At 41.7% G+C, this 133,303-nt stretch overlaps 1 protein-coding gene across 3 annotated transcripts; it reads right to left on the reverse strand.

Annotated features, from left to right (window-relative positions):
• Positions 1-1,190: 1,190 nt before the first annotated feature.
• KAT2B (lysine acetyltransferase 2B) lies at positions 1,191-107,198 on the reverse strand. Of its 3 annotated transcripts, none has more exons than XM_036898227.2 (18): positions 106,805-107,197; positions 77,976-78,102; positions 57,537-57,682; positions 53,603-53,695; positions 52,169-52,350; positions 45,442-45,633; positions 32,122-32,228; positions 28,213-28,338; positions 25,713-25,849; positions 23,191-23,399; positions 22,048-22,174; positions 15,994-16,104; positions 13,503-13,646; positions 8,499-8,613; positions 6,949-6,985; positions 6,648-6,711; positions 6,465-6,549; positions 1,191-3,258 (listed from the first exon to the last, which is right to left on the reverse strand). In XM_036898227.2, exons 1-18 carry the CDS (start codon positions 107,090-107,092, stop codon positions 3,065-3,067), a joined length of 2,484 nt encoding a protein of 827 aa, XP_036754122.1. In that variant the 5' UTR covers positions 107,093-107,197; the 3' UTR covers positions 1,191-3,064. The 3 variants fall into 3 exon arrangements, with proteins under 3 accessions (XP_036754122.1, XP_036754124.1, XP_036754123.1); XM_036898229.2 differs by lacking the exon at positions 106,805-107,197 and adding an exon at positions 78,181-78,199; XM_036898228.2 differs by lacking the exon at positions 6,465-6,549 and having other exon boundaries at positions 3,085-3,258; positions 106,805-107,198.
• Between the last annotated feature and the right edge of the window lie 26,105 nt (positions 107,199-133,303).

Genomic DNA, 133,303 nt, shown 5'->3' on the forward strand with positions numbered 1-133,303 from the left:
CCTTTTAAATGAACACTAAGGGTTGGTCTGAAGACTATCAGTATATAGGGGTGACACATTATTTATCAGCCTGGCTACAGTACTTCAGTGTGATCTTGTTTCTACTTCTTAGGTTTCAGAATTATAAATTTTACTTTCAGGTAATATGAAAACCTCGAACACTTTTCACTACTTTCTTCTAATGAATACAACCAGCTCTTAATACATGTTCCCTACACACACACACACACACACACACACACACACACACACACACACATATATATAAACATATATGTATAGAGATTTCTGACTCTGGATATCATGGGTGAAATGGGAAGGAGACTTGCTATCCATTTTCCCCGTTCACCTTCCTGAGGACAGACATCCATCGTGCCCTGGCTGCTTCAGGGAGGGACGTCCCTAACTGGTGACTCAGGGTGCACAACTGGATGCAGAACTCTGCCCTCACCTGTGCCTCTTCAGAACTGGCCTACCTGCAGGAGCATGATGCTGTTGGCCATGCACTGGGCTCAATTTAAAAGGCTCTGCCCTTGGAGGGGGCAGTTGGCAGGGGTGCTGAGCTGCTGGTGAATGTGAGTCTAGCACATTCTGGGGTTCACCACCAGGAAGCCCATGTTCCACAGATATAAGCCACATTCCCTGGTATCCTTTTTGTTATTAATAAAGATATTTTGGCCACTATATACCTTACTCTTTGCCTTCTGAGTTGCTTCAGAATTCAGCAAGGAAGAGGAAAGCTCTCTGTCCCTCTCATAAACTGACAGAATACTTCGAGTGGCTTTAAAAGCTCATATGGGCAATGCTTAAAAATCAGCTCTATTTTTATCTGTCTCCTCATTCATCTACTTCATGGATGCTAAGTTGAAAAACTGGGGGAAAAAAAACCTTTGAATTTCTAAACCAATAACACTCCTTCCTCTTTAGCTGTTTTCTTTTTTCTTTGTTTAATGAGTGATAGTGGGCAAGATGCAGTGGACCACCGAGGAGACGTAGTAGGTGTCTCTCTGGAAACTCTCTCACCAATGGGCTGTGAATTAACTTGCCACAAATGAAGCAATTCTAAACACCTGCAACAGAATGCTTATGAGCTAAACATTAAGGATATAGGTGATGGTTATCAACCAAGTCATACACTTGCCCTGTTAAACTCAATCTGCTAGATGAAGAAAACACACCACCAGATTGAGAGCTTTTTAAAATATAATTTAAAACTATTTGTACCAGAACAATATATTAATTTTACAAATGTAAAATTTTATCAGCTGTTAAAGCATTTGCAAAAACCACACATCCTACTTCAGCTTTATTGCACAGTATCTATAAGAAAATATTAATTTTTAAATTAGAAAACATAAAAATGCTTTCAATATAGAAGAGACAATCTGATTTTAAAGACAATACTCTATAAGAATGTCTACCCAGAAAATAACAAACATTCACAGGATACCAAGCTGGACAGATGCTTCGGCAGATCCAGTACAAAGCACTGTTTAAAAGCCAGTCCAAGATACTTAATCCGAGCTGTATTATTGCTCTTCACAGAAGCCTAGATGCCACTCAAGATGGTTTCTTATACTTAAAAAAGCTGAGACATTTTTCAGTGTGAGCATTCTGAATATCCTCTCGTGTATTAAGATCAATATTTCCAACATAATAGCCACTTGTAGGTTTTTTTCCTTCATGCAGATGACCTCTGGCAACTGTTTTTAATGACTATTAAGTGATCATTGTAATTTATTTATGCTGATAGAAAACATCAAGTTAAATACACTTTTAAAACCTAGTCCTTTACAAAAATCAGTTTATAAATTTGTTATCATAAAAATTAGTGTCAAGACCATTAAGATGGTCTTCATTTGTTTTATATTAGTTGGTTCTCCCAGAGTCAGGATGGCAGATGTCCCACTTTTCTATGTAGTGTTAATAAGGAAATAAATCCAAGCACTAAGCTGGAATCCCAAGACAGGTTAAGAAGGCTGTGATGTGATGGATTTTAGTGGGCTATTACTGTGGGTCTACATACCAATGTAGGTGTTAAAATACTGACAGCAAATCTTGGTGGACATTTAATTCACCAGACACTGACAATAATCTGAAGATGCAAAAAGAAAAATGTTATATATACATTACCCATGGGGTTGTGGGTATCACAGAAAAGGAAAAAAATTTTATTATTTAGAACAAGGATTCACCAAATTTGCTACATATACAGATTATACATCTTTCCCTATTAAAGCAGGTTGATTCAATCTTAAGTGTTTTGAAAAGAATGCCTTTGTGGCCCAGGAAATTGCCTTTTGGAACTTATGACCTGCATAAGCAAAGTCAAATATAATATCACACATCTGTGTAGAGAAAATAATTATTAAAATAGTGGTTATGCACTTACAAGTTTGTTGCAGGTAGACAGAATTATCAAAAACCCAAGCGCTTATAAAAAAGTTTGCATTATTTAGAATTTCTTCTTTAGGAATCAAAGCAGTTGCTCTTCTGGAACTGCCATTTTTCAGAACTGCTCAAAGCACCTCATACTTGATGAGTGTTTTTAAAAATATATATTAAAAGTCTACAATGAGATATCAAACATCACATATTTCACCTTTTGTGGGCTTTTTTATGATGATCCTTTCCTTAAAGTCCTTCAGAATAAAATAAAAATAAACTCTCACATTTTATTAGAAAAAAAGGGACACATTCACTGTCTGAAAATTTTCTGCATTCCCCCGAATCTTGGTACTATGTGCAATTTCCTCATATACAAGTTTGGAGGAAACCCCTGATCATCTATTACTGAATACTCAGCTAATGCACATGCCATAGAAAATGGACATTAATAGTAGTAAATAGATTAAAATCTATTCCATAAAATAAAAATGTTCTATGACTTCAATTTAAATACATATCTGAAAAGCTAAGAGGAGGTTTGTTTGTTTTTCAAAAGTGCTAATTATTACATTTACAAGTAGTTTCAATACATTATGTCCAATTCTTTGTAAAACTAAACCACCTTGCTTTAGGCACACTGCTTGGTGAGTTTCTAAGACGCAGAGGGGGAAAAATATCACTTGTCAATTAATCCAGCTTCCTTAATTTTACTGAAGAAGAATTTCTCCAGGATATTGGCACATTTGTAGTATTCACTCTCAGGGGGGTTGTATTCTTTGCAATTGGTAAAGACTCGCTGTAAGTCTGCCATGAATAATTTCTTAGACACGTAGTACCTATTCTTGAGGCGTTCACTCATGGTTTTCAGATCTGCACAGGAAAAAAAATATTAGCAATCTTTGACTCCTTTGAAACACTAGCTGGCAAAAATGAGACTGGGAAAGAAATCTATGTCATCAGTTTAATTCCATTTTACCATCCCAGTGCCTTTGAGAGAAATGCATACGATCAAGAAAAACAGTTCTTAAATCGGATGTTCTTTCTTGTGTGAGGGTTTTCTTGTGTAGAGTCACAATATTTTAACATTGAAGGACCATTATAAATCATCTGGCCCGATATCCCATTCAGCACAAGGAAGCTAAATAGATTAGCAGCAATATATATATATATATATGTGTGTGTGTGTATATATATATATATATATATATATATATATATAAATGAACTAAGCACTGTTACTATTCATTACCAATCACACCGAAGAGGGGCTATCTACAAGGAGTAGAGCGGGTGAAACAGTTGTATTAAATCATTCCATTAGTTAAAACCATCAGACTGAACTTTGTTTCACTCAATTCACAGTTGTTTTGGTATTGCAGAGACAGAACTACAATAGAGAAATGGGTCATAAATACATCTGCAAATGCACCAGGGACCTTGCACATAAAGTGGTTCAAATGAATTTAGCTTAATGTCCGTCACTGAAATAAGAATGACAAACTTTACTTAATGACCTATACTCCAAAGCAAGGAAGCCTTGTAAGACTATAGTAAAAAGAATTTTCTCAATATATTCACTTGCTTTAAACTGTATTATTTTACAAAAGAAAACTCCTTCATCTAAACTTGTAAGAATACAAGGAGGCTTCTTCAGTCTTCACTCGTGGGACTGATAGAATGAAGTCCATTGCAGATTAGAATATGCTCATGTTTGTTTACTTATAGGTGCCTAGTGGTCCCTTAATCTGTTTCTTTCATAAAAAATCACTGAAGAAATACTTCTGACTAGCAATAACCTGAGTTCCTACTCTATTATCACATTTTCCAGAGGGAAAGAATCTAACAGCCAAATCCACTGCGATTATCATTTAGGAAAACAAATAGATTTATGTGGAACATCCCAAAATATGGAGAAATTTACTTGCATCAAAATCCTAAGTCTTCCATAAAAGACCAAATTAAAAATGGGAAATATCTGCTTTTCCCTATTTCCTTTGACTGCAGCCTATCTCGGTTAGAGGTATGTCATCAATTTTCTTTCTTTAATGGGAACACTTTGCAGGGGGAGAAAAATGGAAAAGTGTAAAGATACATACAAGGCTCGGCAAAGACCCCACTAAATGTTTCACCTGCATGTGACAAAGAGATGAAGATATCCTCTCATTTAGTGAAGAAAAGCTATGTAACTGTGCCTCTGGACGCAAAATTAAATGTTTACCTTCCTTCCACCTAAATGCCTACCTCTACGACATGCTGCCTGACATATACTTATAATGCTTTAGAAAAGGTGATCATACATCAGTGACAGCAAATATGGGGACCCCATTAAATTACTCTGTTTTCATTCCCACCACCAACTTGGGAATCCTGGGTAAAGAGGAAAACCCTGCTTCACAATCCCTGTGTGTTAAGAAGCCATTCTGGGCCCAGACTCCTCAGACATGTTCTGAATGCCATTCCCGAGATAAAACAGGTTAGATCCACTCATCTCATCTAGAGGAAAGAGTCTTTGAGGGCACAGGATAAAGAGAAGAAATGTCCTTAGAAAATCAAGAAGGTGGTAATGGGGATAAGGAGAATTAGTGATCTCTCAGTCTTGTCCTCAAAAACATGACCATCTTAGGAGCAAGACTATACATTTCCCTTTCTTACTTTTTTCTAAAGGTATCCCAAAGAAAACCCCACTCCACTACAGAGCACCATTTACTGTTTTAATTAACTTTGTCTAGAGCACACCCTAGCCCACCGCTGGTCTTGCTCAGTGGGGTCAGTCTTCCCCGCATGAGCGTTCAGCTGTGCATGTGAAGAGGAGAGGCTCACACCCTCTGAGGCAGCTCCAAGCCAGACACTCCCAGAAGGCAGGCTGTGAGTGGGCGGGTGGATGGGACCTGCTAGACCTACCTCTGAGGTCTCCAGAAAGCATGGGGACAGGGCCTGAAAGAGAATTATTCCTTGTCCTGGGGTCTCACAAAAGGAGTTGAGGTGGCCCGAGATGAGAACGTAAAGGTCAGTTAAGTTTGGAAATGGACAGAAAGGATTGTCACATATTTTCTTCAACATGGAAAACAGTGACACCCAAAGTACACTTCCACTCCCAGCTTAGACTCAGTCAGTCCACCCTCTGGGTTCCATGCATTGGAATCCACAGGAGCAAGGCAGAGAGAAAAGGGGAAGAATCATGGATGTACGTCCACTTCAAGGAGTGGAGACGATGGAAATCGTTATGGACTAAATACAGCATTCACGTGAGAATTACTGCTCTAGAAAACCTCAGCAAACTGCTCTGTTATCAGGGAACTAATGGTTCCCTGTCTTCCTTCCTCTCACATGCTGACACTTCGTAGCACCAGGAAGAGATCACAGGGAGAAAAGGGACAGAAGACACAGCCTCTCTCCCAACTGGCCACACAGCTGACTGAAAAAATGACCTTTCAGCATCTGCACAATGCCCAATTAGTTTAACCTGGGGAATCTCGACAGTCAATTAATCGTTCATTTTAGCATGGTGCAGACAGCAGCAAATTCCACAATTCTACTTTTCTAAAGGCATTTTTTGTTTGATTGAGGATTTGGGACAGCACTTTGGAGTATAAACAGTGACACTAGGAGTATCCATCAAAGTGCATGGAAAATCAAGAACTGCATTAAGTAGAATTTCTCCCCCAAAAGGACAACAGTCAATCTAACGTCTTCTGTATTGCCTTCAAAAATTCTCTGACAGACTCAAAATGTATGAAGAGGACAAACTGATGTTTTTCTCTTTGCAACCAGACAGGTAGACTATAAGCAAGGTCACGTGCAAACAGCTGGCTTCCTGTCTGGCGCTGTCTGCAGCCCCTCTCGGGCTCGGGCATCTGGCGTGGTAGGTGTGCATGCTGAGAGCCACAGAAGGCCTAACAAATGCGCCGCCGGCTGCGCCTTTCCCGTTCTGCTCTGACCACTGGTGCTCCAGGCCTCGCGCTGTCCCCCGCCCTCACACACCACCTACCCTACTGCAGGAGAGTACCAGTCAACCTCAGCACCATTTGCCCCCACACTGACATCCATCTATACTTAGAAAATGTTAATGGCATTACCCATGGGGAACCTTATAACTTCATAATATCCCGGAGCTTCTGTTCTCTTCACAGGTTCCATGAAGGGCCAAGCGCTTTGATGGCTCTTGGGTAAAGAAAAAAGTAAGGTATCTAATATGGAAATTCCATGTGGAAAATCATTTCAAAATATTTGCATGAGGCCAATGAAAAGCAAACACCCACCTTCACCTGCTGGAGGATGCTCTTGAGTGTGCTGTAAAGCTGGTCAGGGTCTTTGGGCTCTTTACTTGAAAGGAAAAGAATAAACATTGAGGAACAATGATTAGGTTCTTACCCTCTTGCCAGGTGATCCCGACTCCCTTTTTACAAAAACCTACAATTGGAAACATTCCAGAATTTTTTTATGAAAACTGAACCCCAACAAGTGTTGTGTGGGGAGTTACAATCAGTTTGCCTGGCTCCTCTAGGATGCTGGCAGGGGGAGCAGTGATGGCTACCAGTCCCTCTTGCCCAGCACACTTACCTTCTCTCTTTTCCACTCGGTTTCCAGCCTGTCTCTCCTATACGTCAACAAAATTAAACACTGAATGAGAATTGCTCTTGGTCAAGAGAGTAACATAATTAATATAATACTCATCAGAAATGCAATGAATTACAGCTGTGCCTTAGTAAAGTCTATTCCTGGGAAGAAACTGAAATGAATTGCAGTTAGCTACTTCCTACTCTAGCCAATGATATGAACATTCCCAGCACTGACAACATTTAGTGTTTTTAAAGGGGGAATACCAGCTTTTCAGAGGAAAGCATGACACATAAAGGTGTGCAGTACTGTGGGCATGGATGTACTTTAAATTCCGAATCACATTTTTGGCTAATCATCATGTGAAAGACTTCAGCTGAGCTGTTATTTTAGGTTAGAACAAGCTCTGTTCTGGTCTCTATTTTGTTTGGCAAAAGCCCTGCTTGTAATACAAATGGTTTAGGGCAGCAGAAAGAAAACACAACCTGGAGTCCAGTAGACCTGGAGTTGATGCCTCGCTCTCTCCCTGAAAACTATCGCATCCACGGTAAGTTATTTAGCCTCTTTGCCTCTACAGTTTATTCATCTATAGAACAGAACTCTAAATATTAGGTGATATTACCCCTTTTGAGATTAACTGATGTATATAGAAAACAAAACAAAAAACATAAGATTGCCTGGTACAAGGAGGCATTCAGTGATATGGCAGCTAATATGACCTTAACAGGGACAATACATGGAACTAAACTTTCTGGGTCTTTCAGGGAAAGTAAGAGATCCTGTAATAAAGAAATATCTCTTGCTCAAATAATGTACTTTTTTTTCTGTAGTATTTCATTTGTTTGGTTTTATTTTTTTTTTGGTTATTAAATCCTCAGTACCCTAGAAGATCTCTTAGATTTGAACTAATGACTTTTGATCTATAGAAACAGCTATTTTGTATAAATTAATTCAAAACAACTCACCTCTAACATACTCACAAATAAGAACCCTTGGAAAAACTACTTTAAAATAGGGAACTTGAAGCAAATTATATGCTTTCTAATCATCTTCTTAGACGTCTCGGGAAACTAATTTAGCCAAGCACAGATCTATGCAGGTTACAATCGTGACAGCCATGAGATGTGGTGCACACAGCAAGATGTTTGGAAAAGACTGGAAGCAGGCTGCTCCTAATTCTGACAGTTTCTGGCCATGTGCCACTGAAGGTTAAAGGACTTACCCATTCTGAGACTCAATTTCCCCATTTGCAAAAGTGGAATTCCCCTGCCTACAGATGGTACTAACCCAGCACTTCACTACAAATAGCAGGCTCTCAGTAAATGCTGGATTACTGACAGCTCTAACAAGAGGTCATCTAAGTTCCCTTTGATTTGTTTGCATTGGGAAGTATAACAGAAAAGCATTTGCTGCTTCTTAAAAGACTAAAAATAACACAAATGCAGACAGGCAGGGCAAAAAGCTTTCCGAATCACTGCACTCTGGTAACTGTTTCAAACATATCTCATGGCATTACCAAAAGATTTTGTTTTTAAAAGGAGAACTATACATACTAATTCCAGGAATGCTTTCTATTGGAATCTGTCGAACTCCATCTTTAAAACACGAAAGTCCAGGGTATACTTTTCGAATCTGGGCTTGTTTTCTTTCTATCAGCTTTTTAATGATCTGCAAAGCATAGAAAGAAAATGTGTTTAGTGACAGACATCCGTGGCTGCAGTCAAAGTCAGCCAACCTAAGGAGTTGTTTTCCTAAATAAAGTCTGTAGGTAACCAGAGGGGAGAAAAGGGAGAATGCTATTTAACAGCTAAGACATGAAAAACATCCTATGACACCATGCCTAAAGAGTGTCATGCACACACTGTCTTTGAATACTTTGCCCCTGGCCATCCAAAAACGCCAACATTGAGAGAACACTCTGCCCCAAGGGCCCATTGTCCTCTTTAGCATAAGAGCCAATTGTTTTGTCCTCCGTACAGTAGAGCAGCCGTGACCCAGCCACGCATCAGAACTTCACTTCCCAGGACCAGGACATACTGGAGAGCAGACAGGGCAGGACTCAAAAAGTCCCAGAAGCCTGGGAGGATGGCCTTGCTATTATTCAAATTTTTCAAGGCTGGAGACCCTGTGTGCACTGTTGGCATCAAAAAAAGCTGCTCCACGGAGGTAAGGCAAACACAAACTCCTGAGGTGGGCCAAGACCGACTGGGAATTCTGAGGTGTTCCTGTTGTAAAGCAACTCCTCCTGTGCTGAGGTGACTATTTCCTACAAGAGTGCCATTTTCCCTTCAAAAAAGAAGGAAAAAAGTCCCTCAAAAATCACCATCCTGAAATTGGCCATCTCAGGTGAATTTTGGAAAAGAAAAAAAAAAAACAGTAGCAGCCACGAGTAGAATTCATAAAGGGAAACAAGGTCTCATTCCTGACTGCTTCATATCAAACATCTCGCTGGAAAATGCTACGACAACAATACATAATCTTAACAATTAAACAAAGAAATTCATAAAATGAATGGAACTCGTTGCAAGTTGCAGTGCTCCAAAATCGTGCAACTATAGACTATCTACTGTTAAAAGAACATGGGGTGTGAACAGTTCCCAGGAATGTGTTGTTTTAATTTGTCTGATTTTTCCCAAACTATTCAAATTCAGTTAGACAATATCCATCATATTATTGATAAGTTTTCACAAATGCCTAGGGTACCTAACTGGTTTTCTTGGTTTCACTGGATATGGTTGGTAATTGTAGGTCTGCTTTTGTTATGTATCTGTATTCCTATTCTGTTAATGTGTGTGCGCAATTTAATTAGTAGTTTGTTAAAACCTATACATGCTTGTTACTCTACAAGAAGTTATGTCAAAGAAATAATCAATCTTCCCATGTTTTCTTCCGTCTGCTACTTCTATAGCTTTTCTTCTTTCTTCCTAATTACAACCCTTTAGTAGAATTCGTGCCTCATATTGAAAATTACCGAGTTATCATAATTCTTCCAAGTGGTAAAGATACCTCAAGACAAATGCTGGGCATAGAAGCCACAGGGCATAAATCTGCAAAGAAGTAAAAAGCTAACCTTTTCAAACAATATTGCTTCTCTCTCACTTAACAACTTTACATTTCCCTGTATGGCCCCGGAAGATGACTGGTTAGCCAGAGACGGGTAAGATTCCTCAAGGGAGGAACAACCTAAGACAGGCACAGTCACAGGGGGCCATCTGGTGAGAAATTGGGGATCAACAGAGTTGAGGCTTAGAACCTCACCCCCCCTGTTTTGAGAGAAATCTTCTGCATCCGTGGATGTTTTGTTGCCCTTGTCTAGCTTGGATTAATACTTTGTCTATAGGCACAGACCTGATCATCTACATTTGCCCTCTTACAACACTAAACTATGTTTTCTACCTTTATCTTGCATCTACCTACCACTTCAGCATTTTATTAAAAAAAAATAAGGGAGAAATGTGGGATTCACATATAAATCAAGTATAAAAATCAAATGAATAATCATATCTGACTTGATTGTTTATAGTTCATGATGCGTGATCAAAACCGAAAGTTTCTGTGATGACTGCCCTTGCACTGTTCACCATGTAAGAACTTATTCACTATGTAAGAACTTGTTCGTTATGCTTCAGAAGATTGGAGACTGTTGAGAATTAGGCTTGGGGTTGATTAATGATTGTGCATTGAGTCCCCTATACAGAATTTTATTGTTGTTAACAACCATTTGATCAATAAATATGAGAGATGTCCTCTTAAAAAAAAAATGAATGGGACTCGTAAAAGTATATTCCTGGCAAATCTAGTTCAGTGCTGTCCAGTAGAAATACAATGCAAGAAGACACTCATATGATTTAAAATTACCAGCAGCTGTATTTTTCTTTTGAGGGTAAAAAGGAACCGGTGAAATAGATTTTAATGATATATTGTTCCTGAATCCATAATGTCCAAAATACTATCTCTGCAGCATACAATCAATAGGAAAAATTGTAAGATAATTTACATTCTTTTACTCATACTATGTCTTCAAGATCAGAGTGTATTTTGCAGTCACAGCACATCTCAACTTCAAGGAGCCACAGACCAAGTGCTCAGCAGCCACGCGTGGGTAGTGGCTGCGACTTGGGAAGGGCAGCTCTAGAGGGATGCCATTCCTTCTCTGGAGAATGGACACGTTTTAATTTCTGCTCCAGTCCGATTTTCACCTCCCTAGAAAACATCTTCACTTCCCCACCATGTCATCATTTCTCTCTCCTCAAAGCCACCTCTCATTCCGTTGCTGTCAGTGCAGTCCTCCCAAACAGAAAATCTGGGACACTACTCATCGTTAATAATGTCCCTAAGTCTTAGTGTGTCTTCTGATGAAAACTCACATTGCTTTGCTTCACCCTTACTTTGCCTCTTACAAATTCAGTGCCTTCTATTCTCACACGTGGATTAAGATTTAGGACTTATCCCTACATCCCAGCCCGCAGGCACCTGCATGTACATACACACTCCTGCCTGCTCATTGCCCAGCGTGCTTTCCCCAATAGTGGCTTTCGTCACCCACACACCTGCAGTCCTAATTGTTCATGTGCCCATGAATCTACTTATATTGGACTCTCAAACTTGGCTTATGCTGATGGAACTTATGAGGTTGTCCAGTGCAAAACGCATCTCTTAAGAGGCCATCTCAGATGACGGTAAGCCCCTACGGATGCCCCTTTCCTTGGGGTCAACACCCACACAACAGTTCTGGGCTCCACCTGGGTTTCTTTCTCTACCTCCACTAACTGCAGCTACAACTTACTTGATTTTCATATGCTTTTAGGGGCTCAGAAAGTCCTCTGTACATTTACTGTTTGTGCCCATCAGTCCCTACCTTCCTCAAGAGGGTTTACAAAGGGGATAAATGATAGTTCTGAAAACCATCTGAATTCTGTGGAAGATACTCCGTGAATGCAAGTGTTTTATTACAGTGACTTCAGATCCCTTTTTAAAAAATTCAGGTTAACAGCTCCAAGCAGGCAGCATCCACTCACTGGCATGTGCTAGAGAAGGCTGGGCAAAGACAGGAGGAGGGAGGGGAGGCGGAGTGTGGAGGGAGCACGCTCTTCTAAAGAGTGGATGGCCTCGGTCAGCTCCGAGCTATGGCTCTGCCCTTTGTGCAGCAAGAGCCAACAGATCTGTGGTCCAGGAGCTTGTGGACCCTGCCCCGGACCCCTGCTCTCAGCCTGCAGGGTGGGGTGCACTGGAGGCCGCGGGGAGAGGGGGCTGAGCACCAGGAAGGCTCCAGTTGGCCGGTGGCCCCTGACGCTCAGCAACGAGCTGCTGAATCCGGACCTGCTCCTTCCGCCCGAAGAGAACAATGAAGAAGGCTAGCCCTTCAGAGAGAGACAGAGAGCAGCCTGCTGCGCTTTTATTAACTCCCCAAGTACCCTATTTGGAATCCTCTCTTGGGCTGACATCTCCCACCAAGAAACAACAAAGGTTTTTATTTTCTAATTTTAAAAAAGTCCTTTTGCTCACGTTCACGGGAAGCGAAAGAACTGGTCTAAGGAAAAGGACAATGCTTTCCGAGCACATGCTGCGAGGTGGCGCTGCCTTCGGAGCTCGAAGTCGGCGGTGTCCCTGACGCCTGACAAATAACTAAGCGCTGGAGTAAGTAGAAACCAGAAAGCAAAGCTAGTTTAAGACAGATGTCTTTTTTAGTTACTTGCTAGAAATAAAGGTACCAGAATGCACAACAGAGGCATGACATGGAATTGATCAGGATGACACAATGGCAAACTCCTCCCCGTTCTGAACTCCAGGGAGCAGGGGGGCAGGGGGAGATCCTGGGCGGGCCCCACACACAGCGTTCTTTGGAAATGGCCTCTGGGCACTCCCAGTGACGCTCTTTTTATGGTATTCTTTTCTGTTGGAGAGACGAATTAAAATTGCTGTGCAGTCAAATCTATCAAACTTTCCTGCTTCTCTATCAGTTCATGTGCATAAATAAAAGACTCCACCCCAAACCAGGTAGCAAGTCACTTAATACCGAAAGGGTAAGGCCTTTCTGAACTTGTAATGTAAAATGAGAGCTTAATACACACTAAGGTAAATGTCCATATTAGATGATGAACAATGGAAATTCAAGCTGGGGTGAGACAAGCTCAAAGGAGGAGCCGGAACACAGTTGACCTGGTTCAGTCTGTGTGTGTTGGGAGAGGGAGGTGGGTGATGGATGAAGACACCGCGCGAGAAGGTTAAAGTGTCTGCACTGGCCTTTGGAGAAGAGTTTAATGAAAGAAAGAGGTAAATTTGGGAAGGATGCTCGAGGCCAGAATGTAAAAGGCCTTGAAGGTGCAGTTTGTATTTGTCATCACATTTTACAAGTTTCATTTTTTACACCCATGTAACACGTGTTGGCCCTCATAGGAATCAAGGATACCTTCAAAGAAGCAGTAAGTAGCGAACCAATCACAGCAAACGGAGATGATGACACCCAGCAGCCCGCACACGCAGAGCCCAGGAAGACACGACTCACCCCAACGAAGATGGACCTGTGCAGAAGGAACACGAGCCAGCCGCACACTCACCTCCTTCTGCTTCTTAATGATGACAGAAAACTCTGTGTATGGGATCCGTGGATTCAGCTCACATCCCATTAAAGTGGCTCCTTCATAATCCTTGATGTAGCCAACGTATTTGGTCTTAGGTATTTTAATTTCTTTGGAGAAACCCTGCAAAAAGTAGGTAACTGCATTCACATGGGCACTGTGCATCAAATACCTATTGAGTGCGAACTATGTGCTAGGCACCAAGATTTGCTTCTTCTAAGTTCTCATATTATTCTGGGAAGCATTAGTGTGAAACCCTGTCATTAAGTTCAAAAACATCAAAAATCAAACTGTGTAAATAGGAACCAAGCACAACACAAAAAAATAATCCTAGTAAAGCACAAATAACACTAAAGAGTTTTTAACAGAAACAGTTTTTAAGTAAAAATAGATTTAACTTTGCATTAAATTGTGCAATTATTCCTAAAGTGGAGTGGGGGGTCCCAGGATTCTCAACAAAAAGATAGCTAACATTGATCTAAATTCTGAAAGAGAAGCTCTTCAAAAAATAGAGCAATCAGAACTTTGATGTTGAGGAAATGAAACCCATGCTTTATAGGCAAAAATCCTGCAGACTGTCACAGTGTGTGGGTGTTTCAGTGACATTAATGCTTTGCAACATATTCAATTACATACTTTAATCTATAGTAACACAAGGCTACAGGGTATATGTTCATATATTTATAATATAAACACAATTTTTCTTACAGTGTCTATTTTACTTCTTTGCAGAAAATTACTTGGACTTCAGAATTATTCCTAGCAGTTTCCTGCTTCCACTTTCAGTCAAAAAAAAAAAATTGCTTATTTTCCAAGCAATTATTACCATGATCTTCAGCAAGGACAACAGACAGCACTTTAAGAACCCATGGCTGAGATTTCTTGTTTTGCAACGTAGTTACAGCCTAGGAAAGCTGACACTCAAACCTTCAGTAAAACCACCCCACTGAGTTCTCCCAAGTGAGTTTTGTTATAAAAGTCACAAATACATCTCAAGAATGAGAAGGAAATAAACAGGAGATTAATTATCTGACATCAGAGTAAGGAAAGCATTCTAGTCATATAAGACATAGAAAAAGAATTTAATAGATTTTATGTAATAAAATCTTTAAAATTCTGTACATTAAAAACAAAACCCAAAGCAATGTTCAAACAAATGACAAATGGGGGAATAAATCATAAAATAAAAGGTTAATATCCTTACATACAGAGAGTTCTCATAAATCAAAGTAAAAATAAATATTTTAATAGAAGGCAAAAATACAATGAATTGGCAATTCAAAAAAAAATACAAAAATTCCTTGTCAATGAACAAGGAAAAGTAAGGCAAGCCTCATAATGATCAAATAAATGCAAACATACACAATTTGTTACCTAGGAAAGAAGTGAAAGTACATTTTTCAATGATCAAATCCTTTCCTGAGCCCCCTTACATACTGCTGACAAGTTACAGCATTTGGCAGTGCATAATCTTAAGTGTGTCTGGAAGCAATTTTACTTCTAGATACTTATTCTAAGCAAATTACCATAGATGAGGGCAACACTCACACTCACACACATACACTCACACACAAAAACCCCTAATGTTCCCCAAATGTGGTGTATTATATGACAGAATTTCAGAGAGCCACCAAAAAAATAGTAAGAATACAGTTAAGTGAAAAAGTCAAGTAATTAAATTACATGCAGTATGAGCCAATTTTTATTTATACACACACACACACACACACACACACACACACACACACGAATACAAGGAAAAAAATATTAGAAGGGTATATACCAAACATTAACAGTAAAGTTCTCCAAGTGATAGAATTATAAGTAATTTTTCTTCTCTTCTTTCTGCTTTACTACATTTTCTGAAATTTGACAATAACTATACATGACTTTTGTAGGCAGAAAAGAAAACAAAAATTTAAGAATTAAAAAGGACTATTAAAAACATACACAACTAAAGAATAATCCTCAAAACACAGGGCTGAAACTGCTAGGAGAGGACCAAGATGGCAGCCATGCTTTGCACCTGTCTATGCTGTAGACTAGGACTCTTTGGAACCCCTTATAAGCTTCAGAATTTCCTCTGTGTTGTGTTATATAAATGGAAACCTTCCAAGGACTGCATCTATTTCACTCAATCCTGGAGAACTCTACTCACCCAGCACTGGGAATTTCACCTTAGCCTGGAGATAACATATTTTTAAATAGTCAGAATGCAACATTGTATTTCACTTATAGATGATATTCATTCATTCATTCAACAAGTGTTAATTTAGTTCTTATTTTGTGCTGGTCATATCTACTCTAGTCTCAAGCTGACTCCTAGCTTAAGGTTTACAAAATAAATGTACATCCTCCTTATAAGCAGAAAATTCTGGGTAGGTGGAGCAGGGGGGTACTTATATGGATGAAGTTACCTGAGTGTATAGTAAGAAAATGACAGAACAGTGTTGTACTGTGAACAACCTACCTGTTTCTTGAAATACCCAATTGCATATTCATCTGCATATGTGAGAAAGTTCAGGATGTCGTGTTTTATGTGATATTCTTTCAGATGATTCATCAGGTGTGTTCCATAGCCCTGTGTGAAGTTAGTATACAGATGTATGTTAGCTTCTAGAAGAAAGACATTCCTACAGATTATCTGGGACATGTTGGCAAAGTTAGGAATTGGCACTTTGATATTTTTTATCAGCGTAATATTAACATCCTTTCTTGCATTTCTGGACTTTGAAAATGGGCTACAAAATTCTATAATTCAAAATCCTTGAATCAAGATACAATCATCATGTGAAAATACAAGTTTCTGGTTCTTTGAAAATAACATACCAAGGTTACACGCTGCTACTTCAACCCTAAGGATTCCCCTCTGAATATTAATAAAGAAGTTTGAGAAGCAAATAGTATGATTTCTGCTTATTTTTAAAGTTTCTATGAGCCTGTTATGAAAAGAGCAATGTAAATAGAAAATCCTAGACTCTACTAGAATATTAACTAATCCAAGTGTTTCCTGTGTATTAGACATCAGCATCCTTCTAAAGAAATATATCATCACATATGTAGAATTTCCAACTTGATCATATCAGACCTTCCCAAGCAAGCTCTTGGAAGCCCAGCATCTCTGCGCAAGCCAGAAGACGGCTGAACCAGAAATAGTGAACAATGTTGAATACACTACAAATGAAAAAGCAATGTAGAAAGCTTAGAGGAAATCTATAAATTTAAAGTGACTGTTTTAGACCCTCATAAAAAGAGGTGAAAGTAAATCCAAGCACCCTGACACAAACCTCTTCACATGAATATTTTAGCATTTGGTGGCCCACCTTCCCAAGAACTCTAATATGCTTACAGGTATGATCTCATGGAACTGTACCTCAAGGGCAGAAGGCTCTTTAGAAGTCATTTGGTCTGACTCTACCCCATGTGAGGCTAGAAGTCTCTTGCCATTTATCCTGAAAAGGTGGGCTGCTGGAAACCTCCAGTGTAAGGCGATCACCGGTCCATAGCCAATTCATTTGCAGGCACTCTTGTGGTTGGCTAAGTTCTTCCTAATGTTCACCTGCGATCTGACTCCTTGCTCTTTCTACTTATTGGCCTTAGTTCTTCTCCAAGAGGGGAACAAAGACTTGTTCCTGCTTTCAGCAACTCTTCAAGCCCTTGAACATTACACTCTCATTCACGTCCGTCCCCACCTCCCAAGTCACAGGGCCTTCAGTCGCGTCTCACGGGGCATGATGCTCATCAGTTAAATCACTATTTTCAAGGCTCTCCCCTTAACCCAAAGCTCTTCTAAAGCATGGACCCCAGGACCAAGCATAATAATCATCAGGGGATGGTCTGTCCAGTAAACAGGAAAACAGTATTAACAGCTCCCTCTTCTGAAAATTATCCTTCCATTCATGCTGCCCAAGGACATTTTAGCTTTTCCCAAACATACCACAATACTGACATATTGTGAGTCTCAACAAAACGTGGATAAAAAAAAATGAAATCTCTCTCTTCATGATAGTAAAATGGGGAAGATAAACATATAAACACATGACAGTACGGAGCTGTGCTGTTCTATACGGTAGCTACTAGTCACATGAGGCTTTTTAGCAACTAGAATGTGGCTAGTCCAAATGGTAACATACTACAGTGTAAAATACACACCAGGAAAAAAATATGTCATTAATAACACTTTATACTTATTACACAATAAAGTGACAATATTTTAGACATGTTAGGTTAAATAAAAAGTATCAGATTTCTTCTTTTTTTAACTTTTCTTAATATGTAAAAAGTAAGAGATTTTTGTATTTTTTTAAATCTGATGGAGATTTAAAAATTACAGATGTGACTTGCATTGGAGGCACACAACATGTTTCTACTGTGCAGCACTGACACAGAGCGATGTATTTGTACCTATAACAGAAAAATTTGGCTGTAAGATATTTAAGGGATAGAAGAATGTAAGAAGGAAAAGATGTTTAAGTTAGGCCTCAAAAGAGTTTGTCAAATGGAAAACAAGGTTAAGAAGATGGACTGGAAATTTAAGTGGAAGGAAAAATAAACCTACACATAAGTATTATAAAAACATGTAAGAAAGTGGGTTGATACCCTAGGAGTACAAAAAGTCTTCTTAAAGAAAATGTGAAATGCAAATGCATTAAGGAAAAAAGATTATTAAGTAGACTACTTTGAATTTTAAAGCTTCTTAAAGATATCATAAGCAATTTAAGATACATACATCCAAGTAAAGACAAATTGGGAGGGTATAGTTGTAACATGTATTATAAATATTTAATTTCAAAAATACATAAATACCTTCTATGGGATCAATACCAAAAATGAGATAGCCTAAAAGGACAATTGTCAAGGGACAAGAACAAGCAATAAATATGAGCAACCAATATAAAAAAGGCATTTGGCCTCAGTGGTAGTCAGAGCATTCCATCAGTAGAGGCACTATTTCATTCAACAGTATGCAAGCATCTTTAAGGTTGATGGTACCCAGTGCCAGTAAGGATACAGGAAGTGGTACTCTCCCAGGCCACTGGTAAAAATGTGACTTGGTTACAACCCCACTGAAAAGGGCAATCTGGAAATAATTTTTAAAACTTATAATGGCCATATTCAGTGACACAGCAATTCTAATTTGCAGTGTCTAGAAAAATGTATCTGGACAGAGTACTATTTCAAATACATATAAATGTCTTCAACAGGAAATGATTAGAGGACAAAATGCTAAACAAAAAAAATAAAATAGGTCTGTGTCGGCCCTAACAGAGACTTTGGCAAGGATGGAAATGTTCTTTATCTATGTTACCCAATAAGGCTGCCATGAGTTACATGTGGTTATTGAGTACTTGAGTGACGGAGAAAGTGAATTTTAAATGATTGAAATATAAATTTAACCACATATAAACTGGGAGATCCTTAAGATATAACAGGAAGTTTTTTTTAATTACGTACAGTATGAATTCTATTTATGTAAACAGCAAAACACATGGTCACCCTCTTATACACAGGTACATTTCCAAGTATATAATCAGTAGAAAAGCCCCTAGAGGGAAGCTTTCCAAACTGACAACAGAAGGATGGCAGGGGAAGAGGAAGTAGGACTTTTGCTTTATCTGAAAATCTATCTGTATACGACTTATGTAATTTAAAATTATTTTTAGAGAAAAATGAAAAAAACACTGAAGAAAAGGGTTGTCTTGTTGGAGGGAACTGCATGTGCATAAGAATAATGTCCAGGGATTGGTAAGAAATGCTTCTAATGAAATTCACTTTGACATAGATGTTGTTAATGGAAGACAACGAGGCTTTTGTTGTATATGCCACCTTGTAAGAAGTTAACAGGACTGCAAATTTTTTCCCCTTCACCTACAAGCCAGTGACTTTACTCATGAAGAACAACATTGGTTCTTTTGTAAATAGCTTCTCAAAACCTGCATAAGATATTTTTCATCAATGGCCACTAATTTATAACCTCTCTGAAGAAATTTTCCAGATTCCAAATGCTTTCATGTAGGGGCTGTGTCTTTTAACCTGAATCTTCTCTCTGACTGGCAGGAGTAGCTTAAATATTTCCTTGGTTAAAGAGGCATTAATAAAATTAAGCTATTATATGAAATGTTTAGATTTTCACCCTGAACTATCTCCCTTATTTGTAGTCTTTATTTTTAGCTGTTACCAAAAGGATCCTTTTCCAAATCCATCTGGTAACTTCCATGTTTATTTAAATATTTCCTATGGTAAATAATTTTTAGCTAAGTAAGCTTAAAGTTGCATGCAATATCCAATCCAAATAGTTCTTAAACGACAAGATATTCTGAAACCAAGTGAGGAGCTTCTAGTAAATTCACATGTTATCTTGTGTGTGCTTTGAGTAAGATAAATTCACATACAAATCTTATTTAAAGCACTCACAGGAATTTAAATGTGAGCTCGATTCTCTGAAATGAGTGGCTACAAATGTTAAAGTATCATTTAGCCAAGATTTTCAATATATAAAGTAAAAATTTTAAACCTTATAAACTTGCTGTTTTGACAGAAAGCGCTCCCAGCACTAGCAGACTCACCCATTCTATTCTGTTTTGAAAGACTAACCTTCATTTTTTAAAACTATAGTTTCAAGTCACTTACAAGAAGTGGCTTCTTTTTGAGTTCTTCCTCAGTAGTTTTCAATCTTTGGCCACCTTCCTTCAATTCTTTAGAAAATTACATGGTTTGGAAAAAAAATTAACTGTCCTTCTGGGAAGTAATAAGACAAAGCATCCAATTCATATTAAATACCTTTAGTTTCCCTCTGGTATCCCTAAAAGTATCCAAGGCAACCTTAATCAACCTTTCCAAACAAGGGGCTTGGTGTAGCTTTCTTTGAAAACAAAAATTATGCAATCTTTTTCTGAAATTATAAACCGAGGGCCTGTTTTCCAGCTCCTCTCCCTATGACAAGCCAAACAAAATTTTGCTTTTAAGTAAGTCCCTAAACTCTGGACACTTGGAATAGACTCTCACTTTGCCAGGGATAAATAAAATAAGAGACAAGAACAGCACCATCTAAGGACATCCTGTTGGAATTCTTGGGCAAATAGCAAATATTTGGACCCTCACCATCCCCAGTCACGATGGCCAATGTAGTGAACTGTGTTTGCCCTTTGATACACTCTACTAGGAGTCAAAGACAAAAGGCTCCATCTGTGCTTTGTGAGAATAAGTCACAGCAGCTATAACTGGCACTGTGACTTGAGTAAAGCTGTTAATGAAAGTAACAGACCCACAGGGCTGGCTGTAGCCTTCAAGCAGAGAATGATTCCTTCCAGTGACTTATTTTCAGTTTTTTTTTAATGTCATTGCTTCTTTGTAGCTGAGGAAAGCAACAACGTCCTTAGATATGCACTGCCAGTAGAGCGGCCATTGGCCACACGTGCACAGTGGGCACTGAAATGTGGCTAGTGCAAGTGGACATTTGCTGTAAGGGGAAAATACACACTTGGCTTCAGAGACTGACTGCAAAACCATGTAAAATATCTCAGTAATTCTTTGTGACATTGAGTACCTGTTGCAAAAACAACACTTTGGATATACTGGGTAAAATAAAATGTACTTAAAAAATTAATTTTTTCTTATTTCCACTTGTTATTGTTATTTTAATGTAGCTACTAGAAAACTTAATATCACCTATGTGGCTCCCATTTTCACACCCCATCATATTGCACTGGACAATGTAGCTTAGACATTCCAGTAATTTTCTTAGTAGTCATCTAATCCTGAGCTACTTCTCTTTCCACTATTTGCTGTATTTTTGCATGATATTCTTTAGGGTCCCAAATATACCAAATGAATCATTTAAGGACATGTCCTTGTTCCATTCTCCTAACAGTAGCAGAATAAAACACAGAGGTCTTTCTGCCAACTGAGAGGCTAGTTAATTCTAGTCAGACCGCGATACCAACTGCATTATCAAAAAACAGCCTAGTTCCCAGGGAGGAAGGGACCAGTGCTGAGGACATACCCCTCAGAAACCCCACATTCCAAACCCTGCATGAATACTTCTGAAACTGAGCCATTAAATTTATTCAAAATGTTTATGACTTCTCTTTCGCAAGGGGCAAGGTCATCTTTCCTAAGAGTAAGTCACCTAAATCATTTTCCTGATCCATATCCCACCACGTCCTTTCAGGTGTTCAGTGGCACCAGCTGTGTGTGTGTGTAAAGTCACAACGGACACTGAGATTCACTGTCAAATATCTGCTCACTAGCCTTAGGCTATACTTGAGTTGCATCTGGGGCTGCGTGGTGTCCTTGCACTCCGAGGTCCAGTGAAACCCTGGCAGAACCTGACCTGTTGGTATGTGGGGCCACTGACTCTCCTCGCACGCAACATACACTCGCAGTGAGAGGACTTTTCTCAGAGTGTCCTGAACTCCAATTCAAACCTGCTCTGCACAGGGCACAGACAGCCCGTCCCAAACTCTGAAGCTTTGGGCAGAAGCACCACATTCTGCTTTTCTTCTAGACCTTGGGTCACCCTTACCTTGACTTGTTCATTTGAGGTTACAGCACAGAAAACAATCTCTGTAAATCCTTGGGATGGGAACATACGGAAACAGATGCCACCAATAACACGGCCGTCTTTAATTAAAGCAAGGGTTTTGTGTTTCCTGAAAGAATAAAATTGTGTCAAAGTTTTACCTATTTGGCTTTATAAATACACTTTTTGGGGAGCTCCTTATTAACCAAGAAGGAAAGTGGGTGGGGTGGGGGGCGCTTCTTAAGTTTCTAGGGAAACTGCCTTTATTTAGCCGCTACCTCGCTGGGCAGTTCTTTACTGTGGACTGTTAGAGCAAGCTTGCTTGCCCAAGACTTCATCGGAGTTTTCACCAGAACAAAATGCCAGCCACCGAGTAGGTGGTTTACAATAGAGTGCGTGTGGAGGGGCTCAGTGGCCCTGAAGAGAGGGTACCCCCAAAGCCAAGGATCCCAGGGTGGGGGCTCTGGGGAGAGCACAGAGTCAATGGACAAACATGGCATATGTTTCTGAAGACTTTAGTCTCACTCAAAAGCATTACAGAAACATGGAAAAGACAACAAAATCCACATGGACAATTGGCCAAAACCTGTACTACAGAGTCGTGTCAGAACTTCTTTTTGTCTTAAATGTCACTCTGAATTGTCTCTTGCATAAGTGACAGTCCACAAAGTCTGTTGGGCTGTAGATGTTAAAATACTTTCAATTAGAGATGTTTAGTTTGGGTTATTTTTTTAAAAAGCAATGGATTTTCAAAGTTAACTTGTTTGCTATCCCAATAATTCTCCCAGCGCTACAAACCCAGGCACAATGGTACTTAGTTACAATACCAAAATCAAGAGTATTTTGACAGGAAAACATGGGACATCTTAGCATTTCTATTCTTTCATTGCTGTGATGAATGAAGCACAGGATAGTCACCAGAAACTTAAAATCTAAAGTTTCATTATGATTAACAAAAACATTTATGAATTGTTGAGAAGTGAATCTCACTGCTTTCAGCCACGACCATCACTGTGAGGTACCCTGAATCCTCGGTGTGACAAGGGGGAGCAGGCCTCAGGGGTGACGGTGGCCGACTCTCACTCTCTGAGGCGTTTCTCTTTTATTTAGAAGGAAATAAGGGAGAGGGAGGAACACAGGACTCACGGGTCAAAGACGAGCCGCGTGATGTACTCCTTCGGCATCCGGGGCAGCTGGTGAGAGAACACGTTCTGCAGACCGACCAGCCACATCAGAATCTTCTTGTTGGGCTTCTGGTTCAGGGAATTGCCCACCACGTGGAATTCGATCACACCCCTGCGCTCTTCCAGCCTTGCTGCCTCATCCCTGGCCGAATGAGCTGACAGTAAATTGGTCTGGGATGCAAGAGACAGGAAAAAATTACACAGAGCTCTTCCCTTAAAACGATGGGCACAGGACACACCGATGTGTGTCTTCTTTATTCTAATAGAACACACATTTGTGGATTTTCAGAGTCCCAAACAACACACACAAGTTATGAAAACAAAAGAGAAAGGGCAAGTAAAGCAGCATTTTGAGAGGTCAGAGAATTATACATGTTCGTGGGTATCTGGTGTAGATAAGGAGTCACCAAACTTTTCTGTTAAGGGCCAGACAGTAGCTATTTTAGACTTGGCAAATCACAAGGTCTTTGTGGCAGCTAGTCAACGCCGTCGTAGTGGAAGCAGCCCGAGACAAAACATAAATGAATGGGAGTGCTAGGGTCCCAACAAAACTTTATTTTAAAAGTGGGAGAGCAGACTGGATTTAGCGTATGGGTTATAGTTTGCCAACCCCTGGTTTAGAGGAACCCAACTGGCTGAGCTCCGCAGGACCCTCAGGACAATGGCTGCCAAGTCCTCGTCACCGGCCCACAGTGGCGGTCACATGCACACCATTAGCACTGCTCTACAGAGGACAGTTCCCTTTCCAGTGACCTGCCTGGTGAGCTACTCTCAGTCGTAGCTGGCAGCCTGCCTTGGGCCAGCACTTTCTGCTCCCCATTCTCCTTAATCCATCCAGTGGCATGCAAGTCAATGTTCATCAAAGAGCTCGGCGGGAGGAAAAGCCCTAATTGGTAACACTTGTCATTTGATTGGCCTACAGCCAGCTGACCGGGTGCCCAGGTGCTCCTGTGGCCAGTCTCCAGCTACCAACATATTTAACAACCAGCTCACAAAATGCCTGAAAATTTAACAACTGCCTTGCACACTCCAGCACAAGCCAACTCCACTCCACCTCAAATCCACCCAACAAACTTGGAAATGTGTGATTGCACCCACATTTTGCAGCTGAAAAAACTGAGCTATGCTCATCTGTGAAGTAACTAAATCCCTGACAGACAAGTATACAAAAGTTACTACGGTCCTAAGTCCCCCAGCACTGGATCTCTAGAAGGAAACGGAAAGACAATTTTGTAATGAGATCTTTCTCTCACAACTTTCCAGTTCGCTGAGTTACTCTCAATGTAACATAAATACTTAAAGAAACATGACAAATTAAACACTGATAGTTTAATCTAGCAGAACCACACTAAAAAAAATTTAGAAATGTTTTGCAAAATAATCTCCAAGCTATTTCTTCATGTCTCAAAAGCTGTCAGAAATGTCTTAAGCTGCCATGACCCTGGATGTGACGCAAAAGATGACAGCAGTACTTTTACCCAAAATGCTTTACTTGAATCTAAACATGAGTAAACAAATATCCCAGTACCCACTATGCAAAACGAGGGACCAGTGCTAGTGACTAGTGACCCTTCAACAATGGCACTGTCAGAAAAGACCAAAAAGGGCTGGGAATTGTTCTAGATTATAGGAGAAAAGAGATGAAAAAAGAAGAACAAAATACAATAGAATGACCTCTGACTGATCCTTCAACAACAGGAACAATGTTATAAAGGCTATCATCTGGATATACGGGGAATTTGGCAATGGGCTATATATTAGTCCAGGGTCAACACACTTTTCTATAAAGGGCTAGATAATATTTTAGGCTGTGGGTCATACATCCCGTCTTAATCCTTCAAATCTGCTCTGTAATGCAAGGCAGACGTAGACAACGTGCTTCAATAAAATTTTATTTACAAAAACAACCAGTGGGCCAGATTTGGCAAGCACACTGTAGTTTGCCAACCCATACATTAGACAATATTGTCACCTTGCTAAACTTTCAGACAATGGTAACTACATTGTGGTAATGAAAACAATAGTCTTAGAGTCTTAGAAGAGACAGGCAAATATAGTTAGGGTGAAGGGTTACGACATCTTTTTTTAATTCTAAAATGGTTCCAAACAGTTGATAGGATAGACAAGGTGAATGTGCCAAGTTGACAACTGTTTAATCTAAATAGAAAATCTAAATTGTTATCCTGGAATTTTTGCAGCGATTTATGAAGGTTTAAGTGCTTCACTGTGAGAAACTGTGTGAGGAGGAATGTCTTCGTGTGTGAGATTATTAGTACACGTCCCTGTGATGTGACACTCATCAAGGGGACACCTCTCCTCTAGCTTTTCTTGCCCGCCCCACCCTGACCACCAAGTTAAACGCACACCAGGTGGCAGAGCACACTCTCTCTCAGCGATACCATCCCCCAGCCCCATTTCTGACAGCTGGAGGGTGTAGGAGCAGAAGGGGGTCTATAAGTGACTGCCCCAGTTTACCCTGCTGACCTCTGGTCCAAGCATCGCTGCAGGATCTGTGATGGTAGACATGACCTCATTGATCAATTCCATTGGAATATCCCCCATAACTCGGGGTTTCTTGGCCTCCTCCAAAACATGAGAGTCATTCATTTTCCTCTTTTCTCCTATAATGATCAAAATGAAAGGGCAAACGGTGGTTGATTTTTAAACACAAAGCAGATAATACATGCCAACTCATCCAACAGCTTTTCTAGTAACCCTGATGGGTATGGAAATGAACTCTCCATTTGCCCAGGGAGAGGGTCAGCAGAAGGTGGGAAAGGGCAGGGAGGAGGTCACAATAACTGTCAGCCAGAGACCCATCCATTTCTATTTTCTATGAAAATTCTTAAGTGTGATACGTGAGTTATAAGGCACACGTTTCTTCATTTGCAAATCTAAGAGGTAGTTATTAATCTCTAATTCAGTCCCTTTGTGATCAGAGAACATGGTCCATTTGACACCAAAATGTCAAAATTACTGAAACTTGCTTTTTGCCTAAAATAAGACCAATTATTTGTAAATGTGCAGTGTCCTCTTGGAAAGAACATGTATTTTCTGATTTTTAGGAGTAATGATCTCTACTGTGGCCATTAGATTAAACTTATTGATCATATTTTTAGGGCTTCTATATCCTTACTGCTGGTTTTGTCTGCTTGATCCATGAATGACTCAGAGATGTTTCTTTAAGTTTTCAACTGTTGGTTCATTTATTTGTCCTTGTATTTATGTTATTTCTCTTTCATATATGTAGGTGAATATATATGTATGTATGTATATTATGTGCATATATGTTTATATATATATATTTGAAATATACTAGTCAACTATCTTATTTTGATGGTAAATTTAATATTTCACTATGAAATGACCCTCTTTACCTCTCACAATGCTTTTTAGCCTTAAAAAGAGGCCTCACAAAGTGAGCAAAGTCATTCTCACCATGTCACATGCTGGGTTGGCCAGGGGAAGGCAAGGACTTTCTTCATTTTCCCCCTTAGGTCACACAGTGGCTTTTGTCCTTTCTACTATTATTCTCAGTTTTTCTTTCTTCTCATCAGAGCATATATTTATTCTTACAATTAAAATTTTTAATTTTCTAGATGTTCAAATCTAATTTATTCCTCAGGTGTAAATTCTACTAAACATGTTTCCATAGAGCATTCTCACTGTCTTTAGTTAAAAAGGAGCAGAGCAATGGAACATATCTTGTTCATATAAGATACTTCCGTAAATATTATGTGTTTCTTACTAAACTGCCTTTGTTGAGTTCTTCTGTTTTCACAAGTCTCAATTTGCTATTGTTATCGAAGGTGAGTGTTATTTTCAGTCATTTAACTAACAAGGCTTCAAATTCCATGACTCCCCGAGAACAATGCTGTGAAATATTCATTTTGTAGCTGAGGTTTATACCAAATATGCCCCAAACTTGATAGACTCCTAGGAATGTTATGGTAAGAGAGTATCTGATGTTGCATCCATGCTCACTGGCAAAGAGTTTTGAGTTCCTTAGCCGCGTGTTCCTTGGGAGCAGGAGAGAGAAGGGGGGCACCATGCTAAAGATTTGGTACTTCATATAAAATCCTCTTCTCTCCTTTTATACCACTTCTTTAATGTCTGACTTGGTTGTATCCAAGATTTGTTTGACGTCAAAACAGTAGACAGACATGCAACCTTCCAGACGTTCTATAACTATGACATGCCCTTAGGATTAGGAGATGTTTCCGCCCATGTGGCAGATTACATTAATGGCCAAATTATTTACCCTCCTGGTATCCACACTCTGCCTTGTGACTCTGTGGTTCTTCCTACAAAAGGAATGAAGTGCATTTCTAAACCCCTCATCTCTGGGTTTGACCATGATTTTTGGTTTAGGTGACAGAATCAGACATCCCGACAGTGTACCAGTTCTGAGCCCAGGCTTCAAGAAACTATTTCTACTTGCTCTCTGGTGCTTCTTCCATTGTCTTAAGGACATACTCTGCTTCAAGAAAAGGAAAGAAGCCCAGTGGTCCCAGGAGGAGGATGAAAACTATGTGAAACAGAGATACTCTGTAGCTTATATGTTGTAGTCAAGCCTAAAACAGAGTCCCCAGTCAACAGACAGACTCCTGGGCAAGCCCAGCTAAGCCTGAAGGAGGCTGGCTGAGATGAGCTGCCCACTGGGCAGCACACAGTGAGTGACCTATGATAATAAATGCTTACAATTTGTGTATTATATACTGATATTGCATCAAGGTTAAACCTCCTTACTTTATAACTGTACTGTTGTTTAGTAAGAGGATGTCCTTGTTTTTAAAATGTAACCATTTTAAGACTTTGTATTTTGGGTTGGCTTGTTACACAGCAATAACTAACCAATACGGCTCCAAGTGATTTCCAGCCATTAAAATCCTAGAGGGGCACAGCCCGTAGTCGGTCTAAGTCTCCCTTTGGCACTCCTCACGTAATACGGTTTCTAGGGCATCACACCTCCTCAAATGCTTACCTGGGTTTGCCTCCAGCCCAGAAGAGCCTTTGCCAGAAGGACTGGGGCTCCCTCCATTCGGCTGCTCAAGGGAAGATGAATTTGAATTGTATGAAACTGTCCCAGCCACAGGAGGTGGACTAATAACTGCCCCGGGAAAAGGAAAAGAAGGTATCAGATGACTCCTTTCTTGGACAAAAAGGAACCAAGCGTACACGTGACCATCCCATTCCTGCCCACCACCCCAAAAACAGTCATCTTTAAAACAGAAGCCATGGAGATACTGTGAACATGATAATAAAGACATAATAGATTAATTACTGCCCATCAAATAGACTAAGCATATCTGAGTCCATGTTGCTAAAATAATGAATGAATAAACAAATAAATAAGTGGGGAGAAGGTAAAGCTCCTCCTTAAAGAGAATGCCAATAAATAAATGGAAGAAACCACAGAAGTTAGGAAAAAACCCTTCGGTAGCCAGCATTAACAATAAATTCAGGCACCAATCAGCTGTGCAGGCTAAACCTCTGACATAGTCTTGATGAAGTCTCAAGTAACTCCCCACAAAACTTTACTACAATAGGAAAACGGTAACATTGCAGTGGAGAAACCTCACAGACACAGCCATGTGACTGAACTTAATACCAGCAACTGTGGAGGTGGGGGAGACATTACGTGCCCGATGTGATGCAGAAATGGCTCTAAGCCCCATGACTGGGGTAAACGCCCAAAGTGGGAAACAGCCTGTGGATTGGATAATGATATTGTATCAAGGTTAAAACTCCTTCCTTTATAACTGTACTGTTGTTAAGAAAGAGGATGTCCTTGTTCTTGGGAGATACCCTCTGAAGCCACTGAAGGGGCAAGATGTTGTTTAAAGGGGCAACTTTCAAGTAGTTTAGGGGAAAAGAATATAAATATATATATACATACACCCATGGAGAGAGACAGAGAGGGAGAGAGAAGGGATGATAAAGCAAGTGTGGCAAAATGGTTAACAAGTGATGCACTTGGGAAAGGCTATGTAGTATACAGGATTTCTTTGTCCTATTCTTGTACAACTTTCCTGTAAGTTGGGAGTATTTCCAAACAAAAACATTTTGTTTTTTTTTTTTAAAAGCTATTGTTAGGAAATAAGCTATTAATGATTTGTAGCTGATGAGAGCTACAGATATCCTCAGTGATGCGGGTCACACAGAGGACGTGGTAGGGCAGTGCAGCCAGATGCCCAGAATGGATGTTCATCTAAGTTTCAATGCAGCCATGGTTCAGCCCAGAGGACATTCCCAGCAGCCACCAAAGTGTGGAATAAGCAAACGGGGCAACAGAGACACCAATCCATAGCACTCCTAACTGAGTGGCAAATGATATATAAAGATTTGGAATATGCAGAAATCTCACACTCTATGATCAAACAGGCTTTCCAAATTTCAAAGTGCATGGTGGTGATTCTACACCAAGCAGCAGCTCTAGTGATTTCCAACACATTTGAGTATCTTGCAAAACTTCAAAGCCATCATTATGAACGTCGTTCATCACAGCTGCATAGATGTGCAGACATGCCAATTAAGTAGATGATTACACTCTTCTTTCCCCTTGAGAACATGCTGCAATTACAGTAGAACAGGAGACGACAGCCTGCTTCTCACGGCTTCCTATGGTAGAATCGAAGAGTACCGTCCAGCTTCCCTGGCTTACAACCTTAGCCATGAAAACCAACTTGAAATTCCCAGAGGGTCAGACTACCTCTGCCTTCTCCAGCCTGTGCTAAGGCAGATGATGTGCCAGAAATTGAACAGATCAGGAGGCATACTGAGTGGGCAAAGGTCCAGGGGAGTTTTCAGAGAGAAATCCTTTCTGGAAGACCCTCCAGAAAAGAACAAAACTGATCCTGCTGAATGGCTTTGGTGTCCCTCGCCTGAAGGAGGAAGCAGTTCTTCAGGAATAAGCATTTGCCTGTAACACACCCTGAAACAGACCATGCAGTGATCAGAGCTCTGGCTGCTAGTGTAGAGGGTAGTCAGGAATTCCACAGGCCCAGGTGGGTGTGAAACCCAGTTCCATCGCCTGTGTGCTCTGACCTTGGGTAACGCATTGCTCTTTGAGTTTCCATTTCTCATCTGTATGAAGGGAAAATAATGCCAACTTCTCAGGGTTTGTGCTAAGGCTTAAAGATAGATGCAAAGTTCACACGCAAGCACTTCATGGAAATATTAGTTGTTACTGTTGCAAAACTGGGTCTCTGGCCATCCAGGTGTCACACTCACAGGAGAGAAGACGTGCAGAAGAAATGGGGCAAGAATAGCAGGAGGCAGGTGCTGTCTGACACAGCAGCTCTCAAATACTGCTGCACATCAGAATCACCTGGGGAGTTTTCAAAGTCTCGGTGTCCAGGCCACACATGAGACCAATTACATTACACTCTCTTGGGAAGAGACTCAGAAATCAGTATTATTTTGATCAGTGTGGGTAATGGCATTGTACAGCCAAGTTTGAGAATAAAGGACAGGATATATTCAAGATTCTGTGCAAGTTTGGAAGAAAGGAGACCCAGTCCTTGCTAAAAGGCATGGGATGGACTAGGAAACAGTTTGTGAAGAGATGCCATTTGAAAGCGAGGTGAGACAAAGTGAACACAGAGCCCATGTCCAGTTACCACTGACAACTTGGGTAGGAGAGAGGGCGTAATATGCATGCGAAGGCCCCAAAGCACAATACATTTGGGACCAGAGAAACCTGAACTTATATTTCTTAGGTAAGAAAAAACACACAAAGATGTCTTTGACATGTTTTTGGGCCATGATCAAATGGTTTGATCCAAACCAAAATATCTGATTCTCTATATACTCTGTTTTGTAAGTATTTAAATAAATTTATATCCAAAGTTGGGCTCTAAATGAAAAAAAAATTTTTTTAGTCACCTTCTCAAATGTATTATGCTCAGTTAAAGAAGCCAGACTCAAAAAGCTGTGATTACATGATTGCATTCACCTGGCACATAGCAAAGCCAAACTATTGGAAAAAAAACAATCAGTGGTTGCAGGGGCGGTTCGGGGTGATGGGACTGTTGTATTTTGATGGTAGTGGTGGTTACACACCTCCATGCCTTTGCCGAAATTCGCAGAACCACACACTAAGAAAGGTGACTTTCACCATAGTAAAACAATTTTTTTGTAAAAGTAGCAAGAATAAAACTACCTTTGCTGGAGGCACAACTCCCAAGCCCCCATACTACACACTGAGCTAGAGCTCTACTAAAAACTCTGACATAGAAATTCTGCACTCCATCTTTCCCGTTGGCCACATAAAAACTCCTGCTTTGGCATATCTTGCCAAACTTATTTGAGCCTCCCGAGTGCCCAAGGCAGGAACTGCGATCCCCTCCATGGGATCCATGTGCCTCCAGAAGTGCTGTGTCTTCCCTCCTCACAGCGTGCTTGCTGATACCACCGACTGGTGCCCTGGCCCCACCGGAAGTACTTCATGTCCCCAGACACAAGGTTGCTCTCTCCCGCCCACCTTTCTACCACTGTCCATGATTGTAACTTGATGCACAAAACTGACATCACAGATTTAGAAACTAGACTGAGACTTGATTCTTGGGCCTATCTGGCCATTGACCAAGACTCTAAGTGTCTTTAAAAAGAGCCAGCATTTAACTACAGCGCTGAGCTGTCTGCTATTTTATACCTACCATAAAACTGCAATGTGCAAGCTAAGGAAACCCAATAGTGGGAGCTGTCACTGTTGTTTTAACTGGTTTGCACCTGCTCTCCTCATTAATGGAGATGCAGATGCAAAATTTGCCCAAGTGGTTACTTTTTTCCTGGCTCTAGTCTTCATTTTCTTGATGAGAAACACAAATAAATGCAGAGTGAGCTGCAACGAACACTTCTGGTTGTTGTCTGATTTATGCAAGACATTTACCTGTTTGGATTCCTAGCTGGCTGGTCCTGGAAGAGGTCGAGAGAAAATCCTGATCCCAGATGGGAGAGTTTTGACTATAAACTTCTTCTTCTAACATGGACAGAAACCTAGACACAAGAGTAAAAGTAGAAATAAGAATGAAACTGACGTATTACTAAAGGGACAAAAGCCCTACCCATCTATGGCAATCACCTGAACAGCAACCCACCTGTGACTCTGGACCATGCTAGTGAACTGTGAATCAACTGATGATTTAGTTGGGCAGCCCTAGTATATTCAAATACACAAATGCGTTTCTAGGAACTTATCCTCTTTCGACTGACTCTGCATAGACTGACACAACAGAAATGACACGGAGCCTACCATCAGCGAATATGCATTCTACTGAGGCCGCCTCTGGGAGTCTCAGCAAAATTTCAGTCCTCCACGCAGCTGTCATTAATTAGCACTGCTCTTACCATCACAAAAGTCACTAATAGCTATGGAATGCTTGCTATGTGCCTGCCCTGTTCTAAGAACTTCTCGTTTCTGCACAGCAACCCAGTGAGCTACGTACAGTATTTTTATTTATCACGCACATATATAGCTCTTACTATATGACTGGCATTGTTCTGAGTGGTTGATGCATATTAACTCACCTGATCTTCGTAACAAGCCTATGAGATAGGATCCAGTATTAGGTTCATTTAACATTGAAATTAAAAAACTTATGGCACAGAGTTAAATAAATGATACAAAGTTCTGTTAGAAAGATAGCCACGAGCAGTAGGGGAAGGGGAAGATAAGGTTCAAGGAAAAAAATTGTCCAAACCATGCCCAGGTAGGAGGCCCCACTTTAGACAACAAAGGCTTTGCAGGGGTTTAACTTCTTTGTCTATTGGGACCAGGCTAAACTGGTCCCAACCGGATCCCAAAGTGGACATAATTGAACAAAACTAACAAACCACATGTCGTCTTAATCTCATTAAAATAAAACTGTGGTTTTGCTCGCCCCACCCCACCCCCATGGGCTTTTCCATGTTCCTTTGAGAAAAGACATGGGCACCAAAAGGAATGGGTGTGCAACTAGAGCTGTCAATCAAATGACCTCACCCTGTCAATCACAGAAGCGCCCCCTGGCTAGGTCCTGATACATAAACCCTCCTAAAAGTTCAGGGCCTCTGTCTACCTTGACTCTGGCCCGCTCCTCCCTTGGAGTGATCTCAAATAACACTTTCCCTCTGCTTTGCTACTGTGCCTCTGCCTTTCAATTCTTTGTGGCAACTGGACAAGAACCAAGGAAAACAAACCCAACCTGTAACAGTTCCACAACTAGTAGATTGCCAGGCCATGACTGGAACCAGCGATTCAGTACTGTTACACTTCTGGTCATGTTATAAACCAAATGGATCTTGTTTTGGGGGCCAGTGGAAATCACCTGGACACCTTATCAGAACTACAGATATCCAAGCCCCACCTGAATCAGTCTGTGAGAATGGGCCTGGGCAACCAAATTCTGTTAAGTACCTGAGACAATTCACACGGATAGCAAAATACAAAAGGAACTCTGATTAAAATACCAATACAGACCAAAGGGTCTGTACTAGCCTCTTTTTAAGGCACATTAATTCTAGTGGAGGGGTTTGGAAAAACGGCTATGAGCTTGGGCTCTACAATCCATTTGCCAAGCTCACCACTTACTACTTCTGTGACCTCAGAACAAGTTCTTAACTCTCCTCTTTTATAAAGTGCAATTATCAACACTGATTCCTGCACTGGGTGGCAGTAAGGAATAAGCTGGCATGCACACTTAAGATGGCGCCTGTCCCCTACCAAGTGCTCCATTCATTCAGTAAGTCTTGGCTGAATGCTTACCATGTGCCAGACACTGTCTTAGATAACAAAACCACCCTCTGGCTCTCACAACGTTTACATTGTAATGATGTAATGAAGTCTGGCTGTCCTAAGTCGGCTACCCTGTCTCTGAAATTTCAAGAGCTAAAAGCCCTTAAAAATGTATTTTCTATAAAAATATTTTCCATTTGGCAACGAAATCTGACCTGAACATACACAAAAACTATTTATAGTCATTATCATTGTAAATGGATTTGAATGGGGAACTGCTCCTACCCCCAGACCTGTGCTACATACCTGGGCTATATTACCTTCATAAAAGGTTTTAAAATTTTGAACTGTGAAACACACCTGCTACCTAGGTTTGGATAACCGATCCAGGACCTGTGCTGTCAGCATCATTCTCCTTATTACTAAAAGTACCACCATCCTCATCTGTCAAAGCCTACATATTTTACATGCTTTCAAAGAAGGGAGAGGTTGTTTTTTGGAAGTGAAACAGTTGGAAAAAGGTCCTGGGGGTCTTTTCACTTGCTACTCACTGAAGAATTAAGAACAAGGTACCATTTCCATAAACACCTACCTGCACTCAATAGTTTAATTCATGGTTTGTAGAAACTGCATGAGCCACTCCTTGCAAAACAGGTGACCATTAATTTATGTTTTAAAATGCTTTAGTATGTGTCTACCAAACATAGGAAGACTAACAGCAATAGGAGGTAAACTCTTTGCTGAGATCCCATTTTGATCCTGCTGAGAGGACCTGCTTGACGCTTTGCCCCGTTTTACTAAGTGGGCCCTGCCTCTACCTTACACAGCCCTCAAGACTTCCTTAATTGCCCTCATCACAGAAGCAATTTCCTTTTCTTTTCTAAGCTCCTTTCTATCAGTAATTATATGATCACAACACTCTTCACAAAGCCCTGCAGAGTCACACCAAAGGAGATGGCCATTCGTAATTAAGGAAAAAAATTATGAGTGTTTGTGTGTGTATTATATATATATATACACACAGTTATTTCACTATTATAAAGAAGTCTCATGTAATGAAAGGAGAAAGTCCTTGTTTTATATACATAGGATTCAAAATTGTATGTAGAATAAAAGAACGTGATAGGTGGAGGAAAACAGAAACTGGACCACTGACTGTGGTTCAGAGTGGCAGGCCCTGGGTGGCCTTCTGCTTCTTTGTTCTCTTCCCCAAGTTTTCATCAACATGTGCACTTACCACTTTTGGAATGAAAGGTGCATATGAATCCTTTTAGAAAACACCTGGTAAGTAGGTGGATGGCAGGGAGGCACAAGCTACAGGCAAGTGGGAGAAGGGGCAGCTCGGCAAGCAGAGCAGGAAGGTAGGGATGGAAGCCCCAGACAGGCACCTGAGTCACCGTGGCCTCACGTGGAGGCAGGAAGCCGCTGCAGCGCCCGCTGTGAGACAGTGCCTAAGGCAGACAGCACCTCTGGGCGCTGGTGTATGTGATGTGGAGGACAAATCTGCAGGCATGCATCCTTAACAGCCTCAAATGTTGTCCTAGTCAATAACAAGGAACTTAAAGGGACAAGTGGGTGGTAGTTGTTACCCTACCAGTAATTGAGAAGAAAAGAAAGCAGCGTTGATTTTTTAGCTCAACAGTATATGCATGCCAGAACTACGGGCTGAAGGGACAAAACACACTGTAATTAGCAAATATCTATGAGAAGCAAAATGAATTTGCTATGGAAAAAAAAAACCTGTTACTATGCAAGGTAACTTTCTCTTTAAGCACCACAGAAGATGTGGGCGGAGTGAGGATCCCGTTAGTCCCTTGGTTTAGAGACAGAATGACAACCCTAATCTGAAAGCGTAAAATGCTGCTTAAGTGGCAAATGTGATAGAGAAATAAGTAAGAAAACTGTTTTACTCTCCAAGGAAAGGGGCTCGACCACTAACAGCCAGCCCTGAAACACACGAGCACACCCAGAGATCATAACCCATGAAAGATAGCACCCAAAACACAGCTCATGGGCGTCTGGATTCTCCTCCCTGGAGGATCCCAACACGGTCATGTCCTGCTCAGTCTCAGGCGCCGGTTGCCTTAAATCAGGAAATACCAAAAATCAGGATGTGCTAAGACGTATATGCAAATATTGGATATTCAGCTAAAGCTCATCAGAATTATTCATGACATCCTCTACCTGAAGGCTTAGGAAAGGAATTTTCAGTCAATTTCTACTTTCGTTGTGGTTTTGGATAACTTATTAAAAAAAATTAAAACTCTGTTTCCTGAGACATAAACTGGGTAATCCAGTAATAGAACTTAATAATAAAAATCTAGTCACTCAACTGAAACAGGGTTTCATCAGTCTTTGGTCAAAGAATATAACAGCTCCTCCCTTTAACCTCGATTTCTACATCCGCAGTCCTCAATGGTGTGGGGAAGGCAGGCTGCACCAGGCTTCCAAGGCCTTTACAAATTAGAACTTCTACCTGCCCACAGGGCACTGCTCTGGGCAGCAAGACACCCAGAGAATGAATGGTCACAGGCACATCTTGCTGTCATGGCTCCACGACAAACCATCAGCTGCTCCGTGGCCTTACCAGAAGCCAGCCTCTGCACTTAACTCTGGTTCTTAGCACTGAAAATGCTTTTCCACGGCCAGCATGCAGCACCACTTCCTACGCCTTTTGTCACCTTTCCTTCACTTAAAAAATATTTCAGGAGGGGGCGGAAGATGGCGGCGTGAGTAGAGCAGCGGAAATCTCCTCCCAAAACAACATATATCTATGAAAATATAACAAAGACAACCCTTCCTAGAATAAAGACCAGAGGACACAGGACAATATCCAGACCACATCCGGACCTGAGAGAACCCAGCGCCTCGCGAAGGGGGTAAGATACAAGCCCCGGCCCCGCGGGCCCGAGCGCCCCACCCCCCAGCTCCCGGCGGGAGAAGAGCAGGCAGAGCGGGAGGGAGACGGAGCCCAGGACTGCCGAACACCCAGCCCCCGCCATCCGGGACAGAGTGCAGGGCCCTCGATACTGGGAAAACAGGGCAGCAAGAACAGTGAGCAGGCACTGGAGGCTGGGCGACAGAGGACATAAGAAAAGCGCGCGACCATTTTTTTTTTTGCTTTTTTGCTGCTTTGTTTTGGCGAGCGCTTTTTGGAAGTCTTAAAGGGACAGGGACCCCAATATTAGGGAAACAGGGCAGAAAGACCGGTGAGCAGAGGCCTGAGGCTGGCACCGGAGAATAAAGAAAAACGAACGACCACCTTTTTTTTTTTTAATTAAAATTTTTTTTTTCTTTTTATTAAAAAAATTTTTTTTTCTTGTTTTTTTTTGTGGTCGTTGTTTTGTTTTGGCGGGTGCTTTTTGGAAGTCTTAAAGGGGCAGGGCGGGCCACTTAATCCAGAGGTAGGGAATCCGGGATCTCTGGGCACCCTAAACCCTGGGCTGCAGGGAGCAGGGAGGCCCCTTACGGAGATAAATAGCCTCCCAGCAGCTCCTGCTCCAACGCGACTCCACCATTTTGGAGTAGCTGCCCGAGCCAGGCCACGCCCACAGCAACAGCGGAGATTAACTCCATAGCAGCCGGGCAGGAAGCAGAAACCCTGTCTGCGCACAGCTGCGCAGCACAAGCCACTAGAGGCCGCTGTTCTCCCAGGAGAGGAGGGCCACAAACCAACAAGAAAGGAAGTCCTTCCAGCCGTCACTCGTCCCAGTTCTGCAGACTATTCCTATCACCATGAAAAGGCAAAGCTACAGGCAGACAAAGATCACAGAGACAACACCAGAGAAGGAGACAGACCTAACCAGTCTTCCTGACAAAGAATTCAAAATAAGAATCATAAACATGCTGACAGAGATGCAGAGAAATACGCAAGAAAAATGGGATGAAGTCCGGAAAGAGATCACAGATGCCAGAAAGGAGATCGCAGAAATGAAACAAACTCTGGAAGGGTTTATAAGCAGAATGGATAGAATGCAAGAGGCCATTGATGGAATTGAAATCAGAGAACAGGAACGCATAGAAGCTGACATAGAGAGAGACAAAAGGATCTCCAGGAATGAAACAATATTAAGAGAACTGTGTGACCAATCTAAAAGGAGCAATATCCGTATTATAGGGGTCCCAGAAGAAGAAGAGAGAGGCAAAGAGATGGAAAGTATCTTAGAAGAAATAATTGCTGAAAACTTCCCCACACTGGGGGAGGAAGTAATCAAACAGAAAACGGAAATACACAGAACCCCCAACAGAAAGGATCCAAGAAGGGCAACACCAAGACACATAATAATTAAAATGGCAAAGATCAAGGACAAGGAAAGAGTGTTAAAGGCAGCTAGAGAGAAAAAGGTCACCTATAAAGGGAAACCCATCAGGCTAACGTCAGATTTCTCAACAGAAACCCTACAGGCCAGAAGAGAATGGCATGATATATTTAATACAATGAAACAGAAGGGCCTGGAACCAAGGATACTGTATCCAGCACGACTATCATTCAAATATGACGGTGGGATTAAACAATTCCCAGACAAACAAAAGCTGAGGGAATTTGCTTTCCACAAACCACCTCTACAGAACATCTTACAGGGACTGCTCTAGATGGGAGCACTCCTAGAAAGAGCACAGCACAAAACACCCAACATATGAAGAATCGAGGAGGAGGAACAAGAAGGGAGAGAAGAAAAGAATCTCCAGACAGTGTATATAACAGCTCAATAAGCGAGCTAAGTTAGGCAGTAAGATACTAAAGAGGCTAACCTTGAACCTTTGGTAACCACGAATTTAAAGCCTGCAATGGCAATAAGTACATATCTTTCAATAGTCACCCTAAATGTTAATGGGTTGAATGCACCAATCAAAAGACACAGAGTAACAGAATGGATAAAAAAGCAAGACCCATCTATATGCTGCTTACAAGAAACTCACCTCAAACCCAAAGACATGTACAGACTAAAAGTCAAGGAATGGAAAAACATATTTCAAGCAAACAACAGTGAGAAGAAAGCAGGGGTTGCAGTACTAATATCAGACAAAATAGACTTCAAAACAAAGAAAGTAACAAGAGATAAAGAAGGACACTACATAATGATAAAGGGCTCAGTCAAACAAGAGGATATAACCATTCTAAATATATATGCACCCAACACAGGAGCACCAGCATATGTGAAACAAATACTAACAGAACTAAAGGGGGATATAGACTGCAATGCATTCATTCTAGGAGACTTCAACACACCACTCACCCCAAAGGATAGATCCACTGGGCAGAAAATAAATAAGGACACGGAAGCACTGAACAACACAGTAGAGCAGATGGACCTAATAGACATCTATAGAACTCTACATCCAAAAGCAGCGGGATATACATTCTTCTCAAGTGCACATGGAACATTCTCCAGAATAGACCACATACTAGGCCACAAAAAGAGCCTCAGAAAATTCCAAAAGATTGAAATCCTACCAACCAACTTTTCAGACCACAAAGGCATAAAACTAGAAATAAACTGTACAAAGAAAGCAAAGAGGCTCACGAACACATGGAGGCTTAACAACACGCTCCTAAATAATCAATGGATCAATGACCAAATCAAAATGGAGATCCAGCAATATATGGAAACAAATGACAACAACAACACTAAGCCCCAACTTCTGTGGGACACAGCAAAAGCAGTCTTAAGAGGAAAGTATATAGCAATCCAAGCATATTTAAAAAAGGAAGAGCAATCCCAAATGAATGGTCTAATGTCACAATTATCGAAATTGGAAAAAGAAGAACAGATGAGGCCTAAGGTCAGCAGAAGGAGGGACATAATAAAGATCAGAGAAGAAATAAATAAAATTGAGAAGAATAAAACAATAGCAAAAATCAATGAAACCAAGAGCTGGTTCTTCGAGAAAATAAACAAAATAGATAAGCCTCTAGCCAGACTTATTAAGAAGAAAAGAGAGTCAACACAAATCAACAGTATCAGAAACGAGAAAGGAAAAATCACGACGGACCCCACGGAAATGCAAAGAATTATTGGAGAATACTATGAAAAACTATATGCTAACAAGCTGGGAAACCTAGGAGAAATGGACAACTTCCTAGAAAAATATAACCTTCCAAGATTGACCCAGGAAGAAACAGAAAATCTAAACAGACCAATTACCAGCAACGAAATTGAAGAGGTAATCAAAAAACTACCAAAGAACAAAACCCCCAGGCCAGATGGATTTACCTCGGAATTTTATCAGACATACAGGGAAGACATAATACCCATTCTCCTTAAAGTTTTCCAAAAAATAGAGGAGGAGGGGATACTCCCAAACTCATTCTATGAAGCTAACATCACCCTAATACCAAAACCAGGCAAAGACCCCACCAAAAAAGAAAACTACAGACCAATATCCCTGATGAACGTAGATGCAAAAATACTCAACAAAATATTAGCAAACCGAATTCAAAAATACATCAAAAGGATCATACACCATGACCAAGTGGGATTCATTCCAGGGATGCAAGGATGGTACAACATTCGAAAGTCCATCAACATCATCCACCACATCAACAAAAAGAAAGACAAAAACCACATGATCATCTCCATAGATGCTGAAAAAGCATTTGACAAAGTTCAACATCCATTCATGTTAAAAACTCTCAGCAAAATGGGAATAGAGGGCAAGTACCTCAACATAATAAAGGCCATCTATGATAAACCCACAGCCAACATTATATTGAACAGCGAGAAGCTGAAAGCATTTCCTCTGAGATCGGGAACTAGACAGGGATGCCCACTCTCTCCACTGTTATTTAACATAGTACTGGAGGTCCTAGCCACGGCAATCAGACAAAATAAAGAAATACAAGGAATCCAGATTGGTAAAGAAGAAGTTAAACTGTCACTATTTGCAGATGACATGATACTGTACATAAAAAACCCTAAAGACTCCACCCCAAAACTACTAGAACTGATATCGGAATACAGCAAAGTTGCAGGATACAAAATCAACACACAGAAATCTGTGGCTTTCCTATATACTAACAATGAACCAACAGAAAGAGAAATCAGGAAAACAACTCCATTCACAATTGCATCAAAAAAAATAAAATACCTAGGAATAAACCTAACCAAAGAAGTGAAAGACTTATACTCTGAAAACTACAAGTCACTCTTAAGAGAAATTAAAGGGGACACTAACAGATGGAAACTCATCCCATGCTCGTGGCTAGGAAGAATTAATATCGTTAAAATGGCCATCCTGCCCAAAGCAATATACAGATTTGATGCAATCCCTATGAAACTACCAGCAACATTCTTCAATGAACTGGAACAAATAATTCAAAAATTCATATGGAAACACCAAAGACCCCGAATAGCCAAAGCAATCCTGAGAAAGAAGAATAAAGTAGGGGGGATCTCACTCCCCAATTTCAAGCTCTACTATAAAGCCATAGTAATCAAGACAATTTGGTACTGGCACAAGAACAGAGCCACAGACCAATGGAACAGACTAGAGAATCCAGACATTAACCCAGACATATATGGTCAATTAATATTTGATAAAGGAGCCATGGACATACAATGGCGAAATGACAGTCTCTTCAACAGGTGGTGCTGGCAAAACTGGACAGCTACATGTAGGAGAATGAAACTGGACCATTGTCTAACCCCATATACAAAAGTAAACTCAAAATGGATCAAAGACCTGAATGTAAGCCATGAAACCATTAAACTCTTGGAAGAAAACATAGGCGAAAACCTCTTAGACATAAACATGAGTGACCTCTTCTTGAACATATCTCCCCGGGCAAGGAAAACAACAGCAAAAATGAGTAAGTGGGACTATATTAAGCTGAAAAGCTTCTGTACAGCAAAAGACACCATCAATAGAACAAGAAGGATCCCTACAGTATGGGAGAATATATTTGAAAATGACACATCCGATAAAGGCTTGACGTCCAGAATATATAAGGAGCTCTCACGCCTCAACAAACAAAAAACAAATAACCCAATTAAAAAATGGGCAGAGGAACTGAACAGACAGTTCTCCAAAAAAGAAATACAGATGGCCAACAGACACATGAAAAGATGCTCCACATCGCTAATTATCAGAGAAATGCAAATTAAAACTACAATGAGGTATCACCTCACACCAGTAAGGATGGCTGCCATCCAAAAGACAAACAACAACAAATGTTGGCGAGGCTGTGGAGAAAGGGGAACCCTCCTACACTGCTGGTGGGAATGTAAGTTAGTTCAACCATTGTGGAAAGCAGTATGGAGGTACATCAAAATGCTCAAAACAGACTTACCATTTGACCCAGGAATTGCACTCCTAGGAATTTACCCTAAGAATGCAGCAATCAAGTTTGAGAAAGACAGATGCACCCCTATGTTTATTGCAGCACTATTTACAATAGCCAAGAATTGGAAGCAACCTAAATGTCTATCAATAGATGAATGGATAAAGAAGATGTGGTACATATACACAATGGAATACTACTCAGCTATAAGAAAAGGGCAAATCCAATCATTTGCAGCAACATGGATGGAGCTGGAGGGTATTATGCTCAGTGAAACAAGCCAAGCGGAGAAAGAGAAATACCAAATGATTTCACTTATCTGTGGAATATAAGAACAAAGGAAAAACTGAAGGAACAAAACAGCAGCAGAATCACAGAACTCAAGAATGGACTAACAGGTACCAAAGGGAAAGGGACTGGGGAGGATGGGTGGGTAGGGAGGGATAAGGGGGGGAGAAGTAGGGGGGTATTAAGATTAACATGCATGGGGGGGTAGGAGAAAAGGGAGGGCTGTACAACACAGAGAAGGCAAGTAGTGATTCTACAACATTTTGCTATGCTGATGGACAGTGACTGTAAAGGGGTTTATAGGGGAGACCTGTTATAGGGGAGAGCCTAGTAAACGTAATATTCGTCATGTAAGTGTAGATTAGTGATAGCAAAAAAAAAAAAAAAAAAAAAAAAAAAGGGCACTTCCTGTGTGGTAACCTCCAACGAGTTCTACACAAGGGTATAAAGGGCATATAAAAGTGTAGGCAAAGGGTCTGTTTGTGTTTATACAGAGGATCAAAGCCTAATTGGGCTACCCCGAAAATGAACTAAGATACGATATGAAAAAGAACTTCCAACATCTGCACCCTCTGGAAGACTCATGCCAGAAGATGATCATCAAAAAACCCCAACAAAGATCCACGCACTGCTACAGCTGTAGATGCACTCATCCCACCAGTTCCTGGACCTGCCATGGGAATGAGGAAGGAGATATCTAAGCTGGCCTGTGCATACAGTAAAACAACAAAATTGGACTGGATCTATACTGTTGGAACTCAACCAAGAATTTGGAGAAGTGCAAATTGTAGCGCTCCAAAGTCTTACAACTACAAACTATTTATTGTTAAAAGAACATATGGCATGTGAACAGTCCCCAGGAATGGGTTGTTTTAATTTGTCTGATTTCTCTCAGACTGTTCAAGTTCATTTGGACAATATCCACCATATCATAGATAAGTTTTCACAAATGCCTAAGGTGCCTAACTGGTTTTCTTGGTTTCACTGGCGATGGCTGGTAATTACAGATATGCTTTGGTTATGTAACTATACTCCTATTATGTTAATGTGTGTGTGCAATTTAAGTAGTAGCTTAAAACCTATACATGCTGAAGTTACTCTACAAGAAGATATATCAAAGAAATAATCAATCTTCCCATGTTTTCTTCCGCCTGCTACTTCTATAGCTTTTCTTCTTCCTTCCTAATTACAACCCTTAAATAGAATTCGTGCCTCATATCAAATTTACCGAGTATCATAATTCTTCCAAGTGGTAAAGATACCTCAAGACAAATGCTGGGCATAGAAGCCACAGGGCATAAATATGCAAAGAAGTAAAAAGCTAACTTTTTCAAACAATAAGGCTTCTCTCTCACTTACCAACTTCACATTTCCCTGTATGTCCCCGGAAGATGACTGGTTAGCCAGAGACGGGTAAGATTCCTCAAGGGAGGAACAACCTAAGACAGGCCCGGTTGCAGGGGGGCCATCAGGTGAGAAATTGGGGATCAACAGAGGTGAGGCTTAGAACCTCACCCCCCCGTTCTGAGAGAAATCTTCTGCATACGTGGATGTTTTATTGCCCTGGTCTAGCTTGGATTAACACATAGTCTACAGGCACACACCTGATCATCTACATGTGCTCTCTTACAACACTAAACTATGTTTTCTACCTTTATCTTGTATCTACCTACCACTTCAGCATTTTATTAAAAATAATAATAATAAAGAGAGAAATGTGGTATCCACATATAAATCAAGTATAAAAACCAAATGAGTATTCATATTTGAACTGACTGTTTATAGTTCATAATGCATGAGCAAAACCGAAAGTTTCTGTGATGACTGCCCTTGTACTGTTCACTATGTAACTTATTCATTATGTAAGAATTTGTTCTACATGTAAAAACTTGTTTGTTATGCCTCAGAAGATTGGAGACTGACAAAAATTAGGCTTGGGGTGGAATAATGATTGTGCATTGAGCATTGACTCCCCTATACAGAATTTTATTGTCGTTAACAACCATTTGATCAATAAATATGAGAGATGCCCTCACAAAAAAAAAAAAAAAAAAAGGACAGACTTCCAATGGTAAAATAAATTAGTAACCGGGATGTAAGGTATAGCATAAGGAATATAGTCAAGATATTGTAACAGCCTGGTAGGGTGATAGCTGGAACCTAGAATTATGTATATAAATGTTCTACCACTGTGTTGTACACTTGAAACTCATGTAATGTAATACTGTGTGTCAACTACCCTTCAATAAAAAATAATAATTAAAAAAAAAAAAAAAATATTTCAGTGATTACTGTTACGTGGGAGCTTTGGCAGGTGTTAAGCACAGTAGCTGAAAGTACGTGGAGTCAACAAGAAACTGAGTCTAGAGGAACAAAGATCATTCTGAAGGTGGCCTTTCTCTTCTAGTGCAGCCGCACTGCTGGGGTCTAGTGTACAGAGAGGAAGAGGAGAGGCAGGCCTGCCATTGCTGAGGCAGGAGGGATTCACCAGTCTTAGAAAAGGTTGGGGATCTGGGATGCAAAAACCAGCCACTTGAGTTCTCTTGCACCACTTCTGCGTAGATGGAAACTGCATCTACAACACTGTTCCCGACTTCTTCTAGCTTCCTGGCAGCTGGACACCCAAAATAAAGCACCACTCCTCTGTGAGATGCCCGGGACAATGAGCCAGGTGTGGGGGGGGGGGGGGGGCGGGGTGCAGTGGGGCTGAGGGAGCTATGGCTGCTGTCACAGACATTCAGGCTACAATCAGATGGACGGTCCAATACCCAAGGCAACTCACAAAGGGAGCTGAGGAGGACAGGGTCCCTTCCTGCTCCTCCCTGCCTGCTCTGCTATCAGTCCTCAGCTCACCACTGATGCAGGCTTTGGCCTGTATTTACCAATCCCAAGCCCCGGGATCAAAGGCCTGCAGGAGCCACCCTTACTTTGGGAAATGGGTGAGGATCAGAGTTCGCTTCCCAAGAGGCAGTTTGTCTTTCTCCTGTCTTGCTTGCTCCAGGAGCTGTCGTCTCATAACGGTGAAGACCGAGCGAAGCAGTGTTCTTCCAAACACCTGGGCGGTTTCATACCGAGGTAGACTGTCACAGAACTGTGGCACATTGCAGTAACACAGCCACCTGTGACGAGAGGAGACAAGCACCATCAATATCCCTTACACCCCAGAGCACCTACAACATCCAATTACGGCCACCCTCATACCATTACCACAGAAGAAATCTGCACTGACAGGCAATATATCGCTCCCAGTCAGTGACACTTGGGAATTAGATTAGCTCACCCTTAACAACCACTTGGGTCCAATTCCATGAAACTCAGTCCATTCTGCAGCATCACGCAGTTGAGTCCTGCCGGCAGACAGCACTGGGATCAAATCCCGGCTCAGCCACTTACTGGCTGCCTGACTATAGAAATGTAATTAAGTCCTTAAGCCTCCGCTTCCTTACCTGTAAAATGGGGACAGCAATTACACCTACCCCATGGCATTGTTATGAGCACTATATGAGATACTGTATGGAAAGTGCATAGTGCGATTTGAGCTTCTGACACATAAGTTGTAGTCTGAATAAAGAGAAATTAAAGGGGAAGCTGAAAAATATCCCTCTGTTGAAAGAATCCTAATTCTACCATCTAGTCCTCTGAGTAAAATTTCAAGTTTCTTTAAAATACCTATGCAGCACTCACATACCCCCAAAGCTTTGGAGGGAAGATAAAGATCTTCAAGACTGTTCAAAACTCAGTCAAAACGCAGGAAGTAATAAACTTCCACCATCTGTCACTTAGGTACAATTCAGTGACTCAAACTCAAAGTTAGAAATGCGCTTCACATGGCACAGGGCTGGCAGGGTGCCCAGGAGTGGGGGGAAACCAGGGACTTCCTGGAGATCCGACGGCAGTTCTGGGGGATGCTGGTTATAGAGGGCATGCAATTTATTTACTTTTTTTTTATTAAGGTATTATTGATATACATTCTTATGACAGTTTCACATGAAAAAACAATGTGGTTACTACATTCACCCATGTTATCGTGTCCCCCACAAACCCCACTGCAGTCATTGTCCATCAGTGTAGTAAGATGCCACAGAGTCACTATTTGCCTTCTCTGAGCTACACTGTCTTCCCGGTGATCCTCCCCACACCATGTGTGCCAATCATAATACCCCTGGATCCCCTTCTCCCTCCCTCCCCACCCACCCTCCCCAACCCCTCCCCTTTGGTAACCGCTGGTCTAGAGGGCATGCAATTTAGAACGCTTGTTCAGCCAGGAGACGCTGGGGGAGTGAAAGTTTATTCACAATCGCCCCCCTTTCTTGTTGGCCTCCCAGACATGCAAGGTCTCACATTCCCAGGACCCAACAACATGCATTTAGAGTGGGGGTCACAGAGGGCAGCCCAGGACCAAGGGTCAGGAGCTTCATTGCACAGATCCTTCATTTCTGGGTGGCAGATCCAAACATCCTCTTCCAGGACAGGACTTCTTTCCAAGAATTAAAACCTCCCTCCTTGTGTGCCTTCCCCATCGCCTTTAACGTGCGGGCAGGGCTCCCATGTGCCCATGCTGCTTGGAGAACCCCCACCCCATGAACTTTCGACCCCTGAGTAAAGAGTGGAATAACAGTAATTTACTCGTGCTTACTGGTTTATTTTTATCGTATCCCACATTCCTTTATATCCCCACATGTGATAATGGTGCTGCTGGTTTATCTTTGGGAAGGAAAACTTTAAAAAATCAACCTTAAAACCCTGCTACTATTTCTAGTCTTCTCTCAGCTTCTCTGTCCTAATAACTTACACACAAATGTCATTTTGTGATCACAAAACCAAAATTGTGCTGTATCCTATTGAATCAGGAAAAACGACCTTGGTAGGAGAGGCTGAGGGGTGCATTTACATTGCCGTTCATATGGCACTTCATAGAGGAATTCCTCACCTTCGAGGCCAGTCTTTGCTGGATGTGAGTCTGTCCCACTTAAAGAAGTGAGAGGAGTATTTGGAGCTGAAGGGAGGCCAGCTCTTAAGTAACTAATTATGAAGTTACAAATGCTAAGAGTTAAACAGTCACAGACCTTAATAAACAGATGTTCACTTTCAGGAGACTTAGGTTACCACAAGGCTACTTATAAAACTGAATAATGAAACTATGTCCAAGATCCTGCAACGGGAGACTGAAGGTTTCGAGGACTGAGTCTTGTACAGCAAAGCTCTCTATAATGGGACCGTTCTATATCTGTGCCTTCAGTCACATGGACCTACTGAGCACACTCAAAATGTGACTAGCACACCCAAGAAGCTTAATTTTTAATGTTATTTAATTATAATTTATTTTAAATATACTTCTAAATGGCGACAGTGTGACATAATTTTCACTGTACACAACTTTAGTCTTTGGTAGGACTCCATTCAGCTTTAACCATTTAAATTTTAGGGAACGAATTGAGATATGCCATTAAGTATTAAACACTGGATTGGGGAAGACCCAGTACAATAAAAGAAAATAAAAACACATCATTAATAATTTTTCATATTGAGTACATGCTGAAATGATAATATTTTTATATATTGGGTAAAATAAAGTGTTATTAAAATCAATGTCCTGTGTCTATTTTCTTTTTAAAATTGGGCTTCTAGAACATTTTAAATTGCATCTCTGACTGACATTATATATCTCTTGATGACTTTGAGTCTACTTAAGACTGATGTTATTTCTGCTGTAGCAGTGATAGGTTGTCAATACTATCATAAAATTATAAAATGTTGCCCAAAAGGGCTCAGTGGGTCACTCTTCTTCCCAGGGTAGAGGAAGGCAGCATAGACTGCTATTATCTAGTAAAAGTTTTCAGATGATGGGTTTCCATTCATTTCCTCCAAGAATCATTTCATAGATCTCAGTTCATGCTATTTACTTTTGTTTTTACTTTCAAGATTAATCTTATTTTTTAAATATGTGAAGTACATAGTGTAAGACCAATACACTGAGTCAATGTGTGGTGTTTGGCACCGTTTTAATAAATAACACGGCCACTGCAGGTAGTAAGACAGAAAGGAGGCAATATGAACATGTATGCCTTGTCTCTGCGCACACAGTCCTCCAAAGACTTAACTGTATGAAGAGATTTTACCGAAATGACTGGTTTTAGGTCTTCTAAAAAGGGAAAGGATAGTCCATTTATTTTTGTATGCTTAAGAGAGATGGCATGTGTGGGCAATTTACTTATTGTTCAGGTAACTCTCAGGTTTTTTACAGCATAATGATTGGCAACCACCTTGCTTTCTTTAAAACATGAACAGAACTGAAGAACTTGAGTGCAGAAGTCCATGTCCTTACTTACTCACTAGACCGAAAATCCTAAGGTTTTCAGGAATTAAGTGACCTCGTAGCTCATCTGAACTAAAAGCTATTAGAATCCAGACTAAAGCTAGGTTTCCAGTTCTCCAGTCCACTGTTCTTCCCATGCTTCCTGATTAATACTGGCCTAGACATATGGCTAATTAGGAGTGCTCAGTATGCTCAGTGACAGGCGACACACCATGGAACAATGCTTATGTAAAACTGTTTCACCAAAATCAACTTTGTTATATCTAACTTGCTCTTTATTCTTACGAAACAACTGCCCAATATAGGGGTGACCATAAACTTTCAGAAGTTCTGGATAACTCAGAATCCAAGGCTAATTATTTGCTGTGTTCCGATGGCAGATTCTGTTGGTCATATGTGTTTTAAGTCATACTCCTCTGATCCTTCATTCTCAGGTCATTTCTTCATGGAATTATATTGGTGCACCATCATGAAATTCTGGAAACTTCAAAACAGTTGTCCAGATTTTTTTTTCTAAAACCACAGTGATTTCTGGGGGGGATATATACTTATATTAATTATTAAGTATATGTTAACATTAATAGCCAGATACTCTTAATAGATAAAATATATTTTTCCCTCATCCAGAACAGGGAGCATGAGTAATTTAAGCACTTCCACTATTAAATCTGGGTTTTATTTTGGATGGCTGCACCTTCGCAGGTCGGCTCTGTGATGCACGTAGTCATCTCCTAAGTCCAGGCTCTTCCACGGAGAACCCCATTTCACCCCACTTTCACGCTGATGGGTGCGCCAGAAGTTCTCGGCCCCTTTGTTCCGATTGCTACAACCGCTGCAAATTCAGGACTGAACCTGCATTACAGGTCCTGAGGCTCACTTACATATCAAGATAAAGCCCAGCCAGTGCCTGCGGCCTGTAATATTACCCATCTTTGAGATCAGTATCAGGGAGACAGACACCGTGCTGGAGTGATGTGTGGTTTCATTAAATTCCTCAGGGGTCATGCCAGCAAGGTTTTACTCTGAAATAACTATTGATGCTCGTCGTCTTCACAGGTTGTTTCGATGTACTTCCCTTTCTCCATCGACATGGAGTGATGGTGAGGAAGTGGGGGAGGTGGTGTGTCTACCTTCATTTCCTTATTTATTATTAACGAGGCTCTTGGTTTACATTCTGCCCTGAAATCAGCAGGTTTCAGGACTCATCAGGGCTTATTCTTTTCAGGCTCAGCCGGGTTCTCCTCACCCGTGTCAGACTCCTCTTCCGCCTCAGGATGCCAGGCTAGAGAGGACTGCTCATGTCTTTCTATGCCCTGTTATCTTAGTTCTAAAGTGATACTCAAATAATTACACTCTCATTCAGCTGTACATGCTTTAGCTAAGAGTCCCACGTTGGCATGGCTGAGTTTTCAAGAACAACGTGTGTGGGAGGCAATGACTATCATCTTCCTGGCACCTGTTCTGTGTGCCAGACACTGCACACAAACCACCTCATGGAACACTCATAACACTTGTGAGGCTTGGACATAGGAAGAAACTGAAGGTCAGGGTGGTGAAGTGACTGGTCTAAAGCACCCAGAATTAGGAAGGGATGGAGCCATGATTCAAACCCATCACATATTCCAAAGCTGGCTTTCTATTTTTACTACTCCTTAAGTATCTGTAAGTGCCACCCATTTCTTGGTGATTCCCAAGTGCTTCATAGTATTTTTATTCTGTTTTCTAAAATACAGTCATATCACCCATGCTTCACATTTAATTCTCCTTCTTGATGAAACAATTCTTCCTCTGTGAAGAACAGCAAGTGCTTACAGGAGTCTGGCTTTAAATAGCTTTGTCAATCATTCACAGATTGGGTTAAAAGACATATATTTTTTAGACATTACAATAATAAAGGAAATATTGTTAAAGTAAAATTCTGAAATGAAGGTGTAGAAATAAAGATGTAATCCTAAAAGTTGATTTTGTAGAAATATGTAATTCCTATCAAAGTCAGTTATTAAGAGGAAATACTTTATAACTCAAAGTTTTTATACTGTGAAAGGAGGGAGGAAAGGAAAGGGGTTATTACTCATGAAATCAGGTCAGTGACAGAGGAGAGCTTATCTTAAACTATCCCCATTCCTACATCTATGTCAACAGCTGCTACAGAAAATAACCTGGGTAGTACAAACAGTCTTTCCACACTATCAAAAACATTGCCTACTTCAAATTAGGTATATAAACTCCATAATATCTCTTGAAGCAAGCTTGATGTGCCAATAAGATATAAATGGAGCAAAGTTATAAAAAAGGGTGAGTAGAATGAATAATCCAAGTCACTTTCTTACTTAAATGAAAATAAATAGAGGTCATTCTATTTTGCGTGGCCTGTGTTTTAAGGTTTTTAAAGTCAATTCTATTATTCTGCAGTTCATAAGCAATAAAAGTAAATTCTTACTTTAGAGATAAACGTAAGTGCAATCTGAGAATACTGGCAGAGTTTGATGCTCACAAACAGGCAAATGTTAGGTAGATTCAGTACATCAACTCAACAGACCATAATAAAACCAGCAATGTTTGGTATGATATGAAGTGGGGGGACAAAAAGGGATGCAAATCCTGTATTTTCTTTCATTCTAACTAATATAAACTATTAATTTGAAGAGGCAAAGACTGGAAGACAATATGTATAATGATACTATTCCCATGATGGTACAGGGACTAAGGGGATCTTTCCTTCTTTAAAAAAATTCCTTAATATTATTATATTCATGATCATGCTATTTTTTAATGCATGAAGTTTCTATACAATAATTATAGAGTCATAGCATATTTACCTAGATCAGCCATGTTCAATAGCGATACAATGCAAGCCCCATATGCAATTTTAAGTGTTCCAGTATCACATTAAAAAGGTAAAAAGAAACAGGTGAAATTAACTTTAATATATGTTATTTAATCTAACATATCCAATATATTATCATTTCAACATGTAATCAATCTAAAAAATGATTAATGAAATACTGTACATTCTTTTGTTCGTACAATCTTAGAAATCTCAATTCATACTAGCCAGTTTTCAAGTGCATGACAGCCACACATAGCTAGCAACTACTGTACTGGAAAGGTACAGTATCCATTCTAGATGATTCGGACCCCTCACCTCCCCGAACATGGTGATATTACTGAAAAGCAGCCATCCGGGGAGTTACACCATGCAGACATTCCCTCTGAACTAATGGAGTCACCGTGAAAACTGGGCAACCCTCTGCAACACACAAGTGGCAACGTTATGCTGACTGTTATGTCTGCAGAGTGGTCTAGGGCCAAAGGAAATGAACCAGTCATCTGATTACCTTGTGTAGTTCTCTTTGTATCCAGAAATATCGTCATTGGGAGATCGCAATCTTCGTTGAGATGGGGCCTCCAGATGCCAGTAGTTGATGCGGTTTAGGAACATTTTGGCCAGCTCAACTATTGTTTGCCTTTCTTTGGATGGTAGGTGACTAAATTTGTACTGTACAAAGTTATTCACACCCTTAAAAGGAAGGACAGCAATTTATTCATGCAGCCATGCAATCATACTAATTCTCAACACCCACACTGTCAGCACCGGCAGCAGTTATTAGCAGAGAAACAGACATTTCTCTGTTCACCAAAAGCTCTTCCTTTTCCCTATTAAAAAACAGGAATGCCCAGAGGGAATTGCGCTTCAGATCACAGCAGATGAAAAGTGACAAGAAAGAAGGGCAGGGAGCCGTGAGTCTATGCCTGCTACAATCCTGGGGCATTAAAGAGAAAACAAAATCCCGGATTGAAAAGTCAAAATCCCTTGAACAGTAAAATACAACTATTGTGCAGAATGATTCCTGCTGTACTATAACACAATAGCTCACATATATGAAGTTCTTGGATAAAAATTACATTTTTACATTAACAAAATTTTAATCAAAAGGTTGCAGCATGCCTTCCACTGAACGAAACCACTAGAATTTAAACTCTTTACTATCATTCTTCCAGTTTTGGCAAGCAAGAAAAAAACAATTCTTATTTAAAATTATGAGCTTTTAAAGAATCTCTGGTAAAGTTAATCTTCCTGCAAAACACTCCCGTCTAATCTAATTTCAAATAAGAGAACAATGAACTCTTACTTAATAGGGCTTGGATACAAAATTTCTACTGAAAACTGACTGATAAAAATACATTTAATTTGTATCTGTAAGGGCTCTGATACCATGTCTTCTGTAATCAGTCTCAAGAAATTCAGGTAAGGGTATCTGACACCACCTAACAGAAAGGGTCTCTACATGTCAACAGATCCCCCGAGTAAATCGGCATCTTTCCGGGAATCATAATGTGGCAGGAAGTCAACTTTGGGATACAAAACTCTCATTTCTTTTCTACGTTTTTTGCTTGACTTACAATGTTTTTCACATTGCTCCTGAATTCCCTCACCTCGATAGGGTTTTTCAGGCAGCACCAAGAAAAAGCACATTTCAGGTGTTTGTGCTAACTACATGTTCTACTTAATTTTCTTCTTCCCTAAACACACAGTGAATTCTGAGTCTACAGCAACCCTAAAAGAAAAAGTGAGATCATTTATTAAATCAAGTATTCACTTCTGATCCAAAAGGTCCAAGACAGTTTCTACAGGCTTGGTGAACATCTTAAGCTGGGTATGTTGCACAGCAGGAAGACGTGCATAGAGATGCAGAAGGAAGATGAAGGAAGATTAGCAGGTTCATTCAGCCTTAAAGCAGTAAAAAAGGGCTTCTCTTTTCTCATTTTACCTGTTCAATACTAGGTTTTTCAAATGGGGGTTTCTTCTCCAGAGAGCCTTCAACCACAGGTTTTCCTCTTTGTAAAATAGACTTTCTCAAGAGCTGCAAAAAAATTGTTTAAAAAAAAAAACAATCAATCTCTCTCTCACACAAATACCTTTGAAGGGAAGTCACCATATTCTACATGGAAAGAAATCCTTAAGTCAATAAAATGGGTGACTACCAGATAACCCGTATTTGCCTTCAATTTCCAAGATGAGAACCATGAGGAATGGGATACCTTTCATTTTCCAGGCAGCCCAAAGCACCCAGCAGTGGCCGCAGACACCTCCATCCTGTCCCCTTCCTGCCCTCCCTCCGTTTCCAGCTCTCCCCGGACCCAGAGCCTGGTAAACACCATGCACACCGCACGTGCCCATCTGGCCAGTGCAGGGGTGCGGGCACTCTGGAGGGTCTTACTTAAACCCCTCAAAGGCCAAGGTCCACGCTGCCCCAATGAGGCCAGGGGAGAGAGGCTGTCGTTGGGAGCCACTGTATGTCATATGCATCATCTAGGGCCCCGGCTCTTTGGGAGGAATTCTGCTGGTTCGGCAGCTCTCACTTGCACGGTCTTTTTTCATTTCCTCTCCATCCACAGAATGTGGGCCAAGTGTGCTGGCATCCCAATGCCCACAGAACAAAACACTGCTCTTAATCCCTGCCCCTGGAATTTAAAGCCCTCAAAGAGCAAGTATCAAAGAGAAAAGGGAACACAGAACACTAATCAGGACCTGATTTGAAAATACATTGATATGGAAATTCTTTATAGGCAACCTTTCTTTGAATCTTCTGTAACCTTTACATGTGCACCAGTTACCACACAGGAGGCTCCATCCTTCCCTTTCTCCACTTAATGCACTGTCAATAGAAACAAAACATGGCACCAATTTTCCCAGGAGTTGGTGCGAATCACAGAACCCTCAGGGTTGTAGACCACCATGTGTCCTCACAGGGCCATGTTGTGCAAAGGCCTCAATTCCTTCTCCTGGTGCCATATAAACTTTTAGCATGTTTATTACAAAGGGGCATTTGTTGATCTTTTCAGTGTATTATGGCCATTTTTATAAAAATTAATGAGCAATAATGGTAAGTCATTGCATAAGTTACTAAGGATACACAGAGATTGATCATAATAAATACAATTACAGTTCTGTTTGCCTACTTTTTTTGCCCAGTTAAAATAAGACTTGACCTATTGGGGATTTCTATTTGGGGATAAACTGATGGATTGGGGAGATGTTCAATCTCAGCTTCTTCACCTGTAAAATGATCAAGCTGGGATAAGTGAGCATATAAAGAATTTTAGTAACAGCAGCCAAATATTTGCATCCCACTCTTTGTATGTATTATGTCATTAAGACTTGTAACAACCTTCTGAAGCTATTACTGTCTGTATTTTAGGGAGAATGACCTGTCCAAGGTCACATCAGTAAGTGATGGAGCCAGGATTTCAACCCAGATAGCTGGGCTCCAGAGCCACACTTAACAGGCGTTTGAGTACACTGGGCTTTAGGGAAGCCACTGTTCAGTGAATTCGTGAAGTTCTTTAAATGTTACAAAAATGTATAAGACACTTTAATTATTGAGATATATGAGACACAGGAATAGCCTCTCAAAAGTTAAGGAATAGATGATTTATAACTTATCTGCCCGAAGAATGATTTCGTGGTATGGGAGAGGGGAAAATGTTGAGTATTTTGGATTTGTACTGCTGAAGATAAGGAGGAAGGAGAGGCTGAGAGAAAATGCTCCAAAGCACAGCAATACCTTCCAGCCTATTTGGTTGGTTAATAAACAGAATCAAGAGGAGGCTGACCGGATGGAAACCCTGACACCACGTTCACTTCCAGGAGGACGGCGGGAGAATGCCAGGGGGCTTAGCTCCAAGACAAATAACAGCCACATGCAGTCATGCAGTTGTTTTTCTTCAACTAAGATCTTCTTCCAGAGAAGCTGCAAACTGTGTGAACCTGCCAGGGTTCTGTGTGGATGACTCAGCCTCACAGCCCTGTCAACAAGTTGTCACCTGGAGAAACCCAGTGCCCACTAATGGCTGGGGATTCAGTCCTTCGCTCCCTCTCTCTCCCCACCTGGCTCTTTTCTCCCTCTTTCTCCCAGCCCCCACCCCCCCCCTTAATCTTTTTAAAGTCAATATCCTCACATGAGCCCAAAATTTAAAAACATAAGCCTCCCTGCCACTCCTGCCCCTTATTTACCTGCAAAGCCCCGTTAGTACTGTAAAAGATGAGAGTTAATAAAGGGGGAGATGGGAAAAACATGCATCAAGTAAGTCAAGTAAATTCAGACCAAAAAGAAAAAAAGCTATAGAAGTTGGGCACAAAATTTGCACTGAGATTCCTAGCAGTCAAAGTAAAAGCGAGAACTTATGGAAAATCTATCCATCCTTGTCACTGAAGATGAAGCACAGCGCTCATTAGAAGAGGCAAACTTGCCAAGACATGGAAGCAACCTAAGTGTCCATCAGTAGATGAATGGATGAAGAAGATGTGGTACATATAAACATGGAATATTATTCAGCCATAAGAAGAAAACAAATCCTACCATTTGCAACAACATGGATGGAGCTAGAGGGTATTATGCTCAGTGAAATAAGCCAGGCAGAGAAAGACAAGTACCAAATGATTTCACTCATCTGTGTAGCATAAGAACAAAGAAAAAACTGAAGGAACAAAATAGCAGCAGAATCACAGAACCCAAGAATGGACTAACAGTTGCCAAAGGGAAAGGGACTGGGGAGGATGGGTGGGAAGGGAGGGATAAGGGGGAATAAGGGGCATTATGATTAGCACACATAATGTGGGGGGGCATGGAGAAGGCTGTACAACACAGAGAAGACAAGTAGTGATTCTATAGCATCTTACTAGGCTAACGCACAGTGACTGTAATGGGGTTCGTGGGGGGGACTTGAGAATGGGAGAAATCCAGTAACCAATCATGTGACTATTTATTAATGATACCAAAAAAAAAAAAAGATTAAAAAAAAGGAAGAGGCAAACTCTTCCTGGCTGTAAACTCTGAGTGGAGTGTTTTGGTTTTTGGTGTTTGCTTTTAAAGACCCTTATAAGGGTTGTACCATGGAACATAATCAGTAGTGCCCTCAACAACAGGTTTTTTTTTTTTAGTTATTCCTTCTGTCAGCCTCCTTTATGAACCTATTTTTTGGCAGCCTGAAGTTTTTCTACCCCTTCCACACCTGTCAGTCCTGCGTGTGATCAGAAGCCCGGGGAGATATATGTCTGTGGAAAGGGACTGGGCGTGACCCAAAAGGGGACTGAGGAACAGTCACCAAGACGCAGAGGTAACCAGCAAATGGGTCAACCAGACTCAGAGAACAGTGGGGAGATGCCAAGACAAACTTGGGAATTCTTGATTCTCCCCCAGAAGCATGGAAGTCAAGGCCCTGGTGCTACCCTCCAGCCCATCTCCCCCAAACCTCCCCAGGATCACAGGGCTCCACCACCCTGACCCTCTTGGGGTCCCCCATCATATCAAGTTCACTCACTCCACAGCAGACACCACGAGGACAAAGGCTTTGTCTGGCCCAGCAATCTATCCCTCATGCCTACATGAATGCCAAGCACAGCCTGGGTGTGCAAGAAATATTTGTTGCATGGATGAGTGGACGGGTGGATAAAAGACATCTATGAGCATAAACAAATCATGATACCCAACTCTGCACTCAAGTATGAAGGCTCTCAAGGAGAGTGATGTGTTCAACATATGGTGGGCATTTCAGACAATCCCTCATGAAGAAACGCATGTCGGCAACCCAAGGGCAAATTGTACCACAAGCCAAGAGCCTTCCCACCCATGACCTGGTGTACAGAGCAGAGCACAGTTGAACAAGGAGAAGAAATGCCCTTTAAAAATATTAAAATCTCACCTTGAATAGGTAGAAATAAACTTGTTTGGTATCTGCATCTTCTTCCTTGTGGACACAAGTAAAGAGATACTCCACATCCAACACTATTCCCAGGAGTCTGTTCATTTCTTCCTCTGACACATTCTCCAAGTGGGAAACATGAGCAGCTGAGGACAAAGATGAAAGGAATGTAAGTGAGACGGTAGTTGGACACCACCAATATTTTCAGGTTTTAAAATGGAAGGTTCTCTCTCACAAAGCTTCTGGAACAACAATCTGTTAGAACGCACTGTAAACAGAGGGAATTTCTGAACCCCTATAAGATTCCAGTCTTCTCACAGAACTGACTTATAATTAAGAGACTGCCACCTCGCTGAGCCTTAGCACCCCCATCCCACACCAAAAATGGGCTGATGTCTTCTATAAACTGGAAAACCTGGAGTTTGTCGGTACCAACTCTGGTCATGGTGGTGTTAAATTCTTATGTTTCCAATAAGCAAATTCTCCACCATGCCAAGAGGTGGTCCTAAAATGGGTCCAGGATGTGTGGGTCTGTGGCTGAGAGGGGCACAAAGCAAAGCTCCTGTGATATAATGAATCATAAGAAATATATATATTTGGTCATTCATATGACCAAATTCATATATTTCCCAGGGATATTCGGTCTTGATTTGCAGTTCCTGAAAACACTGCAGAGTCTTAAAGGTGAAACAGGTTTTGTTATGTTAATGAGAGACTTTTGGACCCCCACCCAAGGGCAGGGGCTGGATGCTGGATCAGCCAATAGCTAATCATTCAGTCAATCATGACTATGTGATTGAATCCCTCACAAAAACCTGAGACGAGTTTCTCTCTCTCTGCTCTGCTCTGCTCTGCCTGCTCTGCTCAGTGGGATCCTGCTTCTTGGACAGAGAGAGCTTCTGTGCTTGGGGAGCCAGACACCTCCACGTGCCACCGAGCCAGGCCCCAGGCTCCATGAGGACAGAAGCTCCTTTATTTGGGACCTCGCCCTGTGTCTCTCTTCATCTAGCTGTTAACGTGTATCCTTTATTAAACTGGTAAATATAAGTGTCTTCCTGAGTTCTGTGAGCCACTCCAGCAAATTAATCGAACATGAGTGGGAGGTCGTGGGAACCTCCAATCTGTAGCCAGTAGGTCAGGAGCACAGGGAACAGCCTGGTGCTTGTGACCTGTGTCTTGAGTGGGGCATAGAGGGCAGTCTTATAGGACGGAGCCCTTAACCTGGGTATCTGGTCCTGTCTCTGGGCAGATAGCATCAGAATTGAGTTGACTTCTCCAAAACCCTGCTGGTGTTCGAGAATTGCTTGGTTTAAGAATGTGTGGGAAGAACCCCTCCCACATACTTAGACACATTGGAATCCGGTCCAGGAACCCAAATGAAGTTATACTGCTCTTACTGCTGGGTATAATATTGTTACTGTTATACATACATGTAGGGAAAAAATACACCAACCTCAGCTGGCCAACAGGGCAGGGCCAGGGTCTAAAAGCAAAGAATGCTGGGTCCAAGTTCTCAGGCATCACAAACATCTTTGGTATTGACTGACTGATTCACTTCAAGTCCTCTCGCACTTGAGAAGGGCTCTCTAGGCAAGCCCTCCAGAACCACCCACTGGCCCAGGAGCTCCTGTGGGCTGGGATCATCTCTCTCACTTCTGTATCCCCAGCACTTGGCACTATGCTTGCCCCATAAAAGGCACAAGCACATCCAGAGTGGACCTCTTACTGTGCTCGCTGAACAATGTGTGGACACAGAAGTGCCTGAGACGCTTCTTAAAGAAAGACTCAACTCAGCTTTTCCTAGCCTTTTTAAAGGCAGATGGAACTAAAGATTATTGAGAATGCTTGCCAAGCACCAGGCATAGGTCAGGCTACTCCAGACACATGGTGCTCTCGTCACTGGCCGTAGAGGCTCAGTCAGGAGCCTGGCACAGAGAATGCTGCTGGTTCTCTGCCCAGACCTCCTTCCCGTGCCTCTTCAGGGCACACCTCCTGGCTTCCAACAGGCAGCACACCTCTTCCCTACCTAACCTGTCCTGCCACCTCCTGCCCCTCAAGAGCAGCGTTTAACTGATGACTACAGAAGTTAGCCTAAAATCCCCCAGGTCCCTCAGCCCTCGATGGAATAACTGGTTCCCAAATTTCCCCCTCGGTATTAGGCAGCAGCTGCCCACAATGGGAGCGGTTTGGGAATTCACTCTTTAGCAGCCACCCTTGCCTCCATTTCCCTCCTTCCGTCCACTGTCTTCATCCCAAATCTACTTGCACTCATATTCTTGAGTTGGAATCTGCTTCCAAGGAAGCTCAAACTAAAAGATCTGATTAGAGGCATTTTCAGAGTTACGAGGATTAAATACCAAGAGGCTGGACTTCCAAATGTCCACGAGGAAGCCAGATTAAAGGGTTTAAAGGGACAGGGGCGGAGGTCTCCACCTTTCACTCCTTTCTAATGTAGAAAAGTAATAGAGGGGCATAGCATGTGCCCAAGGTCGTGGGCCATTGGTGATAAACATGATGTGCACACACCTACATTTGAACACGTGTATATCCCTACAAAGCATTTTTAAAAGGTAAGAGGAGAGAGGAAGGAAATTTGGTGATCTGCCTGCCTTCAGTATTGTGGAATGAATCTACTGGATCCATCTAAACTGGAAATGCCAACATTGTATTATTACCAAACAGAAAAGAAATAACCATCTAAACTATTCCTAAGAACGTAACTTACATCATAGAAAAATTACAAATACATGATATCTGTAAACACAAAAATTAATATTCAAATCCATTACTTTCTATTTGGCTATACAGTATGTGGCTTCATCATTTCTAAACAATGTGTAAAATGAGACTTCCTTTTAAGTAAAACGTTTGCCAGATCATCTTTTTTCCTTAAGACTATGCAAAATTTTCCTTGAGGTCAATCTGAAACCTTCAGGAGAAAGGCCTCATTCTGGAGATGAGTAGGCCAAATTTTTATGACAGTTACTTACAGAGCTAATTTTATTTAAGACTATTTTTGCCTTGCAATGTTTAATCTCTTTCCGGTGATAAGCTATGAAAACAATCAGTCCACAATATATCTATCAATTCCTTCAGATTCTCCATAATATGAAACAGTCTAATTAATGTGGAAGTACATGCCATGATTTATTTTTTGAAAACAGTGGTTCACTGCCCTTAAGGTGCAAAACCCTTTACCCAGATGAACTGTTCACCAGAATTAGAAAGAGCTGCTCTAGCTGAAATGGGGTTGGGGCAGGGAGGTCCTGCTTTCAGAAAAGATGGGGATTGGGGAGCATCCCCTCCATTGTTGGCCTCCACGGTTTGAACCCATGGTTTGGAACCATCATCTAGCATATTCTGAAGAGTAGATAGATAACAATTAAAATATTTAAGAAGTGAGACCTGAAGAGTCTGTTTCCTCCTGCTTCTGCCTGTCATGCAATCTGTGGCCTCTGCTCAAAGCTATGCGTTAGCCAACACACAAAGGACAGGAGCTGGGGATGGGAAAATGGACATGGAGCAGCAAGTTCCCAGCAGGCAGGGAGGGAGCAGCTCTCCTGGACAAGCAGGGTGACTTTTACAGCAGGAGAGGGCAAGTGGCCCTTCCTCTGAGAATGAAAGAAAGGGGACTGGGAGCAGGAGGGTACGTGGAGGCAGGAGGGTGGCTCCACTCCTGGTGGGTGCGGAAGGTCAGGTGAGAGCAGAGGGCATGGCCTGTCTGCTTGGGAAGGAAAAAGGAAGGTCTGGCCAAGAGGCTATGAAAGAGGAGCTTCCCATAATGGAAGAGCTGGACAAGGACAGCTCTGTGACATGCTGTGCAGGTACCTAGCTGGAGGGCCCTGCTATGTCCCCAGACTCTCCAACCATGGGCCCTGCGGACCAGGACTCCCCTCAGTCCCTGAGCATCTGGCTCCCACCTTTTTCCCTCTCACCAGATCCTCACCGGCAGCCAGCCCCCCTCAGAGCCCCCCCCCCACAACAACAGGGCGCACCACCATCGTGCCAACAACTCTGGGATTAAAATCCACATCCCCTCCTCCAAATGGCAGTCCCCGAACGCCAGCCCTGTTTCTGCTGAGGAGCCACCGTTGGTGCCCTCATGTCATTTGTGTCCTTTATCTCCTGCCTAATAACAGCCATGTGACTCAGTGGAGCTTCCTTACTTCAGTCATCACATCCTTCATTCCTACCTTTGTGGTCTGGGATGGCGATCCTGCAGTACCAAAAGAGCCCGCAGACTGTCCTCTCTGCTCCTGGGCAGTCAACCTCCAACAACCCCATGGCTACCAAATCTGAACACTGCTGACCCCCCAGGGTGGCTGACCGGAATTAGACAGGGCCTACTCAGGAGCCCACAGCCAACCCCAACCCATGCTGACACTTCAACCACAGAGCTAAACTATTTACTGCCCTGATAATCAACTCAGAGTTACCAAAAAGGGTCGCTCATTCTTGGAATCTTTTCTGAAGAAGCCTTTTTTTGATGCAAACAGGTTCCCTTCAATTATCTAAAAGCATGTTTTCTTAAAGAGTTATGCATATGCATCTATTACTTACAAGTCTGGAAGCACATTACTGAAAAATAAAAAATAAATAAAAATAAAAATCCATGAACTACAATGCACAAATCTACAGCAATTAATCTGCACAGAACTCGGAGCACTAAGTCATTGTTACTTCAAGCTTTGATGGAAGCTCCCTGGTTTACCCCCCACCAGGTAACGTTTGCATAAATATGTACAGAGCATTGGCAGTCTGAGGGAACAGGCCTTTCCCCACTCCTGCATACAGTGGAGAGCCACTCTTGATAAATCAATCGATCTTCTGAGAATTTAACAAGGTTGCCCCACTGTGTTGATTTGTACCTGTTGTTATTTTCCATGTTACTGGCTTTTTCTGCTTCTGTGTATTGCTTATTCGAGTCCTCTGCCTGCTTTTTTAGGATCTTGGTCTTTTTCTTATCATTTTGAAAGAGCTTTTTGTCTGTCATATTCATTACAAATGGGGCCTGGATTTTTTTTTTTTCATTCTTCTTATTTTATTTTTTCTGTGGTTAAAATGGTCATCTTTTTTTTTTTTTTTTGAGAGGGCATCTCTCATATTTATTGATCATATGGTTGTTAACAACAATAAAATCTGTATAGGGGACTCAATGCACAATCATTAATCAACCCCAAGTCTAATTCTCAACAGTCTCCAATCTTCTGAAGCATAACGAACAAGTTCTTACATGGTGAACAAGTTCTTACATAGTGAATAAGCTCTTACATGGTGAACAGTGCAAGGGCAGTCATCACAGAAACTTTCGGTTTTGATCACGCATCATGAACTATAAACAATCAAGTCAGATATGATTATTCATTTGATTTTTATACTTGATTTATATGTGAATCCCACATTTCTCTCTTACTATTATTATTATTTTAATAAAATGCTAAAGTGGTAGGTAGATGCACGATAAAGATAGAAAACATAATTTAGTGCAGTAAGAGGGCAAATGTAGATGATCAGGTCTGTGCCGATAGACTAAAGTATTAATCTAAGCTAGACAAGGGCAACAAAACATCCATGGATGCAGAAGATTTCTCTCAAAACAGGAGGGGGTGAGGTTCTAAGCCTCACCTCTGTTGATCCCCAATTTCTCACCTGATGGCCCCCCTGCAACCGGGCCTGTCTTAGGTTGTTCCTCCCTTGAGGAATCTTACCCGTCTCTGGCTAACCTGTCATAATCCGGAGCCATACAGGGAAATGTAAAGTTGGTAAGTGAGAGAGAAGCCTTATTGTTTGAAAAGGTTAGCTTTTTACTTCTTTGCATATTTATGTCCTGCGGCTTCTATGCCCAGCATTTGTCTTGAGGTGTCTTTACCACTTGGAAGAATTATGATGTTCGGTAATTTTCGATATGAGGCATGAATTCTACTAAAGGGTTGTAATTAGGAAGGAAGAAGAAAAGCCATAGAAGTAGCACATGGAAGAAAACATGGGACGATTGATTATTTCTTTGACATATCTTCTTGTAGAGTAACATAAGCATGTATAGGTTTTAACAAACTACTAATTAAATTGTGTACACACATTAACATAATAGGAATACAGCTACATAACAAAAGCAGACCTACAATTACCAGCCATATCCAGTGAAACCAAGAAAACCAGTTAGGCACCCTAGGCATTTGTGAAAACTTATTAATGACATGATGGATATTGTCTAACTGAATTTGAATAGTTTGAGAAAAATCAGACAAATTAAAACAACACATTCCTGGGAAATTTTCACATCCCATATGTTCTCTTAACTGTAGATAGTCTATAGTCGCAAGATTTTGGAGCGCTGCAACTTGCACTTCTCCTAATTCTTGGTTGAGTTCCGACAGTATAGATCCAGTCAAATTTGTTGTTTTACTGTATGCACAGGCCAGCTTAGATATCTCCTTCACTCCAATGGCAAGTCCAGGAACCGGTGGGATGAATGCAGCTACAACTGCAACAGTGCCAGGATCTTTCTTGAAGTTTTTTGACGATCATCTTCTGGAATGACTCTTCCAGAGGATTTTGATGTTGGAAGTTCTTCTTCATATCATACCTTAATTCGTGTTCTGGGTAGCCAAATTAGGCTTTGATCCTCTGTATAAACACAAACAAACCCTTTGCCCACACTTTGATAAGACCTTTTTACCATTGTGAAAAACCTATTGGAGATCACCACACAGGAACTGCTTTTTTTCTTTTTTAAGAGAAAGGAATATTATCAGAAAAATGTACTTCCATACCTTATCATCTGACACCCTTTAAAAGATCAAAATTAAGGATTATGTAAAGCATGCATTAATTTTTGATTTGCAGTTAGTTTTATCCTATCAGGTAGTAATCTCTTTTCTTTCTCTTCTTTTTTTCTGTTATCATTAATCTACAATTACATGAAGAATATTCTGTTTACTGGGCTCTCCCCTACACCAAGTCCCCCCAAGAAACCCCATTACAGTCACTGTCCATCAGCATAGCAAAATGTTGTACAATCACTACTTGTCTTCTCTGTGTTGCACAGCCCTCCCCTTTCTCCCAACCCCCACATTATGCATGCTAATCATAATACCCCCTTTCTTCTTCCCCCCCCTTATCCGTCCCTACCCACCCATCCTTCCCAGTCCCTTTCCCTTTGGTACCTGTTAGTCCATTCTTGGGTTCTGTGATTCTGCTGCGGTTTTGTTCCTTCAGTTTTTCCTTTGTTCTTATACTCCACAGATGAGCGAAATCATTTGGTATTTGTCTTTCTCCGCTTGGCTTATTTCACTGAGCATAACATCCTCTAGCTCCATTCATGTTGTTGCAAATGGTAGGATTTGTTCTCTTCATATGGCTGAATAATTTTCCATTGTGTATATGTACCACATCTTCTTTACCCAGTCAATTACTGATGGACACTTAGGTTGCTTCCAATTCTTGACTATTGTAAATAATGCTGCGATAAACATAGGGGTGCATCTGTCTTTTTCAAACTGGAGTGCTGCATTCTTAGGGTAAATTCCTAGGAGTGGAATTCCTGAGTCAAATGGTAAGTCTATTTTGAGCATTTTGAGGAACCTCCATACTGCTTTCCACAATGGTTGAACTAATTTACATTCCCACCAGCAGTGTAGGAGGGTTCCCCTTTCTCCACAGCCTCGCCAACATTTGTTGTTGTTTGTCTTTTGGATGGCAGCCATCCTTACTGGTCTGAGGTGATATCTCATTGTAGTTTTAATTTGCATTTCTCTGATAACTAGCGATGTGGAGCATCTTTTCATGTGTCTGTTGGCCATCTGTATTTCTTTTTTGGAGAACTATCTGTTCAGTTCCTCTGCCCATTTTTTAATTGGATTATTTGTTTTTTGTTTGTTGAGGTGGGTGTGCTCTTCATATATTTTGGATATCAAGCTTTTATCAGATCTGTCATTTACAAATATATTCTCCCATACTGTAGGGTACCTTTTTGTTCTATTGATGGTGTCTTTTGCTCTACAGAAGCTTTTCAGCTTAATATAGTCCCACTTGTTCATTTTTGCTGTTGTTTTCCTTGCCCGGGGAGATATGTTCAAGAAGAGGTCACTCACGTTTATGTCTAAGAGATTTTTGCCTATGTTTTTTCTAAGAGTTTTATGTTTTCATGACTTACATTCAGGTCTTTGATCCATTTTGAATTTACTTGTGTGTATGGGGTTAGACAATGGTTCAGTTTCATTCTCTTACATGTAGCTGTCCAGTTTTGCCAGCACCATCTGTTGAAGAGACTGTCATTTCCCCATTGTATGTCCATGGCCCCTTTATCAAATATTAATTGACCATATATGTTTGGGTTAATGTCTGGAGTCTCTAATCTGTTCCACTGGTCTGTGGCTCTGTTCTTGTGCCAGTACCAAATTGTCTGATTACTATGGCTTTGTAGTAGAGCTTGAAGTTGGGGAGTGAGAACCCCCCAATTTTATTCTACTTTCTCAGGATTGCTTTGGCTATTCGGGATCTTTGGTGGTTCCATATGAATTTTTGAATTATTTGTTCCAGTTCGTTGAAGAATGTTGCTGGTAATTTGATAGGGATTGCATCAAATCTGTATATTGCTTTGGGCAGGATGGCCATTTTGATGATATTAATTCTTCCTAGCCAAGAGCATGGGATGATTTTCCATTTGTTAGTGTCCCCTTTAATTTCTTTTAAGAGTGTCTTGTAGTTTTCAGGGTATAGGTCTTTCACTTCTTTGGTTAGGTTTATTCCTAGGTATTTTATTCTTTTCGATTCAATTGTGAATGGAGTTGTTTTCCTGATTTTTCTTTCTATTCGTTCATTGTTAGTGTATAGGAAAGCCACAGATTTCTGTGTGTTAATTTTGTATCCTGTAACTTTGCTGTATTCCGATATCAGTTCTAGTAGTTTTGCAGTAGACTCTTTAGGGTTTTTATGTACAATATCATGTCATCTGCAAATAGTGACAGTTTAACTTCTTCTTTACCAATCTGGATTCCTTGTATTTCTTTGTTTTGTCTAATTGCCGTGGCTAGAACCTCCAGTACTATGTTGAATAAAAGTGGGGACAGTGGGCATCCCTGTCTTGTTCCCGATCTCCGAGAAAAAGCTTTCAGCTTCTCGCTGTTCAGTATGATGTTGGCTGTGGGTTTATCATATATGGCCTTTATTATGTTGAGGTACCTGCCCTCTATACCCATTTTGCTGAGAGTTTTCATCATGAATGGATGTTGAATTTTGTCAAATGCTTTTTCAGCATCTATGGAGATGATCACATGGTTTTTGTCCTTCTTTTTGTTGATGTGGTGGATGATGTTGATGGATTTTTGAATGTTGTACCATCGTTGCATCCCTGGGATGAATCCTACTTGGTCATGGTGTATCAGCCTTTTGATATATTTTTGAATTCGGATTGTTAATATTTTATTGAGTATTTTTGCATCCACGTTCATCAGGGATATTGGTCTGTAGTTTTCTTTTTTGGTGGGGTCTTGGCCTGGTTTTGGTATTAGGGTGATGTTGGCTTCATAGAATGAGTTTGGGAGTATTCTCTCCTCTTCTATTTTTTGGAAAACTTTAAGGAGAATGGGTATTATGTCTTCTCTGTGTGTCTGATAAAATTCCGAGGTAAATCCGTCTGGCCCAGGTGTTTTGTTCTTGGATAGTTTTTTGATTACCAATTCAATTTCGTTGCTGGTAAGTGGTCTGTTTAGATTTTCTGTTTCTTTCTGGGTCAGTCTTGGAAGGTTGTATTTTTCTAGGAAGTTGTCCATTTCTCCTAGGTTTTCCAGCTTGTTAGCATATACGTTTTCATAGTATTCTCTAATAATTCTTTGTATTTCTGTGGGGTCCGTCGTGATTTTTCCTTTCTCGTTTCTGATTCTGTTGTTGTGTGTTGATTCTCTTTTTCTCTTAATAAGTCTGGTTGAAGGCTTATCTATACTGTGTATTCTTTCAAAGAACCAGCTCTTGGTTTCATTGATTTTTGCTATTGTTTTATTCTTCTCAATTTTGTTTATTTCTTCTCTGATCTTTATTATGTCCCTCCTTCTGCTGACTTTAGGCCTCATTTGTTCTTCTTTTTCCAGTTTCAATAATTGTGATGTTAGACTATTCATTTGGGATTGTTCTTCCTTCTTCAAGTGTGTCTGGATTGCTATACACTTTCCTCTTAAGACTGCTTTCACTGCGTCCCACAGAAGTTGGGGCTTTGTGTTATTGTTGTCATTTGTTTCCATATATTCCCCTTGATCTCTATTTTAATTCGTTCATTGATCCATTGATTATTTAGGAGCATGTTGTTAAGCCTCCGTATGTTCGTGAGCCGTTTTACTTTCTTTGTACAAGTTATTTCTAGTTTTATGCCTTTGTGGTCTGAAAAGTTGGTTGGTAGGATTTCAATCTTTTGGAATTTACTGAGGCTCTTTTTGTGACCTAGTATGTGGTCTATTCTGGAGAATGTTCCATGTGCACTTGAGAAGAATGTATATCCTGTTGCTTTTGGATGTAGAGTTCTATAGATGTCTATTAGGTCCATCTGTTCTAGTGTGTTGTTCAGTGCCTCCGTGTCCTTACTTATTTTGTGTCCAGTGGATCTATCCTTTGTGGTGAGTGGCATGTTGAAGTCTCCTAAAATGAATGCATTGCATTCTATTTCCCCCTTTAGTTCTGTTAGTATTTGTTTCACATATGCTGATGCTCCTGTGTTGGGTGCATATATATTTAGAATGGTTATATCCTCTTGTTGAACTGAGCCCTTTATCATTATGTAGTGTCCTTCTTTATTTCTTGTTACTTTCTTTGTTTTGAAGTCTATTTTGTCTGATACTAGTACTGCAACCTGTGCTTTCTTCTCTCTGTTGTTTGCCTTAAATATGTTTTTCCATCCCTTGACTTTTAGTCTGTGCATGTCTTTGGATTTGAGGTGAGTTTCTTGTAATCAACATATAGATGGGTCTTGCTTTTTTATTCATTCTGTTACTCTGTGTCTTTTGATTGGTGCATTCAGTCCATTTACATTTAGGGTGACTATTGAAAGATATGTACTTATTGCCATTGCCGGCTTTAGATCTGTGGTTACCAAAGGTTCAAGGTTAGCTTCTTTAGTATCTTACTGCCTAACTTAGCTCGCTTATTGAGCTATTATATACACTGTCTGGAGATTCTTTTCTTCTCTCCCTTCTTATTCCTCCTACTCCATTGTTTATATGTTGGTTGTTTTATTCTGTGCTCTTTCGTGTTTCCTTTAACTGCTTTTAGTGGGTAGTTGATTTTATTTTTTGCCTTTAGTTAGTATTTGATTGGTCTGCTTTCTTTGCTGTGATTTTATTTTCTCTGGTGACATCTGTTTAGTCTTAGGAGTGCTCCCGTCTAGAATAGTCCCTCTAGAATACCTTGTAGAGGTGGTTTGTGGGAGGCAAATTCCCTCAACTTTTGCTTGTCTGGGAATTGTTTAATCCCTCCTTCATATTTAAGTGATAATTGTGCTGGATACAGTATCTTTGGTTCAAGGCCCTTCTGTTTCATTGCATTAAATATATCATGCCATTCTCTTCTGGCCTGTAAGGTTTCTGTTGAGAAGTCTGATGATAGCCTGATGGGTTTTCCTTTATAGGTGACCTTTTTCTCTCTAGCTGCCTTTAAAACTCTGTCCTTGTCCTTGATCTTTGCCATTTTAATTATCATGTGTCTTGTTGTTTTCCTCCTTGGGTCATTTCTGTTGGGAGTTCTGTGTATTTCCATGGTCTGTTCAATTACTTCCTCCCCCAGTTTGGGGAAGTTTTCAGCAATTATTTCTTCAAAGACACTTTCTATCCCTTTTTCTCTCTCTTCTTCTTCTGGTACCCCTATAATACGGATATTGTTCCTTTTGGATTGGTCACACAGTTCTCTTAATATTGTTTCATTCCTGGAGATCCTTTAATCTCTCTGTGTCAGCTTCTATGCATTCCTGTTCTCTGGTTTCTATTCCATCAATGCCCTCTTGCATCTTATCCATTCTGCTTATAAATCCTTCCAGAGTTTGTTTCACTTCTGTAATCTCCCTCCGGACTTCATCCCTTAGCTCTTGTGTATTTCTCTGCATCTCTGTCAGCATGTTTATGATTTTTATTTTGAATTCTTTTTCAGGAAGACTGGTTAGGTCTGTCTCCTCAGGTGTTGTCTCTGTAATCTTTGTCTGCCTCAAATTTTGCCTTTTCATGGCGATAGAGATAGTTTGCAGAGCTGGCATGAGTGACGGCTGGAAGAACTTCCCTTCTTGTTGGTTTGTGGCCCTCCTCTCCTGGGAGAACAGCGACCTCTAGTGGCTTGTGCTGGGTAGCTGCACGCAGACAGGGCTTCTGCTTTCTGCCCAGCTGCTATGGAGTTTATCTCATGTTGCTGTGGGTGTGGCCTGCCTCGGGCTGCTCCTCCAATATGATGGAGCCGCATTGGAGGGGGAATGGCCGGGAGGCTGTTTATCTCCATGAGGGGCCTCTGAGCTGCCCTGCTGTCCAGGGATTTAGGGTGCCTGGAGTTCCCTGCTGCTGGACTAAGTGGCCCAGGACGCTTCTGTCCAGTTTTGAGGTCCCTGTCCCTGTAAGACTTCCAAAAAGCACTCACTGTTCCTTGTCCCTGGGGCACCGGCTGCAGGGACCTGCTCACAGGTCTTACTGTCCTGTTTCCCTAGTATCCAGGACCCCACGCATGCACTGTGTCTGCACTCTGGTGCAGATGGCTAGGGCTGGCTATTTAACAGTCCTGGGCTCCCTCTCCCTCCCCGCTCCGAGTCCTCTCCTCCCGCCCGGAGCTGGGGTCTGGGGCGCTCAGGTCCTGCCAGGCCGCGGCTTGTATCTTACCCCCTTCATGAGGCGCTGGGTTCTCGCAGGTGTGGATGTGGTCTGGATGTTGTCCTATGTCTTCTGGTCTCTCTTTTAGGAAGAGTTGTCTTTGTTGTATTTTCAAAAATATATATGATTTTGGGAGGAGATTTCTGCTGCTCTACTCATGCCGCCATCTTGGCTCCGCCTCCCAAATGGGCCTGGATTTTGTTGGGAGTTTTTGTTTGGTTGTGTAGGAATTTTAAATCTTTTAGAAAGTCAAATCTATGTTTGGCATTTCTTTAAGGTCTTGCTTGCAAATGTCTTTCCTACATAACCAAAGATGCAAAAACGTTATCTTCTAGCTCTTGAACAGATTTTTTTTTAAATGTAAAACATTCCTCCACCAAAATGTCAAAGTCATAAAGGAACCCCCACATACACACACACACAAAATGCCTAGGAGCTGTTCCAGCCTGAAGGAGACTGTGGAGGTCTGCTGGAACAGTGTTATTTCTAGTAGGAAATATGCATTTGGACTTTGCCCCCTCTCCTGGCACAGAGTTCCAACACCTTTGCAATTTCCTAAGATATGAGTGAAATAAAGGTGAAAGGAGCGTCTTTTGTTATTTATAGCAAGTCCCTTACAGCCACACCTGAGTTTAGGGTCACTGGCCTTGTGGAAATTCTCCAAGGTGAGGGCTGGCTGCCAGAGGAACCGAACGAGTGAAGAGTGGGCTGCAATCTTCCCCCTACTGAGGGGAAAGGGTCTGGAGTCTGATTCAACCACCAACAGCCAATGACTTAACCAATCATGCCTATATGGTGGGGCCTCCGAAACACCCTAACTGAAGGGCTCTGGAGAGCTTCCAGGCAGGTGGACCATGGACACACGCAGGGGGTGACTGCCTGGAGAGGGCATGAGGGCTCCAAGCCTTCCCCCACACCTTCCCCTGGGCATCTCTTCCTTCTATGGGCTGTTCTTGAGTTGTATCCTTTTATAATAAACTGTAATCTAGTAAGTAAACAGTTTTCCTGAGTTTTGTGAGCTGCTCTGGAAAATTATCAGACCAGTGAAGGGGGTTGTGTGAACCTCCAATTCGTGGAACCGGTCCACCGGTCGGAGCATCCCAAGGCATCTGAAGGGACTGCACCTTTAACCACAGGCCATGTCAGAGCTGAGCTGAACTGGAGGGCACCCAGGGGGAGTCCACAGAGAGCTGGACAATTGCTTGGTGTGAAAATCCAGTGCAGCCAGTGTCAGAAGTACCCTGAACCATTGAGTAATCAAACTGTGTTTTCCTTCCACATGACAACTAGACATACAGGTGATCTAGACCAGATGCTTAATAGAGAGTAAAATATGCTAAGAAGGAGATTTGGGTGCCATCTGAGAAAAATGGAATACAGGCAGTAGGTTAGATAAAAGTATTGGATTAATGTTAAAATTTACTTTAGTTGGTAATGCGACTGAGGTTACATAAAGGAACAACACAGCCACGGCTCCCCAGTGTCCACTGTGTGCAGAGGGCAGGGGTGTCAGTCAGCAGACGGGGGGAGAGTCTGCTCTCCTCGTGTGTCTCAGGACAGGGACCCCGGGCTCCTCAGTGTTGTATCAGACTGCGAATACCCAGGATGCCACAGAGTGCGCCGCTGCCGAGAACCACTGTGGCAGCTGCCGCCTCGCTGGGAACAGGAAGTGCACTGTCACCGTGTGCTGTGACCCTCACCAAGCCCTGGCTCCATGAAAAGCAGTCTGCACCACTCCTGGGGACAGCTGGCCAGTCCTCACGTGCCCTGCTGTGTGAACAGGCAGCAGCTGGGCAGGCAGCTAACACGTCTCTGCTCCTTTGGACTGGAAAGAAAGCCAACGGCAACCACAGGACTTGTGAGCTGTTCAAACATATTTTTAAGTCATGGGATCTGAGGTCAAGGCTTGAAGAGGTAAAATGAATTCTCTCAGAAAAACCTTTTGACTGGTCTAATGTGCAAAAAAAGGGTGCAATTTAAAAGTGGTTTCCTCATTTGTAATCTCAGATCTGAAATGAACAAAAAGAGAAGTTTAAGATTAAGAGCCCTCGAGATAAGTTCAGTCCAAACAGAAGGCAAGCCCCATAATATGTACATTTAAATACTGTAGTAGCCACTTGAAAAAAGGTGAAAGTAATAGGTGTTACTGATTTTAAGAATACATTTTATTTAACCTAATCTCTACTGGAGTATTCATTTTGACATGTACTCAATACAAAAAATTAATAGTTGACATTCTTGGGTCATATTGAGTCTTTGGAACCAGTGTGCATTTTACACTTGAGCACATTTCAGTTCAAGCTGGCCTTGAATGCCCAGCACTACCCATGGCTGGGGCTGCTGTTCTGGACGGTGCAGGTACGGATTATAAACTATGGAAGCTCGCCTGCAAACAAATGCAAATGGCCATCTTTTGAGTATTACTGGATTCAATGAATATTTATCAGTGAAGGAATAAACCAAATTATGTCCAATTATTCCTAATAAACATATTAGGAAGTAGAGAAAGGGTCAGTCCTTAACATCAATCCAGTACTGAAAACCAACAACAGTATAAATAATTACAGTTGCACCTGAAGGAACCCTGCAGTACAGCTCCAAGAAGGCCTTTTCTCTCTACCAGGTTCTAGAAGAGTTAAACCTGGGAGGTGAGTAGGTTCCCCTGCTGGGAAGTGAAGGAAAGGTATTGAAGGTACAGGCAGGAGGTGTACAGACAGTTCAGAGAGCACGCCAGCAGCCCGGTGGCCAAAACTCAACCCGGGCGGCAGGGGAAAGGCTGGGCAGTAGGGGCCTAACAGATCCTGCATGCTCAGCTGAAATCAGATTTAATTCTGAGAATAACAGGAAGCTCACAGGGGTGAGCAGGAGGCTGTGATCAGGTCAGGTCACAACCTCCTTGGGAAGCCGGCAGCACAAGAATGGAGGCAGGGACCCAGGGGCTGCTGCAGGTACAACCAGAAGACACAGGAAACAGGCCTGAACCAGGCAGTGTTGGTTCAAAGAACCACTGGTGGGGGTGGGGGCACATGGACAGAACACCAACAGGGCTCTTCATGCCCAGAGGAAGACAGGGAAAAGTAACTTCTACCAAGTGAGCAGGAAAAATATTACCAGGTTGATCCCCGTAAAGCCTGCTGTCTCGGGGCAACTGTGACACTTATGTGTAAAAGGCAGCATGAGGGAATGGAGGGCATTAGTGTCAGTTCCCCCCGTCTACATCCTGCAGCTGCATGGCACAGGTGTGAAGGGGCACGAGGGGCTGATGATGGTGGGGGGTCTATGCAAACGTCGTAAGGCCAGAGACAATGGGCTGGTCACATGACTTGCCTGTGATTTAAATGTTTGACAGAGTCCAACAGAAAAATACTGGTAGTCCCTTCCTACTCTATACCATTCAAGAAATAAACTCTCACATAATTGTTAAGTGCTAGTCTTTAATTTCTGTGGAAAGTGTCTATTGTAAGTAAGCAGGTAAGCAAAGGTAAATAGTCAAATTTAATATGCAGTATGTTCTGGCACAGTACAAAACAATGGACTCCAAAATGACAACAAAAGTTCCAATTGTGTTTCGATCACAATGGAATGTTTCCTCTTTTCCTGGCCATAGTGGAGAACTGCTATTTGAAAAAACAATCCCATTAATATTAAGATAAAGAGAAATGTTTGGGCCATTGAAGTGCTTGTTGGGACCTTTTGTCAAATTTCTGGGAGTTGAATTTGACTGTCTCAATCCCAGATATCAGATAATGTCAGAGAACCTACTAGAATATTCTAGGTTAGATCTCTCCCATAGAAGTATAATGTGAGCCATACACGTAATTTTAAGTTTTCCAGGAGCAACACTGAAAAAAGAAACAGGTGAAATTTATCTTAGAGATACACTTTAACCCAATATCCAAGATAGTATCATTTCAACATGTGTATTAGTGAGATATTAATGAGATAGCTCACTTTTTTCATTCTAAGTTTTCAGAATCTGGTGTGTGTTCTACACTTAGAGCTCATCTCGATTTGGAGTAGCTATGTCTGCAGTACTCATTAGCCACTGGTAGCAAGTGACTAGGATATTGGACAGCATAGGTCTAGACTAACCATTTCATTCTGTGGATGAAGAAATGAACAGCAAAGAGGTTAGGGGATTGGTACACTACTGAGCAAGGCCTGGAATTATGTCCTAACTCCCACCTGAATGTTCTTTCCACTTGATCAGACTATTAGTCCCATGTGTTATACCCAGGAGACCCAGAGCATCAGACTAGGGCAGGCCACAGATGCCCAAGATGGAAGTGACTGTCAGGAGGCCCGTGAAGTCGGAGCTCTTTGTCCAAAGAACATGGATGGCTGAGTCAAAGGACACCCAGCAGTACACCAAGAGGATAGACATCATCTCAATCGATAAGCCTGAATGTTTTGTTCTGACAAGTCCAGCTTTACATACTGACACATGTGCATGATCCCTGGGGATGAAACCCACCAGGCTCAGAACAGTGTACACAAACTGAAATGTGTTTCAGAATTCAGGCATGCATGATGCTAACAGGATTCCCTAGATGCCAACCTCTACTTTGTTGCTATTATTTAAGAAGTAATCTACATGAAGAAGAAAAAATGTCTGGAACTTGCTTAAAATTATCTGGCTTTAAAAAAAAAGGTGGGGAAATGGAAACTGGCAAATGTTAATACTTGTTAAAGCTGGATGACAGGTACAAAGCATTTACTAAACTATTCCTTTTACCTTTACGTATGTGTGAAACCTTCTGTAATAAAATGTTTTTTAAAAGTGGGAGTGGGGAGGGAAGAGGAGGCATAACTCAGAAAAAGGTTTTCTAGATGACAGTAAGACCAATAAACAAACTAAGTCATTCCAGCAATAATTCCAAGGGTACTTGAAAATGTGCAGAAATTCCTGTTTTAAGAAAACAGACTGAAGGAAGATGGGAGAAAAGGGAAGGGAAAGGAAGGAGACTGAGAATTACTTTTGTAATACCTATAACCCCAACACCCTGAGAAGGGCCCCGTCAGCAACTCAACACACATCTTTCCAGATTGCATCCTGTTCATATACATTAAAATACATGTCATATTTTCTTAACTAATAAAATATTATGCTCATGACACTGTCTTGAGTCCTGCCTGCATCTGGGATGCCCACCTCCCATGGAGTTCTCTGAGGGTTGGGCATGTGACAGACACAATGCCCATCAGATCCCCTCCTCTGGGGATTTAAATCCTGAACCACCACCCAGGGGGTCAGATGTGGTGGAGCTGCAGCACCAGTGGTGGTGTCCTGGGCAGAAGGTTCTGGAATTCCTGCAGCCGAGATCCCTAGACCAGACTGGAACCAGGCTTCCCTTTGTTTTCAGCTTCTGGGAGCTACCAGGACCCTTTACTTAAACACTATTTCCTTACTTAAACTAGACAAAATTCATATGTCATCTGAAGTGAACAAACCCTTAGTGTACGGTAATACTATTATTAATAAGAAGAGCTAATAATAATGTGCTAATTTGCCAGGCACTGTTCTTAACATTTTTATATGTATTATCTCATTTAATCCCCACAACAATATCCTAGGAGGTAAATACTATTATTAACTCCATTTTAGAGCTGACAAAATGGAGGTCCAGGCAGATTATACAATATGTCCCAACTCCCGACCACTGGTTGTAGAGCCGGAATTTCTGCTCAGGCTGGTGGATCCTTTAATTTAGTCCTAAATTATAAAACCTGCAATTAAGCTGCTTTAGGACCTGCTTTTTATCATTAATTACATGTTAAGAATGTTCTTCTGTGTTGGAAAAGACATCTTTTTGTAATAGCTGTATGGAATTTTATAATATAGCTTTTCATAATTCAACTCATAATATTATGAAAAGACTATAATAACCATCGTTTTAGTTTAACTCAAGAGCACATCTTAATTTATATGTAGGTTAAATTTCTGGCAAAGATTTGCCAGGTCAAATCTTTTCTTTCTATCTAGATCATGTGTTGTCAAATAAGGGTATTTGTTTTCAAAGCTTGTTGAGAAATACAAAAATTGTCAAATAAGGGTATTTGTTTTCAAAGCTTGTTGAGAAATACAAAACAGAACAAGGTTGGCTTTCCTAGATAAAAGGCTGTTTCTGCCTTCGGGCATTCATGTGTGTTTACACACTTATGGGCTCAGAATGGAGAGAACGTGCTCTGCTAAGAAAGAGGACTCTGTTTTTGAATGTTAATTAATGTAGGATAATCTGATTTCTCAATCAATATCAAGTACAGTTCAAGCCCAGTGCTTAAGGAGTTCTTGAGTCCAGCTTTTTATTGCATCATATTTCCTGAGGCAGTTCTAAAGAGCATTCACTTCTGGGATCAACTGTGAAAAGATTAGTTGCATGCCAAGGTGTTTCTGTAACTTTTGGAATCTTTTCTTTGCCAATGCTGCTTCAAAAATCAGAACTTACATTACTTTAGACACCATATAAACCCACACCATGATGTAACTATTAGTATGTCTTATTTTTTTTGTGGGATCGATGTTCTCTAGTTCCTTTTTCAGAAGGTTACTCCAGTACAGCAGCTTCTGGGAAAATCACACCATCTACTTTTTTGCTCTACAAGTATGAAAATGCTCTCCAGATAAGTATAAGATAAACCTTGGACCCAACACAATGCTAACCTTGAAGGCTGATAATACATCTGATGTCAGCAGAAAGCTTGAGAGAAGATGTCAAAAAGAAGCCACCTACTTATAAATGGTCATGTAGAAAAAGCCACTTTAGGGAGAACATTCTACCTGGCACTACATCCTTATAATACTGGATAGGAAACTAGACACACAGATATTCTTTGGGGGATGGGATAACTGAAGGTAGAAGAGAAAGTATAAAATTCCAAAATCCTTTATGAACTAGAACTTTAATATCTGGGAAAACTAATTACTCATTAACTTTATCTACTCAAACAAAATACAATTAAAAAAAAATCTTTATCCTCAAAGCAGTATCAAGACAAGAGTATATTAGCAAAGTCCTCTTGAGTAACTGGCAGAGCCTATCTTGCCAAACTGACAATGATTATCTTGCAGGGACAGATAAGAACGTTGAAAGGGAAACCGCAAGTAAATATTTACCAAGCACAGCTCCAATGAAGAAAGAGCTACTAGATGCCAGAAACTAAAGAATATGCAGATAAAATAAAGCCCTTCCAGAAAGTTTAGGGAATTGGAAAATAATAATAATAATGATAATCAGACAACAAGTAGTTAAGGTTTCAACCATGCAGGTCAAAGACCTTCAGTCACCATCAGATGAATCAGGACATGTTACACATCATTCTCACTGGCTCAGCTGTCCTGGTTCACCTTATTTGGCAATCCCCCCGGGGTGAAACCCAGCTTTTAGGGAAAGGGGGAAAAGGTGGACAAGGAGTCAGTGCAAACAGCACAGGGTTTGTCTTTCACAGGAAGCCCTCCCCAGCAAATTCACAGAACTGAAGAGACACCGTTGTTTTTGTGCATATAGATATAAAAGGCGTGCAAGTTTGGTTAGCCCACGGAATTCTGCACGTCAGAACTATCCGACAATAATGACATCGTTAGAGATGCCTTGAAGAGTCAGGAACTCACCTAGGGCATGGCTACAGCTCCGGCAGGATTCTGTTAGGCTGACAATTATCTGCTGCAGATCGGCTCTGGGGGGAGTGGGAGAAGGGTTGGGGTTTTTCCAGCCATTACATTTACAAGACTCTTCAGCCTGAAAAAGGAACAAAGAGATAAAATTATGTTAACAGGCAGCAATGGACTGAATGTTTTACATGAGAACAATACACACCAGTTATGAGACAGCTACCCTCCCTGCTCCTGACTTTGTAATTTTCTGTAAATGCACAAGAAACAAAAACAGAGAAAAGGCAAAGAGGGTGTTTGAACCAGCTGTTTTTTTGGTTTTTTGGTTTGGTTTGTTTTCTGCTCAGCCAGCAGACCCATACACTTGGTACCACTGCCCCAAGCTGATGCCCGTGGAGTAGTCAGTTCCAAGAAGTCCATCTGGAAAGCTTCCCAAAGCAACAAGCCAGAGTCCTAAGGTCCTTGGAACACAGCTGGGGACAGGCCACAACTGAGCCCTGAAGGCTCCCAGGCTCCAGCTGCACTCTGGCCATGGACGAACAGGGAAGCCTAAAGGACTGACAAAGGCAGCGACCTAGGGACAGGAGGAGGGAGACACCAAGCTGAAGCCACACCTGTAGGCACCTGCAGGTCCTCGGTGGGCTCCCAGCTTTAGAAATGGAGTAGGCCTCAGCATGTAGTCTGGGAGTCCCACCTATGCATATTTCCCAGGTTTCCTAGTACTAGAACACTGTTATTTTATTAACATGTAAAAGAAATCTGCCTTAACTTTTTCCACATAGTCTGCACACTTCTTTATCTTCTTAGAGAACAGTGCATATGATTTAGCCTTTTGTGGTGACTTGGGTCATGAAGTGGAGGACAAGCATGGATACTGAATATTCTCAGTTACTCTGCCAAGCTGCCACACTCAGGGGCCTAAGCAGAGGTAGGCTGGCATGCCACATGGAGGGGGCTCCGTCACTGAGAACCCTTAGGCCCGTTGCCTGCTATCCTTACCAATTCATCACTATTTTACCTACTGACTCACATGTGCTGCGTCTGGAAAACCGAAAATTAATTGTTGGAATAACATGTAATATAGGCTGATTCATTCTAAGTGACAGCCTTCTATGTATACTGCCCAGTATGGCAACTACTAGCCACATGTGGGTCCTGAGCCCTTGAAGAGTGGCCAGTCCAGACTGGGACATACTGTAGATGTAAAATACATACCAGATTCAGAAAATGAGTGCAAAAATAAAATAAACACCTTGTTAGTAATTTTCACATTGATTACCTGTTTAAATGTTAATATTTTAGATACAAAGAGTTAAATAAAAGATATTCATTTGACTTGTTTAAACAGTTAATCCATTTAACCTATTCCTTTTTACATTTTAAATGTGGCTACTGGAACATTATAATGACATATGTGGTTCATATTATACTCCTGCTGGGCAGCACTTGTCTGTTCAATAAATTGCATAGATTTTCGTGCCTAGGCTTTGCATTACATCTCTGTTCCCTCAGAGGTCTTTTCTCCTTGCATTGGCTCCCCCTAGCCTGCGCACCAGATGGCTAAAGTGACTGAGTCTGATTTGTAGAAAATTCCAGAATGGCTACTCTTAACCGCATACAGAAAATTCTCCAAGACAAGGACAGTTTCTGAAGTGTGTGCATATACAGGAGAATCAGATAAGAAAGAATAAGTAATTGGTAAGGCAAGAAGAGTCAAAATGGAAGAAGAAAAATATTGCTTTTAAAAATTAAGTCCTTTTCAGTGGACCCCGTAAATCTGGCAAGTCCAACCTAACTGCCTCTCACATTCCCGTGCAATGAGGACAGAGAAGTCAGGACCAAAGGACAGACTTTAGATCAGTAACCCCAAAGAGCACAACACCCAATGTGTAATTCAAGTGACCCTCTTCTGTTTGGCCAGGCATCCGGGAAGACCTGACTATTACCCCCTCTGCTCTGTTATTAAGTTGAACTGAGCCTTAAAATTCTCTGCAATGAGCCGCCACCTCTCTAGAGTTTGGAAAGGTCGCAGAAGCCATGTTCAGGAGAGGGACTCTCAGGAGAACTTACACCCGAGAAAGCATTGCTTAATCTCTGTGGAGGTGGAGGAAGCACCCCAATTGTGGACCACTCCTCTCCTAGTCATGGGACTCTTGCAGCCTAGGGCTTTTCTGAGCATTTGATCTGATCTAGAATGCCCTATCCAAAAAGGCCTTTGGTTACAAAAAGAAAAATGATAGCAAAACAGTCCCAACAAATCAAGTATAACAGGCCAAACCTCAGTAGGGAAATCGTGATGGCCCAAAACCTGATCTTGGAGAACTGAATTCCAAGCCAAAGCACCACTTTGCATATTGAGTCATTCCTTGGACAGGACGTTCTGAGGGCTACTATGTGCCAGGTACCTAAGGGAACAGACAGAGATCCTGCCCTCTAGAGCCGACAGTGGGATGGGTGTGGGGAGGTGGGGCGTGGCAAAGAGGCAACACAAATAAGTAAATTATAACTTATATAGGGGATGAGAAAGTGATGGTGCTGTGGAAAGAATGAGGAAGAGAAGGGTGAAGGGCAGGTGGAGGCAGGTGGGCTAGAACTGTAACTGGGCCTCTTTGAGGAGGTGGCAATAAAGCCATGGCTTGAAGGAGCAGAGGGAGTGACTGTTAGACACCTGATTAGAGTGTCCCAGGCAGAGGGAACAGCGAGTGCAAAGGCAAGAGAGCCTGCCTTGCTCGACTGAGAGCAAAGGCCAGCATGGCTAGAGCGCAGTGAGTAAAGGGAAGAGCTGTAGAAGTCAAAGTAAAGGAATCCCATAAGGCCTTGTGGGCAATTAAAAGAGCTGTGGCTTGGTTACTTGATCTGTTCTCTCCCCCTCTGACAGGACCCTGGGGCTTGAAACAGGGATAAGGACAGAATGCAAGGACAGTAAGCAAAGTGTCTCCCAACTCATTTCCTTCCCTTTCACCTTTTCCTGTAGTCATTAGGGTAAAGCATCCCCACTTTCTCTTTTCCTTTAGCAGCAGTCGTTGAAGCTAAAACAACAACACAATCCATACATTTCCCTGCCGCTAACACATGACCAAATCACTCCATTTTCCTTTATTTTCAACTTCCAACCCAGAATCAACTATGCATTCTATTACACAGGTAAGCACAATAATTCTTAATATAGTCCAGAAGTTATAAATCTCCATGATATCTGGGTAGAAAGGAATATTAATACCTTAACCAAGGCCCACCAAGGGAACAGAGGATTCTCCTTGCATTATCATACAGATGCCAGGTCATCTAGTCAAGAGTTATCATCATCACTTACAAAGACCCAAGATTTACACTAGGGTTAAGGGTCAGGTGGGTCATGACTGAAGTTTAAAACTCCAAGAAATTGGAATAATCTGGGAGTCTGTCCTCATTCTCCTTGGTAACCACCGTAGTTGGATAAACATGATAGGTTTTGCATCTCTGCACATCAGCACCTACAGCCTAGGGCTCCTTCTCTGGCAAGTTGTCTACAGGCAGGAAGTAAAACTGGCAGGAACTCTGTGGTGGACCAGAATAAAAGCAGCCACAGCCAGCATGTGTAACTCCACAGTCTCAGAGGCAGTGGCCTAGTTAGGCATGAAGTTCCTTCATTACAAGGAAGCTTGTGAAGCCAACTTGCTCTGAATCAACCCCAAAGTATTGATGGCCTATGTACTCCCCCTCTACAAGACCCACCAACCTTGACAAAGTCTCATGCTTTGGTTCAAAGGTATGAGTCCACAGGGGAGAGATCTCTAAGTACTGTGCTTGGGGTTGATGCTCATGGACCACACCATTGCTTCCACACAAGACAGTGATAGGACTGGCCTGTCTCAGGGGACGTGCTAATGGGGAGTGCTTGCTCTGTATCTGAAGAGTGGGTGTGAAGAATGCATACAGAGGAATGGGCAAAGAGTAGACAGAATATGAATTTCCTACTGCCATGCACCATCTATCTAATTATTCTTCCAACACTAAATGAGCACCTACTACATGTCAATCACAGGATAGGAAACTGAGGACACAAGAGTTCTGCAAAAATAAAAATCTATCTTTAGAGACACACTGGAATTACTCAGGGGCTCCTTTAAGCCTGATACCCATACTTAACTTCTAACCAATTAAATCAGAATCTCTGGGGATAGGTCCCAGGCATAGATATTTTAACCAAGTGATTCCAAGGTATACCCAAGATTGAGTGTCTCTGATCTCAAGAAAGGGATACTAGTAATGGGTCCATTAAAAAACAACATGCTAACAGGGGCACGTCAAGGAGATCGACACAGACAAGGGGCCATTCAGGTGGGTTGAGAAGGGGAAGAACATTTATTTTCAGAAGGGAGAGAGCCTGTGTGTTCTTCAGAACACGCCTCTTACCACTTTTCTCATGTAGACTTAAATATGCAGGTGCCTGCTTCCACCAAAATGTTTCTATATAATGGGAGATCCCTGATACCCACCTGAAGCAGGGTAAGAGAGGGGAAAAGAGGGAAGTTAACTCCTCTGGGTCAGAATTTTCTAGGATTTTTTGAAGAGGATAGAATAGAAGAATACACATAGTTTAAAATTCTATGATTATCACTATGGACAAATGTTATAAAAAAATTACTCCCTTTTTTTTTCAGATCCTGTCACATAGATCTGTTGTCCCTTGCTTTTTTTCATCATACTATTAATCTTAAAAATTCAACCTAAATTAAAAACAGAGGTTGAGAACTACTGGCCTAGAATAAATAAGACTCTGGGGTTGAACCAAGTAGATGATGCATATCTACTCCTCCTGAAGCTCTGCCTAGCAACAGATTCCTGGAAATTTTCCCAGATAGCTTTGTGGAAAGAGATGGATCTTCCTGCAAAGCCTGAGAACGAGAATATTCTTTCAAGCTATCCTGCCTTCCTCAGATGCTGGAGGAGCAAAGAAGCCAGGGACAGAGAAAAGGGGTGGGCAAACAAGGCAGACATGCAGTTTGAGATTATCCTCCATTAGAAGAGAGACTGGCCAGAGGCTGTGGAAAGGCATCCTTTCTCAGCACTCCTGCAAGGCTTTCCCTTTCTCACTGTGCCTCAGTGCCCTGCCCTCAACAGACCCAGAGCAGCAACAGGAGAAGGAGCAGAGGCAGAGTCACGGTCAGCAAAATGTTTCAGCTTGGGTTAAAGTTGGTAGAAAGGTGTCAGGTGACAGAATACAGGATCAACGCCGTAGTCAAGGTTACAGTCCTATAAAGCCAGTTTCTAATCTTAGCTCCAACATTTACCTGTGTGAGCCCTGGGCTCACACTTCACCTCTCCATGCTTACCAGTCTTTAAAATGGGTATAAAAATACCTATTTCATAAGACTGTTGGGGCACTAAGTCATCAATGTGGGTAGGGGCTGAATAACTGGAAGTAGTAATAAGGATGATGATGGCACTGACAGATAGTGATAATACATGAGGAGTGCCCTGTTAGGGGAAGGGAGAGTAGGGGTAAAGGGCTTTGTAAGTCAGGATGAGCTGTGACAGCTAACACCTTAAAGCTAGTACTTGTAAGAGGAGGCAACGAATGAAAGTAGCCTGAGGACACTGGCCCCAATCCCAATGGCACAGGCTCACAGCTCTTACTGAACTAATGATGGGACAGCTTACAAACAAAGTTATGCTCCTCACAGAGTAAGTCAGCTCCACTCCACTACAGGTGAACGCAATGGGAAGTCACTCAAAAGGCTCACTGAAGGATCTTAATGGACATTTTTGTAACAAAGCAGAAGTGAAGAGAAAGAGATGGCTCTGCTACATATACACAGTTAGCCAATAAGAACATCATATATCAAAATCCATGTATAGTCAAGGTAACATATAAAGGGAAACATTATACCCTAAATGCATTTATGGGGACAATCGATTAAAAATAAATGAACTAACCAACTCAATAATCTAGAAAATGAGTAACAAAATAAATTTAAGGAAAAGAAAAAAAAAGGAATTAATGTAAAAAAAAAAGTTAAGGAAATTAATAACAAACAAAATCATACACCTAACCACTATAATGAATAATTGATTTTTGAAAAGACTATAAAATAAACCCTTGGCAAGTCTAATCAAGGGGGTAAAAACATTCAAGACAAAACAAAGAAAAAAAAGTGAAAAAGGTAAAACTACAGATTTTATAACTATAAATAAGTACTCTATAGAATGTTATACCAATAAATTTGAGAAACTAGATGAAACAGGTGATTGACTTCCTAGGAAAATACTAATTATCAAACCTGACTTAATAAGTAAGGTTTCCTAACAACCCTAGAAAAAAGTGAAAAGGCAGTCAAAATCTGCTCCTAAAAAAAGACCCCAAGTCCAGATGGTTTTATAGGGAAGTTCTAGTTAACTCTCAAGGATTATCCAACATAAATATAATGTAAACAACATGTAAAATTTAAAATTTCCTAGTCACCACATCTTAAAAGGTAAAAGAAATAGGTGACAATTTAAATAAATTCAACTTAACACTTTCAAAATATTTTAATTTTAACATGTTACTGGTATAAAAACTTTATTAATAAGACAGTTTACATAGCTTATTATGTGAAACCTTCAATATCCAAGGAATATATAACAACACATCTCAATTCAGACTAGCCATGATTCAGGTGCTCAGTGGTCATCTGTGACTGGTGGCTACTGCCATACTGGACAGCAGGAGACCAGGTCATTCCTCTGTAAACTGTTAGCATTAGTAAAAGATGAAAAGCTCACATGTCACTCTATGAATCCAGTATAACCCTGACACTAAAGCAGAATACGGAAAGCCAAAAACACTGAAAACAAAAACAAAAGCAAAAACTGAAATAAAACATTTGTAAACCAAAACCCAAGAGTACACAATTAAAATTATGCATCTTGATTGGTACATAAGTAAATGATGTTTATTATAGGATGCAAAGATAGATCATTTCAAACAAAATAATATTAACAAAATAAAGGAAGAAAAAATAATTACATTGGATGCCCAAAAGAGGCCTTTCATAAAATATATAATAACATCAATTCCTGATTTAAAAAAAAAATAGCAAACCTGGTATAGAAGGAAATTATCTCAACTTGAAAATGAACATTATACTAAATACAGACATAAAATCATTTCTATTAAAGTTACCAAAACAAGGAAGACCTCAGTGTCCACTGTTCAACAATATACTGGAAGTACACAAAAACTATAAAAATTGGTAAAACAATTCTTAGAGATTACCAAAACTAATGAAGAAATCAATAAATTGTCCAGATAATAAGATCAACATATAAAAATCAGAAGCTTTTCTCTCTATCAGTAATAACCACTTAAAAAATATAATAAGGAAAAAAGACCCTAATTGTAAGCACCATCAAATGCTTAGGAACAAATCTGCAAGCAAATGAGGAAAACACATACAGAAAACTACTTTCTTTCTATTAAAGATGAATAAATGAAGAAATACGCATTGATAGGAAGTCTCAATATTAAAAGACATCAATTCTCAAACAAATCTATAAATTTTGTAAATCAGATCAGTTAAGAGAATATATACCTACAACATATGTAGCAAAGTATTAACATTCAGAATATATAAAGATCATTTATAAAACAGTAAGAAAAAGGCAGTGTGATAGAAAAAAACAGCAAATCCAGATGGCTCAAAGAAAAATGAATGCTCATAGCAAATAAACCAATACAAAATGGTCAAAGTAACCAGTAATGGAGAAACGAAAAATTAAAAAGCCTGTGATCTATCTCCTCATACTAATTAGATTGGCAAAAAAATAAAGAGGCTGACACTGATAATATCCAGATGTGAGGAAACATATGCCCCCATATACTGTGTATGGGAAGAATCACTGGAACAGCCTTCCAGAAGCCAAACTGGGATGTTCATGACCTTTGACCCAATGCACTACTAGGAAGCTCTCCTGTAAAAATAGTCACATGTACCCAATGATCCCTGTATACTATTTACAGAGTAAAAGAAAAATACATGTCAGCTAAAATCTGACCAACAGCTTTATTCAATTTTATTAAATTATGTAGATTGGTACCACAGACTATTATGCCACCTTTATCAAGAATGAGGCTAACTATTGTCCTAATGTGGAACCTCTCAGGTCCTTGTGAGTGCAGAAAAGGTAAATTATAAACAACACACAGCATAATCCAATGGATATTTTTTAGAAATAAATGAGTAAGCAAGTACATATGTGGATATATAGAGGAACCAGACAAACACCTACCGGGGGAGATGGGGGCAAACATGGGGAAGTGGAGGGGACAGGCACACTGTACTTGACATCCATATGCATGGGCTGCTTACTAATTTTCTTTAGCATTGATTCACTGAGGGGAAAACATATTTCCAGAAAATTTCCAATGATAATAACAGGGGTACAGCAGAAATCAGCTGGGGGGAGAGGAAGTAGGAACCACATCCTTACCACAAACTCTTTAAAGTATTCAAGGATCCCTAACTTTTCTCCCTGTAGAGTTGCTTATAAGCCCCTCCTCCCCTCACTGAGGTTCAAGCCAGAAAGTAACAAGCTTGCAATTCTTGGATAAGACAATATCTTCAGAGATATAAATCTTAACTTCTTGATTGCAACAGGCTTAGAACAATCATCCCAGAAAGAAAAGTGTGTGCCTTCTTGTCTTAACACGACAGAGAAGAACAGCCCTGTTCACTGTGCAGGCGGGGAGGGGTGAGGTTGGGGGGCTGCTGATAAATGGTGGGTCACCAATCTCACGGCAGGGAGATTTGGAATAATGAAGTCTTATGTTCCCTGTACTCCATAAAAAATGTTGCATCCCAAATATAACCACACTTATTTAAGCCACTTGTGATGGAAGCATTTAATGAATTCTACCAACAATAAATACTGATGCTTAAAAATGTTACTGGATAAAGGACTTTTCTTTCAAAACTGGCTCATTTTGCTTCCTCCATTGAGTCTTGGGACCCCAGGAGATTTATAAAGTAAATTTTTATTTCTCTTCTTCATAACAACTGGGACTTTTTCCAAATAAATAGAAAATTCCTTGAGAACCAAGAGGAGGATCAAGGGAGTGAGAGAAGAAAGAAGAGAGGGAGAAAACACAGCAAACCGAGAGGCATAAAAGCTTGTCAGCACCACAGCCACAAGCTGGGATCCCGTCTTCCAAGGGCAGCAGAGCCGAGCTGCTCTGTACTGTCCTTATAACGCACACACTGGCTTTCAAAGTCTTAGTGTCAAAGAAGAAAAAAGAATGTTTATATTATCTCCTTAGGAATTCTTTTATAGTGACTACATGTTATAATGCTATTCTGGAATATTAGGTTAAATGAAACATTGAAATTAATGAAATTTAATTGTGGGCTTTTCTCTCTCTCTTTTTTTTTTTTTTTTAATGTGGTACACTGGGCTGAACAAAGCTCAAGACCATCTGGGACCCCAGAATGGGACCTTATTAGGAAAGAGTCTGCAGAAATTATTACTTAAGGATCCTCAGATGAAATTATCCTGGATTTGGACTGGGCCCTAAAACCAGTAACTGGTGCTTTTGTAAAAGAAAGGAGAGGGACATGGGGACACCAGGTCACAGACACACAGGGAAGGCAGCCATGTGGAGGCAGGCAGAGACTACAGCAATGCCTCTGCAAACCCAGGAACCCCAAGGACTACCAGGAGCCACCAGATGTTAGGAAGAGGCAAGAAAGGATGCCCTTACAGGGAGTATGACCCTGTTACACTTTGATTTCAGACCTGCAGCCTCCAAAGGTGAATAAAGAACTTTCTGCTGCTTAGCCCACCCTGTTGGTGACCATTTGGTATGGCAGCTGTAGGAAACTAATACGTGTGGTTACTGGAAAACCTTGTTACATATGTGGCTCACATTGTATTTTTATTGGACACTACTGCATTAGAGTTTAAAGGGAATCCACACCCCTCCCTAAAAACCTACACTGACACTATAGACCCCAACAGCTAGGGAACAGATTAGTACCAGTATTTCCTAAGTGGTTCTAAGTGGTTCAAGTTATATCCCATTGAGATGACCTGGAAATCTCTAGAGCTCTGCTCACTTATTTTAGGATTTCTTTTTTCTTGGTAAGATTTAAAAAAAAAAACTTACTACATGTGTACAGGCAATACTTGGCAACTTAGGTGCACAAAAATTTTAATATGTTTAGGACTTACTGTGCAATTTACTTAAAAGGACAAACTAAGTCCTTTAGAAAATATTCAATGTCATTGTCCTTGACTGCCAAGCAAAGCATTTTCTGCCAAGTGTTCCAACCTGCTACCGCCATGCCCTCGGCCTCGGCCTTCGTATCTTCCTTCCAGATGTACAAGCCCAGCCTCTGTTCTTTGACATAAGAGGTTCCCTCCAAAATACCTTTCCTATGTCTCTCCTTAATTAGGCAAGACAGCTGCTGTCTACGGAAACTCCCCGGGGGGTTGGCTTTGCAGCTTTTACAAAGTGCCAGCAGAAGGACGACCTTTTCGGGACTGTGCTGCCAAGCCAATTACTGCAGCAGCTAGCAACCTGGGCCCAAGGAAGGAGAGCCTGCACAAATGACTTCATCTCCCCCCAGAGCAAGTCTCTGCAGACGTGGCAGAACCGAGAAGAAAAGGCCACTGCATTGCTCTCAACAGGCTTCAGATAAAAATGGATTTGCCCCAACAGAATGCAGGGGCAGAGTTCAAGAGAATGCAACAGATTGTGTCGCAGTATGCCGAAGCCAGGACGGATGACGAATGACGAGGAAGCTAAACGGGATGAGCAAGTGATCATGACCTAGATGACAGACAAGAGACCAGGGCACCCGTGGTTCACTTGGGGGCGATGAGGGATATGCGTGTGAAGATACTTGGGTGACATCCAAAGGAACTGGAGAGACAGCCACGCCATGAAACAGTCAGTCATGCTTAAAATCTGGAAGTCATACCTGCTGGAAAGCCTAAGTCAGTGACAGGAATGTCCCACAAAAGCACACACTGAAGGGAAATGTATGGAGTAAAATCGTGAATCCAACATTCCCTAAGTGCCTAGAAGGAGCAAAGTGCTTGTATACTTGTTTTTACCTCATCCTGGTTGAGGAAGGTACTGATCATTCCCATTATTCAAAAGAGAAAACGGAGCCCCTAAGATATCAAAAGCCTGCCTGAACTTAGGCAGACTGCCCTGCAAAAGCACCAGGTGTGTTCAGCCAGGTACCTGGTCCTGTGGTGGTGGATGAGGAAGTCCTCACTGTATTTTACTGCTTCTCTGATCCGGGTTGGACAAAGGCACAGTGTTTAAAAGCCAAGGACCAAAACCACAGTGAGATACAGCTTCATACCCACAAGGATGACTATAATCAAAAAAGCAGATAATAATAAATATTGTCAAGGATGTGGAGAAATGGAAATCTTCATACTTCATTGGAGGAGATGTAAAATGGTACAGCCACTTAGAAAACCATTTGACAGTTTCCTAAAAAGTTCAGCATACACCAATAGAACAAAGAACCAAAAATAAATCCTCACATATATATATAGTCAAATATGGATGCCTAGACCATTCAGTGGGGACAGGGTAGTCTTTTCATGAAATGGTGTTAGAAAAACTGAACATCCACATGCCAAAGAATGAATACACCATATACAAAAATTAATGGAAAATGTATCAAAGACCCAAGCATAAATCCTAGAACTATAAAACTCATAAAAGAAAACATAAGGAGAAAGCTTCATGACTCCGGATTTGTCAATGACTTCTGGGATATGAGAGAGGCAAAAGCTTAGGCAACTAAAGAAAACACAGATAAACTGGACTAAATCAAAATGTAAAACTGTGTACACCAAAGGACATAATCAAAAGGGTGAAAAGGCAACCCATGGAATGGACTAAATATCTGCCAATCAAATACCTGTAAAGGGGTTAATATCCAAAATATATAAAGAACTACAACTCAAAAACAAAAATAAGCAACTTAATTAAAAAAATAAAAATTGGCCAAAGACTTGAAGAGACATTTCTCTAAAGACATACAAAAAAACAAGAAACACATGAAAGATTCAACATCAGTAATGATTAGGGAAATGCAAATCAAAACCATAATGAGATACTACCTCACTGACACCTATTAGGAGGGCTATTATCAAAAACTCAGAAAAAAAGTGTCAGTGAGAATGTGGAGAAATGCGAATACTTGTGCACTGTTGGTGGGAATGTAAACTGAGGCAGCACAGGAAACAGTATGACAGTTCCTCAAAAAACTAAAAAAAAAAAAAAAAAAATTACCATATGATCCTGCAATTCCATTTCTGATTATATACCGCAAGAACTGAAAGCAGAAACTTAGAGATATTTGTACACTCACATTCACAGAAGCATTATTTATAATAGCCAAAAGGTGGAAGCAACTCCAGTATGCACTGAAAGATAAGTGAATGAACAGATTGTAGTATATATACACAATGGAATATTATACAGCCTTAAAAAGAATGGAAATTCAGACACATGCTTCAACATGGATGAAACATGAAAGCATTAGGCTAAGGGAAATAAACAAAAGGACAGATACTATATGATGCCACTTATGTGAGGTACTTACAGTAGTGAAATTAGAAACAGTAGGAGGCAGTTGCCAGGAGTTGAGGGCAGGAAGGCATGGAAGTTAGGGTCTAATGGGCATAAAGTTCCAGTTTTGCAAGATGAAAAGTGCTCCATGGGTAGACAGTGGTGATGGCTGCCCAACAATGTGAATTTTTAATGCCACTGAACTGTACGCTAAAAATGCTTAACATGGCAAATGTCATGCAATGTGTATTTTACCAGAACTTACAAAAATATTTTTTTAATTACACCTAAATTCCACTCCAAAGTATCTACCCAAGAGAAATGAAAGGCTTGCACACGGACATCCACAGCAACATTATTCATATTAGCCAAAAAGTGGAAAGAATCAAAATGTCCATCAACTGATGAATACATAAACTAAATGTGGCCTATCCATATATAGGACTATTATTTAGCAATAAAGAATGAGATGCCAATACATGCCACAACATGGACGAACCTCAAAAACATTATGTGAAGGTAAGTGTAAGAATCCAGTCACAAAAGATCCCATATTGTATAACTGCATTTGTATGACTATCCAGAAAAGGCAAATGTATAGAGGTAGAAGGTAGATTAGTTAGCACATGTCTGGGGCTGGGGGTACAAATGAAGTTGACTGCAAATAACCACAAGGATCTTTTGGGGGTGAAGGAAATTTAAACTAGGTTGTGACAACTGTACAACTCAGTCAACTTCCTAAAAAATTCCCTGACTTGTACACTTAACACCAAAGAATTTTAGGCTGTACAAATTATATCTCAATAAAATTATTTTTTTAAAAGGCAAGAACAGTTGGTACCTATCACTTCAAATGTGGGTCTTCCTTAAAGTTTCTCCAAAGAGTGTCCCAAAGTTGAGGCTAATTTTTTCCTCACACATTAAAAAAGTTTAATCAAATACATCTGGGGGAAAAAAACTTAAAGAAAAGCAGTGCATGTGGGTCTCTATCGCTGTCCTTTTCAGACCTAAAAAAAGCAAAAAAAAATACAATGCCCAGGTGGCCATCTCTCCATCAGAATTTGTCTCCACAGAAGAGAAACAGCAAATGACAGGAATAAGTGAGTCATTAAGTAGGTTACCCTGTTTTTAAAATTAGTGGAGAGCTTGAAACAATTAAAACTTGCTAATAATGCAGCTGTAGTGTGGTCTTTCCTTTAGGCTCTCTCACTCCACACCTTTGACTTGCTGACATCCAGCTTTCTGACATGTTCACAAATTCAATCGAGCCTATTTGGGACCTAAAGTGGATTTCCACACATAAAGTGGATTTCTGTATCTGGTTCCCCTCCATGAATTGCAGTAAAAAATGTAGGTTACAGCCTTGGGGCATGGTGGCAGGGGACGAATGCAGGGCCATGGGCAGGCCACCCCAAGATGGGGCACTTTGGCAGGCAGATTATCAGAGAGCTGAGAACAAGGCCCAAAAGACTCAGAAAGAAACGCTGACCTTTCCCAGCACCTCCCCCAACTGCATAAAAATCATTTAGATGGAGGAACTGCTCCAGGAGATGTCACACAAAAAACTACATGATGGTGTGAACTTGGTGGGGTAGACAGACAGGGATGTGGCAGTGTCTGTTAAAATTCCTCTCTGTGCCCTATTGTTTCCGCGTGGCCCAGAAAGTTTTGTTTACCAAACATTTCCTCTCATCTTCCTGTGAATTGCTTCCCTTTCCCTTGGACATCCCAGGCCCCCTACCCCCTTTCTCACTGGTTCAGGATGACATATATACCTCATTGTCCCTGACTGTCTTAGGAATCCACATGTATGGATTCCCTGTATGCCCACAATTAAATTTTGGTTTTCTTCCTCTTAATGTCTCTTGTCCATTTGATTCGACCTCCTAGAAGAACCTTGAAAAGTAGAGGAAAATTCTTCCTCCCCAATACTAGCAATGCCTGGAAATGAAAGGGGAGTGAGGTGTGAGACTGGGGACAGAGGAAGACTGGAGGAGGAAGGTTCACATTTTCATTTGCTACCGTTGTGAGCCGTCTGAATTTGCCTCTTGACTGTGTGCACGCATTACTTTGAAAAATATATTTTAATCTAATTTAAAACATCACCACCTAGAGATCACTGTACACAGTTGTGATCCCTATAAATTTCTCTTTGGAAGCGAACGGCTTGGGAAGCAGTGTGGACAATGCTCTTGGGATCTGGAACTGTGTACCTCAGACTCCAATCTGCTCGTGAATCACACAGGAAATCTTGCTGATTTAGATTCAGTAGGCTGAGGATGGGGCCTCAGATTTTGCATTCTATAAAGTTTCCAGGGGAGGACCACACTTTGAACATCAAAGACTGAAAGGGGGACAAGTATGGTCTGACAGATATGGGTGTCTTCTCCCTGAATTAACTTTAGATTTTCACATACAGTTTAAATGACTATGGGGCCCTTTGTGGGACACAACCCCTTTTTTTCTTCCTCCAGTATGGGACAATCCTTCCAGGTCACAGGCTGTACATGGCAGGCCAGCAGACACCACCAAGCTGTGAGTTGAAACTGGCATTTAAAAAATCTGGGGACATTCAGAAGGAGTGAGGAGGAGAAAGCAGGAGTGGGGGAGGGCATCTTCCCTCAGGAGGTCAAATCTGCCATGAACTGGGAGGGAAAATGCAACAAGAAGGGAAGAAAAGACAGCCAGTGAGGAGTGCCTCCCCAGCCCTCCCTGGAGAGAGCCGTCTGTGTCTGGAAAAGCCACAAGGAACCCCAAGCACAAATACTGAAGAGGCTGGTCAAGGACACAGAAGGAGGATGGAAGTCCCATCCTGGGGACATGACCCAGGCAGAAGCCAGATATAAACACGCTCTCCAGGGCTGCTCTTCCATGCTCTCCCAGATTACGCCAAGACCAAACCCACAGAAACCCCTGGGGACATCAATGTGTGGAAGAACTCTGTGCTGCTGCTGAAAAAGAACTGCCTTCCTTATGCTAAATAATCAGACCTGACTGGGGGAAGGGCCCAGAGGCATTATCTCAGAAGGTGCTAGAATGACTCAAGTGCTACAGGGGTGGCCCGCACTCGTCATTACGTCTGAATCCCCTCTTCAGGACCAAAGCCAAACTTTCATCCCCACTGGAAGGGCCTCCACAGGTTCTGAGTGGCACCGGGACCAAGAAACCAGTTCCCCAGAGCCCTCAATGCCAGCCAGTTCCTGGAACCTCTTCTAATACGTGCAGACCCGACCCCAGACTTCACCAGTGGATGTGCCAACACCGTCGCTCCAGCACAGTGGAACACCACTTCAGCAGAGTGGAAAGATTTGTCAGACTGTTTGGCTGATGGCGAGCAGCTCAGACACCAGCTGACTGACAGAATTTTTCACTCCTCAGTCTGTTGTTTTGGCACCAAGTCAGCCGGGATGAGCAAAATAAACAGTGCCACATACGCAGCTTCCTGGGACAGCTCACGTTCTCATAGTACCAGTCAGCATGACTCACAGCTGCTCACAACCAGCCCAGCCTGCTAAGCAGAGCTCCCGCCCCACATTCCCAACTACCTGCAGCCAGGGCGTCTACCCAGGACCTGTCATGGGAGGCCTGCTCTCGACTCCAGCACCCCTTTCCTCGGTCCTGTTCTCTTCCTTGGCATTACCTTTCTCCCAGCGCCTACAGCGCAACACATGTGCACCCAATGCCCCGACTTGGGCCATCTGATTCTATTTATAGTCTCTTCAAATTTATCCCTTCTCCACTCTCACTGCCAGGGCCCTGGAAGACAGGCCTTTACAACCAGTTAGAACTAACCGCTTCCACCCCACTTTGCACACACTGCTGCTCCCAGCCCTCCACCTAACACCCACTGGACCCATCACTCGACTCCAAAATGCCATTTAATCATGCTGAGCATTTCTGTCCGATACTTTCCAAAGCAGTTTTAGCCGACATCATCATCTTTTCTCCTCCCAGTAGCCCCACAGGACAAGCAATTCAATGCTTAGAGAAGGGGTGTGGCTTGCCGGAGGTCACCAGCAGGTAGAGGAGCTCACAGTCAAAACCCAGACCTAGCACTCTGAGATATCCTGTGCTGCCTCCTTCTTCAACTGCAGACTCACTATTCTTAAGTGGATTCAGTTCAAAATTTTCTACGTAAAATTCAAGACTTTCTATCAACTGATTTCTTCTCTACCCAGTGGATCCTATTTCCCACTACTTCTGCCTACTTATTTTTCCTTTTTCTCCAATTTGGCTAGTCTCTATTAAGATCAATAATTATGATTTAGCACTGCTTTTTTTTCTATTAGGTACATATAATAAAATACAACAATCTTAATGTACAGCTTGATGAATTTTGACATGAGTATATATCAAGATACCATTCTCACTAATCTATTCCTCTTCACCTATTTTACCCATTCCTCCCCATTCCCCCCAAAACCCCATGGCAACCACCAGTCTGTTCTCTCAGTCTGTTTCTGCTTTGTTTGTTCATTTGTTTTGTTTTTTGACATCCCACATATAAGTGAAACCATACTCGTCTTTCTCTTTCTCAGTCCGACTTATTTCACTGAGGATAATACCCTCTAGGTCCATCCATTTTGTCACAAATGGCAAGATTTCATTCTTTTCTGGCTGAGTAGTATTCTGTTGTGTATATGTACCACATCTTTTTTACCCATTTATCTACTGAATGGACATTTAAGTAGCTTCCATATTTGGCTATTGTAAGTAATGCTGCAACAAACACAGAAGGATTGAGCACTGCTTTTAAGAGTAATAGTAGCTACCATTTACTGAGCATTTAGAATGTTCCAGATACTGTAACAAACAACTAAATGGATTATCTCATGTTATCAAAACACTGACTACTAAGAGACATACCTAACAACACACCCGAAAAAGAATGCTTGATTCTTGCCCACCCCAAACCTGCTTCCTCCACAGTCTTGCCCATCTTAGTAAATCAAACTATTATCCTTTCTGTTGCTCTAGCCAACAACCTAGACATTAGGTTCATTTCTGAATTCTCTTCACCCACCACCACCCCACAACAAACCAAGTTCTGTGGCCTCTACACTCATAGTAAAGGCCCCAGCTCTCTATCCTCACCCTCTCCACCACTACTACACTCACCTGAGCCACCACCCACTATTCCTAGACTGCAGTGGCTTCAACTGACCCTCTCCTCCTTTCTCTTGCACACCTTATTCTTCTCAGAGCAGCCAAAGGAGATGCTTCAAAATGCAAGTCTGATCTGAATCCACTGCAAACAGCCCACATTTCCGTCAACAGGTGAGTGGGTAAACAAACTCGGGTGCATCCATACAGTGGAATACTTCTCAGCAATGAAAAGAAATTAACTAGTGATGCACACAACAAGAAGGAAGAATCTCAAAAATACCCTGTGGAGTGAAAGAAGAACAGCATGTACTGGGTGGTATTCTTCATATAAAATTCTAGCATATCCAAACTAATCTATGGTGACAGAAGGCAGACCAGTGGTTGCTTTTAGGGGAGAGGGATTTGAATGGCAAAGAGCAGGGGGAACTTTCTAAGTCATGAAAATGTCCCAGGGCTTGACACATATTTGTCAGAACCGATCAGAATTGGAGATCAGATCATTTCACTGGGTGAAAATTATACTTCAGCAATCTGACCCCATCTTCGTTTTCCCCCATCTCCTGAACTTGCCCTGCCCCTGCCCACCTCCAGCTAGCTGTGATAGTCACCTGGCCACCCTCGAACATGCCAAGCCATTTCTGGCCCGAGTCTTACACTCCCCCCTGGGACCCTCCCCCACCTCCCACCCCAGCCCCCCCAGCATGGCTGGCTTCTTGTTTTCTATCAAGCTCCAGACCAGGTCCCCTCCACAGATGGACTTTTCTGGGCACATGTCTGAAGGAACTCCCCAGACACTCTCATTTACTTCTCTGTTTCCATTCTCCATGTGGCACTTACACTTTCTGTTATTTGTTTGTTTACTGTCTGCTTCTGCTACAAGAAAGCAAGCTTTGCAAGACTAAGAACCCATCTGTCATTGTCACCAGCATAGAAATCAATGCCTGCACATTAAACCACAATTTGCTGAATGAATGGAAAAAGTTGACAATATCACTATCTCCAGTTTGCAGTTATAATATCTGATGCTTGTCAAGGGTAAGTAGTATCGCCACAGTCACACATCAGGATTCAACCAAGCAGCCTGGTGCCCAGGTCTAAACCACCCTCATGTTCTGCTCCCCTCAGGGTCACTTCTCTGCTTTGTTTCACACTGTTCACTCCAGCTGGGCTGGGCCCCTCTCCTAAGCAACCCCCACCCCAGCTCATGGTGGTTTCTCTTGGCACTGACTTCATACAGGATTATGCACTGAATTTTTCTCTCCCTCCATATCTGCTCTCCCCAGCAAGATGGGGGCTCCTTGTGGCTTTCACTTCCTGTTGTCACTCAGCACATACCTAGGACATAGCTAGGCACAGGCACCTCACCAACACTCACAGACATGTTCTCCTGGAGGTGGTTCTGTGCATATGTGCAAATCCTGGGTTACATGACTCACTTGGCTATTTCAAAGTGTGCTGACCTTGGCTTCCTGGACAGTCTGCCACCCACTTTCAACGCCAGCTCATTAGAGCTGATGCAAATGAGAGCTGCTGCCGTCAGTCACTGTGATATTACTCAGGTCTTGTCCCCGTACTTCTGGAACCTCCTGCAGACTACAAAAGCCTCGCTGAAGCCTCACAGGCCGAGAGCGGGCAATGAATGGAGCCTGACTGGCATGGTGCAGAATCCCCACACCTCTTGCCCTGAGCTCACTGAAGAGAGAATGCAAAACTTCCTCCTAAGGGTAGGTAGTGTATCATTCCAAGTGGATCACTAGAGACATTAGTCATACTTTTTTCCAAAAAAAAATGTGTTCATCTCCTGGTTAAAAAAACTAGTAAGCCCTGTGTCTGGGCTTCTGGGTACAAACAGAAGACTAAAGTACAGCAAGCCTATTGTAGCCTTTTAGTTGAAGTGAGCAGTAAAGTAACAAAAAATATAAATAATAGTTAGAAAACATGCCTTTATAGACAACTGATTTTTTCTGTCCTAGTCCACTACTATAATACAGACTTTCAGAATACATGGCAGGCCTTTTTTCTCACTTCAGAGATTTTAACTTACTGATCTTACAATACTCACAATACCTCTGCAAGACTCTAATTCTAATTTGCAGAAGAGAAAATGGTGGTCAGAGTAGTTCACATTATTCCTCAGAGGAGGATTAAAAGTGGGTGTGACTTCTTGCTCTGTCTTGCAGCAGAAGTCCAGGCACCGGCCACATACACGCTATCAGGTCCAAAATGGGCTCACAGGGAACGCCGTTCAGCTATGAGTCAGGAGATACTGCTTCAGCCCCAGCTCTACGCTGCTGACCTTCCTGAGCCTCAGTTTCCTCGTCTTTAAAATATGATTTTCTTTCCTCCAATTTCACAAAGCCTATGAATATGGAATTCGTAGGAAAATGAAATTACCATTTATTCAACAAACACATATTGAGTACCTACTGTGTACAGGGCATGGTCTGTGGATCTGGGAAATGGAATGAACCATGGTTCATGCTTCATGGAATTCCTACTGTTATAAAACAGACAAGAAATTATTAAAATATATGTGACTTCCAAGTATTGATAAATGCAGTAATAGAAGGCAACACAGGTAAGATTACAGAGTGATGGGGTGCAGCTATTTTAGACAGGGGGGTGTTCAGGAAGGTTTCTCTGAGGAGTTGGCATTTGAGAATGGACCAGAATGATGTTTGACAACGAACATACTAATTCTTAGAGAAGAAAAGTGTGCGGTGCAGGGGGTGCCAGCATGTACAATGAGATGCCAGAAATGAAAGCAATTCAACATTATAAAGGATTCAATTCCGTTTCAATTGTAACTAATTGATAAACTGTCATAAGGAGTCTGGACAGGAGCTACCTGAGCAGAAATCTTCCAAGGCAGCCCATGGAAATAAATGTTAAATGAATAAATGGCAATAAGCAGAATGCTCATGTGTACATGCACACACAAGTAAAGATGAAATTCCTGTTGCATTAAGTATATGAATACAGAAAAGATGGTCCTTATGATTCCATTAAATAATAAATTTATCTTATATATTTAGTTTGAGTTTTCAAGGATGAGTTAAAGTAAAAACTCCGAGGGGCTGCATAGTAATCTGTGTTCCTCACTGCCACTCCTGGGGGAAGGTGGCCTTTAGTAGCCTCAGCACACAGTTCTGGAGATCGTGGGGGGATGACCCCGAATGTTCTGTGTCCCACATCTCTGCCCTCTAAGCTACCAACACAGAGATGTCAGTACCCACTGGAGCTTTACCTGCTGAGTTCTAACCAGCCTTCTAGGAGCCCTACCGCACCTCTCAACACCTACGGTCCCGCATGGCTTACAGGGTACGATGTGAAACCCCAGTCATCTTCCAGAAGCAAGGATGGGGAACAGCAGGACTTCCCATAGGTATTTACCAGCAAGGATCCCCAGTACAGATTCCGGGGAAGAAGGAGGGAAGAGGGAAGAGGCTGGGCATTCTGCCAGCTGTGACCTCACAGGCTCCCTGCCCCCACCTCCCTGGCATTCTGTCCCCATTCCTTGCCTACATCTGCCCGGTCCAGTACACCTTTCTCATTTCTTGACCCCCTTCCTGCCTCTGTGGGTTCTTTCCAGTATGCCTGAATACCAAATTCCCACCTCTTCTTTTAAAAGCCTCATGAAAATCCTTTTTATGAAGTTGTCCCCATCCAATGACTTGAACAACAGACTTCATACTACACAACTCCATTTATGTGAAGTTTAAGGAAGGCAAAACTAATTTCTGGCAATAAAAGTCAGAATTTGGGTTACCAGAGATGGTGAGGGGGCACAAGAGAACCCTCCATGGTGCTGGACATACGCTATAGCTTCATCTGGGTAGTAGTTCCACAGCTGCATGCGTGTGTAAAAATTCACCCAGCTATAATCTATACTTGGGATTTGAGTACTTTACTGTCTGCAAAATAAAACTAACTTTTAAAAACATGACTTTCCTCTAAATTGTCCTGAAATACTACAATGGGTGCAGTCTTACATAGAGCTGCTCTGGGGCTTCTAAGCATCTCAGACACTCAATTCCTTACCTCTCTGGCACATCTGGTACCTTCCATAGCCTGAGTAAGTAACTCTTTCATCTTCCTTCAACAGGGGATTCTGCTGGGCCAGCACAGTGACCATTCTTGATTGTCAGCTTTAAAACAATTAAGGCAAGCATCTGTCTGCCCTGGGCCAGGAAAGCACACTTCAATTTTGTTTGCTTTATGGCCTGCACAGTTTCAGTGAACTAGAAAAGCCTTTGAACATACCTCTCAATAGCAGTACAATAAATGTCAAATGAGGACAGCAGATTGCCTGAAACAAATGAAATCCCCTCTGGAAACCATTCGGAAGAACATCCCCTCTGCCCCAGGAGGAAGTTTGGGAAGAGGGTGCAAAAGGGTGCCCTGGAAAGACAATCTACAAGGGCCCCTCACAGCTTGAGTAAGTTGCTTCGCCTCTCGGGAACTCAGTCCCCTGCTAGTAAAATGATCTTCCTTACTTTCCTCTCAGCCCAGGAGGAGAATTAAACAACAGGAGGTTAACACGTTGGTGAAATACTATCAGCAAAACTGCTGATACCACTGGAAAGTTTTTTAAAAATAACCCAGGTATCTGCGGAACGCCTATATTCCAAGAACCTTCGCTTCTGCTGAATTTCATCTTCACAATAAGCTGATGAGGTGGCACCTTGACTCCCACATCACCAATGAGGGAACTAAACACAGGCAACCGAGGGGCTGCCCAGGGGCACCCTGCATGGAGGGAGAAGGGGGGACCCTTCAGGTCTGCTCCGGGGGTCACCAGCGTGCCTTCCTGGGGCAGGAAACCATCTGAGTAGGAAACCACTGACAGCCATTCCTAAACAGCTACGTTCTGCTCGTGAAGAGACAGATGAACTGAACCAGAAGCCACTGAGGCTCGGAGAACCGAGTATCACTGGCACTGCACCCAGCTTCCAGACCTTTTATCTCCCAAGCAGACGCACTGATTCTTCCAAGGCTCTGCACATGGAGCTGTATATTCTACCCTCAACATTCCCTGTGATGGCCAGACCCGTGGATTTACCTCACGGGCACAGCTGAATCCTGCCAATGTGGACAGGTGACTAGGTTTTAATCTGAGTGGTAAATAAAACAAACAGAAAAATAAAACCACCAGAGCTGTACCACAAAATGCTATTTGCCAGCACACGCTTCCTAAAACAAAAACAGTCCTCAGCAGATTTTGTTCTGATTTTTTTGCCCTATAAACTACTTTCTCAGTTACGTAAAACTGCAAATTGCAATCTGAAGGCTTTGCAAGGCTTGAATTTCCATCTTCCCTGAAAGTTTATGAGGAAACAGAATTAAATGTGGTCATCTTTCTCGCAGGCCTTTTGCTTTGTGCCTGCCAAATGAAACATGATTCCTGTATGTGCTTGGCTCTCTATGACACTGCCTTTTAGAGAAGTCGCCACACATGAAATAACTGTATGCTACAGACTTAGGCAGCTACAGACAGATATCTGAAAAACATTTTACCTACCCCTCCCATGTTTTGTTTGTGCTTTGTTGTACTGAATACCTGAAGAGTCTCCAAAAAAGTATTTTAAATTTTGCTTGTTTGCAAAACAACAACCAGTTGATACAAAATATCATCTGGAGGGTGGTGGGGGGTGGGGAGTGAAGTTACAAAACTGGACTGTGGTGAGGGATATAAAACTATACATTTACTCAAAAGCATCTGATTGTAAGTTTATAGATGGTGAGTGGTATGATCTATAAATTATACTGAAATAAAGCTGTTTAAAAATATGCCCATTTTATCCACCATACTTCAATAAAAATAAATATAAAAATATGCCCTTGATTCACAAAGTGAGATTTTTCAGGTTATTCAGATTAACATTAAAAGCATTCACTTTCCCTGTGCTGCATGTACTTGCGGTATTACAGGACAGCGCGAATTCCCACTAAAGCAGGGTTTCTCCACCTCGGCACTGTGGTCATCTGGGGACAGATCGTGCTTTTGTGGAGGGCTCTCCTGGGCATCTTGAGAGGTTCACAACATCCCTAGCTGCCAGTGTAGCATCCCTTTCCCCAATTACAATGACCCAAAATGTCTGGAGACATTGCCGACTATCCCTCGGGGGGCAAAGCAGCTCCTGGGTAAGAGCCACATGCTAGATGCTGACAGTTACAAAGAAATTTGCTTACTGGAGAAGCGACCAACAGATACAAGCAGAAGTGTCCAGGGCTCTCCCAACTTTAAGGCTTCTCCCAGCGCCCAGTTCACCAGCCCCTGGCCAGCACAGGACACTCTCTCTCTCATGGTGGCACCTCTCCCTCTGATGTCTACATACCGCAGTGTGACTGCTACATTATACACCATTATTTTTTCACTTAAGACTAAATGTGTAGCCTTTTGCCCCTGTCATTCAGCCCAAAATTGAAGCACCTGGGTTCTCCATGGATGCCTTTTGGCCACTGACTCTGACAGGCAATGAGTAAAGTACCAGACAATTCTTTGAGCAATTCGGCATTGACCCAACACTTGTAGGTTCTAGGAACTTTCGGGAGCTTTCTCTCTTTAACTTAGAGGCTGAAGTTATGGTGGCCACTTTTTGGATGAAGCAATCAAGGGCCAGAGAAAAAGTACATGACTTGTGCCCAAGATCACACCAAGCGGCAGAGCAGAGATTCGAGACTAAGTCTCACGGTTCTTCTGGACTTCCAAGGTAACAGTGTGCCCCCTGCTCTGAGCTGCTTGAGGGGTTAGCCTGGGGCCTTCACCCAGCTGAATGCCTCTCACACACACACACATACATGCTTAGCCCATTTTAAATACCCTCTGCTCTGTTGGGGGCAGAGGAGGAGGGGAGTATTACTATCCCTACTTCAGACAACAGAGGTTGAAGTCTTTGTCCAAGGTCACACAGCGGGACATCCTGAAATATGAACTCAGGTTCCTCAGAATTCAAGCACTAGTTCTTGGCTACCACACCCTACTCACATAAAAATGATGTTTCCTTTGGAAGAGTCAGTCAATGGCTTTTCTTTTTGCCTTTTGTAGATAAATTACTCTTTAACTCTAAGAGATTTGGCTTTGCCCGGCTGGTACTTTCACTTGGGTTTCTTTTGTAACACTAAAAACCCAGTCCTATGGACCCCTGTGAGAAACCTAGAAATGCCCTATATGAAAAAATCCCCACTACCCAACGGTCAAATTGCCAGGCTAAAATTTCACTACTGTTATCCAAACAGCTAATCAATTCCCCAGGTTTCCCTTCCCTGGTTCATTCATCTGGTCAATAAGTACATTAGAATCTACTCAGAAAGGCAAACACATATCAAATCACACAATTAAAAATCATGATAGAAGCATCAGGAAGAAAACGCAAGTACACTACTTACAATAGCGAAGATATGGAAGCAACCTAAGTGTCCATCAGTAGATGAATGGATAAAGAAAATGTGGTACATATACACAATGGAATACTATTCATCCATAAGAAATAAATAAATGCTACCATTTGCAACAACATGGATGGAGCTGGAGGATATTATGCTCAGTGAAATAAGCAGGTGGAGAAAGACAAGTGCCAAATGATTTCCCTTATTTGTGGATATAACAGCAAAGCAAAACTGAAGGAACAAAACAGCAACAGACTCACAGACTCCAAGAAGGGACTAGTGGTTACCAAAGGGGAGGGGTGGAGGAGGGTAGGTGGGGAGAGAGGGAGAAGGAAATTGAGGGGCATTATGAGTGGCACATATGGTATGTGAGGGGATCACAGGGAAGACACTGTAGCACAGAGAAGGCAAATACTGACTCTGTGGCATCTTACTATACTGTTGGGCAGTGACTGCAGTGGGGTATGGAGTGGACATAATAACATGGGTGAATGTAGTAACCACATTGTTTTTTTATGTGAAACCTTCGTTAAGAGTGTATATCAATAATACCTTCATTAAAAAAATATATATATATATGTATATATATAAAAACACAAGTACAGAGGAGTTCAGAAAATTTATAATGAGAATGCTAGCCAAAGGGTAAAGAAAATGCAAGGAGTCTGAAGTTTGCAGGAAGTTAGGAGTTAATTTAACAGAGAGGTGAGAAAAGAGGTTTAAGTCCCAATGAACAGTGCGTGCAAAGGCCCTGAGGTAGCAGAGAACCATGCATGCAAGGCCCTGAAAAGGAGCCAGAGACAGGAGTGGCAAAGCCATGCAGTGCCTTATGGACCCCAGGAAAGAGAACCTAAGGATTCTAAGTAGAGGGCAGAACATGGTCAAATCTGTATTTCTAATGACCACTCTGGCTGTGTCACACACACGCAATGTGACTCTGAAGCAAACTCTGCCAGAACACAGTTCAAAGACCTCTGCTTTGGATCCTGCAAAACAAGTTTGTTTCTTTTTTTCCTTCTCTCCAGGGTGTGGCGCACCACCCTGGCTGCGAACTAGCTCCCTTCTTTTTCTGTTTCATTTGTGAAGTGTGAAGGCCAGATGGTTTCTTTTCTTTCAGTAGCCCCAAGGGAAGTACCTCATCTCTTTCCAGGTGCCCCCTCATTTCCTAACCTCTCTGCTCCCTCCAACTTGCCAAAGGGGCTGGTCAGTGAGAAGGGAGAAGAGTATGTCTTGCTGGACTTCCCTATATGAAGAGTAGAGACAAGGTGAGAAAGAACCAGATTCTGTCTCTCACACTCCCTCACAGCCAATCAAGCACAGTTTAAAAACAAAAACATGCAAATCTGAAATAATGTCCCTCTCTGAATTAATATTCCTGTACTTCCAACGCCCTCTTGGCCGTCCTCCACTCCCCAACCGGGTGGCCCCAGCCAGTGGAGCAGTAGCTCCCAACGGCCCAGCTCCCAGCTCCCAAAACTGCTTTCAGTTTCTCCACAAGAAACTTCACATCACCCCACGCTGCGCGGTCATCCTTAGCACCCAAGGACACCTCCTCCAGGAAGCCTTGCCTACCCAAGCCATGTTCTAGCCCACAGATGGCCCTGCTCTGAGTTCCAACACCACTTTAAGACAGCAGTTTTTCTGAATTCCATTGTAATTGGGTCATGTCCACCTCCCCAGGCCCCCAGTACATGCATGCTTATTAGCTCCGGAAGGAGATTCTGGGTGTCATAGCCCCGGCATCTAGCACAACGCCTGGTGCACAGCTGGGATCCCTCTAAATACTCACGGAATGAATGAGCAAACAAAAATGGACACTTTCAGAGTCTCTCAGGAGCAGGAAGTGAGGCTTAATAAGAGAGGTTCTCCCTTCCTGTAACTTTGGTGGTAAATGTTAACATGAAACACTCAAGTCACAAACTTTAGAAAAGGTGCTACATGTCACTCACTGAAATTTCAAAGGATCAAAAATATCAATGCAGGGCACTTATGCTCATGGTTCGAAATAGCACCAAAACTTCAGGGAACTTTTCAGAGATTAAGGCAATAGCAGGCAGCAGGGAGAAAAGGTGGGGAACCCAATAAAAAGCCAGGACAAAAAAACACTGAGAGTTCCTCTAGGAGCCCACTCCAGCTATAAAATACCATGTCCTGTGCACAGTTCTGCTTTCTGCCTATTACACTCAAGGTCTTGTTCTCATGAGCCCACTGCCTTTCACTGGCAACTCCTGGCCCTCCAGGTTTCTCAGAAGCACACTCTCCACTTTACCTTTTTTGCAGTTCTTCAGAAATACCAACCACGTGGCATTACTGTTTCTCAATGTCAGTTTTTTTGGCTGAATCCAAACGGGACTAATAAGATACTGTCCTGGTCTGAGCTAGAATTCAGCTACTTGGAGTGAAGTCAGGGGACTAACCTCCCATCATCTCAGTGTTTGTCACACATGCAGAATCCCAGGCCCACCCCAGGCCTGATTCAGAACCAGCGACCAGCTCCTCAGGTGACATCTCTTCATGTTAAAGTTTGAGAAGCACTGGGCTAGTCCTACATTCCTTCAACAAATATTTACTGAACCAGCATAGAGCACACAGTAGGCGTTCAACATACAGGTGAGGATGTGAAGGTGAGGAAAATGGGTTAAGCACAGGATTCCACTGCGGTCAAGAAGCTCTTGCAAATGCTAAAAAGCAGCACTCCTGGGAGAGAGGTTCTAGCAGGATTGACATTCTTCACACCAAAATTCAGAGGTGACCGCCGCAGCTCGGTTGTGGGAATCTGCAATCTGGGACTTGACCCTGTTTGCAGTAGGCCGGAGGAACAGGAGGTGTGTGAGTGTGTGAGTGTATCTTCCCCGCCTCAGCCACAGGCCGCGGGAGCTGACAGGGCCAAGTCCCCGCCCCCCTCAGCTGTCACCCTGTCAAAACAAAGCCGCTGCTGACAGCGCAGGGCCGCCTGCCCTCGGCCTCGGGCAGTCCTCCCATCCGGGAGCGCGGCGCCCACATCTGGACCTGCAGCTGAGAGGCCACGGGGCGCCGACGGCGGGTACGGAGAAGGGGCGGCAAGAAACGCGCGTCCGCAAACTGAGCAGTAGCGCCCGCCGCGCTGTCACCTTGCCAAATCCTGTTTACGCCCCGAGCAGCTGGGACACGTTTTAACTAAACAAGTAATAATACAATAATGACGGGGCTGTCGCCGCGCGGCGCGGCGCCTCCGCCCCCAGCCGGGGGCGCCCCGAGCACCAGGATCCTCGCGTCGGGCTGCGCTCACCTCCCCACCCAGCGCGGTCCGCCCCTTACATCTCCCAGGGCGCCGGGCGTCCGGGAGCCCGTTCCACCCTCACTCCTTTCAGCCAGTGCCTCCCACTGGGGCACGGGGAGCGGACGGCGGCAAAAGGAGGGCCGTCCAGATCCCCCAAAGGTGTTTCCTTGGCTCCGGGTTGCTCGCCACACAGCCCGCAAGGCCCCCTCCGGAAAGGCGCCTCCGGCGAGCTCCTACTGAGCAACAGAGCCCCAGGGCAGCCCATGAGCGCGGACGCAGCGGCACCTCCTCCAAGGGGGAGGAATGAAAGGCTCTCGGCGGGTCGATTCCCCTTCTTGCAGCTCAACCGGACTCTTGCCCGAGCAGCCGCTCCCTGGGCGCAGGCGACAGCAGCACTTCCGCGGTGCAGCGGCCTCAGGCGGGAGCGGGGAGGCGGGCGCGGAGCGGGAGGGGGGGGCGGGGGTCCGCGGGCCCGACCCGAGCCCCCACGGCGGGCGCGCGGTGGCGAGCGCGTACCTTGCAGGCGGAGTACACTCCGAGTTTCTCCAGTTTCTTGGCCCGCGGAGCGGAGCGCAGCTGCGCCTTCTTCACCGCGATCCGGGCCGAGCCGCCGCCTCCCGGCCCCTCGGCCGTGCCCGCCGCCGCCACTGCCGTCGCCGGTCCGCAGGCGCCCGAGCCCCCGGCGGCGGCGCAAGGCGAGCCCTGTGGGGGCGCGGGCGGCGGCGCAGGGGGCTGCGGGGGCAGCGCCCCGAGCCCGGCCCCGACCCCGCCGCCGCCCGGCCCGGCCCCGCCAGCCTCGGACATGCCGCCCCAGAGCACGGCAGGAGGCGCCGAGTGTGGGGCGCCACCGCCAGGGTCTCCCGCTCGGGCTTTGGCCGCCGGGAGAGCGAGACCCTCCCCCACGCCCTCCCGCCCTTCGCCCATCCCCCTCCCCGCCCCCGCCCTCGCCCTCGCCCTCCCCGCGCGCGCCGCTCGCCCGGCTCGCTCCGGCCGCGGCCCGCGCGCTGGCGGCGGCGGCGGCAGCTGCTCCCCCGGAGGGAGGGGACTAGCGGCTCCGCGGCCGCCACCGCCGCCGCCGCCGCTGCGCACGCCCTCCCCCGGCTCTCCGCCCCGGGGCTCCGCGCCGAGCGCCGGCCACGGGCATGGTCCTGGAGCTGCGGGCTGAGGGCCGGCCAAGCGGCAGCCTCCGGGGGTGTCGGGCAGGAGGCCCCCGCGGCCTCTTAACCGCTGCCTGCGGCGTTGCGCCCCACCCCCGCGCCGCAGCCGCCGGCGCTAGCCCGCCAGGGGGCGAGGCCAGGCTCGGGGCGCGGGAGGGGACCGGGTGGGGGTCGCGGCTGGAGCCCAGGCACCTGCTGGCCGCCTCCATCCCGGCCACCCCCCAGCAGCCCCGGCTCCCCCGGCCGGGGGTGGGGGCGGGAAGCGGCTCCAGGCGTTTGTTCTTGCGCTTTATCCACCCTCTCTCGGAACCGAGACAACTTCCTCCACCCTAGCGGGAGTCGGAGGAAAAAAAAGCATTTTTGAAAAGTACCCGTCCGTGCTAATGCTTTTCTTTGTTGCTAATTCACCAAAATAAAGGCTTAATGTTTTCTGTTTTTCTTCTTAAAACACTTTTCTGTCCAACTTTTTTTTTTTTAATTCAGAACGCTTTCTTCCTATAACAATTTCTGGATCCAATCTGCCAGAGGAAGGAAAATACTGTTAGTATGTTCTGTAATTTTTGTTTGAAAGTGCTGGTTGTTAAAAGACCGGTTGTCGGAAGGCGCTATCCAAATGAAAAGGATGCGCAGTGAGAAAAGTTTGAATACAGAAAGTCTGTTCATGGGCTCCCTTCTGCACGGCGGGGAGATAACCTTGCTGTTTTCTTCTCTGCAATATTCCCTACTTTTCAAAATTGGTATCACCAGCATGGATATTAACAGAGAAAAAAATTTAAGCAGCATCCAAAAAGAATGCGTGTTGCTTTGGGCCTCAAACTTAAAAAAAAAAAAAACTCAGCATTTTCAACTACTGTTGAAACTGTTAGAACTCTCGTTTTCACTGTTGACGCTAACGAGGGTAGTGATTGGAAAGGCGGAGTGCACATTTGTTTTTCGTTTGAAAGTTGTGTCCCCTTGGCCTTTCTAAAGCAATTTTAAAAGCCCAGCGATATTTCTCAGGACCTCCCCACACATGCCCTGCTTTTGTAATGTGAATCATCATTTCTGTGTAATATGGGTCATAATGTGCTTATTATGAAATTCGTCGCATGCCGTGTAACTCTCACCCAACTCTGGCCAAAGATGCCTTAAGGAATGTGCCTTTCCCTGGAAACGTTCCCCTTACCATCGCGTTTTTCCAGTGAATTTTTTCTATCCTCTTTTCTAGATTCTCTTTGTCCTTTTGACTTTTAATACGATGTGAGTGATATGTTAAAATGGAGAATAAAAAATGTGTGTAGAGATAAACAGTGACGTTAGCACAAAAGGAAATAGCCTTGAGTTTACTCCGGACGTCTGGAATGGCAGGCCCTCATCAGATTCTATCAGGACGGTTAGATGCATGCGTCCTTTCTTAGCTTGGTGTATCTCACGTTAGCACTGTTACTCTCCTGACTCTACTGAAGTGTTTTGCAGATTTTTTTTGCCTTTCTCACCAAAGCAGAGTGGAGTCTTACCGGCTGTGATCCCCTGAACAGAGTCTAGTGTCATGATGTTAGCAGCTCTGCATAGGGTTTGGGTTATACTAGTAGGCATTTGTGAAAGCGATGGAAGGGTCCACTTGAGATTGTGCATTTCACTCAAATATTTGGATGTAAATTTCCCTCAAATATTAAAAAAAAAGTATAAGCATTAAGCTCTACTTAATGGTGCTAATGCTGAAAATTTATGGGTGCAATGTCCTGATACCTGCAGTGTGCTTTGAGATGCATCAAAAAATAAGAGGGACTGATGCATCTGTGAATAGGCAATAGGCCAGTAAACAGATATACGTTAAAGCATGAAGAGCAAATTGTGAATAATGGAATCTAGGTAGTGGGTAGCAGAATGTTCACTGTGCGGTTCTTCCAGCTTCTCTGTATGTTTGAAATTTTCCATAACAAATGCTGAGGGGGGAGCCCAACTTGAATATTAAGTCACCTGCCACCTTCTTCTCCCAAGCCATCCCCAGAATTCAGGAGGCAGGCAATTTCCAGGTTGTTTTGAAGCAGACAAAAACAACCTCATTCCAATCCACCCTGAAAACCATCACTGTCTGAATGGTGAATGGCTTGTGACATCAACTGAACATTAGTTTTCATTATTTCCCAGCCCACAGCACCCAGATGACCTACTGCCTGAGGCTGAAGGCCGACAGTTTCAAGGCCTGTTCTAAGTTATGTTATGAGCACCAAGCAGGGACATTTCAAGGGCAAAGGATTCAGGAAGCTTGTTGTCTCTTTTTAGTCAGGCTGTTGTGAGCATTTAATAAGCTCCTGTGTGCGCGGCCCTATTGCAAAATGAGTACCAAGAAAATAAAAGGCCTTGTTTTAGTTTACAAAGTATTTACAACTGTTAAAGGATTTTAATAAAAAATGGAACCAGAGGATATGAGCTGGAGACTCTCACACCAGAAGTATGGAACTGAAGAACTGGGAGGCTGACTTCCCATAAAATGCCTGATAAACAGAAGACTGAGACTTATCTCTTGAAAAATGAACATCTGCCAAGAATCTATCCCCATCCTCGAACCAATAAACTTACTGCGTGGGCTCTGGCTGGACTTGCCCCTCTTTGCATAGCTTGCTCATAAATACAGGCCACCACAGACCTACAGTGGGCTCACCTGCAGCTGTGGTAACAGCTTGCTTTTCCCCAGGTGCAGTTCTCCGGCTGTTCCTGAATAAACTCAGTTTCTGATATTTTGAGTTTACTCCGGTTTACCTCTTTATTTGGGGCTGATACAACTTACTGAGGAAGCCACAATTAGAAAACAGAGGACTTGGGGAGTAGGAATTATAGAGGGCAGACTGACCATTGGAGATCTTCTGGTGTATCACTATTACAGAATATTATGTGGTGGTTAGAAAGAATGATCCTTATAGAAATGGAATAGTGTAGCTTGACTTTCAAGAAATACTGTTGAATAAACCCTGTACAGTACAATACTATTTATGTTAACAACAAACTCACGCTGACATATAAGCACAATTCTGTATGTAGTTAGTAAGTGCATCAAAAAATGTGAAAGCAGGAGAAAGATTTAGAAAGGCACACAGCAAACACTTAAATGTAGTTGCTTTTCACTGGGCACCCTTGAAAGTAAAACTTACTTTTCTTATTTTTATATTCCCAGTTCCTCACTCCAAGAAAGTTCTCAAGAAACACCAGTAGTCATTTCTACCTGTAAACACTGTCTTAGATCTGTTCATATCTGTCTCCATGGCCATTACCTCCCCCACAGACTACTAACGACTTCCTAACTGGTCTCTCTGTAGTAGAGCAAGAGAACTTGCTCTACTGCAATCCTCTCTTCACAGTACAATGTTTTCTTAAAACTGTAAATGCAAATCTGATCCCACAATTGCCTGCTTGAAACTCTCCAATGATGGCTTTTCATAACATTTAAAATACAATCTCAACCCCATAACCTGACTGGCAAGGCCCACCTCTCCTGGCCCTTCTCCCCCATGTAAGGGTATATTCCAGCAAAGCTCAAGAGGCTCTTCCTGACTCAGGGCCTTTGCTTTTGTTGTAATCATGACACCCTCCCCCAAACAGCATGGCTGGCTCCTATTCATCTAGTATCCCTTGCAAAGAGATGCCTTCCCATCTAAGAAAGGCCCATTTTGTGACTATCTACTACTACTCCAACATCTAGCACCTTTGTGCCATATTCCTTCCTACCAAGCCTACACAGTTTCTGTAATGTACCCATAGCCCAAAAACCCACAGGTGGATTAAGATGGTCCCCTTTGGGGCCCAGACTCCAAAGGCTGATTCTGGACCAGGTGATACCAGAGCAGGTTTGACCACATGTGGTCAATGGTTGACATCCTCCCTGGCACAGCCACCTGCTTTTGGAGACATGAGTAGCTTGACATGAGTGCAAAATAAAGACATATGATGTCCTACTGTGGATCTCCTTGGCCAACTACCCATTGGAGAAAACAGCTTTGATTACTGGACACTTATTTTCATAACCTCTAAAATAAAATCTATCCTACTGAGGAGAAGTTACTGAAAAAAAACTGTAAAACGAATCCTAGAGTAGGAGACATAACATCTTCCCCAGCTTTCAAGCATTTCTGCAATTAAATCGTCATTTCCAGTGTGAGTCTTAACCATATCCCAAATACCATTAGTGCTATTTTACTCATTTTTATTTTTAGTTGTACCTCATGACAGTTTTCCATGTTTAATATGAATAGGCCTGGATGTGCTTGACTGAGTATTGCCCTTGTACAGAGAAAATCTTTTCCCCACTGTTTTCTGTTTTAAACACTAACAGGGGCTCATTTTACCAGCCCATCTACCATTTACAACAAAGTAAACTAAAAGAAAGACATCTTTCTTCTGAACTTGGGCTAAATGGCTGACTGCTTTTCTAAAGCAATATGTGAGTATCTATCTATGAGCAACTTGAAAATTACATAGGAAAATCAAATTTCCAAATTTTGATATGACCTAGATTTTCTGTAACAAACTGAATTCAGGTATCCCCCTCTTTCCAAAAGCTCATTGTTATGCCACCTTATTTTTAGGAAAAAACTAGTAGTACCTGTTTTCCATAATCAAAAGAAAACCAGAGAATTTTCGCTTTTAGGAAAAAAGTCAGTATCATAATAATGTGGGTCTTTGTAAAAGTAAAGTGGCATAAGTGAACTTTCTTGGAAAGCAGGGAATACTCTTTGCTTTACACCTTTTCCACTTGCAAAAGTTTTCATAGGAACACTCTTACTTTCAGATAGCAGCAGAAACCTGTATCATGAATTTTATTCTTGTTAATGCTGGATAAATGTTTAAAATAAGCCTAAGAGGAATTCTAATTCCCTAACTATGAAAATGTTCATATACACAATTTTACAAATTAAGGAAAACATTTTATCAGGGCAGGTTTTCTAGTTTATAGTCCCCTTATGGGAAAACCAGCTTCCTCAGTCCCTTAATCTTAAATCCTGGTTGGCAGAGCCTACAGCTGACCCTCTAGGTCTAGAATCAAAGTTCAGAGCAGTGTGTCTCAATTTATAAAACAGGTGCTATACGTCAGCAACCACTTCTGGTCAAAAAAATAAAATAAAAGGAAAACGGAACGTGTTCAGCATAGCAACATGAATTCCTCCCAAAGCACAAAATGTTGTATGTTGTTATAAAATATTTCAAACATATAGAAAAATACAATGAGTGATAAATATCTGTATCTTCATCATCCAGATTGTCTTAATATTTTCATTTGGTGGATGGATATATATTATTAGTTTAAGAAATCCTCCTGCATGTCTCTATGTCATTTCCTGAGTGCGTGCCTGCCCCAGAAGTTTGTGTCCATCCTTTTCGTGTTTTTTAACATTTACAAAATAAGCCCTGTAGAGAAAGATTATTTGAAACTTCACTATAAAAGGCTAGATTGGAGATATTTTAGGTTTTGCAGGTTACAGTCTCTATCACAGGTACTCAGTTCTGCCACGGTCAAGGATTTTGGGAAAGAACATGTCTTTCTCTTACATAGCTGGAAACCAAGCAGGCTGTCAGCATATTACAAGTACCCATCAAACACTTCCATCTTCCATGTTATTGCTGTCTAGAATTTTTATCTACATTTTTCATGACACAAAGCAACTTCTTATTTTACTGCAATATATTAGTTTGAAAGGGCTGACATAATAAAGTGCTAAAACTGGGTCACTTAAGCAGCAGAAATTTATTTTCTCACAACTCTGAAGATTAGAATTCAAGACCAAGGAGTTGGCAGGGTCAGTTTTTTCTGAGGCCTCTCTCCTGAGCTTGTAGGTGACCATTTTCCTCCGATGTCCTCACCTTGTCTTCCCTGTGTGCCCCTTTCCTAATCTCCTCTTCTTATAAGAACACTAGATGGGATTAAGGCCCACCCTAATGACATCATTTAACCTTAATTACCTCTTTAAATGCCTATCTCTAAGTATAATCACATTTGAGGTGCTAGGGTTTAGGACATCAAATATGAATTTAAGTTGGCAGGAGGAGTGGGGGTAGGTGGGGGCCCAATTCAGTCCATACATGCAGGAAATATTTAATTAACATTTAATATATTTATATCAACACATTTTAACAATTCCCATGCTCACTCTTTCTTGCACTGTGCTCCTTCAATCTGGGTTTGCTTTTTTTTTGTCTGAACATATCCTTTAGTAGTTCTTTCAGAGAGGCTGTAAACCACTACTCATTCAGGCTTCTATTTACAGAAGGCCTTAAATCTATAGGAGGTGAAACATTTGCAACAAATGGGTTATATGAAGTTAGGGTGAGTTTAATATTGGTTTAAAAACTTGTAAAGAAAAATGACATCTTCTGCATTTAAATGGTACTTGGGGTCAATTTTTTAAAATAAGCATTTGTGTTTCTTCCACAGCAAAAGAAAAAAAAGAAAAGAGTCAGAACTCAGTATATTTTTGTCTTCAGCTGCTTTTACTTCTTTGTCTATTTTTTTAGTAACTTTTTTTTAAAGATATAACATTTATTTTATTAAGTGCACTAAATAATTGTCCAGCTCAGTGAATTTCTATGTATGCATATACTTGGCCACTCACCGTCTAGAACATTTCCAACTCCCAAGAAGGCTTCCTTATGCCCTGTTCTACTCAGTACCTTAAGGCAATAGTTATTCTTGTGCTATCACTATAGATTAGTCTTGCCTGTCCTTGAACTTCATATAAATACAGTCATAATACATGGGCTCCTTTTGAATACCTCTATGTTTATGACATCCATCATGTTGTTCCATGTAGTCCTATGTCAATTCTGTTTTTTTATTGAAGTATCGTTGATATATAATCTTATATTGGTTTCAAATACACAACACAGTGGTTCAACAGTTAATCATATTATTAAATCCTCACCCCCTCTAGTGTGGTTACTTTCTGTCAGCATAGAAAGGTGGTACAGAATCATTGGCTATATTCTCCATGCTGTACTACTATCCTCTCCTATGTCACTTCTTTTATTGTGTAATATTCCACTATATGACTATACCCAAGTTTATCTATTCTCTTATTGATGAACATATTTTTTACTGCTATAAATAAAGTTGCTGTGAATATTCTTATAATGCCTTTTTGTGATCATACACACTCATTTCTCCAGGGCATATGCCTAGGAGTATGGTAGATGGATCACAGGGAAAGCATGCACTGAGCTTCAGCAAGTACTGCCAATTTTCAGTGACTGGACCAATTCCTACTCCTCTCTGCAGTGTCTGAAAACGATGTGCTGTACATCCTCAACAAACTGGCCTCGTCAGTCTCTTTACTTTTCACTGTTTTGTGTAGTAGGCTTTTCACTGGTTGTATAGTAGCCTCCCTTTGTGGTTTTAATTAACATTTCCAACGTGCATAATAAAGTGGAGCACATTTGCATTTGCTTAATGGTGTTTTGGGCACCCTCTTTTGTGAAATAAATGCCTGTTCAAGTCTTTTTACACATTTTAACATTAGCTTCCTTCCTTTTTAAAAATTGATTCATGGTAGATTTTTAAAGTACGTTTTGGATTTGAATCCTTCAGTGGATATATATGTTGCAAACATCTTCACTTAGTTTGTGGCTTGACCTTTCCTTCCCTTAATAATTCCTTTCGATGAACAGCTTTTCATTTTATTGGTCTGACTTGTCAATATTTTCTTTTATGTTTAGAACTTCTGTGTTGCATTTAAAAACTCTTTGCCTAACCCATGTTTATGAGAATATTCTCCTGTGTGTTCTGAGTTTTACTGTTCTTATCTTTCACATTTAGGTCCCTCTTACATCTCAATCAATTGCTGCATATAGTGTGAAGTAGCAGACACCATCTTACTAAAATTTTCTCTTCCTATTTCATTTTTAAATTATCATTGTTAAATGTTTGGAGCAGAAGGAAGGCCTTACCATACTATCTTATAGCTCAATCTTTACTTAAAGTTCACTGGAGTGTTTTTAACAATAGTCTTGTGCTCCATTAAAGATTGCATGTTCTTTAATTAGCTTTTAAAGCAGCATTATCCTTAGCCTTAGGCAAGAGGGGCCCCTACTCATAGTTCGGAGTTCCTCCTGTCATAATACTCAGAGGCAGAGTGGGGGTGGAGGGTCATCACTGTCACCTGTCACTTGGTATGAGCTCTAGACAGGGCAACTCTGTGAACCTAGACATCCACGATGCTATTGAACAGTATCAAGCCCAAGGGAGACACACTTCCCTGTGTCTGTCTCTTGTCCTAGATCCTCAAAGCAGAGGGTACCTGCATTAGAATACTGAGAAGTCTTGCATGAGAGAGGCACGGTTTTGGAGTGCAGACAGATTTGAGTGGCAGGAATGCTTAGGGAAAAGAAAAGACAAATTAATTAACTTGTCAAATCCTCCTATTTAGCATGAATGCAGAAGATTCTTGCATACAGAGTATTGTTTCCCAGAGTGCCGAGCAGCCGTTTTCTTGCTTCTCTTTGTATTCCAATTCATGCTTCTGAAGATCCTCATAAATTAGCACAGTATTCACTAATGTTGCACAATGTCTGAGGAGCATTTTAGAATGTTAAACAATTCATTTTACTCCTTAACTTTACATGTATATAGAGCTAAACATTACATGTGGGAAGTGCAACATATTTTGTCACTGGCAGAGAGATGAACATTGAATGCAAAGACAGTGTATGGTTTCATAAAATTATTTAAGACTTACTTGAATTTTCTAAACAGCTAATAAGACATTCAGCTTATTTTAATATCTTTGACTAAAAATGTGATAGTGATTAACTGTAACTTCATTTTGCTTTTTAGTTTTGGTAGGTCATTTTGAACATTTTAGAAGAAAGATATTTTTTTAAATGTGAAAAATAATTTTAATTTTTAATTCTTTTATACTTACTGTTAGTCACATTTTTTTTGGATGGAAATACATTCAAAATTTGTCCACTTAAAATACAATTACATTTTGAATTGTACATGTATTACTTTGAGTTAAAAATTAAATTAGAAAGTAGAAAAAAGAAAGGCCATTAGGAAAAGTAGAAATAAGTTGTCTGGCAAATGGTGGTATTTAATAAATATTAGGGATCCCCTGCTGCCACCCCCATTTTTCTTCTCTTGCTTTTAACTTGACAACAGATTAAACATCACTTCCTTTCCTCTCCTCCCCCTCTCCACCCTCCAAATACAAACATACATATCCTGTTTGGAATTTGGTGGCCTTATGGAAACAAGTCTAAAATTGAGAAGCAAACAGAGCCAGCTGAAAGGACAGGAGACATTTAGAGGAATCTAGTTGAGGCCAAATAGAAAACTTAGATAAAAGTTCAATTGTTTAAGATGGACAGTACTTTTTAGTAGGATTCTGACATTCAGCCTGTGTCAGTTTCTTGGCCTGGAGAGAAAGCATGGGCATCTCAGAAATGTGGGTGTGACTGAAGGGAATTTAACTAACTCTTACTAACAATTTAACTTACAGGTTGGGCTGCCAGCCCTCTGCAAAACCAAAGGAGAGTTTCTGGAAGTTAGTGCTACTGGCCATACCGTACATCTTCAGACACACACCTGGAATGTTTTCACAGCTGGAATCCAGTTTCTGAGGCAATTCATGAGAAATTCAAATTTGTTCTACCATGCCACAATGATAACATAAGAATAGCTAACAGTTTCAGGGTGCTTACCATGCACTAGGCACTGTGCTAAGGGTACTTACCATGCTAAGCCCCTTTTGCAGAATATCCTTTCCAATCCTTCCCAGGATGTTAAAGTTCTTATCCCCATTTTAGAGATGAGGAACTTGAGGCTCAGAGAACTTAAGGAACTTGTACCAGAGTCTGTCCTGCTCTTAGCCACCTTCAGCCAATCACAATGGTGGCTACCATTTAATGGGAGCTGACTAAGAGCCTGCACAGGTGTTAGAACTAACTTAATCTTCACGACAACCCTACTGGGAGCACTGAGGACTCCATGTTCAGAGGAGGAAACTTCAGCTGCAGCCTCTGGAATTACATGGAATAGAGACAATAATTGTAATGGGTGCAGGGTCTCTCTCCACCTCCTGATTTGAAAGCAGAAGGGAAAGTGGACTTTCTTCTTTCACCCCGTTGAGAGTCCTGTGTCATGTGCAAAAGAGATGTTTTTCATTCTACAACAGCACCATTCAATAGAACCTGCTGCCATATGCAAATGTTCTACACTGGTGCTGTCCAGGATGGTAGCTACTGACCACGTGTGGCCACTGAGCATGTGAAATGGTGGTGAGATTGATTAACTGAAATCTTAATTTTATCTCATTTTAACTAGTTTAAAATTAAATAGCACACGTGGTTAGTGACTATGATATTGGACAGCACGGCTGTAGAGTCTAAAATTGCCTGGTGGCCAAATTCCCAGCACAGTCTAAGAGTTTCTGACACTCTACTCTCCTTTCTCTAAGCCCTACAGCATCTGAGCATACATCTTCAGACAAAGATTTGAGGAATAGGGAAAAGAATCAGGACTTTTCTTACTCCCTTTATGAAAAACTAAACATATTTTATTTGTTCATTTATTTAACAGATATTTATGGGACTCTTCTTACAGGAGAGTCATAGCTACTATGAGTCTATGCATTGTCTCTGGGGTTATAATGGCAAGCAAGACAGGACTGAAGGAACAGACATTAATTAAATAGTCACACAAATACATCATTAGAAACTCAAATAAAGGAAAAGTGTAAGATGTGAAGGTGTTTGACCGAGATGGAGGATTTGAGTGAGATATCAGGAAATACATTTTTGATGATGCTGAAGTTCAGCTTGTGGCAATGATGTTTTAGCTGAGAAATGAAGAATTAATTCAAATTAGTGACGTAGGAAGAAAAATCCTACAAGGTGGAGGGAATGTTATTCCCGGCCTACGGTGGGCAGAGTGTGGACATGTTGGAGGAAGTCTGAAGAAAAGGAAGGTGGGGAGAGATGAGGCTGGAAAGGCAGGCTTTACATAGCCTGTTCCCCCCACACCAGAGCTTTTGACTTTTATCCTAGAAGTGGCGACGAGGTACTGAACGGTTTTAAGCAGAGGAGTGACATGATTAGAAAATAAACTTAAGAAACAAAACCAAACACAAAAACTTGGCTTTTAACTAGGGCTTTATTGTTCTCTTTCCTTCCTTCCTTCCTCCTCCAGCAGGCAGGCAGGTGACTTACCCAGACTGCAGCTGGCTCCAGAGGCAGATCCTCAGAACAGCCTGGAATTGCTTGGTCCTGGGCCCAGAGGATGGACGGGGCTAAGCTGTGTTCTCTCCTCTCGTGCTGTGTGTGTTCTCTCTGTGTGTTTCTGCCATTGAATAAATACTGGGGTATTTATGAAAACATCAGCAAACCACCCACTGCATTTTCTCTGCTGCAGGCCCAGAAGCCCTCAAACAGTAACAGGCTGTACCAGAATCTCTGTGATATCCAAAGACACAGAATCTAAAGGACTACTAAATATCACTCTTCCATACAAGCTGATGCCTGATGCCTTGACTTTTACAGTCAGAATTGTGAAACATCTAGGAAACTTGAATTTGACCAAGAGGTTTAAGCTGAACAAGAGCAGACTACTAGACAGGCTGATTTTCACTATTTTCTAGTCTGGTCACCTTTCCATTGAGGCACATGTAGTTGACTGACCTTGAGCTGGGAGAATGACAAGCCAAAGAATTTATTCCAGTGGGGAAGAGGCAAGAAAAGAAGAGCAAAAATGGGAGAAAAGACATGCGAATGTATTTGAACTTCCAAAGTTTCAAAAAATGAGAATCTGACTTCCTTAAGCAAAATGACTAATTGTCCTCTTTAAGTGAATTGATTTTACCTCTGTCCCTGGCATAACATAAAAGTCACCCATTTTGCTAGTCCCCTACACTTGAACTCAATTCCTGACTCTACCACTTACTCCTGGCAAGGTAACTCACCTTCCAGAGCTTCTGCGTCTGTTTGCAGAGTTGTATGGGAGTGGGGCAATGTGGATGGAATGCTTAGAAATCATCTTGCACATGGAAAGCCCTGCTGTTATCCACTAACGCATCTGTGTCTGTCTTTCCCACGACACTGAGTTCCTCAAACAGAGACCCACCACTGGCCTTTGCATCTAGGCCTACTCCTGTAGGTGCTCAATATGTAAAATGAAGAATTGACATAGCCATCTAATAGTAAAGGAATTCTTCTCCTGTGTCAGCGGCCTTCCCAAGATAATCAACCTTCTTTTTTCCTACAGCCTTCACTGCTTGTCTGATTCAGATATGAATTAGGAAATAAATGATTGAATAACACTTTCAGTAAGGTATTTTCCCAGAATGTTTCTATTACACACACATGTATTTTGTAATTAATAAACTGATTTTGGGGGCAGTTTTAAGATTACAGAAAAATAGAGCAGAAAGTACAGATTTTCCATGTGTCCTCTCACTCCCTTATTGTTAACACTGAGCATTTATCACTATCAAGCCAATACTGATGGATTATTATTAACTAAATCTATAGTTTACTTTAAGTTCACTCTTTGTGTTGTGCATTCTGTGAGTTTTGAAACATGTATCAAAACATGTATACACCATTGCAATATCAGAGGGAGAATAGTTCAACTGCTCTAAAAATCCCCTGTGCTGTACCTATTCAGCCCTTCTTCCCTCCACCTTCTGGCAATTACTGATCCTTTTATTATTTCCATAGTTTTACCTTTTCCAGAGTGTCATGCAGCTTGTCATACGATATGTAGCTCTTTCAGACTGGCTTCTTTTACTTAGTGATATGTATTTAAGTTTCTTCCGTTTCTTTTCTTGGCCTGATAGCTCGTTCTTTTTTATCCCTGAATAATGTTACATTATATGGATGTTCCATTGTTCATTTATCCATTCACCTACTGAAGGGCAGAGTGGTTGCTTCCAAGTTTTAGAAATTATGAATAAAGCTGCTGCACACGTTCACGTGCAGGTTTTGTGTGCATATAAATTCTTGAGTCATCTGCATAAATACCAAGGAGCGTGAGTGCTGGATCCTATGGTAAATATATGCTTACTTTTGTAAGAAACCAGCAAACTGTCTTCCAAAGTGGCCATGCCATTTTACATTCCCTCCAGTAAGGAATGAGCGTTCATGCTGTTTTACATCTCCCTCCAGCCTTTCGTGTTACCAAAGACCCGTACTTTAATCATTCTAGGAGGTATGTAATGGTATCTCTGTTGTTTCCATTTGCAGTTCTCTAATGGCATATTGAGCATAGATAATGGCATGATTTTTTGTCCTCTTGTGTGTTTTCTTTTGTGAAATGTCTGTTCAGTTCTTACATTAATTAAAAAAAAATTTTTTTACATTGTTGAGTTTTAAGAGTTCTTTGTGTATTTTGAGTACCAGTCATTTGTCTGATATGTGTTTTGCAAATATTTTCCCCAGATTGTAGCTTGTCTTTTCATTCTGTTAGTGTTTTTTTGCAGAGCAGAAGTTTTGAACTTTAATGAAGCTCAACTTAACAATTTTTCTTCCATGGACCATGCATTTATATCTAAAAGTCATTGCCAAAGCCAAGGTCATCTAGATTTTCTCCTGTTTCTATTTTTTTAAATTAAGTTATCATTGATATGCAATCTTATGCCCAGGTTTCACATGAGCAACATTGTGGTTACTACATTCCCCCTATTATCAAGTCCCCACCACATACCCCATTACAGTCACTGTCATTCAGCATAGTAAGATGCTATAGAGTCACTCTTGTCTTCTCTGTGCTATACTGCCTTCCTTATGTCCCCCCTATATTATGTATGCTAATCATAATGCCCCTTAATCCCCTTATCCCTCCTTTCCCACCCACTCTCCCCAGTCCCTTTCCCTTTGGTACCTGTTAGTCCATTCTTGGGTTCTGTGAGTCTGCTGCTGTTTTATTCCTTCAGTTTTTTCTTTGTTCTTATACTCCACAGATGAGTGAAATCATTTGGTATTTGTCTTTCTCTGCCTGGTTTATATCACTGAGCAGAATACCCTCTAGCTCCATCCATGTTGTTGCAAATGGTAGGATTTGTTTCCTTCTTATGGCTGAATAATATTTCATGTTTATATGTACCACACCTTCTTTTCTATGTTATCTTTTAGAAGTTTTGTAGTTTTGCATTTTACATTTAGATATTTGAACTGAGTTAATTATGTGAAAAATGTAAGATCTGTGTCTAGATTCTTTGTGTGTGTGTGTGTGTGTGTGTGTGTGTGAGGTTGTCCAGTTGTCCCAGCACCATTTGTTGAAAAGATTATCCTTTCTTCATTGAATTGCCTTGGTTCCTTTGTCAGAGATCAGTTGTCTCTATTTATGTGGGTTTATTCTGGGCTCTCTGTTCTTTTCCATTATGCTGATGTGTATCCTGTCACCAGGGCCACACCACCTTCCACCTATACCACACTGACTTGATTACTGTGCTTCTTAGTAAGTCTTGATATTAGGGAGTGTCAGCCCTCCAACTTTGTTCTTCAAGATTGTGCTGGCTACTTATATATTTTAAAGTAGTTCTATTGTTTTCAGACAAATTATACATTCTTCTTAAGAAAAAGTTAAACAGTACAGAAAATAACATACGTTAAAAGTTTATTATAGAAAATTGGTTCCTCGATGAGGAAAAAGATCAACAACAGAACAGGGGGAAAAGGCATCTGAATCATCAGTTTCAGAGAAAAAGAAAGCCTAATGCCCTACAAATATTTGTAAAAATGTTAGTGTCTCTTCTAAGTTAAACTGAAAATAGCAATAAACCCTCATTTCCTTCCTTAATGCCTATTATTAATCAGGATAGAGGAAATGAAAATGGTGTAAATTGGCATAAAAGGCATAAGAGGTTATTTGGCAATTTTTGGAGTGTCTGCTCCTTGCAGGAAGAAGTTCATTTCCTTTACATGATCCCAAGTGCTGAAAAACAGTGCCCAGCACATAGTATGTCCTCAGTAAAGTGTTGTTGAATAGATTTGAAAAATTCAAAGCACTCTTAGTTATTGACAGAGGAACTCTACTACTAGGAATTTGCCTAATGGATGTATGTACAGGGTCTTTTTGTTGCAGCATTATTTGTAAAAGGCAAATGCTACCAATAGACTAAATACCTATCAATAGAGAAAACATTAAATAACTTCCTGTACACTCACACCATTGGATATTATATAGCTATTTATAAAAATAAAGTAGATCTATATGTACTGAGTTGCAACAGTGTCCACAATATTATTGCTAAGTGAAAAAGCAAAGCATGGAACAGTATCTATAGTATGAGAATATGTAAAATACAACATGTTTTCCGACCTGCACTGGAAGGAGTCATGTTACCCAGTGAGGTTGTCTTTGGATGCTGGATGGAAGAAAGGGAAGAACACTTTCACTTGAAAGCCTCTTACTTGCTTACTTCTGCTTTAATATGAGGTACATTTCTATGAGTTTTTCTTTTAAAATGGTTTATTTTCAAAAAATAAGTGTATGAAAGTTTTTATGTAGCAACAGGAAAAGGGCATAGATTTATTTATCTGAAAATACCTTAATTATGTGGGGGAAATGATACATTCTCATTTAAAAATCAGTTTCCAAAGCAAAAAGAAGTAAAACTCTCTTATAAAGATAACCTTAATATTACCAGTTTGATAAACATCTTTAGCTATTTATGTGTCTATACAGCTGTACATAAAGGGTTTATCCTATTTATGCTGCTCTGTAGTCTTTGTTTCATCAAACGATATTCAATGGCCTTCTAAGTGAATTGGATTGTTTTCATAGGCATTATAGTATGTCACTGTATTTATGACTTTAGTAAACTGTCACTTATTTTTGAGCACTATAAACAATGCTGCCCCATTCATTTTTGAAAAACAATGAATAGGCACAAAGTAGCACAAAGTAACATTTGTAATGTATTTGTAAAATGTAAAAGCAATACTGTAAAGAATAATGTGTCCATAATCCAGTCAGCATTACCTTGAAGACCTCAGTTCTATTTCTTTTCCTGGCCTCCCTGAGATAAGTACTATTTGGATTTTGGTTTATCATTACCTTGTTTTTCTTTAATGTTTTATCAAATATGTTTGCATCCTAAAAAATGTATTGTTTAGGTTGCAAGTTTATGCACTTGATGGGTGTTTAGGTTGCAAGTTTATGCACTTGATGGGAGTGGAATCTTCCTCTGTAAACTCTTAGTGACTGGCAGCCCTTTCGGTCAATATATACTTCCTGCTACTCGTCCATGCTGTGGGTAGTTGGAGCGGGTCTTTGCACTGTGGTATGATATTCCATTGTATGAATTCACGGTTTATCCGCTCTCCTTGTGGTGGTTACCCAGAGGTGCGTCCCGTGGCCAGCACCACACCCTTGTGAATTCCTCCCCCCTTTAGGGTGGATGGGACCTGTGCCTTGCTTCTAACCATCAGAATACGACGAAGGTTCCGGAATGCCATTTCCGTGAGCCTGTGGCATCAAGCTCACTCTTGCTTGCATGCTTTCTCCCTCGCTAGCTTTACAGAAGTAAGAGAGGCCCACGTGGCAAGTTGCTGCAGGCCTTTGGGAACTGAGGGTGAACCTCCAATGAATAGCCAGCAAGAAGCCACGGTCTTCCGTCCTGCAAATGCAAGGAAATGAACTCTGACCCCGGCCCAAGTGACCTGTAAGTGTATCCTCTCGCAGCTGAGCCTCTGAAGACCAATACCTGTTTTCACACTTGCAGAGGATCACCTAAGCTGTGCCACCGCTCCCCACTCCCAACCCCACAGTAACTGTGAAATAAAAAATATATGTTGTTTCAGCTACAGAGTTTGTGGTGGTTTACTAAGCAACAGTAGATAACTAATCTCCTCTTGTTCATAGGTATAGTTGGGTTGCTTCCCATTTTTCATGATTATCAACCATCCTAATATAATTGCTCAGACATGTATCTCCTGGTACACAGTAATTCTATAGAGGAAATAACTCAGAATGGACTTGCTTGGGCTTTAGGTCAGGATGGAGATTGGCAAAGTCTTCCTGCTGAGGTGTTAAGGACCAGGTAATGGGGGCCTCTAGTCTCTGCTGCAACCATTCAGTTCTGCTGTCTTATTACCGAAGCCACCACAGACACAGAACGAACGTGCTGTGTTCCAGTACAACTTCATATGTGAATTTGAATCATTTTCACACGTCATGAAATATTGTACTTCCAGTTTGTTTCAAACAACTTAAAATGTAAAAACCATTCTTAGCTTTCTAGTTATACAAAAACAATTGACCTACAGGGCATAGTATGCCTGACCCTCAGACCCATGGACCCTTGGGACACGCGCATCTTCAACTTACAAGATACGCCAATGCCGTTTCTGTGGGTGACGGCTGGTTTCCCCTCCCACCGGCAGTGTGGTGTGTGAGCTCCCAGGCTCCCCGTGGTCCTCGAATATGAGAGAGACATATGTAGGATAGTCAGACTCCAGTGCACAGTGCCGGTACAGGACATCTGAGAGAGTGATTATGATTCAAATCTGCGTTTTCCTGGTTATTATTGAGGTTCAGTAGTTTTTCATGTTTATTGATTAATCATATTTCCTCTTATGAATTGTCTCTCAAGTCTTCTGCCTTTTGGGGGAAAGGGAGTGTTTGTTTTCCTATTATTGATCTGCTTGTGTTATTTATATTCTTATATATTCTGCATTTAAATGCTTGTCAATCATATGTGTCGAGAATATCTTCTCCCTGTGGATGGTTTTGTTTTCCCCACTTTTATGGTGACATCTAAACAACACTGAGTTTTCCGATCCAGAAATAAGATACGTCTCTGTCATTAGTCATATTTTCTTTAATGTTCTTGGTAGAGTTTTATCATTTTCTCTTATGAAATTTTCCTCATATTTTTTGTTTGTTTATTCCTACTTAAATTATTTTCTTGAACTATACAGATTTTTTCTTTTGTATTCTCACATTAGTTTTTGTACATTAATAATATATCCCTTCCCTTCTTCTAAGTTACCTTTTTTTTTCTTCTTTATATTTGGGCAAACCTACTACTAGCCAGCCACCATTTTAGTGGACACATGGTAGTCTCAAGAATATATTAAGTCTTCAGACTCTGAACTAGCCCTGTATCATGTTTCCTGCCTAGTCTCTTTCAAGTTGCTTTCTGAACGTGTGTGCGTGTAAGCATGTGCATGCATTTGCATACATATTTATATATGTGTAGGTACAGTGACATAGAGTGAGTGTGACAAGGATGGATGCACGCAGAAGGAGGCTCAAAAGAGAGCAGAAAGAAATACATAGCTGAAAGCAGATCAGAGTAAGAGAATTCAGTGGAAATATATGTGCAAAGATGGCTATGGAATATGGGGATACTAAATAATATTACTAATATTATTAATATTAATATGATTAATACTAATTATAATAATAGTTACTTACTGAGAAGCTATCCTGTACACTGTGCTCAGTGTTTGATAGATGTTAGTGATTTCACACCACTGACCCAACAAAGTTACAGCTATTTTCTCTATTTCATAGCTGACAGAACTGTGGCCTCCACTGGGCTGAATAATCTAAGACCATCCAGCAAGCCAGCAGCAAGCTGGGAGTTGAGTCCCGCCTGTGTGCCTCGAGGCCCTGGCTCCTTCCACTTGGCTGTGCAGATGTTCGGTGATCTGGGCATTAAGCAAACATCAGTAGGCACATAAAGAGGCCTGGACATGTGTGTTCATGTTCATTGTAATGTTCACTATAGCAAAAAACAATCTCATCATATAGGTAGATGGCTGACTATGTTTCATCTGCACATTGACTATGGAATATAACGCTGTACATAAAAAGAATGGGTAGGTCAACAGGTACTGCCTTGAAAAATCCTCAGCCACACTAGTCAGAGACAGAAAGCATTTACAGAGTAACACAATGATTATGTTACCCAGTTATTATTAAAATACAGGAAACAACACTTCATGGAGTCTACAAGTGTATTATTCCTGTATAAAAATTCATCAAGCTGAACATACGGAATGTGTGAAATTGGCTATATGCAAAATAAACCTAAATTTAAAAATAGATTGTGTCTTATATTTTCATGTGTATATGAAAATACACAGAAACTGGCCTGGGACACTATGTGCTCGATTTTTGGCATTGGGTACCTTGGGGAAAGGGAGAGAACTCTGCCTTTTTTCTACATACTTCTGTGTTGTGTGAATATTTTAGAAAGGAGAATGCATCAATTGGCTACCTAATAAATACAGACACACACACACACACACCATGCTTTTAATTAAGTCAATAATAAATTACATAAAATGATTAGTCAGTTAATAGATACAAAAATTAATAGACCACAAATACACTTTGGAAGAAAAGCAGCTGCTGAGGCCCATGTAGAGACAGACGCATCTTCTCCTGTCTGGGAAGAGCTTGACATTCAGTCACCAGTTAACTTCTGTGAGAGGTTTCCCTACCACCCTAATCACCACCGGCCTGAGGGCGGCATGTGGTGGTGAGATATGAGCACCTCAGCCCGGCAAGATGCCTGGCCCCACCCCAGGGCGCGGGAGCCTGCAGGGGGCTCAGCAGGAGCTTGAAGGAGACGCCTCACTCTCTCTCACTAGGGGATGGGGCAGCTGCTGGAGATGACCTGAGTACTGGTACTAATTAAAAAGCAATTGAATAATGAGAAATCAGATTACAATGATCTACTACCATTTCCTACCAAACTGGTGAGGATTTGTGTCCTGGCTCTACACCACAGTGGCATGGGCTGAGAGGCAAGGAGGAGAGGGGAAGCTAGGCAAGTCAGCAGAAGGCAGAGGAGGCAGAGCTTTGCCAGACACACTAAGGAATTTGCCAGGAGAACGAGGGCAAGCCAGTAACAAGCCTCAGGCAGTGGGACCCCCTGGGCTCCTCCAGGGGAACGCGCTGAGCACAGCCGGCCAGGAAGCGCGTGGAGCGGCCAGGAGGCCAGGGCATCATCCAGGCCAACTATGTTGGCGCTAGAACAGTGCAACAGCAGTGGGGGAAAAGACTCATGGGGTTAGAGGGGTGCTGAGAGAGATGTGACAGCCCTCCAAGATCGGTTGCACGTACCCTGAAAGGGAGGGTGAGGCAGCACAGGCCTGTATCAGCTGGGGTTCATATCCTAGGAGTTACACAATGAGGAACACACTGTTGAAATTAGAGCTTATACAGTTTGTGGGGAGCTGGGCAATGAACACCTGGGAAGGGCAGTTAGAGGATCAGAGGAGTCCCCAGCCAGCTTGTCTGGGAAGCCCAGGATGTCCAGCCACTGAAGGGGGCTCACAAGGGAGGCTGACGCAGGAGTCTTGAGGAAACATCTGCCTTTATGGCCCCAAAGGCAGGCCTGCTGGTGGAGCTGAGCTGCTGCTGTTCAGCAGGGCCTGCAGTCTGCAGGAAGAGCTGGAGGCAAAGCGGAGGTGCGAGGACACGGGGCAGCCTGCCAGGCCCCTTCCCACAGTGGGTGGGCGGGGCCCTCTCATTGAACCAGGACTCACTAAACCAAGCAGCATTCAAGGTAGTGCCCCCAGACCCCTTTCTCAGCCAGCTCTAACCTGGGACCACCCAGGGGAAGAGATTCTGGGAAACATGGTCTCCCACCTGAACAAGCTAACGGTGGGAGAAGGTTCTGGAGGAAAGGCAGTGAGTTCCATTCCAGGAATGGTCACTCCAAGTTGACTGTGAGACATCCGCATGGAGATGTCCAGCAGGCAGGTGGGCTAGTCCAGACTCCTTCACTGTGCAAACAAGTCGTTTCAGGACTAGTTCTAATCCAGCCTGGGGTGAGAGTGGCGTGTAGCTGTGGCTAAGGGCTGAGGAACTATAAACACTGGCCAGCAGTGAAGGCTAGCTAACAAAATGACAGTCCCAGCAAGGTAACTTTCAGGCAGTGACTTGGGGCAGTGAGCTGGATGGGGCAGGCTGTACAGGGCAGGGAGGGCGGATGGGCCAGGATGACTTAACCGAGAGGGACGGCAGCTGGTCTGCCCCAGTGATAGCCTCCTGGAATCACTCTTTGGAATGAACCATAACTTAGAAGAAAAAATTCACTTGATTGTCACACCTCTTTTTTTTTAATCCTATTATGTGGGCCTAAGACAGTGTCTTTAATGAATGACTCTCCTCTCAGAAATTTCAAAGACAAGTTTGTTTCTCAATACAGTTTATGACCTTATTGCTTCACAGTCCTTCCGAATCATAAAGTGAGTTCAGAATGAGGTTCCAGGTGACGTAGTCAACATTCCACACAGACAGGCCGACCACCGGATCACTGGAACGCTCTCCTCTGCCATTACTACCGCCTCCCCCACCTCTTCTGCTACCACCTACCACCACTACCACTACCCAAGTGGGAGGAACCGAGTCTGGGGAAACATGGTAAAGAGAGGGCAAAAGAAGGTAACAATTCCGAAGGCACATGGACATTAACAGGGTGCTCAGGTGGATTTCCTTCATTTTTATTTGATAGCACGTGTGTCATCAGTGGGCGACTGTACCTGCAGTATTTTATTTCCTCCACTTTCTTCATTGCCAAATGAAATCCTGGCTTCCTGGTAGACTGTGTCCGTGGAGGAGTGTTATATTCCTCTGACTACTTTGTAAAAAAGAGGGCTTATTCTCTATATTCACATCCCTCTCTATACTCTCTTTCTGCTATATTTTCATGACAGTACTTATCTTTACTGAGTACTATGTTTATGTGGTTCTTTACTGTGTGCTTTGGTATTCCAACATAAGCTTCATCACAGACCATCCTGTTTTGTTCGCTGCTGTATCCCCAGCAAATAAAACAGCACCTAGCACATTCCCTCCAGTCTCTGTTGGATGAATGAATGAATGAACAGATGAATGACATTACTTTCTAAGAAAGGTTCCATTATGGCTGTCCCCTGTATACAGAAAAATAAAGTTCTGATATAAGGGATTGCCTCTTGGCCAGATCATAGTACTTGGGTGCCTTATATATAGTCCTAACAGGTCCTCAAGTCTCAGAAAAACTGTATCCTTTACATGAATATTACCAAATAATAGCAATTAAAAATATATTTGCTATACATTTTGGTCAGAAGAGCTTAAAAGCTTTGCCAGTATTTGTTTATTCCTCCTACTTCCTGCCTGCTGGTCCACTGTCTCTGCTGGGTCCTCTTCTTCCTTCTGCCTGCTAACTGGTCGTTCTCTTGGATTTGCCTTGGGCTGCTTGCTGATAGCTCTCAACTGTGAGGTTCCCCAGGCAGCTTCTCAGGTCTCAGGATGCCATTCCTAGGTAGATGAAGGGTGAGGTCCCCGGTTGGGCCCTGTAATGGTGCTTTGTCTGTGGATCCATCCGACCTGTGTACATTTTTGTGTGCACATATTTATGGCACTGCAAACTCCTCCTCTCATACCTTCAGGGGCAGCACACAAGCCTTATCCATCTGTGCCTCTTCAGTACCAGGCCCAGTAGCTGGCTTATTGTAGGTATTGAAGAAGTGAGTGGATATGGATCAAATTTGTTGATGAGACTGTAGTATTTATGAGTGAAATTGATATAATTTAGGGGTTTGCTTTAAAATACTCCAGTTAAAAATAAATGAAATAAAGTGGCTGAGGACACAGATGAAACAAGGTTGAAAAAAACGTTGGTAATGGTTGAAGCTGGCGATGGACATATGGTGCCGTTTAGGGGGGCTCATTCTTCTCTTCTGTTTTTGTGTTTTAAAATTTTTCCATTAAAAAGAGAAACAAAAATGTGTTGGTGAGGCAAGCCAGCAAGGTTTGCTAATAGGCTATTAGATCTAGAAGCATTTATGAAGTAGAAATTTGTAAGTAAAATTTTACTGTAGGGATGAGTAGCTATAGCCAATTCAGTTGTGCCCTTTAGGCAACTGAATACAAATAAGTAAAGTGGCAAAACACTCCAAAGTTGTCAGAGATTTGCTTGTTTCTTAATTTTTAATTATATTGCCAAGTGTAAACCATATATATGAAGGTTGCTAAAGCCTTTTTGCCCATCATATAGTGCACCATTTTATTTATCATTCATCATAGAAATATTGCCTTCCTAAAAATAAGATTTTGGCAGGGTGTATACAATGAAAATTCTACTGGCAAGAATCTTAAAGGCATTTGCCTATTTTCTATACCCATTTGTTTATTATTTTACTTATGCATTCGTTTTTAATTTGCATATATTTATCAAAATGGTGCTCCATTTTTCCAGTTTACTATTGTCTATTAAACTGAGTAACAACTCTAACCAAGCAATTATATACAACTTTACCACAACATATAATAAATACACATTACACAATACTGAAGTTGCCAGATTCAGTTTCTGCTGTTAAAAAAATTCCTCCCATTGAGAGGAACAACCTAAGACAGGCACAGTCACAGGGGGGCCATCAGGTGAGAAATTGGGGATCAACAGAGGTGAGGCTTAGAACCTCCTCCCGCGCCCCCGTTCTGAGAGAAATCTTCTGCATACGTGGATGTTTTATTGCCCTTGTCTAGCTTGTATTAACACATAGTCTACAGGCACACACCTGATCATCTACATTTGCTCTCTTACAGCACTAAACTATGTTTTCTACCTTTATCTTGCATCTACCTACCACTTCAGCATTTTATTAAAAAATAATAATAATAATAATAATAAGGGAGAAATGTGGGATTCACATATAAATCAAGTATAAAAATCAAACAAATATTCATATTTGACCTGATTGTTTATAGTTCATAATGCGTGATCAAAACCGAAAGTTTCTGCGATGACTGCCCTTGTACTGTTCACCGTGTGAGAACTTATTCACTATGTAAGAATTTGTTCACCATGTAAGAACTTGTTCGTTATGCTTCAGAAGATCGGAGACTGACGAGAATTAGGCTTGGGGTGGATTAATGATTGTGCATTGAGTCCCCTGTAGAGAATTTTATTGTTGTTAACAACCATTTGATCAATAAATAGGAGAGATGCCCTCTCAAAAAAAAAATTCCTCCCATTGATTTACTGACTTTTTTTCTTGAATTAGTTTTATATAGAACACATTTCTTCTTATGCATTACAATTTTTTTTATTAAAGTACTGTTGATATACAATCTTATTTTGGTTTCAAATATACAACACAGTGGTTCAACAGTTACCCACGTTTTTAAATCCTCACCCCTCTAGTGTGGTTACTATCTATCAACGTAGTAAGATGTTACCAAATCATTGACTATATTCTCCATGCTGTACTACCACTACTGTGACCAACTTATATTGTGATTGTGAATTATTGTGCCCCTTTATTCCTTTTACCCTCCTCCTCATCCACCCCAATCCTTTCCCCTTATTAACCACTAGTCCTGAGTCACTGTTATTTTGACCTTTCTGTTTTGCTTTGTTCTTATACTCCACAAATAAGTGAAATCATATGGTATTTGTCTTTCTCCACCTGACTTATTTCACTGAGCATAATATCCTTTAGATCCACCCATGTTGTTGCAAATGGAAGTTTTCTTTTTTATGGCTGAATAATATTCCATTGTGTGTATGTACCACATTTTCTTTATCCATTCATCTACTGATGGACACTTTGGGTGCTTCCATTGCTTGGCTACTGCAAATAAATGTAGGGGTCATGCATTACAATGTCATGTCTATATGTAATTTGTTTTCCTCTGGTAAAGTTCTCAGTGTCTTTTTCCTTTAGGGTAGAAGGAGCAGGCATTCTTTGAGTGTTCCCTTTTGTCAACTGCTTCACTGTTTATCTCATTTGATGTTAAAAACAACCCTGTTTGCTTTACAGCTAAGCAAGTAGATGCTCAGAGAAACTGAGTAACTTGAGTATAGTCATATAGTTGGTCAGTGAAGGCAGTTTTTTGTTAGAGGCTTTTTTTTTTTTAATCCAAAGTCTGCATTGTCCATAGTACATTGTTTTGTCTTCCATATTCAAACTTTCAGTATTTGGACTTTCAATACCAGGCCATGAAGTTGTACTGGGTGAAAATGTCAGATTGTGAGATGGAATGAAACTATGTGAACCTGCTGACATTTAAGATTAGATTACATATATACATATTACATAGATAAATATATTAATGTAATTGATGTTAATACATATTAATGATATTTTGATATATTTTCATCAATGTATATATTAATAACACATTGATACATTATATTAACATCAATGTATAGTACACGCACATTGCATATATTTGGAAACACAGATAACAAGCTGTTTAATTATACTTCTGGGACAGGGATTTGGGAGTGGGATTGGTAGACAAGGAGAACATTCTTTCCTTTCTACTTTGTATCTTTCAGAGTTGAACTTAAAAAAAATGGCTATGTATTACTTTTATGCTAAAAGACATTTTTATTATTGTTAGTGACTATCTTTTTTTCATTAGTAAATGGGCTCATTTCTGATCTCAACCATCCACCTTCTTTAAGTACCTGTCATTATGCCTGGGATGTTTTCAGTCCCCATGGGCTCCAGTCCTTGTCACTGCAGGCCCCATCCCTCATTACATGGAACACATTAAATGTACCCATACCAAATTCATCTTATATATGAGTTGAGTTGGAGTTCACTAGTTTTCAAAACGTCCCATTTCATAAACATTTAAAGCTACTAATTTTTATTTTTCAGGTTTTAAAATATTTTATAGCCAAAGCATTTTCTTCGGGTCTCTTAACATTCCCATGGGCTTGTGCAAAGATCTCATACCCTAGGAATTGAGCATAAAATGATCCCATGTGCTGAACACTGTTCTAGATGCTTCTGATAGCAAGGCATGTAAGAAAGGGTGCCTGTTCTCCAGAAAATTTTTATCCAGTCCATATCTTCTCTTTCCTTTCCTTGGTCTGCATCTCGTTCCCATTGTAGTCCTTAAAAATTCTATCCTACTGCCAGTTTTTTT

Source organism: Manis pentadactyla, chromosome 14 (genome assembly GCF_030020395.1).
Source record: "Manis pentadactyla isolate mManPen7 chromosome 14, mManPen7.hap1, whole genome shotgun sequence".
NCBI lineage: Eukaryota > Metazoa > Chordata > Mammalia > Pholidota > Manidae > Manis > Manis pentadactyla.

Excerpts from the sequence above, each read along its gene's own strand:
- KAT2B (XM_036898227.2), bottom strand. The coding sequence starts at position 107,092 with ATGTCCGAGGCTGGCGGGGCCGGGCCGGGCGGCGGCGGGGTCGGGGCC. Across the intron at positions 16,105-22,047 it reads CCTCAAATGAACAAGTCAAG|GGCTATGGAACACACCTGAT; the intron begins GTAAGGGTGACC and ends AACTTCACACAG. Across the intron at positions 6,712-6,948 it reads CCGAGTGGAAAAGAGAGAAG|TAAAGAGCCCAAAGACCCTG; the intron begins GTAAGTGTGCTG and ends TTTCCTTTCAAG.